At 36.8% G+C, this 144,179-nt stretch overlaps 1 protein-coding gene and 1 pseudogene across 1 annotated transcript; one reads left to right on the top strand and one right to left on the bottom strand.

Annotated features, from left to right (window-relative positions):
- Nucleotides 1-3,632: 3,632 nt before the first annotated feature.
- LOC149749316 (OX-2 membrane glycoprotein-like) lies at nt 3,633-23,323 on the bottom strand (annotated as a pseudogene).
- A 10,958-nt stretch (nt 23,324-34,281) lies between these two features.
- On the top strand, nt 34,282-119,257 carry SLC9C1 (solute carrier family 9 member C1). Its single transcript, XM_030760700.2, has 25 exons — nt 34,282-34,763; nt 35,919-36,019; nt 38,755-38,883; nt 48,544-48,709; nt 51,521-51,649; nt 56,561-56,722; nt 61,171-61,270; nt 65,239-65,382; nt 67,020-67,194; nt 80,062-80,143; nt 82,568-82,734; nt 84,605-84,730; nt 88,148-88,242; nt 91,546-91,665; nt 100,248-100,443; nt 103,867-104,055; nt 105,122-105,271; nt 107,168-107,219; nt 108,422-108,570; nt 112,265-112,390; nt 113,530-113,628; nt 114,157-114,330; nt 117,151-117,282; nt 117,415-117,600; nt 119,094-119,257. Exons 1-25 carry the CDS (start codon nt 34,604-34,606, stop codon nt 119,238-119,240), a joined length of 3,456 nt encoding a protein of 1,151 aa, XP_030616560.2. The 5' UTR covers nt 34,282-34,603; the 3' UTR covers nt 119,241-119,257.
- Nucleotides 119,258-144,179: the final 24,922 nt, after the last annotated feature.

The raw sequence follows: 144,179 nt of genomic DNA, 5'->3' as shown, positions 1-144,179 counted from the left end.
AGCCTCAGCTCCCTGCCCCGGCCGCCCCGGTGGGTGAGCCGACAAGCCCCTTGGGTTGGTGAGTGCTTTTTGGCACCGATCCTCGGTGCGGGAATCTCTCCGCTTTGCCCTCCGCACCACAGTTGCTGTGCTCTCCTCTGTAGCTCCGAAGCTTCCCCCCTCTGCCACCCGCAGTCTCTGCCTGCGAAGGGCTCCCTCTTTTTCTTGATGAATCTGGCTAATGATTTATTTATTTTGTTTATCTTCTCAAAGAACCAGCTTTTAGTTTTATTGATCCTTGCTATTGTTTTCTTTGTTTCTATTTCATTTGTTTCTGCTCTGATCTTTATGATTTCTTTCCTTCTGCTAACTTTGGGTTTTGTTTGTTCTTCTTTCTCTAGTTCCTTTAGGTGTAAGGTTAGATTGTTTATTTGAGATTTTTCTTGTTTCTTCAGGTAGGCTTGTATAGCTATAAACTTCCCTCTTAGAACAGCTTTTGTTGCATCCCATAGGTTTTGGATTGTCCTGTTTTCATTGTCCTTTGTCTCTAGGTATTTTTTGATTCCCTCTTTCATTTCTTCAGTGATCTCTTGGTTATTTAGTAACGTATTGTTTAGCCTCCATGTGTTTGTGTTTTTTACATTTTTTCCCTGTAATTCATTTCTAATATCATAGTGTTGTGGTCAGAAAAGATGTTTGATATGATTTCAATTTTCTTAAGTTTACTGAGGCTTGATTTGTGACCCAAGATGTGATCTATCCTGGAGAATGGTCCGTGTGCACTTCAGAAGAAAGTGTAATCTGCTGTTTCTGGGTGGACTGTCCTATAAATACCAAATAAACCTATGTGGTCTATTGTGTCATTTAAAGCTTGTGTTTCCTCATTAATTTTCATTTTGGATGATCTGTCCATGGTGTAAGTGAGGTGTTAATATCCCCCACCATTATTGTGTTATTGTCGATTTCCTCTTTTATAGCTGTTAGCAGTTGCCTTATGGATGGAGGTGCCCCATGTGTGGTGCATATATATTTATAATTGTTATATCTTCTTCTTGGATTGATCCCTTGATCATTATGTAGTGTCTTTCCTTGTCTCTTGTAATGTTCTTTATTTTAAAGTCTATTTTATCTGATATGAGTATTGCTACTCCAGCTTTCTTTTGATTTTCATTTGCATGGAATATCTTTTTCCATCCCCTCACTTTCAGTCTGAATGTGTCCCTAGGTCTGAAGTGGGTGTCTTGTAGACAGCATATAGATGGGTCTTGTTTTTGTATCCATTCAGTAAGCCTGTGTCTTTTGGTTGGAGCATTTAATCCATTCACATTTAAGGTAATTATTGATATGCATATTCCTATGACCATTTTGTTAATTGTTTGGGGTTTGGTTTTGTAGGTCCTTTTCTTCTCTTGTGTTTCCCACTTAGAGAAGTTCCTTTAGCATTTTTTGTAGAGCTGGTTTTGTGGTGCTGAATTCTCTTAGCTTTTGCTTGTCTGTAAAGCTTTTGATTTCTCCATAGAATCTGAATGAGATCCTTGCTGGGTACAGTAATCTTGGTTGTAGGTTCTTCCCTTTCATCACTTTAAGTATATTATGCCACCCCTTCTGGCTTGGAGTTTCTGCTGAGAATTCAGCTGGTAACCTTATGGGTGTTCCCTTGTATGTTATTTGTTGTTTTACTCTTGTTGCTTTCAATAATTTTTCTTTGTCTTTAATTTTTGCCAGTTTGATTACTATGTGTTTCGGCATGTTTCTCCTTGTGTTTTCCTGTATGGGACTTTCTGTGCTTCCTAGACTTGGGTGGCTATTTCCTTTCCCATGTTAGGGAAGTTTTCAACTATAATCTCTTCAAATATTTTCTCAGATCATTTCTCTCTCTCTTCTCCTTCTGGGACCCCTATAATGTGAATGCTGTTACATTTAATGTTGTCCCAGAAGTCTCTTAGACTGTCTTCATTTCTTTTCATTCTTTTTTCTTTATTATCTTCCACAGCAGTGAATTCCACCATTCTCCTTTCCACGTCACTTATCCGTTTTTCTGCCTCAGTTATTCTGCTATTGATTCTGTCTAGCGTGGTTTTCATTTCATTTATTGTATTGTTCATCTCTGTTTGTTCTTTAATTCTTCTAGGTCTTTGTTACATTTCTTGCATCTTCTCCATCTTTGCCTCCATTCTTTTTCCGAGATCCTGCATCATCTTCAGTATCATTATTCTGAATTCTTTTTCTGGAAGGTTGCCTACCTCCACTTCATTTAGTTATTTTTCTGGGGGTTTATCTTGTTCCTTCATCTGGTACATAACCCTCTGCCTTTTCATCTTGTCTATCTTTCTGTGAATGTGGTTTTTGTTCTACAGGCTGCAGAATTGTAGTTCTTCTTGCTTCTGCTCAAAATATCTTTTCAATAATATTTTTGATCAATGGCCTTTAATAATATTTTGATATGATTTGTCTCCTTGGAGAAAATCCCCTCTATATTCCCAAGTTGATACCTCTGGTCCTTATCTGCTCTGTAAATTACAGATTCATAAATCTGGATCCTTCTACTCCCTTGCTTTAATTACTTCAATGGATTGATATTGCAGACACTTAAAAGCCCAAATGCCTTTCCAGGCCTATGGACCTTACCTGTTCTGGCCCTCATTGCAATCTCAAAATTATTGTTCTACTCATGCTGACCTTCTCATTTTTCTTTGGACACACCAAGCTCATTCCCACCTTGGGACCAATAGTAACTCTTCCTTTTTGTCTGGAATACTCTTTGCCAAGAACTTTACTCACAACTTTTTGTTTACCCATTTCTCATTTTAAAAGTCACCTCCTCAAAGAGACCACTCAACATAAATTGGCCCCATCGTCTCTTTCAATTATATCATTCTACTTTATTTTCCAAATAGTACTTATCACTACCCAGTATTTTCTCATTTCCTTGTATCTTTCTTTGATTGCCTCTCCCCACTGGGACATAAGCTTCTGAAGGCAAAGAACTTGTCGGTTTTAGTTGTGACTCTGTCTCCCACACTGAGAACAATGCATAGCAATGTATAGGCATTCAGGAAGTATTTGTTGAATAACTGAATCAATATTTTATTATATTAGTCTTGTAAAGTAAGACCACTGTCATCTTACTGTGGCTTTGTCAGGTACATTTATCTCAAGTTTCCAATCTCAACCTTTTTTTTTTTTTTTTTGCAGTACGTGGGCCTCTCACTGTTGTGGCCTCTCCTGTTGTGGAGCACAGGCTCCAGACGTGCAGGCTCAGCGGTCATGGTTCATGGGCCCAGCCGCTCCATGGCATGTGGGATCTTCTCAGACCAGGGCACAAACACATGTCCCCTGCATTGGCAGGTGGACTCTCAACCACTGCACCACTAGGGAAGCCCCAATCTCAACCTTTTTTACCACCCAGAGGTCAGCCTCCCACCAGTTGTCTGAAGTCCATATGCTCTCTCCTATCAAAATCTGTCCTCAAGAAAGAATCTTAAACTCAATTTGTCATAAGCATGAATGATTACTAATAGCCTACCTCTATAACAATCCCAAGTAGTATATCATTTTAATAAGAATAAACCCTTGACTGCAAAAATTACCAGGGATATACAAAGGAGTTTTCCATGATGATTCTTTCCATGATGAATTCTTCCAGAGCCCTTGGAATTTTTCTGTTTTTTTTTTTTTTTCAGATTTGAAACTATATGTGTTTAATCCATCTTTTCTATCAAAACAGGTAGTAATACAACTTACTTTTTCTTTCTCTGAACAATACAGATGATGATAAATAACATACATGGAACAGTAATGAATGCACCAACTATACACAGCCAATTATAAGAAAAAACAGCAGTACCTAAAAAACACAAATCAGAAACATGTTCTTTGGGACTATACTTCTTTATGTATACTGTACTGACATTTTGGTACCTTTAATCTGTAATGCTCTTTTGATTTACCATTGCTTTGTTGACATGCAAATTGATACTGTAAGATTATTTGTCACGTTTCATTTTGTAAAATAATATACTAATATATATTAAAATTGAAGACAGACAATATTTATTTTCATCCTGCTACTCTCAGGAATTTTAAAAAGTATAGCCACCTAAATATCCACTTAGATATAATCACTTAAAAGTGATTAACCAAACTATAATATAGTCACTTGATGAAATATTATCCAGTTACTAAATGGAATTTCCAAAGAGTCTGTAATAACCTTAGAAAACAAAAATAATTAGTATTTAAGATTAATGTTCTAAGTAATGTGATAAACTTTTTATAAGGCTTATGTAGGAGAGCAGTATTTGCCACCCCAAAATATGTCTCTTTCACCTAAGGATTATTTCAGGCTGATTTCTTTAAGAAGCTGCAAACACAGGAGAAACATTGAAAACCAAGTGGAAGTTACCCTTTTGTAAGAGACATGTTCATGTATAAGAGAGATCTCCATTTGTACCAGGAAGAGGGGGATGACTCTAAATCTCTAGAAACTCTTATCAATTGAGAAAACAACAACTTAAGTCTGCATAACAGCCTTACCCTTGTTTACTGTGCTTTCTCTGGTAACCTCCCGTAACTGACTCTCCACCCCTAACATCTTCTTTCTTTAAAAATCTGAAGATGGTACTTAAGGTGATGGCTTCAACCTTTTTAAAGATTCAGTTTTCGTGGGTCTCTCCCATGTATACATATATTAAACTTTTGCTTGTTTTCCTCCTGTTAACCTGTCATACCATTTTAATTACTAGACTAGCCAAACAACCTAAAAGGGAAGAAGGGACAAATTTTCCACCCCTATAATTATTTACATCAACTAGGTGAGCACAATTATTTGTTACAAAATGGAAAATGGGGGCTCTGAGATGTAAGAAAATTGCCCAAAACTACACGGTGTTTTGGTGGCAAAACTTGGAAGCAAGTGCAGTTCTGTCTGAATCCAGGGCCTGCACTCTTAAGAAAAACACAAATGGTAAAATATTTAATAACAATGAAAAACAGATCTCCAGGCTGGAGGCAGGAGGTCAGTGAGAAGCCTGCTGCATAATCCAGGCAAGAAGTGGAAGTGGATCAGAACAGGATAGTAGCATGCTGAGAAGACACAGAGAGCAGACAGCAGAAGCAAGGAGAAGTACAATCCTGCAGCTTGTGGAACAAAAACCACATTCACAGAAAGACAAGATGAAAGGCAGAGGGCTATGTACAAGAGGAAGGAACAAGATAAAACCCCAGAAAAACAACTAAACGAAATGGAGATAGACAACCTACCACAAAAAGAATTCGGAATAATGATAGTGAAGATGATCCAGGACCTCGGAAAAAGAATGGAAGCAAAGAATGAGTAGATGCAAGAAATATTTAACAAAGATCTAGAAGAATTACAGAACAAACAAAAAGACACGAACAACACAATAACTGAAATGAAAAATACATGAGAAGGAATAAATAGCAGAATAATTAGGGAGAAGAACGGATAAGTGACCTGGAAGACAGAATGATGGAATTCACTGCTGCAGAACAGAATAAAGAAAAAAGAATGAAAAGAAATGAAGAGAGCCTAAGAGACCACTGGGACAACATTAAATGCAACAACATTCACATTATAGGGGTCCCAGAAGGAGAAGAGAGAGAGAAAGGACCCAAGAAAATATTTGAAGAGATTATAGTTGAAAACTTCCCTAACATGGGAAAGGAAATAGCCACCCAAGTCCAAGAAGTGCAGAGAGTCCCATACAGGATAAACCCAAGGAGAAACATGCCGAGACACATAGCAATGAAATTGGCAAAAATTAAAGACAAAGAAAAATTATTGAAAACAGCAAGGGAAAAATGACAAATAATATACAAGGGAACTCCCATAAAGTTACCAGCTGATTTCTCAGCAGAAACTCTACAAGCCATAAGGGAGTGGCATAATATACTTAAAGTGATGAAAAGAAAGAACCTACAACTGAAATTATTCTACCCGGCAAGGATCTCATTCAGATTAGATGGAGAAATCAAAAGCATTACAGACAAGCAAAAGCTAAGAGAATTCAGTACTACCAAACCAGCTCTATAGCAAATGTTAAAGGAACTTCTCTAAGTGGGAAACACAAGAGAAGAAAATGACCTAAAAAACAAACTGAAAACAATTAAGAAAATGGTCATAGGAACATGCATATCAATAATTAACTTAAATGTGAAGGGATTGAATGCTCCAACCAAACGACACAGACTGACTGAATGGATACAAAAACAAGACCCATCTATATGCTGTCTACAAGACACCCACTTCAGACCTAGGGACACATTCAGACTGAAAGTGAGGGGATGGAAAAAGATATTCCATGCAAATGAAAATCAAAAGAAAGCTGGAGTAGCAATACTCATATCAGATAAAATAGACTTTAAAATAAAGAATATTACAAGATACAAGGAAGGACACTACATAATGATCAAGGGATCAATCCAAGAAGAAGATATAACAGTTATAAATATATATGCACTCCAAATAGGAGCACCTCCATCCATAAGGCAACTGCTAACAGCTATAAAAGAGGAAATCGACAGTAACACAGTAATAGTGGGAGACCTTAACACCTCACTTAAACCAGTGGACAGATCAACCAAACAGGAAACACAAGCTTTAAATGACACAATAGACCAGAGAGATTTAGTTGATATTTATAGGATATTCCATCCAAAAACAGAAGATTACACTTTCTTCTCAAGTGCACATGGAATATTCTCTAGGATAGATCACATCTTGGGTAACAAATCAAGCCTCAGTAAATTTAAGAAAATTGAAATCATATCAAGCATCTTTTCTGACCACAACACTATGAGGTTAGAAATGAATTACAGGGAAAAAAACGTAAAAAAAAAAAAAAACACATGGAGGCTAAACAATACGTTACTAAATAACCAAGAGATCATTGAAGAAATCAAAAAATATCTAGAGACAAATGACAATGAAAACACAACAATCCAAAACCTATGAGATGCAGCAAAGGCAGTTCTAAGAAGGAAGTTTATAGCTATACAAGCCTACCTCAAGAAACAGGAAAAATCTCAAATAAACAATCTAACCCTACACCTACAGGAACTAGAGAAAGAAGAACAAACAAACCCCAAAGTTTGCAGAAGGAAAGAAATCATAAAGATCAGAGTAGAAATAAATGAAATAGAAACAAAGAAATCAATAGCAAAGATCAGTAAAACTAAAAGCTTGTTTTTTGAGCAGATAAACAAAATTGATAAACCATTAGACAGACTCATCAAGAAAAAGAGGGCGAGGACTGAAATCAATAAAATTAGAAATGAAGAAGGAGAAGTTACAACAGACACCACAGAAATACAAAGCATCCTACGAAGCTACTACAAGCAACTCTATGCCAATAAAATGGACAACCTGGAATAAATGGACAAATTCTTAGAAAGGTATAGCCTTCCAAGACTGAACCAGGAAGAAATAGAAAATATGAACATTTATGATAAAAACTCTCCAGAAAGTGGGCATAGAGGGAACCTACCTCAACATAAAAAAGGCCATATATGAAAAACCCACAGCAAACAACATTCTCAAAGGTGAAAAACTGAAACCATTTCCAGTAAGATCAGGAAGAAGACAAGGATGTCCACTTCTGCCACTATTATTCAACATAGTTTTGGAAGTCCTAGCCACAGCAATCAGAGAAGAAAAAGAAATAAAAGGAATACAAATTGGAAAAGAAGAAGGAAAACTGTCACTGTTTGCAGATGACATGATACTATACACAGAGAATCCTAAAGATGCCAGTAGAAAATTTCTAGGGCTAATCAATGAATTTGGTAAAGTTTCAGGATACAAAATTAATGCACAGATATCTCTTGCATTCCCATACACTAATGATGAAAAATCTAAAAGAGAAATTAAGGAAACACTCCCATTTACCAATGCAACAAAAAGAATAAAAAACCTAGGAATAAACCTACCTAGGGAGACAAAAGACCTGTATGCAGAAAACTATAAGATACTGATGAAAGAAATGAAAGATGATACCAACAGATGAAGAGATATACCATGTTCTTGGATTGGAAGAATCAATATTGTGAAAATGACTATATTACCCAAAGCCATCTACAGATTCAATGCAATCCCTATCAAATTACCAACAGCATTTAATACAGAAGTAGAACAAAAAATCTTAAAATTTGTATGGAGACACAAAAGACCCCAAATAAATAAAGCAGACTTGAGGGAAAAAAATGGAGCTGGAGGAATCAGACTCCCTGGCTTCAGACTATAATACAAAGCTATAGTAATCAAGACAATATGGTACTGGCACAAAACAGAAATATAGATCAATGGAACAGGATAGAAAGCCCAGAGGTAAACCCACGTACCTATGGACAACTAATCTATGAAAAAGGAGGCAAGTATATCAGTGGAGAAAAGACAGTCTCTTCAATAAGTGTTCCTGGGAAAACTGGACAGCTACATGTAAAAGAATGAAATGAGAACACTCCCTAACACCATACACAAAAATAAATTCAAAATTGATTAGAGACTGAAATGTAAGACCAGACACTATAAACCTCTTATTGGAGGGGCTTCCCTGGTAGCACAGTGGTTGAGAGTCTGCCTACCAATGCAGGGGACACGGGTTCCTGCCCTGGTCCGGGAAGATCCCACATGCCGCGAAGCGGCTGGGCCCATGAGCCATGGCCGCTGAGACTGCGCATCTGGAGCCTGTGCTCCACAACAGGAGAGGCCACAACAGTGAGAGGCCTGCGTATCGAAAAAAAAAAAAAAAAACCTCTTAGAGGAAAACATAGGAAGAACACTGTTTGACATAAATCACAGCAAGATCTTTTTTGATCCACCTCCCTGAGTAACGGAAATAAAAATAAACAAATGGGACCGAATGAAACTTAAAAGCTTTTGCAAAACAAAGGAAACTACAAACTAGACGAAAAGACAACCCTCAGAATGGGAGAAAATATTTGCCAACGAATCAACAGATAAAGGATTAATGTTCAAAATATATAGATAGCTCATGCATCTCAACATTATAAAAACAAGCAACCCAATCAAAAAATGGGCAGAAGACCTAAATAGACATTTCTTCAAAGAAGATATACAGATTTCCAACAAACATGAAAGTATGCTCAACATCACCAATTATTAGAGAAATGTAAATCAAAACTACAATGAGGTATCACCTCACACCAGTTAAAATGGGCATCATCAGAAAATCTACAAACAACAAAGGCTGGAGAGGGTGTGGAGAAAAGGGAACCCTCTTGCACTGTTGGTGGGAATGTAAATTGGTAGAGCCGCTATGGAGAACAGTATGGAGTTTCCTTAAAAATCTAAAAATAGGATTACCATATGACACAGCAATCCCACTACTGGGCATATACCCAGGGAAAACCACAATTCAAAAAGACACATGCACTCCAATGTTCATTGCTGCACTATTTACAATAGCCAGGCCACGGAAGCAACCTAAATGCCCATCGACAGACAAATGCATAAAGAAGATGTGGTACATATATAGAATGGAATATTACTCAGCCATAAAAGGAACGAAATTGGGTCATTTGTAGAGACGTGGGTGAATCTAGAGACTGTCATATAGAGTGAAGTAAGTCAGGAAGAGAAAAACAAATATCTTATATTAACGCATATATGTGGAACCTAGAAAAATGGTACAGATGAACCGGCTTGCAGGTCAGAAATGGAAACACAGATGTAGAGAAGAAACATACAGACACCAAGGGGGGAAAGCAGCTGGGGGTGGGGGTGGGGGTGTGATGAATTTGGAGATTGGGATTGACATGTATACACTGATGTGTATAAAATGGATGACTAATAAGAACCTTCTGTAGAAAAAAAATAAATAAAATAAAATTCAAAAAATTTGTTTTAATATTAACACTTTTTACAGCAGGTATTTTGACCACAGTGTACTTAAATTGTACTATAAATGTCACTTCTTTCTACATAGTCTTCTGAATATAATTTATATTTTACATTGCAACTTCAATTCAAAAAATGGCCATCATTATGATTATCAATGATAGTTCTTAGGTGTAACATAAAAGTGAACCTATACCTCGTGGATGGACCTTAAGGAAATTTGCACTTATATTAAGTGGCATGAACTACTGTGCATTTTGCATTCTTAGGTCTTCTCGTGAATGGTTGTTTTTGTCCTCTTTCTGATTGTCAGATTGATGTCATTTCTCTGCTCACTGTAACCTCTTTTTCCTTTTTAATTTGCTGCTTTAATTTTCCATTATCATTGAAAAAAAAGATAAATTCTTGTTAGCAATTACTTCTTCCCTGAGATACTATTAGAAAGTCCATATTTAATTGAGAAACTTTGTGCCGTTTATTTTTGACTGTTCAGGTATCACTTTGCCTCAGTTTCTACTTTTAACTATGTTCTTTTTCAATGAGATATTACATAGCTCATTCAAAATGTGTGGAGGAAGTTGAATGGGAAGAATTTGGCACAAAAATGTGAACACAGCCGTGAAGTCAATGGCAACAAAAAAAGGGAGGAGGGAGGGAGCTCTATATACGATTTCAGCAAAATCAGGGATTTATATCCCAAATACTTGTTATGAAGCTAAGCAAGGAAGAATCCTCTTTTGAATTGATGTTACTTCTTTACAGACATTTGTATCTCAGTGATAAGGGAAATTAACCATAATAATCTACCCAATAGATTGAGAGGACACACATATACTATTCAATTACCATAATTCAATCTCATGATTTGGGGAAATTTACCAGGGGAAAAAAGCTGAGTAACTTTCGTTTTAAGAGATACATGTGGGCTTCCCTGGGGGCGCAGTGGTTGAGAGTCTGCCTGCCGATGCAGGGGACACGGGTTCGTGCCCTGGTCCGAGAAGATCCCACATGCCGCGGAGCAGCTGGGCCCGTGAGCCATGGCCGCTGAGCCTGTGCATCCGGAGCCTGTGCTCCGCAATGGGAGAGGCCACAACAGTGAGAGGCCCGCGTACAGCAAAAAAATTAAAAAATAAAAAGAGATACATGTAACAGAAATACTTACCTCTATTCTTTCCTGAAAACTCCATTAAAGTAACAGTAACAAAAATAAAATGATTAAATGAAAAATAACAAGTAGACAGAAGAGAGACCTTCATTAGCAAGAAGTTTAAACAAACTAATGAAAGGTGTAAAAAGGTTAGAAGAATGGCCTATGAAGATGCAGGATGAAAGAAGCTGCAGGTTCATTTATGTACAAAGCAGACTATTTCTGCAGAGAGAGCCCTGCAGTACCTGGAGAGGCTCAGGATTCAGACAACAAAGGAAGGAATATTCTGAATCACAGAATAAAAGAGTCGAAAGCATCCACTTCCATGGACATAGAAACTGTCATACAGAGTGAAGTAGGTCAGAAAGAGAAAAACAAATATCTTATATTAACATATATATGTGGAATCTAGAAAAATGGTACAGATGAACCGGTTTGCAAGGCAGAAATAGAGACACAGTTGTAGGGAACAAACATATGGACACCACTGGGGGGGGAGCAGGGAGGGGAGCAGGTAGTGGTGGTGGGATGAATTGAAAGAATGGGATTGACATGTATACATTAATACATATAAAATAGGTAACTAATAAGAACCTGCTGTATTAAAAAATGAATAAATAAAATAAAATTCAATAAATAAATAAATAAGCATCCGCTTCCATAACCCAAAGCACAACTTTGGACAGCCAAGTGCTTTTGCCAACCACTCAGGCAAAAAACATGAGGTGGTAGTTCAAGTAATTTATTAAACATACAAAATAACCAGGGTAGAGGGGGTCAGAGCACCAGAGCAAAGGCCTCTGCATTCCAGCTTTTAGAATTTCCTGGCTAATTGCTACCTACTCTCTACAAAAAAAAGTTTGTCTCTTCACAAGATGCAATAAACCAAATAATTTAAACCAAATTCTTTAAACTCCCAGTGAAGGCTCACTAGACTTTGAAGAAAGCCTGTAATCAAAGTGAAAAATACTGAGTAAAAGAAATACAAAATTAAAGTGATGGTAGTGGAGGTGAGGCAGGGACTGGTGAAGATAATTAAAGATAATTATAGCACCTCTAAATTATTATTCCTAGATAGATTTGAGAAGATATTTTTTCCTTAAAATAAGAAGATAAGGGTATGAATTAAAGCAATTTTAAATTGTAAAATTAATTTTAAATTGTAAAAGCAATTCAAAATTATAAACCTGATTATCAAAAGAAGGAAACATTTAATGAAAGAGTTTAAGACAAATTTTAGAAACTCAGTCTGAAAAAAAGAAAAAGAAGTGTGAATATTAAAGAAAAAATAAAATAAAATCCAATCTAAATACTTTAGTGACCACTTAATCAAAGTTTATCAAAAGAGAATGTTAGATGAACAAAGGGAAAAGTCTCAAAGAAATGAGAAGATAGTCAGAGTTGAAGGATTTGAGTCTCTAGATTGAATGAACTCACCCAATGCCCATCACATTAAAGGATTAAAAACAAGACAACTAAAAATAGCACCAGGAAGTTTCAAAATTCTAATAATAAAGAGAAGATACTATGTTACCAATGAGAAGTAATATTTACTATTACAATTATCAGATTGACATTTGGCTTCTTATTAATAAAAATAGATAGTCAGGGTTAGGGAGAAATACTCTAGAAGTTCTGAGGGCAGAAGGATGATTAAACTAAAGTTGTATAACAAGCAAGCTATCAATCACATGTGAAAGCATTCTAAGACCATAGGATAGATCCTGTGGCCTGGTAGCATGACCACCAGAGTCACCAGGGAAATTGCTAGTTTCCCTACAGCACTGAGTTTTGAACTCTACTTGAACCAGGTTTTGTAGCCTGGAGAGGCTGAAAATGACAGAAGAGGGTAGTTTTTGGTGGTCTGAGTGTATTATGTTTTACAACCATCTCATTTGGTACTAGCCTTCATTTTGTGCTTTATTTAGATTAGCCCAGAGGTTAATTCAGAGATTGATGAGATTTTCTAAATGAGGTTATGTTTAGCCCAGCTGGACTGCTTACTAGACTACTCATTCCAATACTCCTGTAGTTGGCTATGTACAAAAACTGTTACATTTCCAAAAGACGTGATGTCTCCTTCACTCATTCAAAATTTATGATTCAACATCACTGAAGGCTAGTGATGCTTTTTGTTTCTTGGATGAATGTGACAACTTACGGAGATACTTTAATCTTCTCATCGTTTTCCTGAGTTTATAAAAACCAAAAGTATAGATTATAAAGATATCTTAAAGATATCTTTAAAGATATCTTAATAAAAGATATCTTTAAAGATATCTTAATAAAATAGGATAAGTTAAAGATATCTTAATAAAATAGGATAAGCTGGCTGACTAACATGACTTACTTAATGTTCTCACCAACTCTGAACATAGCAATTTTATGAAAACTGTCAAAATATAAGACTGGGAATTAAGATACCCTAAGTTCTACTGCAAGCTGTCCCATCAAATAAGATTCTGGAAAAGTCATTAGATTGTGCTTTCTGCAAAAGATATGCAGAGGTACTCTAGTCTTATTTCTAAAATGATCTGTAACTAATGCCTTCTCAATGTGTATTTTGGAGAAAGAAAATATTTCACTCTCATTATAAAGTCTAGGATTTGAAGCATTACTATCTGAATACTAGGCACCTACAGTAGATATCTTCTGCAGGAAGAGATGGAAACTCCAGTTGGCAGATAAGCCAAGAGCTCTTCTCTATTTCTATAAAAAAGATTTAAGGCTATGTAATGAGGGCAAGAAACAGTGCTTTCTTGAATTTCTGAAAACTGGGTCAAAGCACATTAATTACTGAACATGGTGAGAAGGGCCCTGTTGACAAGAAAGCTATGGAAATGCAGTTACAAAAGATGAAAAGATGGGACTTCCCTGGTGGTGCAGTGGTTAAGAATCTGCCTGCCAATGCAGGGGACATGGGTTCAAGCCCTGGTCCAGAAGACCCCACATGCCGTGGAACAACTAAGCCCATGCACCACAACTACTGAGCCTGCACTTTAAAGCCTGCAAGCCACAACTACTGAGCCCGTGTGCTGCAACCACTGAAGTCCGCATGCCTAGAGCCCGTGCTCTGCAACAAGAGAAGCCACTGCAATGAGAAGCCTGGGCACCGCAACAGAGTAGCCACCGCTTGCTGCAACTAGAGAAAGCCCATGCGCAGAGACAAAGACCCAACGCAGCCAATAAATAAATAAATAAATAAGATGAAAAGATAATAGCCAGTATAAAATTGGATAGTAAGAGAAGGTTTCAAGGATATATGTTATAATCTCCAAGTCAACCTCTTAAAGAGGGTATAGGAATGTATAATTAACAAACTATAGAGGAGAGAAATGAAATAAAAACAAATAATCTAAAAGAATTCAGGAAGAGAGAGAAAGAGACATAAAACTGGTCAGATAATAAACAAATAATAAAGTGGTAGATTAAAACCCAAATACCTCAGTATATACACTGAATATATAGAGATTAAAAGTTCTAGTTTTAAAAGATTATCATGTGGAATATGAAAACAATTATTTAAATTATATAGAAAATTATATTATTTAAATATACAAATATATTTAAATTATTATTTACATTCTTTAGGAAAATTAGACTGCTTAATTATGGTTCTGAAACAGAAGATACAGTAGACAAAGCTTGAAAGGAAGGTGGGCAAAGAGAAGTGGGTAGCTAAGAAAGACTTTCTATGGTAAATGAAACAAAACACAGGTTTAATCATCCTGTTGAAGGTTGCAGAGGTAAGTAGTAAAAGAACTGTACTGTGAGGAAAGAGACTATAGGAGGAACAAAAGTTGAAGGAGCCTAATCTTCATAGACTGTGGCAGAAATTCAGTGGAAAACATGTAAGGGAGATCAATTAAAAATTTGCCATGTAAGAACAGTTACCCCTGGAAGCAGGGCTGGAGTAGATCATAGCTTCATTATTTGATTCTTTTAGCCGTGTGTGTGTATGACCCTGATTTTAGATTTTTAAAAATTCATGACTATGCAAACACTTCTGGTAGTGAATTTTAAAGATAAATGGTCCCCCTTGTTTTGATTATTACTTTTACTTACATTTTTGTTTGACTGACAGAGGAATGATCTTCTCTTCGTTCCTTAGAGGATGACCCATGTGCACAATCAGGTGTTGGAATCTTAGGGACCTCACAGTCTCCAAGGAGACGTTAAACATTTCAGTGATAGTAACTGTGCCATTGGGATTCAGAGCAAGGGATACCTCTGGTGGATTAATTAAGACTTGTAATGGGAAAAGAGATATTTGAGGAGCAGTTTCCCCACAGCCAAGTAAGTAAATCTAAGAAAATCTTCAGAGTCAAGATTGGACTGGAGTTCAGTTCTTAATTCAGATACAGCTGAGGCAAAAATAAATAAAAAAAAAAGAGAGAGAGAAACAAAATTAAGTTTAAAATTATGTCACCCTAGATTTCTATGGTGTTAAAGATGGACTTTCCAAAACTTCCAAAATGTTGAAAACATGTCCATCTCAAACACCTCTCCTCACATATTACAAAACCTCCTAATTCCATCTCCTATACTCACTATCCTCCAATTTGAGAGGAACAATTTGTATCTCCACTTCCATTCAAACTTAAAATTACATTAAATAAACTCATAATACTTTAAATTTATAGAAACATAATGAGGGAACTCTATGACACTATCACTACCCCTTCAACGTTTTGTTAATTTGAAGACTGGAAAATTCTTATTCTCTTAGCATCGTCTTTCTTCTTTCTTCTTCTCTACTGTCTCTTTTTCTTTTCCTCTCTTTTCCCAGTGAAAACACTGATGCCACTCATGAGATTTATCCAATGGATTGAAGCCAGTGCAGTGTAGTATAAAAAAGTTAGATGGGAGGGCAGAAGACCTTAATGCTATGCCTGGTCTTGCACTGTGTAAAAAAAGGGAAATTATGTGACCATCATTGACTTCTGGTTTTTTTTCTTCTATATAATAAAAGACTTCAGCTGAATGACCTCTATTATAGTCTTTCCTTCTCTAAAATTCTTTCTCTGGATCTTAACCTTCAAAGACCACATCCCCATGATTTTGACTCCACATAAAAATTTATATACTTATAATGTTAAGGCAGATTTGTCCTCCGTGGCTTCCATGTGGGAACACATTAAATAAACATTTGTAGCAGGCTTCGATTTCAAATGTCACCTCTCGGATAGTTATGAATGAGGAATTGTGTTCGATGGCCTCACAGTGTAGCCTATCTATGTATGGTGGGAAAAATCTTTTCTCCATATTTACTGCTGTACGTGCCAATATTTTGTGGCGAAGAATCTTGGATCTTCTGCCAGGTAATTTGAACAACGTCTGCTGGAGTTGTTAAATTGCAGAAAATCATCATGTTTTCTCCCAATATAGCTGTCTCATTATTTTTGCTTTATCCTATGTCGATTATCTGAAAATAAAACCCAGTATGAATTAAGAGAAATGTACTTCATACTACCCTAGACTTACCCCTATCATAGCACTTATCTCTCTGTTTTATAATTATCTTTTTATTTCTCTCTCTTCCCCCATTAGAAAATGAACTCTCCTATCTTCTTCACCACTGATAGTTTCTAGAAATGTTTTTGTTATATAATACCTAATTAATAAATATTTATCAAGTCCAAAAGTTGCAACATAAATTAACGAACATAAAATGAGTAATCATAATTTTGATGACTTTCTGGAGGCTGAGTGTGACCTAAATCGAGGGTGATAAACTCCTCAGGGCCCCAGGCTTAGGGAGGACCCCACGTTCCATAGGTTTCACCAGCAGGAACTCCACCAGGTTCTCATGATGAAGAGCCAAAAAAATCACCTCATATCTTTGGCAAGGGGAGGGGAAAGTTGCCATTTTGAAATAAGCCCAGTGCATTTTCCGTAAAAAGACCTACTGTCCAGGGTAAAAGACCTTACTAGGGCCTTAGCTCACGTGGGTGGAAGGACAGTGACCTAATTTCAGTTTCCTTTAGTTTTCCTGACTGATCTAAGTGGGAGGAAGGAGAAAAATAGGTAAAAAAAACTTATGAAGGTCACAGCCAAGGGACACAGGCCTACTAAAAGAGTGAGGTTTAGCCACAAGATTTTTTAAAACTTCCCCTCCCTCTCTCTTTACCTCCACATCAACAAGGCTAAAATATGAGAGTGGATTACAGCTGAAATTGTTACAAGGCTCAGACTCCAATAAATAAGGAGTTCTTAGGGAAATTAAAAAACAACAGGGGAAAAAAAACGAGGAAACTACAAGACTTTAAAGCCCTTGAAACCTAGACCTACAGTAAACGGTAAACACAATCCAACTTCTGGCCAGATTACCATAAAACCCACACTAAATCTCCATTTACCTTAGTTCCTATTATTTGATAGGAACTAAAATCACATCTGGATTTTAACAAAAACTTACAAGGCATACTAAAGAAAAAAGCAGTCTGAAGAGACAAAGCAAGCATCTAAACAAGATTCAAACATAGGACTATAAAGTAAAAATTGTTGCCTGCCATCCCAGTTCTACAAGGATCAAGCCATTAGCCACTGCAGTCACCCACTGACAGTGAACCTGAGGGGAATTCAAGATGGAGAAAACAGGAAGCATTCTTTGCTTTGGATATATCAGTCCCTAGATAGTTAAGATAAATATCTAAGGAAAAATTTCAATGACCCCAGATTCTTGCATCTTCCCATTCATAGAAAAGCACTAAAATCATTAACTTGAGATGTCTGTTCTTGTGATTAGCAGTGATATTTTTATGCCTGACTGCATATTTTTCCCAGCAAAAAAGTTTATTTATATATATACATATATATATATACATATATATATATATATATATATATATATATATATATATATAAAATCTCCTGTCTCCTCCCTTACCTCTTTAGAGCAGTTTCTCAGAGCAATCTGAGAGGCTGTCTCCCGGGCTATAGTCCCTCAATAATGTCTTCGAAGAAAATTTAACTCACAGCTTTTATGTTGTGTGTTTCTCTTTCAGCTGACAGTTTAGAATTTGAAATTACCAGACATGAAGTTGAAAATAACTATGATTAATATATTAAGAACTCTGGTGGAAAAGTTGAAACATGCAAGAACATGTGGATAATGTAAGCAGAGATATGGAAACTCTAAAAAGAATAAAAAGAAAATGCTAAAGACACTACAATAAAAAGAAAATGCTAAAGACAAAAAGAAAATGCTAAAGACACTACAAGAACAGAAAACTATAGACCACTATCTCTTATGAATATAGATGGAAAAATCTTAAAGAAAATAGAAAATTGAATCCAAAAGTATGTGAAAGGAATTATGCCCCACAACCAAGTGGGATTTATCCCAGGTATGCAAAGCTGGTTCAACATTTGAAAGTCAATTAATGTAATCTATCACATCAACAGCCTATAAAAGAAAAGTCACATGGAATCATATCAATAGATACAGAAAAGACATTTAATAAAATCCAACACCAATTCACGACAAAAACTCTCAGTAAACTAGGAATAGAGGGAAACTTTCTCCACCTGATAAAGAATATCTACAAAAAACTTACAGCTAGTATCATATTTTAATAGTGAGAAACTTGAAGCTTTCTCCCTAAGATCAGGTACAATACAAAGATGTCCCCTCTTGCCACTCTTTTTCAACATCATATTGAAAATTCTCCCTATTGCAATAAAGCAAGAAAAAGAAATAAAAGATATATGGATTTGAAAGAAAGATATAAAACTATCTTTTTTCTCAGGTGGTATGATTGCGTATGTAGAAAATTAGAAAGAAACAACTAAAGAAACTCTTGGAACTAATAAGAGATTATAAGAAGGTTGTAGAATTGCAAGGTTAATATACAAAAGTCAATCACTTTCCTGTATATCAGCAAAGAACAAGTGGAATTTGAAATTAAAAACACAATACCATTTACATTAGCAGCCCCAGAATGAAATACGGAGATATAAATCTAACAAAATATGTACAAGATCTCTATGAGGGAAACTACAAAACTTTGATGAATGAAATCAAAGAACAAAATAAATGTGAGATATTCCATATTCATGGACAGGAAGACACAGTATTGTTAAGATATCAGTTCTTCCCAACTTGATCTGTCAATTAAATGCAATTCCAATCAAAATTCCAGCAAGTTATTTTATGGATATTGACAAATTGATTCTAAAGTTTATATGGAGAGGTAAAAGACCCAGAATCACGCACTACTGAAAGAGAAGAAAAAAGTTGGGGAAGTGACACTACCCGACTTCAAGACTTACTTGAAGTAATCATTACAGTGTGGTATTGGCCAAAGAATAGAAAATAGATCAATGGAACAGAATAGAAAGTCCAGATATGGACCCACACAAATATAGTCAGCTGATTTTTGACCAAGTCGCAAAGGCAATTCAATGGAGAAAGAACAGTCTTTTAAACAAATGATGTTGCTGGGACAATTGGATGTCTGATTACTTTCCTAGGGATGCCATAACAAACTATTACACACTTGGTGGCTTAAACCAATAGAAATTTATTTTTTCACAGATCTAGAAGTTAGAAGTCCTAAATCAAGGTGTCAGTAGTGTTGGTTGCTGCTCTCCAAGCTTCTAGTGGTTTCCAATAAACCTTGGCATTCCTTGATTTACAGATGCTTCACTGTACTATCTTCCTCTATCTTCATATGCTATTCTACTCTGTCTCTGTGTGTCCTATCCACTTCTTATAAGGACATGAGTCATTGGATTTAGGGCCCACCCTAACCCAGGATGATTTCTTCCTGAGATCCTTACCTTAATTTCATCTGCAAAGATCCATTTCTAAATAAGATCACATTCTGAAGTTCCAGGTAGACATAAATTTGGGAGCAAGGGGGACGTTATTCAACCTTTCACAACATCCATATGCTAAAAAAAATTAATATAGGCATCTAACTAACTTTCACAAAAATTAACTCAAAATGGATTTATAGATCAATTAAAACATGGAAAACTATAAAACTTCTAGAAAGAAGCATAGGAGGAAATCTAGGTAACCTTGGGAGTGGTGATGAGTTATTAAATACAATACCAAAAGTATGATCCATGAATGTAAAAAAAAACTTGATGAGTTGGACTTCATTAAAATTAAGAACTTTTGTTCTATGAAAGACAATGTTAAGGGAATATAAAGATAAAACACAGATTGGAAGAAAGTATTTGTAAAATATGTACATCATATAGGACTTTTTCTTAGTCCTTTCAGGCTGCTATAACAAAATACTACAGACTGAGTGGTTTATAAACAACAGAAATTTATTTCTCACAGTTCTGGAGGTTAGAAGTCCAAGATTAGGGTGCCAGCATGATTGGGTGAGAGCCCTCTTATGGTTTGTTGACTTCTCATTGTATCCTCACATGGTGACAGGGACTAAATTCTCTGTGGATCTTTCATGAGAGCAGTAATTCCATTCATCAGGGCTCTACCCTCATGACATAAACACCTCCCAAAGGCCCCACCTACAAATACGATAACCTTTGGGGATTAGGATTTCAATATATGAATTTGCAGAGGGAAACATGAATATTTAGACTATAGCAGATTTGTATCCAAAATATACAAAAAACAAACAACTTAATTAAAAATTAGGCAAAAGTCTGAACAGGAACCTCATGAAAGAAGATATATAAGTGGCAAATAAGTACATGAAAAAACGCACAAAATCTCTTGTAATACAGAAATTGAAAATTAAAACAATAATGAGATTCTACTACAGACTTATTGGAGTGGTTAAAAAAAATTACAGTACTAAGTGCTGGTGAGAATGTGGCCAAAAACAGGAACTCTCATTCACTGCTGATGGGAATGCAAAATGGTATAGCTTCTTTGCATGACATTTTGACAGTTTCTTACAAAACTAAACATATGCTTACCATATGATCAAGCAACTGTGTTCCTAGGTATTTACCCAACTTATTATAAAACTTACATCCACACAAAAATCTGCATGAAAATGTTTATAGCCTCCTTATCCATAATCACAAAAAACTGAAAACAACAAAGATGACTTCAATAGGTAAATGAGTACACAAATGACATTTATGCAACAAAATGTTTTACAGCCATAAAAAGAAATGAGCTACCAGGTCACAAAAAGATGTGGAGAAACCTTAAATGCATATTGCTAAGTGAAAGTAACCAGTCTAAAAAGGCTACATACTGTATGATTCCAATTATATGCCATTCTGGAAAAGGTAAAACTGCAGACACAGTAAAAAATATCAGTGGTAGCCAGGGGTTCAGAGGTAGGGGGTAGGGTTGAATGGGTGAAGCACAGGAGAGTTTTAGGGTAATGAAACTATTCTGTGTGATACCATAGTGGTCAATAAGTGACATTATGCAGTTGTCAAGATGTATTGAGCTTTACAGCAAATGAACTTTAATGTATACAACTAAAAAGATAATTTAGAAGATTGAGGATCCCAAGGAGAGAAGATTGTAACCTGAAAATCTAACTTTATTGCAAATGTATCTTATGTAAACATAAGTTGATAGTAGATATATTTAACATGATATAATTAAAATGACATTTTACTTCTGTGGCCTTCCTCCCCAAAATTCACAACCCCAGTCTAATCATGAGAAAAACATCAGACAATCTTAAGCAATTAGATAGCCTAAGCAATCTTGAGACTGCTTAGGCAGATAGCCTAAGCAATCTTGAGAAAGAAAACGAGCTGGAGGAATCAGGCTCCTGGACTTCAGACTATACTACAAAGCTACAATAATCAAGACAGTATGGTACTGGCACAAAAACTGAAATATAGATCAATGGAACAAGATAGAATGCCCAGAGATAAACCCACACACATATGGTCACCTTATCTTTGATAAAGGAGGCAGGAATGTAGAGTGGAGAAAGGACAGCCTCTTCAATAAGTGGTGCTGGGAAAACTGGACAGCTACATGTAAAAGAATGAAATGAGAACACTACCTAACACCATACACAAAAATAAACTCAAAATGGATTAAAGACCTAAATGTAAGGCCAGACACTATAAAACTCTTAGAGGAAAACATAGGCAGAACACTCCATGACATAAATCACAGCAAGATCCTTTTTGACTCACCTCCTAGAGTAATGGAAATAAAAACAAAAATAAAAAAATGAGACCTATTGAAACTTAAAACTTTTGCATAGCAAAGGAAACCAGAAACCAGATGAAAAGACAACCCTTAGAAGGGGAGAAAATATTTGCAGATGAAGCAACAGGCAAAGGATTAATCTCCAAAATTTACAAGCAGCTCATGCAGCTCAATATCAAAAAAACCCAAACAACCCAATCCAAAATTGGGCAGAAGACCTAAATAGACATTTCTCCAAAGAAGTTATACAGATTTCCAACAAATACATGAAAGTATGCTCAACATCACTAATCATTAGAGAAATGCAAATCAAAGCTACAATGAGGTATCACCACACACCAGTCAGAATGGCCATCATCAAAAAATCTACAAACAGTAAATGCTGGAGAGGGTGTGGAGAAAAGGGAACTCTCTTGCACTGTTGGTGGGAATGTAAATTGATACAGCCACTATGGAGAACACCATGGAGGTTTCTTAAAAAACTAAAAATAGAACTACCATATGACCCAGCAAACTACTGGGCATATACCCTGGGAAAACCATAATTCAAAAAGAGTCACGTACCACAGTGTTCATTCCAGCTGTATTTACAATAGCCAGGACATGGAAACAACCTAAGTATCCATCCACAGATGAATGGATAAAGAAGATGTGGGCCATATATACAATGGAATATTACTCAGCCATAAAAAGAAACGAAATTGAGTTATTTGTAGTGAGGTGGATGGACCTAGAGACTGTCATACAGAGTGAAGTAAGTCAGAAAGAGAAAAACAAATACCACATGCTAACACATATATATGGAATCTAAAAAAAAAAAAAAGGTTCTGAAGAACCTGGGGCCAGGATAGGAATAAAGACGGAGACCTAAAGAATGGACATGGGGACACGGGGAGGGGGAAGGGTAAGCTGGTACGAAGTGAGAGATTGGTATGGACTTATATACACTACTAAGTGTAAAATAAATAGCTAGTGGGAAGCAGCTGCATAGCACAGGGAGATCAGCTTGGTGCTTGTGACCACCTACAGGGGTGGGATGCAGAAGTTGGTAAGGAGACGCAAGAGGGAGGAGATATGGGGATATATGTGTATGTATAGCTGTTTCACTTTGTTATAAAGCAGAAACTAACACACCACTGTAAAGCAATTATACTCCAATAAAGATGTTAAAAAAAATCTTTATGTACTTTACTTACCTCATGTTATGCTCTCTGCTTTTCATCCACTTCTATTGATTTTCATGTTCAAATGATAAACAAAACTTTTTTCAAATAATTTTCAAAAATTTCTTGGTCTGGAACTATGTACACAGTATTGTAGAATATTTAAATAAATATCACATGTTTGTTGCCTACATAGTATTTCATTTGTCAACAAAAGACTGTGATGATGTCCTACTCGGGCTACTTTCAAGAGTGTGGTTTTGTAGCAATACTTTACCTTCCTAAGCCTCAGCATTTTCATCTGAAAAATGGGCTTAGTAGTACCTGACTCACAGAATATTGTGAATATGAAAGGAGAACATATAGATGTAATGCTGGTTATAAATAACCATAGATATTTTAGTTATCATGGGTGATATAGTCCCTGCCCTCAAGGAAAAAGGGAAAAGTACTAAGGGAAGTCAAAAGAGCAACACAAAAGAGTAACAAGCTAACAATTACTATTTCCATAACAATTTCTATAACTGTGCTTACCACACTCCTTCATTATTACTTGTTCACATGCGTGTGTCCCTTACTAGATTCTGAGTTACTTGGTGACAGTCTTCTCCATTTTGCATTTTAGATGCAGAAGTAAGTTAAGGAGAAGAAACCTGAACATAATGTTTTCCTGTACCTGTCACATTCTTTTTTTTTCTCAGCATATATCACCCCACATTTAACTTTTGTTCGAACCATCTAGCTAAATTCAAATGATACTTGCCCCATGAAAAAACCCTTAACTGAAGTTATCATGATGTTTTTTCTCTGCTGTTCCTATAGAACATTAGTTATTGCCTTTACTGTGAACCAAACTGATTTTAGATGGATTTGAGTTAAATATCTTTAATCAAATTATTTTTAAATGACTAGAAAAAAGCAGGACTTGAATACTTATTAGATCTTTGATGTGTTTCAGGTGTACCTCAGTTTGTAATGATAAGCAAACCCACAAAAACCCCCAACAGATATGACAACACAAAAATGAAAACTTCTTAATGACCAAGAAGAGCCTCAAAACAAGTCAAGCTTAAAAGGCAAATGGGCTGCAAGGAATACTGCAAAACTAACTAACTTGCAAAGAATTCATTTGCTTCCAGCAGGCTTCTGGCTCCCCTGTTTGAGCTACTTGGGTTCACTTCAGAAGCAGTGCTTATTACATTTCTTTCATTCTCTGCTTACTAAGTCACTGTTTCAAATATGCTCAACTTAAACTGTTTGCTAGTTGTCAACAAGTTGGATAGCTACATGATTAACATGCAGACCCAGACATAATGTCCTCTTCACCTAACCTTATGAAAGTAAAAAGACGACAGCCTGGGCTTCCCTGGTGGCGCAGTGGTTGAGAGTCCGCCTGCCGATGCAGGGGGCACGGGTTCGTGCACCGGTCAGGGAAGATCCCACATGCCGCAGAGCAGCTGGACTCGTGAGCCATGGCTGCTGAGCCTGCGTGTCCGGAGCCTGTGCTACAGCCTGGTATTTATTTACCATTGATTTCCACCCAAATGCATTCGAGAGAAAAAGTAGAAATTTACCTGATCCTTGTACCCAGAGGGGTAGCATGAGGAGCTGGATAATAGGATGGATGCAAAGCCCATGAAATTTGATGATAAAATCTTCACTAACATTTGCAGTATTTCATTTTCTAACTGAACTCTGGAACTGAAATGAAGTGTTTACAGCCAAATCTGTTACTCAGTAACCACTTGCTCCGAAAATCCATTAAAACATTGTCTTGATTTTTAACTTCCTGTGTGCCAACCCTATTCAGAATCCTAGGTCTATACATAAAATTTTACTTAAACATATCTGCCTGCTGTCCTTTAGCTGTCACATGATTCATACACAGGGCCTCAAAACTTACCTGCTGACTTGCAAAAAAATTTAATTAGCTTTTCTTTGGGTAGTGTTACTAACCTTTCCCAGTTTTTTATGTATGTCATGCATATCAAACTAGTTTACCCACAATGAGATTAGGTGAAAAGATCGCTTTCCACAGAGGTATGCTAAGTGTCTAAAAATCATTCCTCTCGGGATCTAATCCCTAAAATCCATCTCCCCAAACAGCTGGAGTGGGAAAATTAAAAAATAACTTTCCTGTAAAATCATTAAGCAGTTTCAAAGTAAATACTATTTATGTATTAAAATGAAAAAGCCAACAAACAGATCATTTTCACCTTCCTATAAACTCCTCTCTCTATATACAATTTTAAGTAGAGGGAAAGCACTCCTTGCTTGGTGCTTTTGGTTTCCATTTTTCTCCCTTCAGTTCCAACCCAGCCACCTGCTTATTGGTGTTTTATGCACATGACTTCATACCAGCTTCCCCAGAAGGTCTTCCTCCTGCTGGAATCCTGGAAAAGCAGTGTTCATTCTCTACCGGTTCGCACCATACTTTTTTAATGTGAACAGTTCATTTGAAAGTGAGGATTTTTTTTTCCCTCCTGCACTTCTGTTATTGCTGGTTTAATGATTAGGGTCTTCTGGACTGTATGTCCTCTCTTACAAGTTACGGTTGGTGATCTTTTTCCAGAACCTCCTAGAATTACACTTAACTAGCCAAACAGACCAGGGATGGGGCATTGAAACCAGGGCTAGGACTTGGGGAAATTAGTGTTCTCAGAGAAGTGCAGCTGGGCTTAGCTTCTCTGGAGTGAGATCATTAACCAGCCTCCAGTTAGTACATGCATAGCCATACCCTCACCCCACCCCGTGCTAATGTGTGCACATACTGAACATGTTTTGGGCACTAAGCCTTTTCTTTTATCTTTTTGTCACTCATAAATCCCTATAAAAATTACCTTCTCCTCTCATAACTTCTCCCTCAGCTCCTGTCTCAGGAAAACAAAAGCCTCTATTGGCATAGATGGTCCCCACCCTCCCCCCACCTCATATACCAATATCCATCTCTTTCCTGTGGCTCTAGGTATTGGAAGTCTTTCTTTCCTGACTTCCCTTAAGACAAAACTTTCCTCTATCTAAATTCCAGCTTCTAAACCTACACTTATAAGTAAGTCTACTACCCACCTGAGAGAGGTTGCCGTGGTAATGAGACAGAGAAAACTCAGTTTTCAAAGGGAAATGGAAACTGATGCTGAATAATGAATATATTACCTCTGGTTTGGGGAGCTCTTCCTGAGATAGAGAAAGAACTCATTGTGAGTAAAACATATTAGGATTAAATGCCCAGCAGCCTCTGAGTCAGGGAGGAGCACTGCTGCTATGTTGGGGAACACCAAGTTCTATTGAGGTGAAAACCCTGCCACTGATTCTTTTCTTGTGAGTAATAAAGATGTGAACACAGCATTATAACTTTAAAGAATGACTGGGATCCGAGCAAAGTACTCTAAAGGAAACCGTGTCTAAAAAGTTAAAGGAAAGTGTATTAAGAATGATGTATCACTGAGTATAAAATATTGATAAAGAGATTAAAAGTTATAAAAAGGAATGTACAGAAATTCTGGATTAGAAAAGTATAACTGAAATGAAAAATTCACTAGAAATGCTCAACGACCGGTTCAAGGAGGCAAAAGTTAGAATCAATAAACTTGAAGATAGATCTAGTCTGAGAAACAGAAAAAAGACTGAGGAAAAATGAACAGAACCTCAGAGATCTGTGGAACACTATCTGAGCACCACCATATTCGTAAGGAAAGTCCCAGAAGGAGAAGGGATACAGAAAGGGGATAGAAAGAATATTTTAAAAAATAATGCCTAAGGGCTTCCCTGGTGGCTCAGTGGTTAAGAATCTGCCTGCCAATGCAGGGAACACGGGTTCAAGCCCTGGTCCGGGAAGATCCCACTTGCCGCGGAGCAACTAAGCCTGTGCACCACAACTACTGAAGCTGCGTGCCTATAGCCCATGCTCCGCAACGAGAGCAGCCACCGCAATGAGAAGCCTGTGCACTGCAACGAAGAGTAGCCCCCGCTCTCCTCAACTAGAGAAAGCCTGCGCACAGCAATGAAGACCCAATGCAGCCAAAAATAAATAAATAAAATAAATAAATTTTTTACAATACCCGAAAACTTTCCAAATTTGATTAAAAATATCATTAGTCTACATATCCAAGAACACTTATTCTGTAGAATAAATACAGAAAGATCCACACCGGGGCTTCCCTGGTGGCGCAGTGGTTGAGAATCAGCCTGCTAATCAGGGGACACGGGTTCGAGCCCTGGTCTGGGAAGATTCCACATGCCGCGGAGCAACTGTGCCCGTGAGCCACAACTACTGAGCCTGCGTGTCTGGAGTCTGTGCTCCGCAATAAGAGAGGCCACGATAGTGAGAAGTCCATGCACCGCAATGAAGAGTGGCCCTCGCTTGCCGTAACTAGAGAAAGCCCTCGCACAGAGATGAAGATCCAACACAGCCAAAAAAAAAAAAAGATCCACACCAAGCCACATCATAATCAAACATAATCAAAGACAAAGAGAATCTTGAAAGTTGAAAAGGATTTTCAATAACATTAACAGCTAATTTTTATCAAAAACCTTTGCAAGGCAGAAATAGAGACACAGATGTAGAGAACAAACATATGGACACCAAGGGGGGGAAAGCCAGGGGTGGGATGAATTGGGAGATTGGGATTGACATATATACACCAATATGTATAAAATAGATAACTACTGAGAACCTGCTGTTAGAGCACAGGGAACCCTACTTCACTTTGTTGTACAGTAGAAACTAACACAACATTGTAAAACAACGATACCCCAATTAAGATGAAAAAGTGCTAAGAGGAGTGGCCAAGATGGAGGACTATGAAGACACTGAGCTCACCTTCTCTCATGGGTACACCAAAATTACAATTATTCACACATAAATTATTGATGAGAAAAAACTGGAAGACTAGCAGAAAATATCTTGCACAACTAAAGATATAAAGAAGGAGCCACAATGAGATGGATAGGAGAGGTGGAAATGTGGTACAGTCAAGACCCACACCCCTGGGTGGGTAACCCACAAATGTGAGGATAATTACAATTGCAGAGGTTCTCCCAAAGAAGCAAGGGGTTCGAGACCCAAATTGGGCTCCCCAGCCTGGGGGTACTGCACCAGGAAGATGGTTCCTCCAGAACATTTGGCTTTGAAGGCAGGCAGGGCTTGCTTTCAGGAGAGCCAGAGGGCTATAGGAGATAAAGACTCCACTCCCAAAGGGCACACACAGAATCTCACATGCTTCGGGAACCAGGGCAGAAGCAGTCATTTGAAAGAAGCCTGGATCAGAGCAACATGCTGATCTTGGAGAGCCTCCTGGAGAGGCAGAAGGCAGCAGGGGCTTGCCCCAGGGACATAGACACTGGTGGCAGCCATTTGGGGAGCTCATTCTGCCATGTGGCCCGGGTGCTGGCAAGACCCGTTTTGGAGTCCTGCCTCTAGCTTATAAGTGCCAGGACTCAGCCCCATCCATCAGCCTGTGGGCTGGGGCACCTTAGGACAAGCAATGAGCTGAGTGGAGACACAGCTGTACCCACCAGTAGGCTTGCTGCCTTAATACCGCACAGCCCGCACCTGCCTCAGGACCTGACCCTGTCCACCAGAGGACCCTGGACCCAGGGGTCCTCTGGCACTATCACTGGGACCCACAGTGTCCTGCAGCCAGAGACCCTGGGATCCAGTTCCATCCACCAGTTAGCTGGCAGTAGCCCTAGGGCCAGCCTCAAGGCATGGCAACCAACCAAACCAGAGGCCAGAAGGACCCATATAGGCAAAATAGGGAGCACCTCTACAGCATAGAGCCAAATAAGAATCTAGATTTCAAAATCATCATAAAATTCCTTCCCAAACATTTTATGAGAGTGGGAACATGAAAATTGGCTCTATGGTAGTATCACTAAGTAATTTCAATGAAAATATCCTTTTCATATTATGTTTAGAAAAAAGAAATGAGTCTATCATTATTCCAAACAATTTCCCTAGATAAAGGACTCAGAAGATAAAATCTATCTTGCCTGTCTTGATTGCATTCTCCTACATGGTTAGAATAGCCATTGTCTCCCTCTGTCTCTTTTTTGTTTCCTAACCCAGCAACCTGCATCCTCATATTTCAAAATCTCTATTACTCTATCTCATCTAGGAGTCTCATTCCCACCAGAATTCCGGGAAAACAGTGTCTAATTGACTCTTTGCCAGAAATCCACTGTTCCTAAGTTTTAAATTAATAGAGCAATACAATTTCTGGAGGTTCCTTTTCACCCTTGTTTATTTATTTATTTTTTAAAAATAAACGTCCTTAAGGCTTCAAGGGTTGCCGTAGATGTGAAGGGGCAATGATGCTGTGTAGCACCTTCTAGGATTGTATTTCATCAGCCAATCAAGTCAGGGGTTGTGAAGCTGAAGCCAATGGGTTCAGACCAGGGGCGGGGCTTACAGCAAGTAACTGTCAGTGAGGTAGCAGTTAGTTGCGGCTGTTCTAGGGTGAACGGATTAGGTAGCCTCCACTTCTCACCTACATACCACACGATACTCCTCCTGAGGCTCTAGATGGTGAGTCCTCCCTTGGCTTCCCCTTCAGGAAGTTGTCCTTCTCCTTGGGTACTTTCTTCCGCAACGAAGAACAAATGCTCCCACAGTATTCCAGCTACAGATTTAGCCAGCCACTCCCTCTTGTAGTTTCCAACTTTCCTATGGCAGCCAATCAAACACTTTTCCGAAGATCAACCAGCCTTTCAGTGTGAATTTCTGTCCCTTAGCCCCTGCCCCTCCTCCATTACACTTCCCATATCAACTTTCCAGACTGTGGCTCACCTGCCTGGTGATTGTTCCCTTTGCCTTATGAGGCACCAAGAGGAAAGCACACTGATGCCGTGGTGAATCTCCTCAGGTGTATGCAGCAGAGCCGAGAGGGAGGAGGGGCTCGTTCTGAGTGAAGAAGCCTTAGGAGGGCAACAAACTGCCCACCTTCGGAGTCTGTGAGTAAGGCCCCGCTGTATTGTGTGGAGAGTCTTCTGAAGAGACAATCCAACCCCAGTTCTGTATCTGTCATAAATCAATGAGAGCTTTACAGCTAATGAAGATTACTGGGATCCCACAGCTCTCTTTTCAGGATAATTTTGTCACCAAATTCCTGCAAAATGTGGTGATTAAAAGGAAGAAAGATTTCCCATTTTCAAGTACAGAGTGAATCAGTACGATTTCCACTCCATGAGAGAGAATTTCTCAAGGCTAAGTGATGTTCAGGACAAATCCATATGCCATTTTTGAGAGGACAGTTATTAACTCCACACAGAAAGAGATTTGAGGCATTAGTTAATTTATTGATAAGTTACTATAGGAAACCTATGTGGCAATTTCAAGGCAAATCAATATTTTTTACCTAATGAGGCATTAACTCATAAACTTATTCAAAATTGTCAAAAGCCAATTTAAGCTGAAGAAGAGTTTTAATTACATTGAAAATCTGTTTAATCTAAACTGCTACTTCTTTACCCATATCCTTTAAAGTATCAAACTAGAATGATATTAGCATTTACATGCTAACTTAACATGAGATCATTTTGGTCAGGGGAAAGGTTTGTTAGGAGAATTTGGAGTAGAGGTTGAAGAAGCCAAATTGAGTATTTACAGCCAAATAGGGAAATTCTGTTGAACTTGATCATATATGTCCCTAAAGTTCAAGAATAATTAAGATTTGCAGTAATTTTATTCTTTTATGAAAGGGATTTATTAGGATTGAATGTATAAACACTTATCAAGGTTTTCTTTTAATTTATTTTTTTATTGGGGTATAGTTGTTTTACAATGCTGTGTTAGATTCTACTGTACAGTGAAGTGGAGTTCCCTGTGCTATACAGTAGGTTCTCATTAGTAATCTATTTTTTACATATTAGTGTATATATGTCAATCCCAATCTCCCAATTCATCCCACACCCCCTTTCCTCTTTTGGTGTCCATACATTTGTTCTCTATGCCTGTGTCTCTATTTCTGCCTTGCAAACAGGTTCATCTGTACCATTTTCCTAGATTCCACATATATGCATTAATAATATATGATATTTGTTTTTCTCTTTCTGACTTACTTCACTCTGTATGACAGCCTCTAGGTCCATCCACATCTCTACAAATGACCCCATTTTGTTCCTTTTTATGGCTGAGTAATATTCCATTGTATGTATGTACCACATCTTCTTTATCAATTCATATGTCGATGGGCATTTAGGTTGCTTCCATGACCTGGCTATTGTAAATAGTGCCACAATGAACATTGGGGTACATGTGTCTTTTTGAGTCATGGCTATTAAGGTTTCAAATAAACAATTTTAGAAATGAGAAAATGCTTATGGGAACATGTATCCCTGCTTTTAGTTTGGAAAACAATAGTTTCCTTAACTGTATTAAATTCTGAGAGCCTATAGGAATGTATAACTATGATGCAGAAAATAGTTTTCCTTTTTTGGTCAAACCCATTTGCTCCAGAATATTTAGTCCAGGAGTAACAGTGAGAAAATTAATAGGTGAAATTGACAATGTTTTCCTAAATAGTTTGATGCTGAGAGCAAATACCATCAGTCTATCACAATGTTCTTCCCTAATGGCACAGATTTCTCCTAGAGCAGTGCTTCTAAATAATGGCTGATTATTAGAATCACTGGGAAGTTTTTAGGTTCCTAATACTCAGGTTGCACCTTAGACCAATTAAATTAACCTCTGTGGTACCACCCAGGTATCTGTATTTTTAAAACTCTCTGATTCCAATATGCAGTCAAGGTTGAAAATCTCTGTCTTAGAGGCATAACTGAGCTTGCTCTCCTCTGTCACTTAAATTACTATCAAGATCCCTTGGTCTACTTTCAGTTCTTAACATGTTAAAGTGAGGTTAAGGAATTTAGAAATCCTTTGAGGAAAAATGAAACAAACCCAAAATAAGCAGCCCCAAACATCAGGGAACTGGTCTGACACCCAGAGCTAGGTGTCACCTAGTGTTACTACAAGCTGGTCTGATGCTCACAGCTAGTCCATGCTGTTCTCCTATTGGACATATAATCTCACAGAACATCAAAATCAGATGAATTCGCTAGGAGACCGTAAAGAAAGTTGGACAAAAAGAAGTCACCATGCAACCCATACAGTACCAAACATCACCTCCCTCATCTAAAATGAGTGGCTGCTGCTTCTGTACTCATCACAGCTTTATCCCCATTCTAGTCGGCTTTCTCTATACATAAGATTTATTGAGATACCCAACCACAGAATTGTCCTTGCTTTTTTTTTTTTTTTTTTTGTGGTACGCGGGCCTCTCACTGTTGCTGCCTCTCCCGTTGCGGAGCACAGGCTACGGACGCGCAGACTCAGCGGCCATGGCTCACGGGCCCAGCCACTCCGCGGCACATGGGATCTTCCCGGACCGGGGCACGAACCCGTGCCCCCTGCATCGGCAGGTGGACTCTCAACCACTGCGCCACCAGGGAAGCCCTGTCCTTGCTTTCTGACAGCACCCAAGTTATAGTAAACTTTCACTTCCTTAGACCTTCTCCAAAATTACCCAGATCCACAATTAGTTCTTTCTAACATCCTTTTACTGAACCTCCCAACAGTTCCCCAGGGTGAATGGCCTCCCTCGCTGAGACACATAATAAACCAAACTTATCAACTACAGATGTGTTTCTGGGGTCTTCACCAGAAGGGCATTGATACCCTTTCTCAAAATATCTGACTCAAGAATATTGAAAATAAGCTGGCTTTGAGACTGAAAACTGAGCAATATTGCCTTTGAATTGGGTGAATCACAGTGGTTACTAACATTGGCTACACATTAAAATTGCCTGGGGAGCCCAAGCTGCCACCTAGACTGATTTAAATAGGAATCACTGAGGATAAGACTCAGGCAATAGTATCGTTATAGCTCCCCAGGTGATTTCAAATAAAATTATAAATACAGGGAGAGGAATTACACAGACTGGGAAACTATACAGATTAGAAAACTGAGGCCAACAGCAAGTTGCCCAGAGTCTTTTACCCTGCAAGCAGCAGCCCATCAGATCTTTGCGTGCAGAGTCGCAATCTGACCAGAGATTCGGCACTTTTACATTGGTGTTAATATGGTACAACGTTTGTAAACAGTGTTCACAAGGCCCTTTGATGCTAGTGTTACAATACCATGTGGAAAGAAGTAGAAAGTATAATTATATAAGGATGAACAGAACTATGTAAATAAAATATATAAAAGCCACTAGATGACATGACTGCATTTTTTTTTTGTTTTTGAATTGCTTCTTTACATATTTATTTCAAAAATATTCACAATAAGCATGTATTCATTTAATTTTCTTTCAAAAGGTTGTTTTTATAGTCAGTAAAGAGCATATTATAAAACATATGTATGTGAAATATGAAACTGAAAAAGACATTGCTGGATTGTGAGAGGAAGTTTAGTAATAACTAATTGATTGCTTAGCGAGGCAGCCAGTTGAGATGCTAATAGACACTAGAAAAGGTTAAGCCAATATTTTGAGAGAATTGGAAGAGCTCTCTGCATGAAGTTTAAGACCCCGACGTAAAACTTTCCTCACCATGGGAAGCAAGTGGGATTGGCAGACTGCAGCTATTACCTATTTCTTCAAACCAAGACACACCATGGCCCTTGTTCCTTTTCCAAGAAGTAACAATAGAAACATGTAACAACTCCCTTGTTTTAAATCATCTTGTTTTCAATATTTTTCTTAGGTCCTTGGTTGCTATAAAAATATTTAAAAGTTAGAGAAAACATGGCCTATCAATGTCTCAGAGGAGATAAAAGAAGGCTGTTATTAAACATCATCATAGTCTATTAATTTCTGTCTGGATAGAACAACAAAAGAGATCAGAATATTCTCACCACCACCACTTCTTACTTTGGAATAGCTGCCGGAACATGCTTCCAGAGGCTCAGATAAGCTGAGAGAAGACCCCTAGTTGTCCATCCTCAGAACTAAGTAACCTGCACCAGCTTGTGGTCCTGGTGACTTGTTAGATGAAAAATCCTCTTTTCAGCTGGATAGATACAGGATGAAAATAGCTGAGTAGTGCTTGGCATCATAAGAACACAGGATGACACTGGCTCGTCTCTATCACTTGGGGTTATAATTCTTCTATCATCTAAATTGAAAACATCATAGAAGAGGGAGGCATCCCTAATTTTGGCACACCCTAAGAAATCACTAGAAATAACTAAAGAGAAACATAGGCTTTTTATTTATTTTTTAAGAAAAGCTGTGGAAGGCCACCAAGAAGGAAAATCTTATGTTCTTTTGGTCCTAGGTGAGTTTTGCAGAGAGTCCTAAGAGTTGGATTCAGACGGCCTATGAGAAACCACAGGATGAATGGCCCTGTTTCTAATTTCACTTTTCTTAACAAAGGATTTACCAACATATGGCTGGATATTTTTAGGAATACATTCATGAAAACTTCTCAGGACCTCCCTGAAATCATTCTAATATTGTCTTTGATCTGTACAATTGGAGGTAGGTGTAATTCTTTGTATTTAAGTGTGTTTTGTGCTTGTATTTTGTAAATGTCACCATAGAGAATTAAGAAAAGTAGCAATAATAGGAAATTAGATTTTTTTTTCTAAATTCATACCTCTATACCAAGATTTTCAATCAAATGAATCCAACGGTAATCTGCCCCTGAGGAGAGACCATGTAGATCTGATCCACATTCTTCACCTCTATTGAGTTCAGAGTATTCATACCTTCTTACTTGCTAGGTCGTGGTTAGATTTAAGTGATGTGGAGAATTGAACCAGATAAGCAGAAAATCAAAGGTTAGGGATTTTATTGTTACCTGTGTCATCATAAACTAGAGTTTCATTCATATTTTAAAATTAGGTGTCCCACAGATTTCTTCACTTGGAAAAAGAATTTTCAAAGCGATAGGTCTTCTGAATGATTCAGTTACTTTTTAACCCCTTGGTAGGTGTTCCCTTAGGTTTTGTCCAAATGGTAAATTATGCCCAGCTTTTATGAGAAGAAAAGAACACTGTAGAAATCAAAAGAAAGCACATTTTTTGCATGTGCTTTTGACCTGATTAGGAATTGTATTACAAAGAATTAGAAACATTAAACTGAAGGAAATGCTGTGATACTACTTATTGCACCTTGAAAAAAATTATAAACAAAGTTAGATATTCATTTTATAGGCTTTCTAATGGGTAGTAGGTAATTAGTAATAGGTAGCTAGTTTTTCTCATTATTAAATTATTATACTAATTCCTCATTGTTATCTTGGGAATCAGCCAGGATATTTCATTTAAGTTTAGTAATTTATTAATCCCTCATTGCAAGATTGCTAAAGAAATGAATATCTGATTTATAGCATGTACATAAACTGCTGTAAATATTTTAGTAGGAACACAAGAATGAATGATTACTAGCAATATTTAATAAAGATTCTAAGAAAATGATAGACTTCGTAAAAGAAGTAAAGCATGAATTTAGTGGATGACCAATTATAGTGATTCTATATGCTTAAGTGTGAGGGAGGGTTTCAGTTACAGGAATATAGCAAGTAAGGGGTAGTGCAGTATTTCATTGTCCTCAGTATTAAGAAGTCATGTCCAATTAAAGTTCTATAAATATGGTATTTCACTGCCTTTCAATAGACATATTTTTTTGCAGCATTTCTGAACCTACACTTGAAAGACTTTCCAATTCCTCTCCCTGTGATATTATTTTTATTTGGATGCAGTTTTGAAATGTTAAGTTTTACATCTGACCAGGTGTGTATAGTAAATATGAGTAAATATAGTAAATATAGTAAATATTTTATATATCTGACTATATCTAAGATTCATATAAATACAAAGATGGCTTAAGAAAATTTTTAAACATATTTCTTCACTGCTCTGCCAGTTGATAGATGCTTATGATGTGGATAACATCATATCAGCTGTGTAGAAGAAGGAACCATGCATGAAAGAGCTGAAATCCAGGTAACATAGTCAAAACAGAGCCTAGGTCTGAAACTAGGTAGGCAATTCAGCATGAGTACACGTACAGCTGCTAAGAATGTGAGTAGCTGAGTATTTAATCATAATTCAAAACCTTAGACAAGAAATTGGTAAACAAGATAGAAGCCCAGGGAGACTTTGAGCTACTGATACAGGACTCTATTGGCAAGAGAATTCTGACATTGAACAAATCTATTGCCTTGGGAATGTTTCATAGTGTTCCCATTAGAATAGAGGCTACTCTCTAAGTGCACCTGCCTTAGAATATTTCAAGAAACATACACTGAACCTCTTACATGGAGCTGGAAGTGAGGAACAAGACAAAGTATATAGTCAGGGCATATACAGTATTACTAAATATTTGGGAGCAGCTGGAGTCAGGTAAAGGAGAGACAATATGCTTACTACAAGGAATATAGAATGCATTATTGACACATTAAATAGTCCTCTAGCCCAGGGGTTGGCGGCAAAGTGTTTTCTGTAAAAGGCCATATAGTGCATATTTTAGACTATGAAGGCCATATGCTCTCGGTCACAACTACTCAACTCTGCCATTGTAGTTTAAAAGCAGCCATAGACAACACATAAGTAAATTGGTATGGCTGTATTCCAATAATACTTTATTTACGAAAACGGGCATTGAGCCAGGTTTGTTCCCAGGGCCCATAGTTTGCCAACACCTGCCCTAGTTAATCAGTATATAAATACGAACGTGTGTGAAAATGATTGACTTTCCCAAACAAATTTAACCAGTGATGTTAAGAACCATAATGGAAACCACGTATCCATGCCAGAACCAGAAGCAGATTACTCCCTCATTTGTCATGAACAGGTTTTATTATCATCTGATTTTTGACATAAATGCAATTTTAGGTACTTCTGTAAACTTTACTATTTGTCAACAACTCTTTAAAGGAAGAGACCATATGTTGAGAACTGTGAACGGTCTAAGATTTTACTCAACTTTCAATCTAATAATTTTGCTTGCCACAGTTTCATGGTCCTGGCAAAAGACACGGGACTCCTGGGCTAGAAACAAAGGACTTTATTACTCAGCAATAACAGAAGCCAGAGTCTCAGCATTTTCTTGCCCCTGTTCCATGAGCCCCACAGGGAGAAGTAAAGAGGGCAAGGTGAAACCTGCATACACAATGGGTTGCATTATAGGAGAAGAAATCTGAGCTTAGAGAACTTGAATATTTTATGATGGGCAGTGAGCTCATCTGCCCTCTTGCTCCAGAGAGAGATAATATCTTTATAACACTGGACAGTATAGTAAACCTGCCTTTTTCTCTGGAGGGAGACACTTGCTTTATCTTCCAAAGCTGTTAGCCATACAAATATTCTTGAAAGAAAATATTCCTGGAAGAAAAGCAGTCAGTGCCTCCATCCATAGCATACAGAGAAACACAAGAGGCCCATGAAGAATCATTTCCCAAATGCAAGGAGAGAGCCTAACACAGTAGGTACTCAGTGTTTCCTTAATGAGTGAATGTTGAATGGATGTGTTAACGAACCAAACTGGGTCTGCTTGCCCACGGGCAGTAAAGCCAATCTACTGACAGTGGGTTGTGGTGAAGGAAAGTGCAGCGTTTATTGTAAGGTGCCGTACAAGGAATATGGGACAGCTAGTGCTCAAAAAGCCTGAACTCCCCGATGGGTTTCAGCAAAGCAGTTTTAAAAGCAAGGCAAAGGAAGGGAGTCCCAGGGTATGTGATGAGCTCATGCACAATTCTCTGATTGGTTGATGGTGAGGTAAAGTAAAAAGATCAAAAATTGTTGCAAATATTTCCTGGTTCCAGCCAGACTCCCGAAGGGATGTGTTAATTTCTTTCATTTGGTGCGGGGGTTTGCATCTGTAAAACAACTCAGGAAATGCGCATGAGATACTATTATCTAGGTACTTCAGAGAGGACCTAAAGCAGAGGATATAAGGGAGACATCTCTCTGGGGAAGGCCCCATAGGGTCCTGCTTTGTTACAGATGCCCATATAGGATTTAAAACTATCAACTAAATATTTTATGATAAACACCATTAATTGGTTATTTCATAACCTGCATTACCTTCCCAGTCTCTGTCCCTGCTATTCTTCCATACACATCTTCTGTATAATCCATGGCTAATTATGTAGTTTCTGGAAATTGATATGATTGTTTACTCCTTTGTGGATTTTGTGCATGATGATCCATCTACCTGAAATCTCTTTCTTTCTCTTGTATGCCTGAAAATCTCCTACATACACTTTAGTACTTTTGTCAAACTGTTTCCTATATCTATTCTTAAAAAAAAAAAAAGAAAAAGAAGCATAGAGATGTTCATTAACCTTTTGCTGTAGTTGGTAATGACCTGATGCAAAATTATGAAAATCCAAGAGTTAAGACTTTAGCACTTACTATGTTGTGATTTATCTTTTTATCTTGTGCTAGGCATAGGAGTGCCTGGCATGTATTCCATGCTAATAGACCAACAGATAAATGAGAAAATAACATTTTTATATTATTAGGTCCAAAAATATGCAGATGCCATACAGTGGATGGATCCACATTTATTTTTTGATATATTTACACCAATAATTCTCTTTAATGTTGCATTTGACATGGATGTTTACCTGCTCCACAAGTTATTTTGGCAGGTAAGAAGTGTTATTTTCAATAATATTATTCACTCATGAACTACTACATGTTATCTATGTTCAGATTTTTTTACATTTTTAAAAATCAACTATATTTAGGTATAATTTATATGCAGTAGTATGCATACGTTTTGAGAGTACAGTTTGATGAGTTTTGACAAATATCAACCTATCAAGATATATAAATTTCCGTTATCCTAGAAAATTCCCTCAGACTTCTTTGAAGTCAATCCCTCATCTATGCCTCAGAGAGGTAAGTACTGATCCAACTTTCTCTTTTTTAATGATTCAATTTCATTTGATTTACCTTAGAAATTCTGTCCAAATGTTATGCAATTTTTGGTACAGATAGTCATTTGCAAGGTCATGGGGTACAAGTGCAAAGACTAACTTTCTCATTACTTGTCATTTCTATGTAGTATGTTTCTTTTGAATATTAATTCAAAGAGAAAAGTAGGAAATCATTTCTATAGCCTTATTATTAAAGTCTCAAATAGATGCCAGGTGAAAAAATTTGCATAGTGACTATTACAGGCATTACTTTCAAAAGTCATTCCTAAGCAAGATAAATTATATTCAATTAAATTGATTAAAAAATCCATTACATATTGTTTTTAGCAGGTTCCTCAAGATTTACATAACAGTTTCATTGTCTTCCATGTATGACTTAGATTCACAATCAAAAATAAGTCTCCACTTTGATACCACTGTAGTTTTCCTTTTTCCAAAAGTTTTTACTTTTGATGAAGTTCAATTCATCAATTTTTCTTTTAGAATTTGTGTTTTTATGTCCTATTAAAAATTATTTGCCTATTCTAAGGTCACTAAGATCTTTTGCTATGTTTTCTTCTAGAAGTTTAATAGTTTTAGATTTCACATTTAGGTCTAAGATCCAATTTGAGTTAATTTTTTTATATGATGTGAGTTGGGTGTTCTGTTTCATTTTTTTTTCATATGGACATTCAATTTTTACAAAATCATTTTTCTTCTTCCAGTTTTATTGAGATATAATCAATATAGAGCACCATATAAGTTTAAGGGGTACATCATGATTTGACTTGTATACATCATGAAATGATTATCATAATAAATTTAGTGAACATCCATCATTTCATACAGATACAAAATTAAAGAAATAGAAAAAAATATTTTTCTCTGTAATGAGAACCCTTAGGATTTACTCTCTTAACAACTTTTGTGTGTAACATACAGCAGTGTTCATTATATTCATCATATTGTTGTACATCACATCCCTACTACTTATTTATTTTATAATTGAAAGTTTTGTACCTCTGGACTGCCTTCATCCAATTCTCCCTCTCACACCCCCTCCCACCCTGCCTCTGGTAACCACAAATCAGATCTCCTTTTCTATGAGTTTGGTTGCTTGTTTGTTTATTTTTGAAGTATAATTAACCTATACCACTGTGTTAGTTCCTGTTATACAACACAGTGATTTGATATCTATATGCTTTTCAAAATGATCATCACGATGTCTAGTTACAATATGTCACTATACAAAGATATTAAATAGTTATTGCCTATATTACCCACACTGTACATTTCATACCTGTGAATCATTTATTTTGCAACTGGAAGTTTGTACGTCTTAATCTCCCTCACCTATTTCTTTCCTTCTCCCAACCCCTCTCCAGGTGGCTACCTGTTTGTTCTCTGTATCTATATAAATCTGTTTCTGTTTTGTTACATTTGTTCAGTTAGCATAATACCTTCTAGGTCCATCTGTGTTGCCACAGATGGCAAGATTTCATTCTTTTGTGGTTGAGTAATATTCCATTGTGTGTCTGTGTGTCGTTTGTATATATATATATACACACATATATAAACCGCATCTTCTTTATCCATCTATCGATGAACATTTAGGTTGCTTCCATACCTTGGCTATTGTAAATAATGCTGCAATGAACATAGAGTGCACATATCTTTTTGAATGAGCATTTTTATTTGCTTTGTATAAATACCCAAAAGTGGAATTGCCAGATGATATGGTAGTTCTATTTTTAATTTTTTGAGGAATCTCCATACCGTTTTCCATAGTGGCTGCACCAATTTACATTCCCATGAATGGTGCGTGAGGTTTCCCTTTTCTCTACATCCTCTCTAAAACTTATTTGTTGTCTTTTTGATAATAGCCATTCTGACAGACGTGAGGCGATATCTCATTGTCGAAATCAGGGATTTGCATTTCCCTGATGATTAGTGATGTTGAGCACATTTTCATATGCCTATTGGCCATTTTTCTGTTTTCTTTGGGAAAATGTCTATTCAGATCCTCTGCCCATTACTTAATAGGTTTGTTTGTTTGTTTTTGATGTTAAGTATTATGAGCTCTTTGTACATTTTGGATCTTAACCCCCTATTCAATATATTGTTTGCAAATATCTTCTCCCATTCAGTAGGTGATCTTTTTGTTTTGTTGAGAGTTTCTTTCCTTCACTATGCAAAAGCTTTCTTGTTTCATGTAGTCCCATTTATTTATTTTTGCTTTTGTTTCCCTTGCCTGAAGAGACACAGCTAAAAAAAACGTTACTAAGACTGATAACAAAGATCTTACTACCTATGTTTTCTTCTAGAAGTTTTTCAGGTCTTACATTTAAGCCTTTAATCCATTTTGAATTTATTTTTGTGCAGGATGTGAGAGAGTAGTACAGTTTAATTATTTTGCATGTAGCTATTCAGTTTTCTCAACACCATTTTTTGAAGAGGCTGCCTTTCCCAAATCATATATTTCTCCCTCCTTTGTCGTAGATTAATTGCCTATATAAGTGAGGGTTCATTTCTGGGCTTTCCATTCTGTTCCATTGATGCATGTTGCTGATCTCTTAAGCTCACATGCATTTCAACAACCCTGCATTTTTATTCCCCCCCCTCACATTTACTGTTTTTGACATCATATTTTACATATTTTTGCCCTTTACTACTTATTGTTGATATAGATGATTTTACTACTTTGGTCTTTTTACCTTCCTACTAGCTTTTAAGTGGTTGATCTACTACCTTTACTGTATGTTTGCCTTTACCAATGAGATTTTTCCTTTCATAATTTTCATATTTCTAGTTGTAGCCTTTTCCTTTTCACTTAGAGAAGTACATTTAACATTTCTTGTAAAGCTGGTTTGGTGGTGCTGGACTCTTTTAGCTTTTGCTTTTCTATAAAACTTTTCATCTCTCCATCAAACCTTAATTAAAGCCTTGCTGGGTAGAGTAGTCTTGTTTCTAGGTTTTTCCCTCTTATCACTTTAAATATATCATGCCACTCCTTTCTGGCCTGCAGAGTTTCTGCTGAAAAGTCTGCTGACCATCTTTTGGGAATTCCCTTGTACATAACTTGTTGCTTTTCCCTTGTTGCTTTTTTTTTTTTTTTTGCGGTATGCGGGCCTCTCACTGCTGTGACCTCTCCCGTTGGGGAGCACAGGCTCTGGACGCGCAGGCTCAGTGGCCATGGCTCACGGACCCAGCCGCTTTGCATCATGTGGGATCTTCCCAGACCGGGGCACGAACCCGTGTCTCCTGCATCGGCAGGCAGACTCTCAACAACTGCGCCACAGGGAAGCCCCTCCCTTGCTGCTTTTAATATTCTTGCTTTAACTTTATGATCATTACCTTGAACTCTTTATCAGGTAGGTTGCTTATCTCCACTTCACTTAGTTCTTCTGGGGTTTTATCTTCTTCTTTCATTTGGAACATATTCCTCTGCTGCTTCATTCTGCCTAATTTGCTGTTTTATTTATATGTACCTGGTAATTTAGTTACATTTTCCAACCTTGGAGAAGTGGTCTTTTTTAGAAGTCCTCTGTGACTCAGCAACATACTCTCCTCTCATCACCAGAGCTGTATCCTCTAAGAGCTCTTCCTATGTGGGCTTTGTGTGTCCTTCTGTTGAAGGAGGATGACCACTGTGTGCATTCTGGTAGATGTGGCTGAACCCCAGTCCAGTTGGTTGCCAGGTTCTGCCTTGTGTGGATGCTGCCAGCTGCTGGTGGGCAGGGCCAGGCCACAAGGCAGCTGCCTGCAGAGCCCTGGGTAGTCCTGGGGCTAGGGTTGGCCCACTGGTGGGCAGAGCTGGGTTCTGGAGCGGGTGGTTGTGGGACCTGGTATCCTGGGTCTAGTGTCTGCTGCTGGTGGGTGGGCCCAGTTCCTGAAACAGCTGATTACAGGGTCTGGAGCACCCCAAAGTTCATGTTGGCCTGTTGGTGAGTAGGGCTGAACCCGGGGGTGGGGAGCTGAGGGGTCAAAGATGTCTCAGAGCTGGTGACGGGCTTGGTGGTTGGGTCCCAGAGCTGGTGTTGGCCTACTGATGGGCAGGGCCATGGTCTAGGGGGTCCTGGAGCAAGGGCTGTCCTGCTGATCTGGATGGCTTTGGTGCTCTGGTGGTCCCTGGGCTCATGTCCACCCACTGGTGGATGAGGAGGAGTCCTGGGGCTAGTGCCAGCCCACTGGTGAGTGGAGCTATGGCCTAGGTTCTCTGGCTGCAGGGCCCTGAGGGTCCTGGAATTGGTGTGTTGGCCTGCTGGTGGGCAGAGCTGGGGCCTGCGTTGTCCTGGGGCTAGTGCCAGCCCGTCGGTGGGTGTGGCTTGTCCAGGGGCTAGTGCCAGCTTGATGGTGGGCAGAGCCAGGTCCCTACAGATGGCTGTGGATATGCAGGGGATCCCAGGACTAGTGCCAGTGCATTGGTGTGTGGGGTTGGATCCTAGGCCTTCTGGTGGACAGGGCTGTGTCCCAGAATAGTTGTACACTCAGAGAATGTTGAGGCAATTGTCCTGCTGGTGGGTGGGGCTATATTCTCACCCAGGTAGCTGCTTGGCCTGAGGCATCCCAGTACTTTTGCCAACGGGCTGGTGGGCAGGGCCGGGTCCTGGCACTAATAAGCTAGGGGGAGGATTCCAAAATGGCACTTGCTAGCACCAGTGCTCATGTGGTAGAGCAAGGTCCCGCAAATGGCTGCCACCAGTGTCTATGTCTCCAAGGTGAGCTCCAGTTGCATCCTTCCTCTCTGAGAGGCACTCTGAGATCAACAGGTGGGTCTGACCCAGACTCCTTTCAAATCACTGCTTCTTCCCTGGGTCCCAGAGCATCTGAGATTTTGTGTGTGCCCTGTGAGAGGGGAGTATCTATTTTCCACAGCCATCTGGCTCTCCCCAAAGCAAGCCCTGCTGGCCTTCAAAACCAAATGTTCTAGAGGAATCATCTTCATGGTGCAGTACCCCCAGGCTGGGGAGGCTGATGCAGGGCCTGGACCCCTTGCTCCTTAGGGAGAGCCTCTGCAATTGTAATTATCCTCCTAGTTGTGGCTCACTCACTGTGGGTATGGATCTTTACTATACTGTGTCTCTGGCCCTTCTACACATCTCATGGTTTGTTTTTTTGTTGAAGTATAGTTGATTTAAAATATTTAAAATATTATATTAGTTTCAGGTTTACAATGTAGTGTGATTCAGTATTTTTGGAGAACATACTCCATTATAAGTTATTATAAGATAATGACTATAATTCCCTGTACTATACTATTTTATACATGCTAGTTTGTGTCTGTTAATCCCATACACTTAATTTGTCCCTTCTCCCTTTGGTAACCACTACTTTGTTTTCTATGTCTATGAGTCTGTTTCTGTTTTGCATATACAGTCATTTGTATTAATTTTTTTAGATTCCCCATATAAATGATATCATATAGTATTGGTCTTTGTCTGGCTTATTTCACTAAGCATAATATTTTCTAAGTCCGTCCACATTGCTGCAAATGGCAGAATTTCATTCTTTTTTGCATTGGTTGTATAGTGGTGAGCATAGGTGCCTTCCATTCTTTTTATGGCTGAGTAATAGTCTATGGAATACATATACCACATCTTCTTTATCCATTTATCTGTTGACGGGCACTTGGGTTGTCATGGTTTGTTCTTTATATAGTTAGTTGTAGAAGATCTTTTCTGCTAGTCTTCTGGTCTTTCTCAACAAAAGCTACTCTGTAAATAGTTGTAATTTTGATGTGCCAGTGGGAGGAGGTGAGCTCGAGGTCTTTCTACGCACCCCACCCCCCGTCTTTGCCACTGCCCTCCATATACAAACATTTTAAAACTTTGCTCCAAATTATAAAACAAAGAAAACAAGGAAAAAGTATAAAGTGTGGGAAAAGTAAATTCAGCTCTATATTTTAGTGAATAAACTATATCTTTTCAATTGTCTAGCATGTTGAAGACTCAAGAAAGAAATTATGGAGGAAAAAATTAACTCAAAAAAATCTGACTGGCAGAACTTAATGCCACTTAATGCCACTCTGATACTATAAGAAAGCTATCATTAAATATATTAGGTTCAGTAAAAGGAAATTACTGATAAAAGTTGTGTTTCAAATACCCACCTTCTAAACTTTCCCACACCCACATGTAAAAGAACAGCACAGAGAAGACTACTCACAGAAACAGCAATAATCCTAATTCACAAACTATTATGATTATTTTCTAATCATGTGATATTTGAACCCCTCCAGGAAAGACCTTGAGAAAAAATACTCTGGATTATAAGCAGGATGTGTATTTCTTTCAAAGTAATCAATACAGTTTTGCAAGTATAAAGCTGTTACCTAAAATACATTAGAATCAAAACTATTAAAGTAACTTACACTTGAAACAGAGTCCAGGCAAATGAAATTCAGACAAATTACAAAAAAATGAAATTGAAAAGAATAGAGATATAATAGTAGTTTGAGCTGGTTCTAGTGTTCCCTGTCAAGCCATCTCCTGAGTCTCTGTTCAGCTGGGGGGTCAGCTGAGGTAGGATGAGCTAGATGGCTCTGCTCATATGTCTTTTGGTTGGTACTGTTAATATTGGCTATAGGCAATGAGTGTCACTGTACATGTATCTCATTATCCAGGCAATTATTCCAGGCTTCTTCACATGGTGATTTCAGAGTCTCAAACATCAGTGGGAGAGGGCAAACTTGAATTTACTAGTGCTTTTTAAGAGAAAATTTTTATTGAAATATAGTTGGTGTATAACATTTTCTAAGTTACTGGTGTACAATATAGTGATTCACAACTTTTTAAAGTTATACTCCATTTATAGTTATTATAAAATATTGGCTATATTCCCTGTATTGTACGATATATCATTGTAGCTTATTTTATGCATAATAGTTTGTATCTTTTAATCTTCTACCCCTATATTGCCCCTCCACACTTCCCTTCCCCACTTTTTAAGTCTCTAGTTATATCATGTTTGCTCTTGTTCAGTCAGTATGGAAGATAGCTACCCAATGGTGTGGATTCAGGGAGCAGAATTACTGCAGCCATTTTTGCAAACAATATACCATGTGATTTATTGAGGTATCAACAGCTATTTGGTGGAAGAACAAAGATTTGGATATCCTGACCCTCAATCCTCTTGTCTCAAAGCCTCATTTTAATTTGTTCCTTTGAACAGGAGTTAGTAATACAACTCCCTTGACCACCATAACCTTAAATTGAGAATTCAGCCACCCTAGAGGTAAATTACCTAGGGGACCTTGATTTTCTTTCACCATTCTGATGCTGTTATCAAGCTTTATCTACCAAAGACTCCCTCTCAATAGTGTCAGGCCTCAGTAATGCCGTATAAGCACTCTGTCATTGTTCTGTCAATTTTAAGATTGGGTTAGAAATGTCTGATTAAGTGACAACCAAAATCACTCAGGACTAGCACCCAGGCCTCCTGAGTCAGAGTCCAGTTATTTCCCAACTGGACCCTAACTCTCTGCAAGAATGTCCCTGTACAAACAAAAGACTAAAATAATCAGAAGGAAGATAGCTTCTAATATTTTAGCTCTTCTGAATTCTCTTTTTCATTAACTGCATTAGGTATGTCTTTCTACAGTGCCTATTGCAATGCCTCATTGCATAGTAGGTAGTGAATAAATGTGTAATAAATAAGGGGGTAAGAATGTGTGCTTTTTCATTTTTCTTGATGTAGCAAAAGTTGAGACAGGAACCTGGGGATTTTATTTGATTTTACTTCTCTGGAGAATTGTTTTAAATGGGAATGATTAGTATACTGCTGGTGGCTGTGTTTGTTGGTAAAACTTTTTGGAGGATATATTAGTAATCTCTATGGAAAGTCCCAAAATGATGCATGTCTTTAATTTTACTCATTGAAATTCTAAGGATATAATTAAGGATGTATGATATTGCTGTTTTTAATTTTATATTGGCAGTAAGAGCATTTTCAACATCATTATGAAATTCTTAGTTATCCATTTTTATTTTATTTTTAAATTGAAATATAATTGACATATAACATTATTTAGTTTCAGGTGTGCAACATAATGATTTGATATTTGTATATATTTCAGAATGCTCACCAAAATAAGTCTAGTTAACATCCATCACCACACATAGTTACAAATCATTTTTCTTGTGATAAGAACTTTTAAGACCTACCTTCTCAGCAAATTTCGAATATGAAATACACTATTGTTGTTAACTATAGTCACCATACTGTAGATTGCATCCCTATGCTTTATTTGTTTTATAACTGGAAATTGGTATCTTTTGACCCCTTTTACCCATTTCACACCTCCAACCCCCCACCCCACCCCACTGCCCGCCTCTGTTCTCCGTATCTATGAATTTAGTTTTTTGTTTTTTTAGATTCCACATATAAGTAAGTGAGATCATACGTTATTTGTCTTTCTCTGTATGACTTATTTCACTTAGTATATGCCCTCAAGATCCACCCATATTGTGGCAAATGGCAAGGTTTCTTTCTTTTTCTTATGGCTGAATAATATTCTATATAGATACCACATTTTCCTTATCCATTCATCCATAGATGGACATTTAGCTTGCTTCCATGTTTTGGCTATTGTAAATAATGCTACAGTGAACATGAGGGTGTAGTTGTGAATTCTCATAGGTACTTTAAGGCACAATCACCACATTTTCCCAAGTGCATTTGGTAATAAAATCTTGCTAGATAACCACCACAGGTAGAATAGGAGAAAGTGGAAGACAATGGTGGGAAGGCAGAAGGCCAGGATCCAGTCCTAGAATAACAGAATGCCCCTTCCCATCTTTTTTCGCGTCCTCTGCCCTTTCTATACATTCCTTCTATTATTTTGTTTTCTCTTTTTTCCCCTCTTTTGTAACTTCTTTCTAAATTTGTGTTCTTTTTTCTATGTTAATAGGCTATGTCTCAGTTTTTATGCATTGTTAAATGTGTATATATATATATATATTATATATATATATGGTATGTATGTATATACCTTCACACATATACATCTATATTCAGTGGCCTTATCAAGAAAATTAAAAGTTCATTTTTTTTCCATTATGGTTTATTACAGGATATTGAATATAGTTCCCTGTGCTTTAGAGTAGGACCTTGTTGTTTATCTATTTTATATGTAGTAGATTGTATAAAAGTTCCTTTTTAACTATAATGTGGTATTTCCTGTAACTGGTATTTCTTAGGTCCTAAGAATCTCATTGCAATGTTTGTTCCTTATTTCCAGAGTTGCAATCACATAGTTGTTAAATAAGATAATTTAAAATTTCCCTTTAATGGATTGAATGTGATTCTACATCTCCAGTATCCTGATTATCTGCATTTAAAAATGGAATACAAATGCCGTCTGATTTTTCTATCTGTAAAATTTCTTTGCAGATACTTTTAATTACAATTCCTGGCTTTTTGATTAATTATACCTTAATTCTTTGGTATTTGGCATCTGTGAATAAATTAGTTTTGAAAAACACCACATGGTTATTATTTTCAGCTATCCTTGTGAGTTCAGATCCTATGCTGACTTCATCTTCTATAAAAGACCTGGGTAAGTATATTTTTCTCTTTTCCTATATTTAAAATATATTCCATGCTTAACCTGTCTAGTTTTAAGACCTTTTGTTCACTATAGCGTTTCACTATGTGAAGTGAGGTGCTGGGACATTGGGGATTGAGCATAGAGGTTCAGGTGGTGATGCTTAGAACAGAAGGAAATGCCAGTGATGGGCTTACTTAGTATTTTAAGTCTTACATTCAGTTGTGGAATTGGGCAGGGGATTATTTATAATCCTTGACTTTATACATGCTTCTATCCTGAGCCAACAGAGTAGTTCTGGGGGAATCGCAATATTGCATGTACATTGCGGTGACATTTCTATTGCCCAAAACCCCTTTTCTGTTGAAAACACTGTCGTTAAGATAATGCTATTTGTAAAAAAAAAAAAAAAAAAAGAAAGAAAGAAGAAAAAGTCTTTGGAGTGTTTGTCACCATTAAGACCAAAAGCCTAAAAAGTCAAAAACAATAAAATCATTAATGATACAGTGTGTACTATTTTAGGAGAAAGAAATCTATATTTAGAAGTATAAAATATCAAGTCAATGTAACCCAGAAAAAAATCCAAGAGCCTCATTCAAAAAAAAAAAAATTACCTAATTTGTATTCCCTCAGCTATTTTTTAGTAATGAGAACAAAAACATTTGCTTTAAAGTAGAATTAAAGTATAATTTTAATATGGCACATACGTGCACATACACACACACACACACTTTTTATGGCCACTTGAAAAGGAAAGAGCTCTCTGAGGCAAGTAGAAACAGAGTAGTGCAGAAACCTCAACTGTACCTATGTGAATAAAGAAAAGCCAGATCTTTAAGACAAGGAGATTTGTCTGTCCCGCAACCCTGCTTCTATGAGACTCTGTCAATGTCAGGCCCTTTCCTACTCAAAAGATTTGGAGGAGCTCTATGCTACCTGAGAGAATTCCATACTCCTCTTAATTGGAATCTAGTTACTTATTCCACTGACTTCCTGGCTTACCATTGTTGAGTTTAAATAATTTCTTTGGGTTGAGTTACAAGGTTGTTCTCATAAACTTTGGCCATCTTGTTGTTACTTTTGGAATTTTATTTTTCTCCTCAATTTGCATCTTAAAAAAAATTTTTTTAAATAAAGTATCTTTCTCTTGGCAACATTTTTTCTGAGTTTTCAAAGCAAGACCTTTATATATTTTTTACTTTATTCTCAAAAATAAAATCTGCCCAGGCCAATGTCTGGAGTACATGAATACATTCACATTGTCTTGAGCTTTTTAGGGTCCACTGACTTCTCTTATGTTCCTTGTCTGTTATTTATTTCCAAATACTCACATTTTGTTATAGCCCCATTTTCTAAAATGGAATAGTTATACAACAGTGTCAGTTAGGGTTTGTCTTTGTCTTTGTTTTTGACTAAAAAGCCACCGCCAAAACATAGTGGCTTAAAACTACAATTATATATATATATATATTTTTAAACATCTTTATTGGAGTATAATTGCTTTACAATGGTGTCTTAGTTTCTGCTTTATAACAAAGTGAATCAGTTATACATATACATATGTTCCCATATCTCTTCCCTCTTGCATCTCCCTCCCTCCCACTCTCCCTGATGGCATGGGCTGGGCTCCACTGATTGTGGCTAGGCTTACTAATGAATCTCCAGTCAGCTGGAGGGTCATCTGGGGACTAAGTGACCTAGGATGGCCTCAACTAGGAAGATCCACCTTTCTTCCATGTATTTCTCACATTCCTCCAGAAGGGTAGCCAGGGAATGCTGCCATGGTGGTGACAGGGATCCAAGAGAGAGGAAGCAGAAATCTTCCTCAAGCCTCTGCTTTCATCAAGTCTCATTAAAAAATAATAATAATAATTTTTTTAAATTTAAAAAACAGAACTCTTTGGTGAGAGAAACTGCAACATCTTACACAGAGGGCCTGGATGAAGGGAGAGGTGAAGAATTGGACCATCAAGGCAATTGAACTTCCACAGGAACAGACTGCTTTGGCTTTTCTTCTCTTCCAACAGCATACTTACTGTATTAGATTGTGATCCCAACTATAGAGTGGTTGGTTCACAGGGAGGGCTTTTACCATTTCCTTAATAATATTTCCTTTCTATGGACATTTTGAAAATCATTAAAGGTACTCAAAGTTATAGTTTTGCCCCTACAGGCACATTGAATAGCAAAGAAAAAATGATAATTGATGGATATCTAAACTTAGAATATCATCATAAATAGAGGAGGATGAGGATGGAAGTAGATTACATCAGGGTGCTCTCCATTAATGGAGCTTGATTTCTAAAACCATTGAAAGTGATGTATGGGAAAGTCAGACAATGTCTAATTATAGTGTGATTATCAGGACAATTGCCTTAATACTTTGATTAGGTACCGTGGTATAAAGCCTTAGTTTATAAATATACTTTATTCCTCCACCATCATTTTTTTCTTGTCTTAAATGCATGATGTATGTATTTATATAAGCCAAGTCTCAGAATTAAAAGTAATAAATTTGATGTTTTCATCTGTGCCTTGAAACAAGGAATGAAAGCTCTAGTTGATTATCTTACTTACATAAACTATAATCAACCACAATTAATTTGGTAACTAATCACGGTGATCTAGACTTAACTTGTAGTTGATACATAATGAAATTTCCTTGAAGGGAGTTTACAAACATGACTAAAGTATACTTAAGTATGTAGGAAAAGTATGTGATATAAATACATAGCTGAATATCCTTCTAATTGCTGATAAAATTTTATTCTTCAACATTGATGAAGTTTTTCCCACCTTAAAAAAATATTTTTCCTTCTGCAGGTCTTTCTAGAGGCCTCGTCAATTTAATTAATGGAGAAAGTCTGATGACCTCTATAGTGTCTTTAATAGTGTTTACTAGTATTATGGATATTAACTTTGGCTTGCAAAAAAAAGTAAACTATTCCTTAGGTAAGGACTTATTTTTTTCTTAATTTCTTAAAATTAGAATCCTGTATTTTCTGAAAGTTTACATGGATTTTGTAACACCTTACCATAAGTTATCCTTATACAAACATAATCATATTAGTATAATGATTTACTCTTTACAAAGCACTACCACACATCCCTTATTTAATACCTGTTGTAGTTTTGTTGTGAGGCTGAGTTGGGACTTTTCACGAGGATGCATATAGAAGCAACATTCCACAGGCCTAGGCTGAATCAGAATGCTTGATAACAAGAATGAGGGATGTTGTTTTTTATGCGTTGAAGATGAACTCAAAAGAAAAGCCAGGTAGTGCATCCACCAGTGGCGAGAGGAGGTGGCTTCCCTTCCCTTCGCCCTGGGACTATCTCCCTGCAGGCAATACAGAAAGCTGTCAGCTCAGGGAGGAAATGTGAGTTATACAGCCATCTACAAGGCCTGAGCGCAGTGCTTGTAAGCAAAGAGACTGTAATATGCCTGGAAGCTCATTTACCACATTCAGATAGCCCTGAACAATAAGTATTTTATTTCCTTTATCATATGTGTATGTGTGCATTTGTGTGTATGAAATAAATGATATATGCACACTATAATGAGTGATTATAAAGTATTTATAAGGTATACAGATGAGTAATTATCATTCAGGACCAGAAATACAGTTACCAGCACTCCCATGAGCATCTTATATGTCCCTTCCCCATGCTTTCAGTGGTGCTCAGAGTGTAGTCTCAATAAAGTTAGAAATTAAAAAGGACAAGTTACAACCAACACCACAGAAATGCAAAGGACCATAGGAGACTACTATAGGCAACTATATGCCACTAAAATGGACACCCTAGAAGAAATGGACAATTTTTTAGAAAGGTACAATCTCCCAAGACCAAACCAGGAAGAAATAGAAAATATGAACAGACTAATTACAAGCACTGAAATTGAATCTGTGATTTCAAAAACTCCCAACAAACAAAGGACCAGGACCAGATGGCTTCACAGGTGAATTCTACCAAACATTTGGAGAAGAATTAATACCTATTCTTCTGAAACTATTCCAAAAAATTGCAGAAGAAAGAACACTTCCAAACTCATTCTATGAAGTCACCATCACTCTCATACCAAAACCAGACAAAGATACCAAAAAAAAAAAAAAGAAAGAAAGAAAATTACAGGCCAATATCACTGAATATCACTGATGAACGTAGATGCAATCCAAATCCAGCAATACATTAAAAGGATCATACACCATGATCAAGTGGGATTTATTCCAGGGATGCAAGGATTTTTCAGTATCTGCAAACCAATCTATGTGATACACCACATTAACAAATTGAAGAATAAAATCCATATGATCATCTCAATAGATGTAGAAAAAGCTTTTGATAAAATTCAACATCCATTTATGATAAAATCTTTCCAGAAAGTGAGTGTAGAGGGAACCTACCTCAACATAATAAAGGCCATATATGACAAACACACAGCTAACATCACATTCAATAGTGAAAAACTGAAAGCATTTCCTCTGTGATCAGGAACAAGACAAGGATGTCTGCTCTCCCCACTTTTATTCATCATGGTTTTGAAAGCCCTAGCCACAGAAATCAGGGGAAAAAAAAAAAAGAATTAAAAGGGATCCAAATTGGAAAAGAAGAAGTAAAACTGTCACTGTTCAGAGATGACATGATACTATACACAGAAAATCCTAAAGACTACCATAAAACTACTAGAGCTCATCAATGAATTTGGTAAAGTTGCAGGATACAAAGCTAATACACAGAAATCTGTTGAATTTCTATACACTAACAATGAAAGATCAAAAAGGGAAATTAAGGAAACAATCCCATTTACCACCACATCAAAAAAGATAAAATACCTAGGAATAAACCTACCTAAGGTGACAAAAGACCTGTGCTCTGAAAACTGTAAGATGCTGATGAAAGAAATCAAAGATGACACAAACAGATGGAAAGATATACATGTTCTTGGATTGGAAGAATCAATATTGTCAAAATGACTATACTACCAAAGCAATCTACAGAGTCAAGGCAATTCCTATCAAATTACCAATAGCATTTTTCACAGAACTAGAACAAAAATTTTTTTAATTTGTATGGAAACACAAAAGACCTCGAAAGCAAACTTGAGAAAGAAAAACAGAGCTGGAGGAATCAGGCTCCCTGGCCTCAGACTATACTACAAAGCTACAGTAATCAAAATGGTACAGTACTTGTATACCATACTGTTTTGATTACTGACTATTCTTTTCCAAAAAGAATCACCCCTCTCATGTCTTCCTCTAGGGAGCTGGTTCAGGTGGTGGACAATTAATTACCCTACTTGTGCATAAGAAGCACTTGCTTTCAACATTGTTCTGTATCCAATTATTTTACCCAGGACATGGCAGCTTGGAACATCAACTGGAACCCCAGTTTAGCACAGGAAGGTACATCCTCTTTAAATGCTTCATATATGCCATCTGTTGTGTATAAGAAAACCAAACCAACTACCTACATACAACCTTTTCCAAAATCCAAAGTACAAAACGAGATGACACCATACAGCACTTAGAGAGTTTTTACCATAAAACTTGCTGCAGATAAGGCCTTCCTGAAGATGAATAAGGTGAACAAAAAAGAAATGTTTATATTCAGAAGCATCTTAAAAACTCAAGAGCCACCCTTGGGGGAAACTGAAAAATGTAAAATGTAGTCATACATGCTGGTCAGAAGGATCCAAGCCCAGCCCCTATACCTGACCTAGTATTCTACCAGGTCCCATTTAAGATAGTAAATACTGATCACAGAATTTCAGGGAACTTTATCAGAGGCAACATCTACAATCTAATCCAAAGAACTTTCTTGATATTCACTGAGAAGCAAAAAAAAAAAAAAAAAAAAAAGAAAAGAAAAAAGAAAAGTACTGATTTAGGAGTTAATTCATTCATTAATCCAACAGTTATTTGTTGATATGTACTATGTGATAGCTCCTATTCTAGGCCCTGGTGATTCAGCCATGAACATAATAGTCCTTGCTTTTGTGGAGCTTGCCTCAAAAGTTTGACTATAATCAATGGAATAGAATTTTGTTTTTAATTAGATTTCAGAGGAGTAAAAACTTTTAAGTAATCACTGTTAAAATGATAATAGTAACAACATTTTATTACAACTGTCTGCTGTAGAAAGAAGAGAAAAGTGAACTTATTTTCTTTGACATCAGGACTTTCTCTGAATTTTTAATAGGAGAATTTCCCTTAAGAAAGGTTCTTGATAAGTTTTACTGGCATTTCATTTATATCAGTTAACACAACTGTGAAACAGTAATTTTCATAGTAATCATTATTTTATAACATGTAATTATTTAAACAGTATTGCTCTATCTTTGAAGTGAACACATATTTCATAATAGGGAAAACCAAGAAGTTACTGCACTCAGAGGTTCTTACCTTTTCCTATTTGTATATTAGAAGTTTAAGAACATTGTAAGAAATAATGGATTTGCTTTGAGGCTTTTCCTGACCTAATAAATCCATTCAGCATATATTGTACTCATTAAGAGCTATTTTTCTTTCTTAAAGGGGAAAGCAACTTTTAAACTGGGTCTTTTAACTCCAGTTCCCTGCATCCTTCTGAAACCAGAGTTGGCCTCCAGCCTGTTTCATTTACAGGAGGTGCTGGATTCCCAAAATTATCATCATGGTCAACTCCATACCTAGAATGGATGTGACTTAGAGGGTCATTCATGAAATTCTCCTCCCAAGTTCACACTATCCCTATGGATGTTAAATCTTTCTGCTTGGCATATCTAGAAACCGTGGCTCCCTTTCAGCCATAGGAATGAGACTAGGTAGAGAAAGAATCTAAATAGCCTCAGTACTCTTAACAGTGCCCTCTCCACCAGTGAACATGATTAAGGATTCATAAATGGATTCTTTCTTCTTCATTTTACTATCTAAGAGCATAGCTCTAGGATTTACCTCCCCAAATTTAGCCTTGTTTTTCGATGTGGTTGCTGTTGCTGTTTTCTGTTGGCCATTCTTTGTTTCGATTTTGTTCTTGCTCTTCACATATTCTGTTGAAGTTGACCCTTCAGGCTTTCCTGACCCCAAGACCCACTCTCATCTGTAATTCAAACTTTGCTCCTCTGTTCCTCACCCTGTAAATGTGGGAAGGACTTCCTCACCCACTGAAAATGCCTGATTCCAGCAATCAAGGCTATCAAGGGCTTAGGTTTCCTGTTTTCCTGGGAAGGGCATCATAACGACTATAGAAAGCAATTTGGCAAGATATAATAATATCGATAAAGGATCAACTATCCTTTAGTGTAGTAATTCCACTTCTGGGGACTAAGGAAGTAATCAGAGAATTACAAAATAATTATGTACAGAAATACACACTGCAACATTGCTTATCAGGGAAAAAACTGGAAACAATGAAACACCCAACAATAAGGAACCAATTGGATTGGTCTGGCAGGCCAAGATAATACAGGAAATTCACTCAGCTGGGACTCAGAGGCATTCCTTGTTTTGTATTTCTTTGTGTGTATTATGTTAGACCTGGAAAATAAGTTCCATGGGTTTAGAGACTTTCTACTTCTTGTTCATTACTGTTTTTCCAAAATGTATTACAATTTTGGCACTGAATAAATATATATTCCCTAATGGGGACTGAAAAAAGCTCTTAAACTAAGCTGATAAAATTTTACAAATTTGTGTCTGACTTTTAACATTTGAAAAGAAACTCTTTCAATTTAAGAATAAGAAAATACCCTACATCTACCCCAAAGACTATGAGCTATTTTTAAAGATAATGACAAAAAGAAAAGTTGACCCAGATTATCACTTAAAATTAAGAGCAAGTAAGTTCTATTAATTATTTCCTGTTTACTCCCCTTTCTTACAGCCTATAGTATCATGGATAAAATTTGGTCATATTGTATAGCAAGTCTCTTGTTTGGAATTCTAACTTCAAAACTGGTACAATTGTGGTTGTCTACTGTTTTTGGAGATGATGTGAATCATATAAGTCTCAGCATTTCAATTCTGTACCTCATCTTTTATATTTGTAAGTAAGAAGGCTATGCCTAAAATTAAATGATGTAGAAAAATTGAAAATAAAGATATGGGAAATATTTAGGCCAAAAAAGCAAAAAAACAAATTCAACTGATCTAGAAGGAATATTTTTGAAAATAATGTATCAAAGGAGATTAAAACTATTAATATGTATACAATGGGAAACAATGTACCAAGATATATAAAGACAATTATAAATGACAAGAGAAATTTGACAAAATCATAATTACAATGAGATAATTTAACATGCCTTTCCTAGATAATTTCATAACCAAGTGGACAAAAAAATGACTATGGCTATAAAAAGATTTAAATAAAAACTCAAATGCTTGGCTCACAAGATATATAAAGATTTTTATCTTCCAAAACAGAATACTTATCCTTTACATATACATATAGACATTAACAGAAATAAACTAGACTAGAAGAATATTACAATAAAATTTCAAACATTGCTCAACCACAATACAATTAAATGCTAACTACAAAAGGAGGGTCTTTAAAAATAAACACTCTAACTGCCTGAAATTTAAAAAAACTTTTCTTGGTAACTCTTCAATCAAAAAGGAAATAAAAATAGAAGTTACAGATCAAGGAAGGCTAAACATTAGAAACTCTATCAACATTACTAATCCATTTACCACAACTCCCTTCTCACAGAAGTATGGCAGGCAATGATAGCCATATCACTGTTCCCTGACAGAGCCTCAGAATCACTTTCAACCCAGCCCTTTAGACAGCTCCACAAATGATTTGGAGTTGGCATGTGTGATAATACTTACTTCCCAAATTACACTATGTCTTTCCATTACACTTAGGAATAAGAGTGTTTCCTAGCCTCATATCCGTGATTAAACACAGACGTAGAGAATGGACTTGAGGACACGGGGAAGGGGAAGGGGAAGCTGGGACGAAGTGAGAGAGTGCATGGACTTATATATACTACCAAATGTAAAATAGATAGCTAGTGGGAAGCAGCTGCATAGCACAGGGAGATAAGTTGGGTGCTTTGTGACCACCTAGAGGGGTGCGATAGGGAGAATGGGAGGGGGAGACACAAGAGGGAGGAGATATGGGGATATAAGTATATGTGTAGCTGATTCACTTTGTTATAAAGCAGAAACTAACACAACATTGTAAAGCAATTATACTCCAATAAAGAAGTTAAAAAAAAAAGTTCTGGAAGCTCTAGCTAATATAATAAGAAAAAAAGAAAGACGTTTATACATATTTTAAAGGAGAAAATGGTTACATTAGTCACAACATTTTAGATTATATAGAAACACCCAAGAGAATTAATTAATAAACTAAGATAACAAGGTTCTTTAATAGTTTGATATAAGGTAAATATATAAAAATTAATAAATCAAATAGCATTCTTATAAAGCAGCAGTAACTAGTTATAAAATATAATGAAAATTGATTCTCTTTACATTAGCAAAAAGTTATAAAATATCAAGGAATAAACTTAACAAGAAGTTTGGACTTAAATAGAAAGCTACACAAGTTTTCTGAGAAGTATAAAATTTAAATAGACACAAAGAAAAGCTTCTTTTTAGAAATGCTAGAGTAACAGGATTCATTACTTTCATGTCTGAGGAAGGAAAGGCAGAACATAGGGATGTGAGGTTTCCTAACTAATTTGGATTTAAACCAATTATAATCTAGTGAGGTTGCACAATCGTTAATGAATTAATAGACAGTGAGAGAATGATGAGTCAGTACAAGTACATTCGTTACATACTACTTTAATGGTGTATTCCTAACGCTACAAAATTTATATTTCCAGCAAACATAATTTCCTCTAACATCATTAAGTAAGCATAGCCTCAAGATTAAGAGTTATGCTCAAGGAAATAATTTTATCTACTTATTTTAATTTTAAAAATTGAATTATCATTGATTTACAATATTATATTAGTTTCAGGTGTACAACATAGTGATTCAGTATTTTTATAGATTATACTCCATTCTAAGTTATTACAAAATAATGGCTATATTTCCTTGCACTGTACAGTAGATCCTTGTTGCGTATTTATTTTATACATGATAATTTGTATCTCATAATCCCCTACCCTATCTCCAAGAAAATTATTTTAAATTTTTAGAGTCAAGATGTCTCAATAAACATTTTAGCAAAAAAAAAAAATCCTAGGACAGAATTTCATGAAAACAGATAATGAGTAAATATAAATCTAATGTAAAAGAACTTTTACCCTGACCTAGCTTATTGTTTATATTAATACCTTCAAGGTAGTCATCATAAATATTTTCCAAATTTTACCATTACTTAACAAGTTATATAGAGTAGTCCAGGATTTGATCTCCTCAAAGCACATACATCCACAGTTTCCCCTTCCTTCACGATTCAAAAATGACTAAGTAAAGTGTTAGTTTCTGGCTTAGGTATCATTCCTAGCCAGAACTAAAATAAAGAATATAAAACTTGTAATTTTCCATCTCTAGAAAGGAAGACTCAATAGTGTGATAATGTTGTTCATTTCATCAAATTAAGATTATCACAATCTGAATCAAATAATGATAGAATTTTGGAGGGAGGTGGAATTTCACAGAATAATTTTAAAAATTCATCTGGAAACAAACTGTGAGACTATGCATGACAACTTTTTTAAAGTGAAGAATTTTACAATTAGGTAAGTATTAAACATTTAATAAGCCTTAGTAATTAAAATACAACTGCTATTAACAGGGGAATACAAAGTAAACCAAAGAAACAGAAGGGGCACAAAACAGATCCATGTATGACAATTTGATAAACATGGCAATAATGATCAAAGTGGCATATCCATAATATTCTTCAATATTAAAACAAAAATTTTAATTTGTACTTGTTAACTAGAACAATGTCTAGTTAAGAGAAAAAAAAATAAGCCCATTACAGAACTGTATTGCTGTATAATCCCTCTGTAGTTTTTCTTAATATGTGACTGTATATATGTATGTTAGAAGCAAGCCTCTGTGAGTGTTCACAGGGTACTCCACTCCTCTCTAAGATCTTGATCCAGTTATCTTAAGCTTCCAATTCTATAGTCTATGAAAACCCAAAGATATCTCCCCATAATTTCTGAAAATTTCTGGAGTTTTCTTCCTCATAATCTCTGCTGCCTCCTCATAAATATATAACAATTTCTTCTTCTTAGTAAACTCTAGTGAAGATGGGGACAAGGGGAGCGCACAAGGAAAATTACGTTGTGTAGTTCACAACTCTATGAGATCTAACAGCTACCCATATCTCCTCACTTTTCCATGTTTCCCGCTTAGTTTTTACCACTTGTCTCCATTATAGAAATTCAGCAAGCAGCCTTTAATGCTTGGAGTTGCCTTCTGGGTGTCTCATTCTGTACTTTCAAGTAGCTTATCTTATGATTTTTTCTAGGCAAATATAGTCCTCTCTTCAATAGAAATTTCAATCAAAATGTTCTTTACTATGCGGCTGCTTCCCACTAGCTATCTACCTTACGTTTGGTAGTGTATATATGTCCGTGCTTTGTGACTGCCTGGAGGGGTGGGATGGGGAGGGTGAGAGGGAGGGGGACGCAAGAGGGAAGAGATATGGGAACATATGTATAACTGATTCACTTTGTTATGGGGCAGAAACTAACACACCATTGTAAAGCAATTATACTCCAATAAAGATGTAAAAAAAAAAAAAAGAGGAAACAAACAAACAAACAAAATGTTCTTTAAAACTATACCTGAAGTCCTGGCAGTGGAATTATGGGTATTCCCTTTTTCTAAAAAATATAATCTCTATACTGTATCATATTATTTGAATTTTTCACAGTGATAATATATCACTTTTATAAGCTACTTTCAAAATTATTTTTCCCTCTAGCTCATGAAAGCTAAGAGAATGTTTAAGAATATTCCACAGTTTTGTACACTTTTCAGTCCCTGACAGTAAATTCACCAAACCAAAATTAAACTGGGGAAGTAGATCCATATTAGGTTTGTATTGGCTCCACTCCTAGTCTTGTCACAAGATCAAACCATTTCTATCTCCTACTGTCTTCTAAGAAAAAGTATGTGAAGTGGGCTAGTCCATAGAGAGCTCATCAGCTCACTTATATTTAATTCATCCAGAGCCCCCCTGAAAAAATTAGACCTGTGAAGGGTGCTCTAGCCTCACTAGGGCACATGAAGAGATTTGTGAGCTCCACATTGTTGCCAATGATCAGAAGCCAAAGCAGTGCAAGGATGTTCATTACAGACTTTTCTGCACAGTTGGGTATGAATCTGAGGAAGAAGAAGGACAATGGGTGGTGATAATAATTTGTGATATCCAGTTGAAACCAAGGGGGATAGCCTCTCTATATGAAGTCACTACTATCAGATATCTGATGTTTTCATCTCTGGCAAAATTTGTGCCTCTGTTGATGTTAAATTAATATTTTATATTTGTTTCTTTAAAAACATAGGTAAGCTAGTTGGAATGTCTGGAATATTTACCATCGTCATTATGGGACTTTTTTTAAATTCTACAAGTTTTAAACCAGGAGTTGAAGCACTTCTTCTTGAGTGAGTGGCTAGCATATTTTCACTTTGTTTCGTACATTAGAAGTTATAATATTGTAATAGTAACTACATCTACGTCTACATGGTCAAAATAAGATACTGACTTGAAAACTAGCAAACTAAAACCCGTTCTAAAAACTCTGTTGCCTGTGTCCTCTAAACCTCCATCTTTAAGCAAAATTTGTAACCTCACTTTGAGTTCATGTTGACTCTATTTCACCACTAATTCCCTTAAGTCTCTGACCATATTACTCAGTAATGTTCAGGCTAATCCCCTAGACAGGGGCTAGGATTAAGGTAAGGCAACTGAGGCCTTCATCTCAGGCACAAAATTTAAGAGGGTGCCAAAACACTCAGTAATCAAAGTAAATATTTTAATGCAATATTTTAAAATTGAAATTAATACAAAAAATCCATGGTGAAAATACAAAATTTTAAAAGAAAGATCAATATTACTAACAGTTCCTTTTGCCTCAGGCTCCAGTATGGGTCAGTTTGGCACTGCCACTAGAATGGAAGACCAATATTTTAAGGACAGTGAAGAGAGGCCATGGAAAGCCAATTAAAAGATTAAGCTAGGGCGTTTAAATACAATTGGCAGTGTTAAAAAAGAAAATAGAAGAGTACAAATTGTGCCTTGCTCAAGGGCACCCAGCTGAGGGGGTGAGTGGAAACTGTGTCAGTCTTGAAGAAGGGGTACTTTCTGTAATGTTCCAATACATGGGATGGGAACTTGGCCTAAATCACACAATGGCAACATATTAATATGTGTTAACAGAGGGCCTGAACATAATCAATGATTTTTTGGCTTTTGGGAGAACATTATGGAAGATGAAATGAGTTCAGAAGTCAGAAGCTGAAAAGTATAGGATTTGAGAGCACGTCACTAAAATTTCCTGTCAATTACAATGGAAGCCAGTTGTACTAGCTGCTAGGCAGCATTAATTGGGCCACCACTGTAGGAAGCATTTAAAATGTTATGCATGTATTTATATGCATGGGAAGTGATTCTGAAGGCTCCCTTCATTCTTGCTGTAACTGAAAGCTGGCTCTCCCCTGAAGACATTACTTCCCTCATGTTCCTTAAAGGTTATAGTGTCTTTCTCACCTGCATCCCTGGTGCTATAAGCCTAGGGTTGAGGTGGGTGATTTTTCTGTACCTCAGCCATTTCTATATTATTTTTCTTATTCTTCCCCAGAGGAGCCCAGTTTTGAAGCTCATGCCATCAGATTATACCATCGGCCACCCTCTTTGCTGTAGTTATCTCTAGAACTCTGAGTCACACTCTCCATTTTGTGAAGATCTTGGCCCCTGTCTCACTGCGACTCTCTCCAACATCATGCTATCACCATCCTTAGTGGCATCAATCAATATTCACACAGTTGATCCTACTATTCCCTCACCTTTCCATTCCAAGACTTCCTTTCCTCCTGTGAGCACATCTATCATTCCATTTCAGCCACCCACTTTATGCTCATACAAATAATAACTTCATAATCTCAATTTCAAGAATCTTACTATCTAAAATATAATATGTGCCAGCTCCTACTCTCCAAGACAGTAGAAATCTAAGATAATAATGGTAAATCCTACAAGAGTCTACAGCAGGTCCATGCTACCCTCTAAGAGAGGAGGCGCACCATCGCCCATCTTTTCAGCTTAGCCCCCTAGGACCCCAATTCTAACAATTCTGTTGTCACACTGAGAATATAACACATTGAACCTATGATGTTTTCTGATCCTCACCCACCTCACTTCCTCCTTACCCAGATCATTTCTTTTCTTTAAAACCATCTAATAACTTCTCATTTGGCTACAAGTCAAAGTTGTTTCAATGGCAAACAAATGATATGTTTGTCCCCCTGTTACTTCTGTGATTCATTTCTACCACTCTCACCCTCACCCACCCTGCTCTAGCCACACTTATTATTCCTCAAATATACCAAACAGGCTTCCTGTTTGGGCTTGTGTTCTTGTGCTTCTGCTCTTGAAATGTGCTTCCTTTATATATTGGCATAAGTAGCTGCCAATTTCATGCTTCTATCCATACATCACCTTGTTAGAAAGAAATCCCCCAAATAAGAGATACTTCCTTGTCAACCCATATAATTCTTCTTAAGTCATATAGTACTACTTGGTTTATTTTTAATTTTTAAATTTTATTTTAATTTTGTTTATTTTTGGTTGCATTGGGTCTTCGTTGCCATGGGCGGGCTTTCTCTAGTTGCCGCGAGTGGGAGATACTCTTCATTGCGATGCAAGGGCTTCTCATTGCAGTGGCTTCTCTTGTTGCTGAGCACAGGTTCTAGGCACGTGGGCTTCAGTAGTTGTGGCACACGGGCTCAGTAGTTGTGGCTCACAGACTCTAGAGTGCAGGCTCAGTTGTGGCGCTCAGGCTTAGTTGCTCCGCAGCATGTGGGATCTTCCCAGACCAGGGATCAAACCCATGTCCTCTGCATTGACAGGTGGATTCTTAACCACTGTACCACCAGGGAAGTGCCAACCTGTATAATCTTTTATTCTTGGCAAATTGATGTCCCTAAAATGTCCAGGCCATAAGGTCTTATCATTCCTCTAGGCTAAGGGCTGTGCAACATTGAGATATAAAAATGACACAGATGCCTAGATCTATAGTATCAAAATCTATGAGGGTGAGAGCATGGGATATCTGATTTTAAAAAACTCTTCCAAGATGATACTTATATACAGAAAGGGTTGTGACCTTTTGCTCCTGTAAAAGGTCTAGATTTGTTAGGATAACTCATGATCACCAAATAAAGGAAACAGACTTTAAAAAAAAATTCAGAAGCTTTTTTCTGTGTGCCTGACTGATTGAACACACACACGTACATGCGCACGTCTATTAGATGGATTGGGAGCTTGGTTATTCAGTTCATATCCACTCTGAATTTGGTGGGCATTAATTCCTTACAGAATCTGGTTTCCTCCTCATAAGATTTCTCCCGTTAATTTCTACCATATATGAAAGAGTCTTGATAACTCTTCAATATATGTCACTTAATTGATTTGATTACATTTTGTGCTAATCTCAACAAGAGTGAGATTTTTGATATTTGGAGACATTTCCCCACAGCGTTTCATGTTGAAATTTTCTCTGGTAATGCCTAGGTATTTATGTTTCAGGGACAGAGTCTGGCAGCATATGGGTAAAACCAAGCTCTTTTTCCTCTCATAAAATGGTGTTCATGTGCCCTTTTAATCTTTTCCATTTATTTTGCTACACATATAATGTCAACCTTAAATACATGAAATATACAGAAAGATAACGTGAAGTTTTAAGTAGCTATGGTCCCAACACCCAAAAATGACAAATACTCGTGTCTGAGGGTACTTTTTCAAACTGCTTTGCCTGCAACTGATGAGAACATGAGCTTTGGGGATGATGCAGAGTTTTCCTGGGCTCTGGAGTACTTGAAAAAGTACAGACTCAGAAATCACAAAAGGAGAATCTACAAAGGGCATTCATGTGAACAAAAGATTCATTCACATATTCTAAGTGCTAGCTAGATTTTGGGCAAAGGCTTAATCCTATCACAATGTAAATCAGACTAGTAGTTCAGTATTTCCTTTTAAAATAAACAATTTTAGATCTTCCTAATGGTACAAGGACTTCACCATCAGTATTTTCCAGCTACTTGAACCATAGCGCCTGAATGAGTTCTGTCAAATAGTATAGCTACAACCTAACATATCTTTCAAAGTCAACCCAAATAGAAAGACACTAATTTACATTCGGTGTAAGCTGGTTAAAATTGCTTTAGAAGTATTTGTTTACTTGCCTTAGTGCTCCTTTCTCCCCAGTTAAGTTATAAGCCCCTTGAGTGTTGGTGAATGCCTTATTCATCTCTATTTTCTTTATAATGCCTAGCACAATGCCTTACATAGATAAGTCTTGCATTGAACATGTTAGATTAATTAACTATATTTAAATTTTTTTCTAAAAATGCAGATTCTGGAGTTGTCTATCATTTGTTGCTTTTCTCATGGTGTTCACTTTCATTGGACTTCTAATTCCTGCACATACATATTTATATATATCATTTTCTGATATATATTATTCATTAAATATCTGCTTAACACTTGTTGTTTTCAGGTAAGAAAGTCATTTGAATATTTCTATTTATAAGACATTGACTAAGCCTGAAGTCATTCTTTAAATGACAGAAATGTTTCATACCTTAGAATGAAAAATTCACTCAAACTTTCCAAGGAATCATCAGCAAATTAGCACTCAGTGTTTTATTCAATTTTTAACTACATTTCAAAGCAATGCAAACATGTTGTAAAATTTTTGAAAATTAGAAAAAAGAGAAAAACTTCTCATAATCTTACTACCTAGAGGCAACCACTACTAACATTTCGTATATTTCCTCCAGTGTTTTTTATTCTATGAGGTTTCATGAAGTTAAACATCTATCATAAATAAAAATGTTATCTTGCTTTGTTCACTTAATATTATATATTAGTATAATATATATATTATATAACAAATAACTTACTCTTAATAAAGTATAGTTGGAAATTGCTTTTTAAAAATCAGGGAGGGACAAATTGGTAGACTGGGATTGATATATACATGCTACTATGAATAAAATAGGTAACTAATAAGGACCTACTGTACAGCACAAGGAACTCTACTCAATGCTCTGTAATGGCTTATACGGGAAAAGAATCTAAAAAAGAGTGGATGTATGCATATGTATAACTGATTCACTTTGCTATACACCTGAAACTAATACAGCACTGTAAATCAACTCTACTCCAATAAAAATTTTAAAAAAAGAAAGATAACCTTTCTTTCCTCCTAAATTATTATTCACTATTATTTGATATCTGCTCTGTTCGGTGTTCTGACGATTCTGACATTCTGCCATGTTACGTTATGTTATGCGATGTTATGTTTAGTTACTTTTAGGTAACATTTTTCTAGCTTGGATTCAAAAAAAATTAAAAATAAATTAAATGATCATATGTCTAATAAATAAATAGATAAAAATCATATGGAATTCCTCCTTGTAAATGTCTTTTTTTACCTAAATAATTTTTGTAGCCCCCTTTCCAGTGTTAAAAGGCAGAAAGCAATCTGCTTATGTAACTGAAAAGGAGATAACATAGAAGAGGAAAACCACCAAAACAATTCTTTAATCTCCATCACCAAAATTGTTAACATTCTACTTCCATCTAGGAAGATTAGTTGGGACTCAACGTCAAGTCAGCCAGTGCCAAGTAAACGGAAATTAGCCCCAAATTATCAGATACAGTTAGTGTAAAATATAAGAATGATCTGTTACTAAAAGAAGAAATAGAAATGAATTAACTGATACTGGGCAGATTCAGTAAGATTAAAATCTACAAAGAAAAAGAAAGAGAGGACATTATTTTATCTCGTATTTATTAGATTTGCTTTTACTTGTTTTTGAGATCTAGAATAGAGTATATCTACAAAACGTCTCTACCACTTTCTTTTCCACCTGGAGAAGCACCACTCAAAGGTGATGTGGAATTACTCCACCACTTTCCTAAGAGAAAGAAAGAAAAAGAATAATACAATTCTCTTGGTATGGAATGCCCTTCTGCCTTCCTTTTGTGCCATGCCAACAGAGTGTGAAAGATGGTTCATTGGTCTGAGAGTTGACAGTTCCACAGGGAATAGACTGGAACAGCATAGAATGGGATGGAAAGAAATTTCTATGACAAAAATAACTTTTTAAAATCTGTTTTGTCTTTTAGACTTCTGGTCTTTCTATTATTGAGCCCTCTTTTGTCTCGACTTGGTCATGGTTTCAGCTGGCGCTGGGCATTCATTATGGTCTGGAGTGAAATGAAAGGGACTCCTAATATAAACATGGCTCTTCTGCTTGCCTACTCTGAATATTCTCTTGGATCTGAGAGGGAGAAATCTCAAGTAAAGAAAGATGTGGTTTTTTATTAGAATATTTTATGAAAACTGTTTCTGTGTACTAAAATATGCTTTTGTAGTGAGATTGCTCAACCCCACTTGGAATGTGGGAGTGATTTAGCTATGAGGGTAAAACTGGGGAGGGGAAAAACAACTGGCAACTTTCCTCTTCTCCATTCTAGCTTAAGGATTCCTAAATCCCTTCATCGCACTCCTAAAAGATAGGTTTATTGTACAAGTTAAGAGAATTAAAACTTATAAGTCATTTAAAATATTATCTGATACAGAGTATGCACTTAATAAATGTTTCTATTTTTATTTACTTCTAACACCTACTCAAGAAAAGCAGAAACCTACTTATAATTGGCTCTATTGTCTTCTGTAACTTTATGAGGCCACATTTAGTAATGCTAGGAACCGAAACATTTTGTTTATTAACGGAAGTTATCTCTAAGATAGAACCCCCAAACTCTGCCTAACAGAATATAATGGGTATGACTCTCCCTCTCCCTCATCTCAAAATAAGATAATTTCAAGGATCTCTTTAAGAAATTTTCTATGCAGACATCACAACACATCTAATACTTCCATCGTGGCTTTTTTTTTTTACATAAATTCCAAGAGTAAAGGGAACAGTACAAAGGCCATTATTATGTATAATCCAAACATTAAAAAACTAAATATTCAAACACTGCTTTCTAAACCAAAGTATCTAATATTACATGACCTCTTCCTTCTTTTTAACTTATCTCCACCTGCCTGAATAAAAATCAGCGGCATCATCATACATCCTGACCAGTATAATGGTGAACGTTGCACGTGGATATGGGTTCTGAAATTTTTAGTTGGTTGCTATTTACTGTGTAACCATCCACAAGTTATTTCATTCCCACCACCTCACCCAAAGTGTCAGTTTCCTCACTCCAAAACAGATTTAGTAATGATACCAATCGTTTGCTAATAAATATTTAACAAGTAACTTTCTCAGAGAGGGGGAGACCCTAAGTTGTAGTGTTTGCCAGTTTCTGTTGTGTAATCACTGGCACCAACAGGAATATCAGTCTGCTCATAAACTTCCTGAAAATGTAATGATCAGCTCTCACAAACTTGTATGAGCCAGGTCTATCTGGCTATATCACTATCTCCACTGTCTCAAAGGGTTATTATGATAAATTGAAAATATACCTAAAATGCTTAACACATTGTTTAGCATATAGTAAATGTACAATAAATCTGAGCTATGATGATGATGTTGCCATGCAGACTTGCTTTTATATAAAACTTTGGTAAATAAAATCATTTGAGAGATGTCTCAGTAGTAGTTAACTAGTTGAGAAGAAAGTAGCACTCCTTACTTAATTTAATTTAGCTGAATCTTACAGCTAATTTATTAATACTCACAAAGAGGCACTACAATGAAAGCTTAAAATTTTAACTTAATCCTCTCTCTACTACTCACAAGTTCAATGACCAAACTGAATATGTTCCAAACAAGTACATAAAAATATGTGAAGCCAAAACTGAGAACTAAGAGGAAAAATAAACAAACTATATTTGGAGACTTTAACACTCCTTTTTATAATTTGTTCAACAAAGTGTAGAACTAGATAAAAAATCAGCAAGGATATGGAAGAACTAAGCAACACCATCAACCAACAGGATCTAATTGACATTTATAGAATCGTATCAACTGATACAGAAAAAACACTTAACAAAAATCAATATCCATTTATGACACAATCTCTCAAAAAATAGAAATAGAAGGGAATTTCCTAATGTTGATAAAGAACAGCTACAAAAAAATTTACAGGTGGCATTATAATTAATAGTGAAAGACATTTTCACCCTATAATTGGGAAAAATCCAAGAATGTCTACTCTTACTCTTTTTATTAAACATCATGATGGAAGTTCTAGCTTGCTCCATAAGACAAAAACAATAAAATAAAATAAAGGAAAAGAAACACATGAATATTGAAAAGGGAGAAATAAACTATCCTTATTTGCAGATAATATGATTATCTATATAGAAAATTCCAAGGGTCTTCAAAAAGAAGAGAAAGAAAAGCTCTACTAGAACTAGTAAGTGAGTTCAGCATGGTCTCAGGATACAAGATAAGTATAAAAAATCAAGTATTTCTATATACTACCAATTGATACAAGGAAATGAAAATTAAAGATACAATTCCACATACAACCATTCAAGAAATAAAAAGCAAAGGAACTAAAATAACAAAAACAATTTTGAAAGAGAAGAAAAAATGGGAAAAATCAGTATACCCAATTTTAAGGCATTATTACAGTTATAGTCATGGAGATTAGATAGTATTGTCAGAGAGAGAGACACATGGAACAGAACAGAGAACCCAGAAATAGATCCACACAAACATCCCCAACTATTTTTTTCTTTTTTTTTTTTTTTGCGGTACGCGGGCCTCTCACTGTTGTGGCCTCTCCCGTTGCGGAGCACAGGCTCTGGACACACAGGCTCAGCGGCCATGGCTCACGGGCCCAGCCGCTCCACGGCACGTGGGATCCTCCTGGACTGGAGCACGAACCAGCGTCCCCTGCATTGGCAGGCGGACTTTCAACCACTGCGCCACCAGGGAAGCCCCCCAACTATTTTTTGATAAAGGTGCAAAAGCAATTCAATAGAGGATGTCTTACAAATGGTGCTGAAGAATGGGTCATTCATAGGCAAAAAAAAAGAACATTGACTCTAAGTCTCACATCTTTTACAAAATTAATTATAGTGGGTCACAGAATTAAATACAAAATGTAAAACTAGAAAACTCTTTTTTAACTTGGAATAAAATCTTTGGGACCTAGCATAAGGCAAAGACACCAAAAGCATAATCCATAAAAGAAAAAAAAAGAAGAAATTATACTTCATCAAAATTAAAAACTTCTAACAGTCCAATGGGCAGAATACAGGAAGAGACATTCCACAGAAGAGGATATACACATGAAAAATAAGCACAGAAAGATGGTCAACATGATTAGCCACTGGGGAAATGCAAATTGAGACCACAAAAAGATATCTCTCTATTAGAAGGGCTAAAATGAAATATGGTGATGAAACTAAATGTTGGTGAGGATGCAAAGAACCTGGACCACTCATACATTACTAGTAGGAATATCAAATAGTACAGTCACTCTGGAAAAGAATTTGGCAGTTACTTAAAAATAAAATTACATACACAAAGGAAGGGTCCTAAAGGGCCTGGGTTAGCATGGGCGCTTCTGGCCTGGACACATAGAGCTCCCAATGCTAAGTCTGTCAAGGTCAAGGCTACAGCAACTCAACAAGACTTTCCACTATCCTCAAGTCAAGCAGTTATTGCTGGGAGCTTGGAGGTATCAAAAATTCGTGCCAGAAGACAAACTGTGCCTGTCCCTTAAACATTTGCCTTAAGGGCAGCTCCAGAGCACTATGCTCTGTTTCTGAACCAGCCCATCTGACAGCAGCCTGGTGAAGATGCCTCCTCCACTCAGTCTCCTCCATCAGGAACCATTTTCTTCTTTGAACACCATCAGGGACACCCACAGCAGGGGCTGGGGGTCCAGTCCAGCGAGAACCCAGGAACTCAGAGATTTCTCCTGATTATGTCACAGAGTGCCAAGGGTAGGACTAGAGCCGTGTGGCTGACAGGGTCTTGGTTCTCCAGCTGGGTGTCAGCCCTGAGCCTCTGAGGTGGGAGAGCCAAGTTTAGGACATTGGTCCACCAGAGAACTCTCAACTCCTCATAATATCAATCGGCGAGATCTCTCCCAGAGATGTCCGTCTCAATGCTAAGACTCAGCTCAACTCAACGACCAGCCAGCTCCAGTGCTGGACACCCCATGCCAAACAGCTTACAAGACAGGAGCACAACCCCACCCATTAGCAGAGAGGCTGCCGAAAATAATAATAAGTCCACAGAAACCCCAAAAGACACCACCAGACATGGACCTGCCCACCAGAAAGACAAGATCCAGCCTTATCCACCAGAACACAGGCACTAGTCCCCTCCACCAGGAACCCTACACAACCCACTGAACCAACTTTAGCCACTGGGGACAGACACCAAAAACAACGGGAACTACGAACCTGCAGCCTGCAGAAAGGAGACCCCAAACACAGTAAGATAAGCAAAATGAGAAGACAGAAAAACACACAGCAGATGAAGGAGCAAGATAAAAACCCACCAGACCTAACAAATGAAGAGGAAATAGGTAGTCTACCTAAAAAAGAATTCAGAATAATGATAGTAAAGATGACCCAAAATCTTGGAAATAGAATAGAGAAAATGCAAGAAACATTTAACAAGGACTTAGAAGAACGAAAGATGAAACAAGCAACGATGAACAACACAATAAATGAAATTAAAAATTCTCTAGAAGGAATCAGTAACAGAATAACTGAGGCAGAAGAACAGATAAGTGACCGGGAAGATAAAATAGTGGAAATAATTACTGCACAGCAGAAGAAAGAAAAAGCAATGAAAAGAATTGAGGATAGTCTCAGAGACTTGTGGGACAACATTAAATGCACCAACATTTGAATTATAGGGGTCCCAGAAGAAAAGAAAAAGAAAGGGACTGAGAAAATATTTGAAAAGGTTATAGTTGAAAACTTCCCTAATATGGGAAAGGAAATAGTCAACCAACTCCAGGAAACGCAGAGTCCCATACAGAATAAAATCAAGGAAAAACATGCCAAGACACATACTAATCAAACTATCAAAAATTAAATACAAAGAAAAAATATTAAAAGCAGCAGGAGAAAAGCAACAATTAACATACAAGGGAATCCCCATAAGGTTAACAGCTGTTCTTTCAGCAGAAATTCTGCAAGCCTGTAGGGACTGGCAGGACATATTTAAAGTGATGAAAGGGAAAAACTTACAACCAAGATTACTCTACCCAGCAAGGATCTCATTCAGATTTGACAGAGAAATTAAAACCTTTACAGACAAGCAAAAGCTAAGAGAACTCAGCACCACCAAACCAGCTTTACAACAAATAATAAAGAACCTTCTCTAGGCAGGAAACACAGAGAAGGGAAAAACCTGCAATAACAAACCCAAAGCAATTAAGAAAATTGTAATAGCAACATACACATCAATAATTACCTTAAATGTAAATGGATAAATGCTACAACCAAAAGACATAGACTGGCTGAATGGATACAAAAACAAGACCCATATATATGCTGTTTACAAAATACCCACTTCAGACCTAGGGACACATACAGTCTGAAAGTGAGGGGATGGAAAAAGATATCCCACGCAAGTGGAAATCAGAAGAAAGCTGGAGTAGCAATTCTTGTATAAGACAAAATAGACTTTAAAATAAAGACTATTACAAGAGACAAAGAAGGACACTATATAATGATCAAGGGTTCAATCCAACAGGAAGATATAACAACTGTAATTATTTATGCACCCAATATAGGAGCACCTCAGTACATAAGGCAAATGCTAGCAGCCATAAAAGGGGAAATCGACAGTAACACATTCATAGTAGGGGACTTTAACATCTCACTTTCACCAATGGACAGATCATCCAAAATGAAAATAAATAAGGAAACGCAAGCTTTAAATGATACAATAAACAAGATGGACTTAATTGATATTTACAGGACATACCATCCAAAAACAACAGAATACACTTTCTTCTCAAGTGCTCATGGAATATTCTCCAGGATAGATCATATCTTGGGTAGCAAATCAAGCCTTGGTAAATTTAAGAAAATTGAAATCATATCAAGTATCTTTTCCAACCACAGCACTATGAGGCTAGATATCAATTACAGGAAAAAATCTGTAAAAACTACAAACACATGGAGGCTAAACAATACGCTACTACATAACCAAGAGGTCACTGAAGAAATCAAAGAGGAAATCAAAAAATACCTAGAAACAATTGACAATGAAAACACAATGACCCAAAACCTATGGGATGCAGCAAGAGCAGTTCTAAGAGGGAAGTTTACAGCAATACAATCCTACCTCAAAAAACAAGAAACATCTCAAATAAACAACCTAACCTTACACCTAAAGCAGTTAGAGAAAGAAGAACAAAAACCCCAAAGTTTGCAGAAGGAAAGAAATCATAAAGATCAGATCAGAAATAAATGAAAAAGAAATGAAGGAAACAAGAGCAAAGATCAATAAAACTAAAAGCTGGTTCTTTGAGAAGATAAAGAAAATGGATAAACCATTAGCCAGACTCATCAAGAAAAAAAAGGAGAAGACTCAAATCAATAGAATTAGAAATGAGGAAGGAGAAGTAACAACTGACCCTGCAAAAATACAAAAGATCGTGAGAGATTACTACAAGAAACTATATGCCAGTAAAATGGATAACCTGGAAGAAATGGACAAATTCTTAGAAAACCACAACCTTCTGAGACTGAAGCAGGAAGAAATAGAAAATATAAACAGACAAATCATAAGCATTGAAATTAAGACTGTGATTAAAAATTTTTCAACAAACAAAAGCCCAGGACCAGATGGCTTCACAGGCGAATTCTATCAAGCATTTAGAGAAGAGTTAAGACTTATCCTTCTCAAACTCTTCCAAAATATAGCAGAGAGAGGAACACTCCCAAACTCATTCTACGAGGCCACCATCACCTTGATACCAAACCAGACAGAGATGTCACAAAGAAAGAAAACTACAGGCCAATATCACTGATGAACATAGACGCAAAAATCCTCAACAAAATACTAGCAAACAGAATCCAACAGCACATTAAAAGGATAATACACCATGATCAAGTGGGGTTTATCCCAGGAATGCAAGGATACTTCAATATACACAAATCAATCAATGTGATACACCATAATAACAAATTGAAGAATTAAAACCATATGATCATCTCAATAGATGCAGAAAAAGCTTTTGACAAAATTCCACATCAATTTATGGTAAAAACCCTCCAGAAAGTAGGTATAGAAGGAACTTAAAGGCCATATATGACAAACCCACAGCCAGCATCGTTCTCAATGGTGAAAAGTTGAAACCATTTCCAGTAAGATCAGGAAAAAGACAAGGTTGCCCACTCTCACCACTATTATTCAACGCAGTTTTGAAAGTTTTAGCCACAGCAATCAGAGATGAAAACGAAATAAAAGGAATCTAAATAGGAAAAGAGGAAGTAAAGCTGTCACTGTTTACAGATGACATGATACTATACATAGAGAATCCCAAAGATGCTACCAGAAAACTGCTAGAGCTAATCAATGAATTTGGTAAAGTAGCAGGATACAAAATTAATGCACATAAATCTGTTGCATTCCTATACACTACTGATGAAAAATCTGAAAGAGAAATTAAGGAAACACTCCCATTTACCATTGCAACAAAAAGAACAAAATACCTAGGAATAAACCTACCTAAGGAGACAAAAGATCTGTATGCAGAAAACTATAAGACACTGTTGAAAGTAATTAAAGATGATACAAAAAAATGGAGAGATATTCCATGTTGCTGGATTGGAAGAATCAACATTGTGAAAATGATTATACTACCCAAAGCAATCTACAGATTCAATGCAATCCTTATCAAATTCTCAATGTCATTTTTCACAAAACTAGAACAAAAAATTTCACAATTTGTATGGAAACACAAAAGAACCCGAATAGCCAAAGCAATCTTAGGAAAGAAAAATGAAGCTGGATGTATCAGGCTCCCTGACTTCAGATGATACTACAAAGCTACAGTAATCAAGACAGTATGGTACTGGCACAGAAACAGAAATATAGATCAATGGAACAGGGTAGAAAGCCCAGAGATAAACCCACACACATATGGTCACCTTATCTTTGATAAAGGAGGCAAGAATATACAATGGAGAAAAGACAGCCTCTTCAATAAGTGGTGCAGGGAAAACTGGACAGCTACATGTAAAAGAATGAAATTAGAACACTCCCTAATACCATACACAAAAATAAATTCAAAATGGATTAAAGACCTCTTATAAGGCCAGACACTATAAAACCCTTAGAGGAAAACATAGGCAGAACGTTCTATGACATAAATCACAGCAAGATCCTTTTTCACCCACCTCATAAACAAATGAATAAAAACAAAAATAAACAAATGGGACCTATTGAAACTTAAAAGCTTTTGCACAGCAAAGGAAACCATAAACAAGACGAAAAGACAACCCTCAGAATGGGAGAAAATATTTGCAGATGAAGCAACTGACAAAGGATTAATCTCCAAAATATACAAACAGCTCATGCAGCTCAATATCAAAAAAAAATAACAACCCAATCCAAAAATGGGCAGAAGACTTAAATAGACATTTCTCCAAAGAAGATATATAGATTTCCAACAAACACATGAAAAGATGCACAACATCATTAATCATTAGAGAAATGCAAATCAAAACTACAATGAGATATCTTCTCACACCAGTCAGAATGGCCATCACCAAAAAAGCTACAAACAATAACTGCTGGAGAGTCTGTGGAGAAGAGGGAACCCTCTTGCACTGTTGGTGGGAATGTAAATTGGTACAGCCACTATGGAGAACAGTATGGAGGTTCCTGAAAAAACTAAAAATAGAACTACCATATGACCCAGAAATCCCACTACTGGGCATATACCCTGAGAAAACCATAATTCAAAAAGAATCATGTACCACAATGTTCTTTGCAGCTCTATTTACAATAGCCAGGACATGGAAGCAACCTAAGTGTCCACTGGCAGATGAATGGATAAAGAAGATGTGGCACATATATACAATGGAATATTACTCAGCCATAAGAAGAAACTAAATTGAGTTATTTGTAGTGAGGTGGATAAACCTAGAGTCTGTCATACAGAGTGAAGTAAGTCAGAAAGAGAAAAACAAATACTGCATTCTAATGTACATATATGGAATAAAAAAAATGGTTCTGAAGAACCTAGGTGCAGGACAGGAATAAAGATGCAGACATAGAGAATGGACTTGAGGACACAGGGATGTGGAAGTGTAAGCTGGGACGAAGTGAGAGAGTGGCATGGACATATAGACACTACCAAATGTAAAATAGCTAGCTAGTGGAAAGCAGCTGCATAGCACAGGGAGATCAGCTCGGTGCTTTTTGACCACCTGGACACTTGGGATAAGATGCAAGAGGGAGTGGATATGTGGATATACGTATACGTATAGCTGATTCACTTTGTTATACAGCAGAAGCTAACACAACACAGTGAAGCAATTTTACTCTAATGAAGATGTTAAAAAAATAAAATAAAATGTTAAACCTTAAAAAAGAGCAAGAGAGGGAGACAGAGACAGACAGAAAGAGATAGGGAACAAATTACTGATATCCATAATGAAAAAGAGAACATGACTACAAATTATACAGTTATTAAAGTAGTAATAAATAGAAATTATGCATAACTTTTTGTCAGAATAATTTAATACCTTAGATGAAAATGGTTAAACTCCTCAAAAACACAACTTACCCAAACCGACACAAAAGAAAATAGAAAATCTGAATAGCCCTATATCTGTTAAAGAAATTGGGTATCTAAATTAAAACTGTCTCACAAACTAGAAGCCCAGATGGCTTGACTGGAAAATTCTGCCAAACATTTAAGGAATAAATGATAACAATTCTACATAAACTCTCTCATAAAATAGAAAATGATGAAGCACTTTTTTTATGTGGCCAGCCCACTCTGATACTAAACCCCAACAAAGATAATTACCAACAAACAAAACAATTAATTAAACATGATGCTAAAATTCTTAAAAAATATGTAGCCAATTAATTTTAAATATATAAAAAGTATGACATTATGATCAAATAGACTATCCAAAAAATATGTCCAGAAATATTAGTTTAACATTCAAAAAAGTATTTGTGGAATCTAAAAAAACTGAGCTCATAGAAACAGAGAACATATTGGTGATGGCCAGAGGTGGTGAGAGGAGACGGAGGAAATGGATGAAGATAGCCTAAAAGTACAGACTCCCAGTTATAAGGTAAATAAGTTGCCAAAGAAAGTAAAACCTCCATTTTTACCTCACACCATATGTAAAAGTGCTTAGAGATGCATCATAGACATAAATATAAAATCAAAAGCCCTAAAACTTCTGAAGAAAACATAAGAGAATACCTTTGCAACCTTGGAATAGACAAAGGGTTTTTTTTTTTTTTTTTTTTTTTTTTTTTTTTTGCGGTACGCGGGCCTCTCACTGTTGTGGCCTCTCCCGTTGCGGAGCACAGGCTCCGGATGCACAGGCTCAGCGGCCATGGCTCATGGGCCCAGCCGCTCCGTAGCATGTGGGATCTTCCCAGACCGGGGCACGAACCCGTGTCCCCTGCATCGGCAGGCGGACTCTCAACCACTGCGCCACCAGGGAAGCCCGACAAAGGGTTTTTAGATCAAAAAAACAATAGTAATTGGAGTTCTCAACATGAAAAATGTTTGCTTACCAAAGGATAGCTTTACATAAATGGATAATGTAAGTCTGAGAGGAAATAACACATATATCTGATAATGCACATTTTTCTAGTGAAATATAGCTAATTTGCAATGTTGTGTTAGTTTCAGGTATACAGAAAAGTGATACTCTTTTCCAGATTCTTTTCCATTATAGGTTATTACAAGATATTGAATATAGTTCCACGTGCTATACAGCAGGTCCTGTTACTTACCTATTTTATATATAGTAGTGTGCGTATGTTAATCCCAAACTCCTAATTTATCTCCCCCCACCACTGCTAAACCCTTTGGTAACCAGGGGTTTGCTTCCTATGTCTGTGAGTCTATTTCTGTTTTGTAAATAAGTTTATTTGTATCATTTTTTAGATTCCATACATAAGTGTATCCTATGATATTTGTCTTTCTCTGTCTGATTTACTTCACTTAGTATGATAATCTCTAGGCCCATCCAAGTTGCCACAAATAGCATTATTTCACTCTTTCTCATGGCTGAGTAATATTCCATTATATATATATATATATATATATATATATATATATATCTTCTTTATCCATTCATCTGTGGATGAACATTTAGATTACTTCCATGTATTGTAAATAGTGCTGCAGTGAAGATTGCTGCACATGTATCTTTTCTCATTAGAGTTTTCTCCAGATATATGCCCAGGAGTAGGATCATATGATAACTCTATTTTCAGTTTTTTAAGGAACCTCCATACTGTTCTCCATAGTGGCTGTATCAATTTACATTCCCACCAACAGTGTAGTTGGGCTCCTTTTTCTCCACACCCTCTCCAGTATTTGTGATTTGTAGACTTTTTAATGATGCCCCTTCTGACCGGTGTGAGGTGATACCTCATTGTAGTTTTAATTTGCATTTCTCTAATAATTAGCGATATTGAACTTCTTTTCATGTGCATGTTGGCCATCTGTATGACAATGCACTTTTATCCAGAATATATTTTTCAAAATTTCTACAATTTTATAATAAAAGAAAAACAACCCAATTTAAAAAATAGGCAAGGGGCTTCCCTGGTGGCGGCGCAGTGGTTGAGAGTCCGCCTGCCGATGCAGGGGACATGCGTTCATGCCCCGGTCCGGGAGGATCCCACATGCCGTGGAGCGGCTGGGCCCGTGAGCCATGGCCACTGAACCTGAGCGTCTGGAGCCTGTGATCCACAACGGGAGAGGCCACAACAGTGAGAGCTCCGTGTACCACAAAAAAAATAAATAAAATTAAAAATAGGCCAAAGAGTTGAACAAATGTTTCAAAAAGAAAGATATATACCACTAAGCACATTAAAATGCTTAACATCATTACTCTAGGGGAATGCAAATTAAAACTACAATGAGAAACATAATATTCAATTTAAATGAAGGTTTTAGAACTGGCAAATCTCACCTATAGAAATAGAAGTAGGAAGAGTAGTTGCCTCGTGTCGGGTGGGGATTGATTGGAGCAGCACTGGAGAAATTTGGAAGGATATGAGAATATTCTACATCCTGATAGGACTGAGGGTTATATGCGTGTATGCACTGTCAAAACTTATCAAATTATGCATAAGTACATTTCAATGTGTGTAGATTGTACCTTGGTTTTTCTAATTACCAGTGTTTGGGCTGCACCCTTGAAGAATTAAATCAGAATATTCAGTGGCACCATCCTGGGCACCAATATGTTAAAGTTTCTCTGGTGATCCTAGTGTGCAACCTTGAAAGCCTCTGGTATGGTTTCATGCTCTGTCTCTAACCTCCATTTGTAGCCAAAGAATAGAGGACTGGCTAAGAGTTTAAAATAAGTTCTGGAAGTTAGAATTCCATAAAACGATGGAAGTTTGTAGTATCAAATTGAAAAGTGTCACTTCATCTGTCCATGGAGATTAACTTGGGATATAAGTGGAGAAAAAAAACTGGTGGCACCAAAGGCATCAATTGCTCCTCCCTGCTGGCAATGAGATGCCAGAGAGGCAAAGTATGAGGTGGAGCAAACATACCAAGGCCTCTTAGTTGTCCTCTTTTCCTAAGTGGAGAGAATTATTTCATACAGATGTGCTGATAACATTGAGCAGAGAACTGTGTGGCTGTGTACATGGAGGTGTGTATGGTGGATGAGAATTGGTGAAGCACAGGTATATTTCCAGGGCTCAAGAAATGCAGTAATGGAATTTAAGAACAAGTATTTTCTCCTAATGTCTTCATATGTACATAAATATTTGTCAAACCATGTGTCCTGATTTTTGGTTTGGTTCCAGAAATGTGAATGAAGCACATGCAAGAAGATAGAGAATCCCCAGAGTACTTTCATCATGTCTGACATCCAAATTCCCCTCTGCCATGAGTATCTATTGACATAGTACATCCTAGCTTAATTTACATTGGTAAATATAGAGTATATTATATGACATTGCGATGAAAACTTACTTTTTTTTTTCTATTCCAGATATTATTTCATGGAGTGTTAGTATCCTTAATTAGCCTGATTGTCAATAGATTTATTTTGCCAATGGCAGTTACTAAACTCGGTAAGCCCTGCAAATTCATATTCTGAGTGAAGAGAAAAATATTCCCAACATGCTAAAGAATTGTTAATAATGAAGAAAGAAGCCATATAAATACAAATCAATGGTGTCTAATTGAAGAGGAAATTGGATCTCTATGTAAAGTCATATGAATTGTTTAGGCCAATAAGCTTGTTAGGCCAATAAGCAATAATCTTGTACCCCAGTGTTCATTGAAGCACTATTTACAATAGCCAGGACATGGAAACAACCTAAATGTCCAACGATAGATGAATAAATAAAGAAGATGTGGTACATATATACAATGGAATATTGCTCAGCCATAAAAAAGGAATGAAATTGGGTCATTTGTAGAGATGAGGATGGATGTAGAGTCTGTCATACAGAGCCAGAAAGAGAAAGAGCCAGAAAGAGAAAAACAAATATCGTATATTATTAACACGTATATGTGAAATCTAGAAAAATGGTACAGATGAACCTATTTGTAGGGCAGGAATAGAGATGTAGACATAGAGAACGGACATGTGGACACACAGGGGGAAGGGAGGGGTACAACGAATTGGGAGATTAGGTTTGACATAAATACACTACCATGTGTAAAATAGATAGCTAGTGGGAACCTGCTGTATAGCACAGGGAGCTCAGCTCCATGCTCTGTGATGACCTAGATGGGTGGGATGGGGGGCAGGGTGGGAGGGAGGTCCAAGAGGGAGGGGATATAGGTATATATATAGCTGATTCACTTCATCGTACAGCAGAAACTAGCATAACATTGTAAAGCAATTTTACTCCAATTAAAAAAAAAGATTACTTATTTACATTAGTCCAGTTTAAGTAAAATTATACAATAAGTTTATTCAGTTATTTGACAAACTTTTTGTTAAGAGCCTCTTATATGCCAGTCACTATTCTGATAGTGATACATTATGAAGACAAAAAAGATTTCTGAGTTGATGGAGCTTATGTTGGAGAGAGGAGAAACAGGCAGTAAACAAGTCAAATAAGGTAATATCAGAGAGCCATTTTTGTATAAAAATAAACAAACCACATATAAATAAAATAGAAAACACAACAGGTAATAGATTCCTGAGGAAATTAGAAAATGAGTGTGTTCAAGGAAAGAAGGTAAGGTGCTGGGACCTTCGAGAACAATGCCAATAGTGAAGGAAGTTCAGATGGGAGAGGTAGGGAAAGAGTTAGATAATGAAGGACCTTGAATTTTAAGATTTTATTCTAAGGGATAAATGGATTTCTTGGTTGGTTTTAAGCAAGTAAGTGTAATTTTATGAATAAGGTCCTTAAAAAGACAACTCTCGTTCTGTGGATAGCTGATTGGGAGCTATGAAGAGAATAGAAGCAGAAATACCAGTTTTAGGAGGCAACTGCATTATACAATATGACTGTTTCAATTCCCTACTTTTTAACAATTGATAAATTGAAATCTAAAGAGTTAAAATTTCTCGTCTAAGGTCACATGGCTTGATAACGACAGTTAAAGAACTAAAAACAAATTGCTCTAATGTTTTTAATCCATTGTATTCTTAACTGCTTTATCACCCTTTCTTGTTACACGCAGAGTTTTCATTCATATGGCATTTTGTAACCAATCTTAAATTTCATCTTTATGGATAATATTGCACCTTCATCCTCATATTTGCAACAAAATCTTTTCTTCCATTTACTTTTTTTGTTTTCTGAACCTTAACATAGTAAAATGGAAAAAGCAGATTAAAGAGGTAAAATTTTTCAATTTATCAGATGTTCTACTTAGTAGCTAAATAAACCTAAAATTCTTATTGTGGAGCGTCTGTTTACTTGCACTGAGAGCAGTGAACGTTTGCTCATGGAACATTACTGCTTTCCAAAGAAACTTCTATGGCTCAGAAAAAGGGAATTTGTGTCTGGTAGTAAGATTCCTTCAAACATTGAGGTCTGGAGATATATATACATACACACACACACACACACACACACACACACACAGAGTTAATCCTTGATCAACATGAATTTAAACTACGCCAATCCACTTATAAGTGGATGTGAATTTTTTTAATTAAAAAAAATTAATATGTACTTCAGTATAACACAAACCTGCTTATTGAATCTGAGGATGCACAACCATGGATATGAATGGCCAACTATAAAGTTATATGCGTGGAGGGTTGGCACCCCTGACTCCCATATTGTTCAAGAGTCAAATGTATACATCTGGAGATAAATAAATATATATCATAAATACTTATATATATGACCTTATGTATAGGTGGGAAATATATGTATATATCTACACATACACTGTGTACATATATGTATATCTATACCTGCTGCATATATCTCCTACACATCTATATGTATATATGTATATTTTATATATATCATTAAAATGATGATGTCTACTATTTATAAAATGTGTTCTTTGTATCAAAGGTCTTCATGATGTCACATCAACAAAGTATAAATCACTGTATTATACATTTCAACACTTTCAAGAACTAACCATATCTGCAGCCTCTGCACTCAAATTTGACAAAGATCTTGCTAATGCAGATTGGAACATGGTTGAGAAAGCAATTATACTGCAAAACCCATATGCAGTAAGCAAGTAATATCTTTTGTTTATTCCTTCAAAGTGGATATGATTGCCCTTAAATAAGTATAAATGTTATAAATATTAATTCACAATTCTTAGGGATTTTTGTGACCACTATGGGGCAAAGTAGAACTGACAACCCCTTTGAGTATAGCTAGTATGTATTGTAGATTCAAAAGAAGGACTAGTGTATTGGAGCTGCCTTTAAAAGGCAGCGTAGGGCTTCCCTGGTGGCGCAGTGGTTGAGAGTCCGCCTGCTGATACAGGGTACACAGGTTCGTGCCCCGGTCTGGGAGGATCCCACATGCCGCGGAGCGGCTGGGCCCGTGAGCCATGGCCACTGAGCCTGCGCGTCCGGAGCCTGTGCTCCGCAACGGGAGAGGCCATAACAGTGAGAGGCCCGTGTACCGCGAAAAAAAAAAAAAAAAATATATATATATATATATATAACTTTGTAATATAAAATAGAATTCAAAGCCAGTGTCATACGATTAGATGTGGTGAAATGTCACCTCCTGCTTCTGAGATATGCTTTAGAATCTCCATGTTCAGACTTCTAATTCATATATGAGTTCATAATTCATTAGCAGTCATGAATGCCACAAGGAGAAATAATAAAAGTTGTCCTGGTGTCTGCTCAATGCTTCTTCTGTGTTGCCATCTCCTATATTAAGTCCAATTTTCATTGCAATGTTTTTCTGCATCAAACAATATGAGGGGTCAACTTCTATGACTGTAGACATAAGATAATTGGTTGCTATGAAATAGGATTTCTAAAACTCCATTTAAAATCCTCTAACAGGTGCTTGAAGCTCCAGGTGGGGGCTCAGAATCAAGCCTTGTGTCTGCAGTAATATTGCCAGGATTTCTGGATAAGAAAAGTACCAAGTCAAATCTAAGGATTTTTTATAGTAGCTCCCAATATCTGATTGTGGCCTTTTGTTAATCTGGCTGCATCAGAATCACTGGGAAAGCTTATTAAAAAATACGGATTGATTTCCCAGCCTCTACCCAGGAGATTCTGATGCAGATGGTCTGAGGAGGGTCCCAGGAATATATATTTTTAATCCATTTACCCAGCTAATTCTAATGCAAAGTCAGGGTTGAGGTCACCACTCTGGTATTTGATCTGTTTCAGAAGGCAGATAATTAAACAACTACATTCTCCTCTTTATGATGCTGACATGAAGGATATTCTAGTGTTATAGATAGAACATTGGCTTTAGACTCAGAGAATCTGGGTTCATATCCTAGCTTTATCACTTAATAGATGCTTTATGATCTTTATATAAACCTTTTATTTTATCTAAGCTTCAACTTTTTTTCATCTATAAAATGGAGTTATCCATATACCCATTTCCTAACAGCCATGTTCACTTTTTATTCTACCTTAAGTGATTAGTTTAAAGCAGTGGTTGTCACACTTTAGCTGTAGCAGAATCATGGAATGGGTTTGTAAAAACACAGATTGCTGTCCCATCTCTCCACAGTCTCTGATTCAGCAGGTCTATGGTGGGGTTTGAGAATGTGCATTTCTAACAATACCCAGGTGATGCTGCTGGTGCTGGGGAACCACACTTTCAGAACCAATGGTTTAAAGTGTGATCAGCAATGTAGTAGCTTTCATAAACTTTTACCAACGCCATGCAAAGGTAAAAATATGATATAACTCCTTCCCCCCAAAACTGGCAATTATGTTACCTTCTAGATGACTGTGCAAACGATGAGAAAACTCATCTGAACATTTTTCTGTATCTAGCAAAATTTCTATACTTTTTAAAACCAAAATGGTATGTGAATTGCTTGAGGTTTATGCTAAACAATGTGTTAATGTTCATGTATTATTTTTTGGTTTTGATTTGTGTTCTATTTAGTTGGGCCAAGAAGAAAAAACAGAACATCAAAAAGTGAAATGTCTACACTGTAACAAGGAAATAGATGAGACCCTTAACATTGAAGCAATGGAGCTGGCCAAGAGGCGTCTCCTGTCAGCACAAATAGTTAGTATGTTATTATACGCTTTTTAAATTTTTGTCCTATCATTTGCAAATATTATTTTACCATTCAGTAGGTTGTCTTTTCATTTTGTCAATGGTCTCCTTTGCTAAGTTTAATTAGGTCCCATTTGTTCATTTTTGCTTTGTTTCCTTTGCCTTAGGAGACAGATCCCAAAAAATATTGCTACGATTTATGTCAAAGAGTGTTCTGCCTATGTTTTCTTCTAGGAGTTTTGTGATTTCCAGTCTTACATTTAGGTCTTTAATTCTGAATTTATTTTGGTTTGTGTTGTGAGAAAATGTTGTAATCTCATTCTCCTACATGTAGCTGTCCAGCTTTCCCAGCACCTCTTATTAAAGAGACTGTCTTTTTCCATTGTAAATTCTTGCCTCCTTTGTCATAGATTAATTGACCATAGGTGCATGGTTTTATTTCTGGGCTCTCAATCCTGTTCCATTGATCTACATGTCTGTTTCTGTGCCAGTACTATACTAAAAAAATTTAAATTAAAAAAATTAAATTATTGGCTAAAATTATACTGAAAAGTTTCTCCCTTGCTTAAGACATCTTGGTTATTCTCACCTGCACAGCTTAATAGATTGTTTACAAAGGCAAAGGGAAGTTTGGCATTGTCTTAGGAATCCACTTGAGTGCAAAGAGAAAAAAGAAAAGGACAAAAAGAAAAAGAAATCCACTCAAATTAGCTTAAGTAGAAGGTGTTTTATTTTGAGGAACTTGGAATTTCACAGATCCCAATGGCAGGAATTACAGCTGAGCTCTACCACCAGATGCGTTATGCAGTCAGTTCCATGACACTGCCTATCTCTGGACCGAACCAGTTTTTCCCGAAAGAATACCACCAAGTCCACTAGTAACTGCAGGTATAGGTTAGTATGTTTTCATATCAAATCTTGGGTAAAAATTAAAGAAATTCTGTAGCACAGCAGCATATAGGACTCTGTGAGGAAATGCTAATAGCCCAGTTACCATTTTCTATCCAGGTCAGAATCTTGACCAGTTGCCATGACTCATCCTCTCAAAATGTTCATGTTGGGCCTTCCTCACTGCCTGTGGAACTGTCATGCATTTCTCTTCTGTTCCATGCATATAGGGTTCTGCTTGCTCTGTCTAACTTGGGAAATGGAAGATCTTTAGGGTATGATTATTCCCTCCTCAGCAATAGTCCTGGCAGACAAGCTGAGTCTCAAAGACAGCTTTCCAAGGACCTAAATAACTTCTTTAAGCAATTGAGGCAGTGCCATGAAGGGTGAACGTATGCCCATATCATGCTTTGTTCCACCAGCAGATTTTATGAGATCATGTCTTTGAGTCACTTCCAGATTTTTAATTTATTTCAGGAAAATATAGTATTCAGGAACCCTTAAAATCAATGCAGGAGACTCCATTTTGAGTCTTGCTTTTATTATTAATATGATATGTGACTCAGAACATATTCTTTTAAGTTATTATTCTCCCCATCTGTAAAAGGGGAAATTATGCTACCTGAATGACCTCTTAGATTCCTTCCACTCATGATAGCCTGTGTTTTCTGCAATATATACTTCCTGTACCTTTTTGATTTATTGCCTTAAACTTTTTTTTCTACTATTATATCTTCATTGATTTTGTGCTGTGTGTTAGGTCTTAATCCAGAAATCTTATTTTTCAAAGTATATTGGATCTCTCTGTTCTATTCTCCAGATCTTCATCTCACCTCATATATTTTTAGTCTTTCTTTGTTCTAGACATATTTTCATGTGTATCTTAGCTTGTTGATTTGATTTCTGCAATCTCAATACTAATGTTCACTGTTCCCAACAGTATTAATTGGTTATTGCAGTTTTCAAAGCTCTGAGAGTTTTAATTTAAATCTCAGCCAGCTCTTGTTAACGGGAGCAATATCTCCTCCACTACTGTATGTTAGAAGAGGGGGACTTCCCTGGTGGTCCAGTGGTTAAGATTCCACGCTCCCGATGCAGGGGTCCCAGGTTTGATCCCTGGTCAGGGAACTAGATCCCGCATGCATGCCTCAACTAAAGATCCCACATGCCACAAGGAAGAACCCACACGCGGCAACGATGATTCTGTGTGCGGCAACTAAGACCCAGAGAAGACAAATAAATTAATTAACTAATTAAAAAAAGAAAGAAGAGGAAGCACAGCATGGTAAGACAGTGGCACAGGAGAGTGGTAAGGAGAGCAGCACAACATAATGGGGGAAAAGAGAGGCAGGCTTTAAATTCAGAAAGAACTGAGTTTCCAATGTGATCTTGAGAAAACTGCTCAACTCCCTGAGGAGCCTCATCTTTCTCATCTATGCAGATTCGTATACCTTCCTCATAAAGCTGTTGCAAGAATTAAATAATTTTCTGTAAAACATAATTATGTTAATTCAATAGTATATTAGAGAGCTCAGAGATGGCAGTTATTGTTAGGAATCAACCATTCTCTAAATTCTTCTTACATTTTGGTGTGAAGGATCACTTAAGAGTTAACATTTTTCTAGTATCTAACTGCTTTGTCACTTATGTTGCTAAGCTTTCGTGAGCTCCATATGACTTTCAGCTTTCTTATTTTCCCCACAAACTACAGTATTTATCTTTGAGGATACTGAAAATATTTTAATTTTACATTATTTTGCAAGTATTTTAATGAAGTTTAAGGAGAAAATGATACTCTATTGAATTCTTTTCATTACTGACAAATAACCTTTTGACATTTCATTCTTAAATTTAGTTCTGTCCCTTTCTAGGATCCTCCAAGAGCAAAACCATGCTTCAATGTCCGTAAATAATTGTGCAGACAGAGTGTCTTCTATGGAACCAGGAATCTTTAGTCATATCACACATCCCAATTTAGGCAGTTGATTCTCAACAATGTTCAGCACACAGAAGCCGAGTGGGCTCTCAGTATATGGACCGAATGAATGAATGTCTGTGTTCTGCACCACAGGAGCAGTTCATTTCATGCTGGGAATAGATTGGAGACAAGAGAGTTCTGTTGTCAAAATATTTGGGGAAGTGGAATTAAATAAAGATATAAATCAGAATCCCTTACTGTAGAATTTCTCAGAGTTTTTAATATTCTAATATGCATTATAAGCTTTTAAGATGGGGTTACTTTGCAACAGTTCCCACACTTATTTGGCTACAGAACTCCACTTATTTTTGAAAACCTAATTAACATCTAGAGGAACCTAGTTTCCTGCATAACCATTTTCATACTACCCAAAACTCAGACCTACCTTCTGTACTGACCTCATGGTCTGGACTCCATAGAAAAAAAGTTTTTTTATATAAAGATACTTGATTATTTGGGGATTTTGACTTCTTTCTCACAGATTATTTTTCCATAAAGAAAATAATATATTGTCCCTGTTACCCATATTATAGAATGATTTGATTCAACATTTCTTTTAGGCAAGCTACCAGAGACAATACAGGAATGAGACTCTGTCCCAGAGTGCAGTCCAGGTGCTGGTAGGTGCAGCAGGAAGCTTTGGTGAGAAAGGAGAGTAAGTATATTTTCAGGAGAAAGCTTCCATCCTAAGCCACTGCATTTAGGAAATTGTGCAAATGAGTTTCTCGCTTTTGTCCGGTAACTTGAGATCATCCAGTATTATGCGTGCAAGCCACTGCCTGCTCTCCACCCCACAACCAGGCCAAATCACCTGCTTCCAGTTTCGCAAACTTGCTCCACTCATTCACACCTCCGTGCATTTGAACCAGCTGCTGCTTCTGACTGAGATGCTCTTCCCTTTCTCCTTTTGCCCACCCCTGCAAAACTAAGCTGTGGTAAACCACTCCTCCTTCTAGGCTACTCAGATACCTCACTGAGGTCAAAGACTTCCTTAGTTCTTCCAGGCATATCTTCCCAATGCACAACCTCTCCTGATATACTCATAATGACTTCTTTAGATGCAAGCCTCCAGAGTCAACAATGAGTTCCTCAAAGTCAGCATGTTAGGGAGTACCCTCAGATCATCCCCTGTGGAGTGGAAGGATGAAGGACGTATGATTGGGCAGAGGACGAGTTAAACTGCAATGCAGTTGTGACAGTGACCACCCAAAACCCAGACATACCTTCTTGTTCTAGATCTCACTTCTGGTACTGAGGACACCAAAATTTCCTGCTCAAGTGGTCCGAAGCTTATTTCTAGGATTGCTTGGGCCTTTTCCCTTATGTCATGATCTTACAAGCAAACTGGGCCCTTGGTGTGCACCCCTCAAAACCTAAGACATGTGCCAGCCTGGTGTCCACTCACATGCACTGGCTTGAGGTACAGTGGGAGATAAAGCTGTGTGTGGGAAGAGAAACAGCCAGACACTAGAGCATGCTCTCACTGCAGTGTGAGTACAGATTTTCAAAGGGTCTAAGGGTTTTCATTTCAAGCCTAGCCATGTAAATCATTATGACATTATCTTTCCATATACGGTGCAAGTCCTCCACCTGCCCTCTTGCTCTAGGGCCCTCAAATGCTTAGGGGACCTGAGCGATGTTAGTGAAGTAGAGGGAGAAGGCTGGGCCGATGTGATCAATTTAAAACAATATGATTCATACTTTAAAGACAGATGCACTATGTACAGTGGAAGTTTTTAAATGAATGAACAAATGACATGCTGAAAAGTAGTATCACTGCATTGTCCAGGAGAGGTTAACATATGTAGAATGCATATAAAACAGTACCTATATAGAGCAATTCAGCCCACCACCTTGATTTTTCCTCTTAAAACCCACGAAGGCAGAAGCAACATATGCCTCTGAGGACACAGAGTAAATGGGGTTAAGGTGTGAAAGGACTCGTAATGGGCAACAAAGGCAAATTTTGAAACATTTATTACATTTTCATTCATACATGCAAGAGATAAATATTGAATACTAATGTGTGCAAAACTATATGCCAGCACTGGGGAATATCAAGATCAGTGAAATGGTGTTCAGATCAGAGAACTTTCTCTTAATTACACTTGTGCTCAGTGCTTACTGCCTTGCTGTGTTGCTTTGGAGTTGATTCCACCATCTGCTGATCATTCCTATCCATAGCCCCACCTGTTGGGGTACCCTGTGGCAAGAAAACAAGTCTAAAGATAAAAACAGTAGGGGGTTAAATAGAGGTACCAGGACCTGTGCTAAGTGCCTGCGTAATTGCCTAAGAAGCAATACTTTGAATACAGCTTATATTTATTGCCCTGTGTCAGACACAGTTTTAAACATATTACATGTATTACCCATTCAATGTCATAAATATCCTATAAGTGCTATTATTATCTTTATTTTGCAGGTGGGGAAAGTGGGGCACAGAGAGATTAAATAATTTACCCAGGGTTATTTAACTAATGAATTACAGAGCACAGGTTCAAAGCTATCCTACCTCACTGTCTAGTTAGAGAGATCATACTCTTTTCCTAAATCAGGTCTAAACAGTGAACATGTTGATATAAAATAGGAACTCAGGAGCCTGAAAAACACAATAATTTGGCCTGTAAAATATCACACACATTGATATCACAGAATTTTAGGATTCATAGGAACGTGTGAAATGATCAAGTCTTAGCTTAGACATTAATTCCTTTAGGAAGGTTTCCTGATTCCCCAAGACTATATTCAACACCCTCCTTTGTGGGTCCAGAGTGTCCTCTTGTTGTCTCTGCAGAACGCTTACTACACTTAACTGCAACTGTTGTTTGCATGTTTTACTCCACTAGTCTTCTGGATTCTTGAGGGTAGAGACCAGTATTTATGGTTTACCCCATGCATTTATCAAGCATAAAAGGTGCTCAATCAAATATTTTAAAAATCAGAAATGAATCAAGTCATATATACATTCATGCTTTTCCATGTAATTACCACATGATTATATTGAATCACAGAGAACGGAATAACTTCCTTCTTTTTAATTATATCAGTATCCCTGTAACAGAGAAATTGCCCAAACTTTAGGGTGAGAACATCATAATCCATAGGAAGAACAAGGCCCACCTTTGTACTTAAGTCACCAATGCCCTTCCATTAAGCTGCATTTTAAGGTAGGGCCTCAGATCCAGGGATGGAGCCCCATCCTCCTGATGAAGACAATGTAAGTATCTGGTCAGCAACAGGTAAGTTCCTCATAAAACCAAGGGAATTTGCTCAGCAAGACCAAATCATAGCACATAGATCTGAACTGCCTCAACAAAAAACCCAGAAGAAACCTACAGGCAGCTTGGGGCAAATGTCTTTTGGCGGTTTATGAGCACCAACTTCTCCAAGTAACCATTTTTACTCTTTCACTTCTCCACTTGTATTTTCCCCATAAACTCCCTGATTACTTGCCCAGAAGGTGCAAGAAAAGAGATGGGCGAATGTGTGAGTTGGGCTGGATGCCTCATATATGCTTTCTCATTTAAGTTTCCCAGGCTGACATAAGTATTTTTACTTCCATTCTGAGAGCAAACAGGTTAATGAGGTAATTTGTTCACTGCCACCCAGATAATGGAGGATCAAACACAAAAACCCACATATATTTGAATCCCAAATATTTGAATCATGGTATGCTTTCTCTCCCTGAAACTTGACTTCTCTATTTTGAACCATTTATCTCCTTTTTTTTTTTTTTTTTTACTCTCTGTTTAATGATGAGTCCCACAATCTAACTTCATAATTATATATCCACCTTCATCTACATCTTCATGACTTGGACCTATGCCCATGAAAGTGTCTCATTTCCTGTCGTCACTGGACAAAATAGTTTTCCTGCCTCCTGACAATACTGCATTAAACTTATCTCAAAAATTTTAAAGCATATTTAAAGGTTCTTCTTCTTTTTTCTTTTTTTTAGATATATGAGTGCAGAGACAATAAAGAATTATTCTGAAAGCAAAAAAATTCTTGTCTTTACTAGAAAAGTATTGCTCAACTGGGTGTATAATACGAAAAAGGAAAAAGGGATCCCATCAAGGTAAGTGCTTTTAAACCTTACTAGAAATGTTATTATAATCATTTGAAATTTCCTTTTATTTATTTTTAAAAATTTATATCCTGAATACTTTGTAAAATATTTTGAGGTGGTTTACAACTAAATTACTTATATACATACAAAAAGTTACTTAAAGAAAAAAAGATATAGTGTAATAACTTTTATTATAGAGGTAAATTTCATACAAGATTAAACATTAACCATTTTTAAGTGTACCATTCAGGGTTATTTAGTATATTCACGTTGGGCAACCATCTCCTCTGTCAAATTCCACAGCATTTTCATTGCCCCAAATGTAAATCCAGTACCCATTAAGCTCTTCATTCTCTCTTCCCCCCCCAGCTCCTGGATAGCACTAGTCTGCTTTCTGTCTCTATGAATTTACCTATTCCAAATGTATTATATAGATAGAATCATATAACATATAGCCTTCGGTTTATGGATTCTTTTTTTTTTAACATCTTTATTGGAGTATAATTGCTTTACAATGGTGCGTTAGTTTCTGCTTTATAAAGAAGTGAATCAGCTATACATATACATATATCCCCATATCTCTTCCCTCTTGCGTTTCCCTCCCTCCCACCCTCCCTATCCCACCCTGGAAGCAACCTAAGTGTCCATCAACAGATGAATGGATAAAGAAGATGTGGCACATATATACAATGAAATATTACTCAGCCATAAAAGGAAACGAAATTGAGTTATTTGTAGTGAGGTGGATGGACCTAGAGTCTGTCATACAGGGTGAAGTAAGTCGGTTTCTGGATTCTTTCACTCAGCATAATGTTTCTTCCACATTGTAGCATGTATCTGTAGCATAAGGTTCATCTACTTTGTAGCATGTATGAATACTTTATTTCTTCTAATGGCTGAATAATAGTCCATTGTACAGACGTGCTGTATTTTCTTTATCCATTCAACGGTTGATGAGTATTTGAGTTGTTCTCAGCTTTTGGCTATTGTAAACAGTGCTGCTATGAACATTTATGTACATGTATTTGTTTGAATTTCTGCTTTCCATCTTTTGGGTATGCACCTAGGAGTAAAACTGCTGGATCATATGAAAATAACATTTATTTAATTTATTTAATTCCTTGAGGAAACACCAAATTGTTTTCCACATCTGCTAGATAATTATGAAATCAGGAAATGTGAGTCCATCCACTTGTTCAAGATTGGTATAGCTATTCAGGGTTCCTTGCAATTCCATATGAATTTTAGGATTAGCTTGTCTATTTATGCACATAAAAAATGTCATTGAGATTTTCTTACGGATTACATTTAGCTTGTAAATTGCTTGAGTAGTATTCCCATCTTAAAATATTAAACTTTCTGATTCATGAACATGGGATGTCTTTTCATTTATTTAGATCTTTAATTCCTGTTAGGAATGTCTTAAAGTTTTCAGTGTACATGTCTTTGGTAAAATTTAATCCTAAATACTTTTATGCTATTTCAAATAAAATTGTGCTTCTGATTTCATTTTTGTAGTGTTTATTTCTAGTGTATAGAAATACAAGTTATTTCTGTATATTGATCTTGTATCTTGAAGCTTTGCTGAATTCATTTATTAGCTCTAGTTGTTTTTTGTGAATTCTCTAGGACTTTCTGTATTTAAGAGCATATCACCTAGGGATAGAGATAATTTTACTTTTTCCTTTCCAACTGGGATGTCTTTTATTTCTTTTCTTAGATTCAAGAGAGGTCTCCCTCTTCTCAATAGGAGTATCAGTAAATACCAAATGGATATTTTTGTACTATGGTTCTTTTAAAACCTTCAATAGTGACTTAGGCTACAACTTTCTGAGTACTTACTTCTGTTGATGTAACAAAGAAATGGAGATTTGAAAAACTAGGATTTATAGTCGTCTACCTTTTAGGCTGTCTCTTATGTATCACTCATCTCAGAGTAGGTAGTACAGATTCTGGAGTCAGATGGCTTAGTTTAGAATCCTAGTCTTTATCATTTATTAGTTGGATAAGTTTTACAGGTCTCAGTTTTCTCATTTGAAAAACGGATAAAGTAATATCGATGTCATATTCTGGAGACTGATATATGTAAAGCATTTGGCAAAATAACTGGCATATAGTAGGTACTAGTATATGCTAGTTGGGTTCACCTCTGCCTACATTATGAGATTGTTGTAAAGATTACATAAATAGTGTGTGTAGAAGCACTTAGTCCAGAGACTAGCACTAAGTAAGCACTTAAATGTTAGCATTTATTACTGTGCTAAATAAAAATTGAGTTCTCTAACCAGTGGATGAAGTCACTATCAAAGATGAACAAAGACACAAGGAAATAAATAATCGTGAGAGTGAATCAGCAGAAATAACGGCAGATTTATATCCCTAAGACTTCAGTTATTAAATTATCCAATATGGACTATAAGTATTAATGAAATGTTGAAGTTAGTAAGTGATGGAGTCACAAACATGAACAAGGCCAATCACCAAAAGAAGATTTATATAATGAAAATGAAAAAATATACAATTTATATATAAATTATATAACATGGAAAATATATATATAATAGTTTCTACCACCTTTTCATTGCTTCCAAGGTAATTACCCAGGTCAGGTCTCAACACAGCTGGAGGGGGAAATATAGTGGCTGCTTCAGGAGACTACAACTTGTCAGCTGATGGAATTACAGGACCTGACATCAGCAAATACTAGTAGAACATATAAGGGGATGGGTCTTGAGGATATGGGACCAGAGGGCTGCAACATAAGGCCAGATTGGGGAGAAATTTATTGGCACAGAGGTCTTATCCATGATAATTCAGGATTCAACATTCTATCTAGGACCCTTGGAGCTGGTGCTATTATATTCCTGAGATGGTTCTTTGAAGCTTGACCAAGCCAATAACCTACAATAAATGAAGTGCAGATGATAAAATTGGAATATTTAACTAGATTTATTATATTAGAATGAAGAACCAACCTCATGATCTTGTTCCCTGCGAAAGAACAGAGGATATTTCCCTTCACCAAGGCAACAGTGAGAAACTCAATGATAGATGTCCTCTGCAGGACATGGTTAACCATCATTAAGTCTGCTGTGGAACTGGCCTCTCTAGTATCAAAAGGAAATGGGAATGGCAGAAGACAGATGGCAACACTTAAATGTCAGAGGCAAGGTGGGCATACTTTATTTTGTGGACAGCAAAACTGGAGTAGCAGTCAGAGTGTTTGACCTAAGGATGGGTAACAAATATTGTATATTAAAAGACAATATAGACAAACAGTTAACTATTGTATTACTTGACTTTTCTAAAGATAAAAAGGGAGAGCTGTTGAGCAAAGGGATGAAGTCAATTACTGCAAGATAGCTAAGTCAATTCTCAGAACCAGAGTCCTTGAGAAAGAACTGAAGCACCACAAATATGTAGGATAAATATTTCCTCAATCTTCTCTCAAATGGACATTTAATCATTTTACCAGAGTTCCTGTGCATTGGGAAAAGAAAATACTCAGACTCTGTTAGGACTTTGGGTTATGGCATTTTAAATGATACTGATACCAAAGGCTTGAAATACTATTGTGTTCCTCAAGTTAAACTGGGAGCTTTTAGGCCAGATAATTTATGGAGTTTCTGACCCAGTCTGTCTCATAGAAGTCCACCAGGTCCACTGTGTGGTTATTTCCCTAAGTCCCTAAGTGTATGATTGGGATGAATATACTTAGTGTCTAGCTGAACACAAACATTGCCTTGTTGACCTATATTGTAAGAATCATGGCAGAAATGGCCAAGTGGCCAAGTGGAACCCTTGGCCAAAATAGTAATGAGAAGCAATATAGCATTCCAGGAGGAGTTTAAAAACTAACGCCAACATTAAAGATTTAAAGGAATTGTAAGTAATTCCCATTATATCCCCTTTAATTTATCTATCTGACATAAACAAATCAGATTATAGTCAATTATCAATTTAAGCAAAAGGTAACCTCAAGTGTAATGCTGCGCCAGATGTGATTTTATTGCTGGAAGAAATTTTAAAAAGCAGTCTGTTCTCTCAACCAAGATGGTGGCATTGAGGCTCCTGAACTCAATTCCTTCCATGGACACACCAAACCTACAGCTAAACATGGATGAGTTCCCCTTGAAAGAAATCCAGAAACTATCTGAGCAACTCCTACACATCAGGCTAATGAGAAAATACCTACTTTGAAACAGGTAGGAAAGGCTGAGACACACTTTCACCATAAAACTCACCCCCTGGCACAGACATACAATCGGAAGGGAACACACAGCTCCCAGTCTCTCCCAAGAAGCAAAGGGTTTGAGCCCAATATCTAGCACCCCAACTTTTAAGACTTCACCCTAGGGGATGGGCCCCCAAAATACCTAGTTCTGAAATCTAATGAGGCTTATAACCACAAAATACACAAGACTAGAGCAGACAAAGAAACAGTTCTTAATGGGTTCATGAGGATGTTGTCTCCTTGGAAGGAGCTTGTGTAAAATTTGGCACCCTGGATTTTGTGGCTGCCACACAAAGGACACACCTCTTGATTGCCTGGCTCTAGTGGCCAAGGGGGCTTGTATTTTAGGACCCACAGGACTGTAGCAAACAAAGAAACACTTCTTAATGGACTACAGCTCCAGGGCTCAGTGCAGATGGAGCAGATAGAAATACCCATCTCCCAGTCTTTCCCTGAAAGAAGTCTATTTGCATACCTCAAAAGCTGCTACCTGAGGAGTCCAGTTTCCAAAAAGCTTGCATCTAGGTGATGAATGATACTCTCCACAATGGGACACAAACAGGTCTTGGCACATCCTCAACTACTGGGAGCCACTAAGAGCAAATAAGGCAGCTTGGACAATCACGAAGGTCTGAGAGACAACCAAGAGCTCAGGCTAGGCTGAATGATAAGGTTTATCTACACAAGACCAGTCCATCAAGACTGAAAGAGGTGGCTGTTTTATCTAATGTGCAGAAACCAACACAGAGCATGAAGGAAAATGAAGAAACAGAGGAATATGTTCCAAACAAAAGAACAGAATAAAACTCCAGAAACACCTTAATGAAATTTAGATAAGTGATTTATCTCTTAGAGATATCTGTTAGAGTGATTTATCTGTTAGAGAGATCAAAGATGCTCACTAGGGTCAGAAGAAGAATGTATAAACAAAGGGGAAAATTTAACAAAGAGATAAACAATATAAAAATGTCCCAAAGAGAAATCACAGAGCTGAAGAATAACTGAGCTGAAACATTCAATAGAGGGGTTTAACAGCAGACTAAATCAAGCAGAAAAAAGGATAAGCAAACTCAAAGGCAAGGCAGCAGAATTCATCCAATCTGAGGAGGAAAAAAAAGAGTGAAGATAGCTTAAATGACTCATGGGACACCATCAGGTGGACCAGTATTTACATTATAGGGGTCCCAGAAGAAGAGAGAAAGAAAGGGGCAGCAAACTTATTCAAAAAACTAATGGCATGAAACTTTCTTTACATAGGGAAAGAAACAGACATCCAGATCCAGGAAACTCAGAAATTTCCAAATATGATTAATCCAAAGAGACCCACACCTAGACACATTAGGTAATTAAATGTCAAAAGTTAAAGAAAAGGAGAGAATATTAAAAGGAGCAAGAGAAAAACAATTTGTTATATACAGGGAACACACACACACCAATAAGGCTATCAGCATGTTTTTCAGCAGAAGCTTTGTAGGTCAGAAGAGAGTAGCATGATATACTCAAAGTACTGAAAGAAAAAAAAAAGAAAAAACTACCAACCAAGAATTCCCTACCCAACAAAACTGTTCAGAATTGAAGAAGAGATAATGAGTTTTTCCAGGCAAGAAAAAGCTGAGGAATTCAGCACCCTCAAGACCAGCCTTACAAGAAATGTTAAAATGGACTAAAGTCCCTTTCAAGGTAAAATGAACAGGAATTTTTTAATAACAGGAAAACATATCACAGTATAAATTTCATAAGTAAATAAATATATAGTAAAATTCAGAGTACTCTAATGTTGTAATAAGGGTAAGTCACTTATAAATCTAGTATGAAGGTTAAAAGGCAGAAGTACTAAAAATAACTACAATAATTTGTTAATGGATACACAAGGTAAAAAGATGTAAATTGTAACATCAAAAACATAAAATGTGGAGAGGAGGAGTAAAAATGTAAAGATTTTAGTATGTATTCAAAGTTAAGTTTATCTTAAAATAGACTGTTATAAATATAAACATGTTTTATGTAAACCTCATGGTAACCACAAAGCAGAAAACAATAGTAGATACACAAAAGATAAAGAGAAAGGAATCTAAGCATACCACTACTGAAAATCATCAGTAGATAGGTATGGATTTACTACTGCCATTTGATAATTGTTTTCTTGCTACTTTATATAGTTCTTTGTTCATTTCACATTCTCTTATCTCTTAAATTGATGCAGCCACTGTGGAAAACAGTATGGAGACTCCTCAAAAAATTAAAAATGGAACTACCACATGATCTAGCAATCCCACTTCTGAGGATATATCCAAAAGAAATAAAAACAAGATATCAAAGAGATATTTGCACTCCCATTTCACAGTAGCATTATTCACAATAGTTAATATATAAAAATAACGTAAGTGTCCATCAATGGATGAATGGATAAAGAAAATACAATGGAGTATTACTCAACCATGAGAAAGAAGGAATTCCTGCATTTGTGACAACATGGTTGGATCTTGAGAGCATTATGCTAAGTATAAGCCAGACTGAGAAAGACAAATACTGCATGGTATCACTTATATGTTAACTCTAAAAATAAGTAAAATGAAAAAAATGAAATAAAATAATAGATTTTTAAAAGTCAACTCATAGGGACTTCCCTGGTGGTGCAGTGGTTAAGAATCCGTCTGCCAGTGCAGGGGACATGGGTTCAAGCCGTGGTCCAGGAAGATCCCACATGGTGTGGAGCAACAAAGCCCGTGTGCCACAACTACTGAGCCTGCATGCTGCAACTACTGAAGCCTGCGTGCCTAGACCCCATGCTCTGCAACAAGAGAAGCCACCACAATGAGAAGCCCATGCACCACAACAAAGAGTAACCCCTCCTCGCCACAACTAGAGAAAGCCTGTGCACAGCAACAAAGACCCAACAGAGCCAAAAATAAATTAATTAATTTATTCATTAAAAAAAAATAGTCAACTCATAGAAACAGAGAGTAGAAACCAGAGCTGAGGGTTTGGGGAAATAGGGATTGGTAGAAGGTTACAAACTTTCAGCTATAAGGTGAATAATGCCTGAAGATCTAATGTAAGACATGGTGACTATAATTGAGAACACTGTACTTTATAACTGAAATTTGTTAGAGAGTAGAACTTAAATGGTCACGCCCCCAAAAAAGAGTTATGTGAGGTGATGGATGTGTTAATCAACTAGATGGGGGGAATCCTTTCACAATGTATATGTATATACATTGTATTGTATATATACATGTATATATGATGTACACTTTCAATATCTACAATTTTTTATGCCAGTTATACCTCAATATGGCTGAATTTTTAAAAAAATAGAAAAGAAAAACAGTCTGGAGAGAGGGCTGAGAAGGGCAAAGGCAGTGTTACCATAAACTTAACAAAGCTTATACTCTATGGCTCCTCCCTCACACTGGCACTGCCTGAGGCCTTGGAGGATTTTTGCAATTTGATGACAGCATCATATATGTATATGTATCATAATTTCATCTTCTTTTCCTTAAACAGGGCTCCAAATTGTAAAAATTTCAGGTCCTGCGTAACACGGATCTACCTCTAAGAATAGAGAAGTAATCCAGCACTTACCCACTCTTCAATCAATAATTGATTAATAATTTCATTTGAGTTTTAGCAATAATAATGCATTATTATACTAATTGAATAATTTAAAAATAAAATTAAAAATACATTAAGTAATTCCTCTCACCCACAATTCTGTCTAGCATACTCAGTATAAAAATAATTTTTCAAAGCATGTATGTTAATTTAAAGGTTTTGATAAAATACGACCTAACCTGTTCCACTACCACACATGCTGGGATTTGTTCCAGATTATATGCCTTGACAAGGAAAAATGCTCATGATCCATTGCTAAGAGAAAAAAAAAAAACAGGTTATAGAACAATATGTATGATATAATTCCTTTTGTATTTATAAATATGATTATATAAACAAAAATATTGGAAAAATATTCAAACTGGTAATAGTAGCCATCTCTGAGAAGTGAAATTATTAGAAGGTGGGAGAGATTTGCTTTGTTTTTTTTTTAATATTTCCAATTTGAATTATCCCTGTCTTATGATCTGAAGTATTTCTACTAAAAGTATAAGTAAAAATGAATGAGAGGTGAAGAAAGTGAGAAAGAGGGGAAACCAGCCTGAAGATATTTAGCAGAGGAAGAAATTAAAGGAAAGTATATGAAGTAGGATGCCAGAAAGTGTATGGTAGTGACAGCTACTTCTCAGAATTAAGCTGGGCTTTGTAGCTATTGATGCTTAGGACAGAACTGAGCATATATTGAAATTAATTCAGTGTAATTATTTTATCAGATAAAACTATCTTTTTTTTTTTTTTACAGACATTGCTTTCTTCGTGTATGTCATAAAATAGTATTTACTGATGAATTTGAGTATGTCGGATACCTTGTGATACTAATGAATATGTTTCCTATTATAATTTCTTGGATATCTGTGTTAAACGATATCTATGAGCTTGAATTAGCATATGCTAACTACTCTTTTCTTGCATTTTATATCACGGAGGCACTACTTAAGGTAAGCTAAAATGTGATTTTGTGTGTGTGTTGTGTGTGTGTGTGTGTGATATGTCTAACAGGGTGATTTCCTAATTTCATTTTTCAACACTAGCTACAGACAGTTTTCCAAAGGAGTGTATAAGATTCTCCCTCACTCCTCAAACAAATTTATTCTTTAAAGGTGATTTTAGGGTGACAATAGAAAATATTCATACTTTAAGGATTGATTTTGTATTTGCAAATTTTTAATTAGTGTGTGTCAAAGGGATGCAGAGTGAGTTAAAAAGATATTGGCAAAGTTCTTTAACTTAGCAGAGAGGTGAGCACCTGGATGTTCATTTTATTATTTTTTTTTTAATGGAAGATTTTTTCTTTCTTTCTTTCTTTCCTTATTTTTGGCTGCTTTGGGTCTTCGTTACTGCGCGCCAGCTTTCTCTAGTTGTGGCGCGCCAGGGCTACTCTTCGTTGCGGTGCGAGGCCTTCTCATTGCAGTGGCTTCTCTTGTTGCAGAGCACAGGCTCTAGGTGTGCAGGCTTCAGTACTTGTGGCATGTGGGCTCAGTGTTGTGGCACATGGGCTTAGTTGCTCCACGGCATGTGGGACCTTCCCGGGCCAGGGCTTGAACCTGTGTCCCCTGAATTGGCAGGTGGATTCTTAACCACTGCACCACTAGGGAAGTCCCATTTTATTGTTTTTATACTAGATAGATAAACAGATGGATAAGTAGATTGATAGAAATTCATTTATACTTGAAAAACATTTCATAATTTGATTTGTTAAATCCAGTATAAAAGTAGCTGTTAAATGATGGAAATGTATTGATGGGTCCACAAACTGATAATAGTATTGTGTCATATGGATCAAGTTGTAATATAAAATTTTTTTAGCCAGACGATTTAAATAGAAGAATTATATATGATATTCAAACAAAGTGGATGAAATCTTGAATCGTTACTGGAAAATTAAAATGCTACTGCAGAGCTGTGATTGGTGGGGAGAGGGGAATGGCTTCACATTCAATCACATTGTATGTAATAAATTCCAATTAGTTGGAACGACCATAGGAGATGTCACCTAATTAAGAAGAAATAAAGCAATTAGGGTTAGGGTTAGTACCAGGGTGAGTGTGAGTAAAGGATTCCCTAAAATCACTTAATATGTACTATAATGGAAAGAACACCGAGCTGGGATGCAGCAGACTTGGCTCTGGTTTTGGTTTTCTCTGACAGACAGTTAGCTGTTCACCAAGTCACTAAACTTTTCCCAACCTCAGTTTCTTCTTCTGTAAGATATCAGGGTTGGCCTAAATGAGAGGAAACGATCCCTCCAGCTCTGTGGTCTTTGTACTTTGCCAATTTTAAGCTTCTGTCACAACTGTGCATAGCCATAGCTCCTTCAGTCAGGTCCACTTAAGAGAGCAGAACAAGACTGCAGAGACATCGCTACACTTCATAGCTAAGAGGTTACTCCCAAATGTGCAACTCTGTTCTTGTCTCTCCCTTCTATTTAACTCAGGATTCATCTTCACTGCCCGATTTACAAGCTTGCCTTCACTTATTTTCTTTGCTGTCTTTTCTACACAAGTTCAGTTCTGCCCCCTTTGTACTATGCCTATTAAAATATTCATTATGTTAATAACAACAATAATAAATGATCACTAAGGTACCAGGTATCATTGCAATTATAACATTTCAAATCCTTAAGTTAACCCTTTAATGTAGATATATATTATGACTTGCATTTTACAGATGAGGGACCTGAGTCTCTGAGAAGCTGTTTAAGGTCACATAGCTAATGATAGTAGAGTTTGGATCCAACCCCTCAAAGTTTGTGTTCTTTCTAATACACAATTCTACCTTAAAATGTCCTTCTTGTATTTTCAAACTTTTCCCAAAACACTTCTCAACCTATTAGAGTAATGGATCTTTTGAAACTTTCTCAGAGGAAGGGTAATCACTCTTCTATATCTGAGTGCTGGAGGCTTCCATTACCTGAATATCTAACCATTCTTTAACAAACCTTATATTTAACAAACCCCTCTTCCTTTGAAGCCTACACTATCCTTTTATACTAAGCTCTTCCTCTCCTGTGGCTGTATTCTATTGACCTCCAAAAAACTCCTTCACGTTTCCAAATACTGGGCATCTGGATAAAGTCTTACTGTTGATACCAGTTCTTTCAAGTTCCTAAGAGAATGATCTAACCTATATTCTGTTTCAATAAGAAGGAAATGAGACATCTACAGTAGCTGAATGGTACCTTGAGCAGGACCTCACAAGACCAGGATCTGGTCTTCTGCTCCCTAGATTCAGACACTGAATTTCCTCAGCCCCGCCAAATGTGAGCAGACTCAAGGGAAATGACTCTATACCACTAAACACACAACAGTCTGTTTACAAACAAGCATGACAGTTTCTTAATTTGTAATCGAGCTTACGCTTTCCCTGGCGTAAATAGGTCTGTCTCCTACAGTCTCTGAATCATAGTGAGTAGGGGGATCAGGCTGCTAAAAAAGACAAATTAATCAAATTTACAAATCAGTATCTTAAGTGTTATGATAGAGATCTACACAGGGTGCTATGGGAAAAAAACGGAGTTCCTTACACAGAATAGTAGGTTTAGAGAAGGAAGGCTATTAAGGAAAGGAGATGCTTGAGTTGAATTCTGAATAATGAATAGGAGTCAAAGTAGGGAGTATGTGAGTGGACAACAAGAACAAGGGAAAACTTAGAAGCAACAATGTGACACATACAAGGAACAATATTCCTAATGACAGGAGCTTAGGGATGGGTTGGTCACGATGCAGATTGGAGAGATGTTAAATCTGTGAGGAGGATATGGAAAATGAGACAGGAGACACAGACGTGAATTAAATAATAAAGGGCCTCATGGGTCAGGCTATCTCAACCACTTCCCTGGCATCAACTACCATTCATAGTCTAATGATTCCCAAACTCATGTCTCCAGCTCAGATTTTATTCTGAGCCTCAGATCATATAGACAACTGATGACTGGATCTCTTCAATAAAATACTGTGCAAACATCTCAAACAGCATATTCAAAACAAATGTATCATCTCTAAACCTACTCTTGCTTCAAAATTCCCCTGGAAACCTAATTTCCCAGGCTGGATTCCACAATCATTTTTGACCGCTCCTACTCTCTTAGTTATAGTAGGTTTTCAATAAAATTTTTTTAAATAAATAAAGAATGAATTAATAAGTTAGTAGGTATTTTGAATATTTTATCTCTTGGAATAGATATTTCAATATTTTAACCATTTAATTTCAAGTTGATATGATCACTTCCTAGTATTTTAGACAAGTAGAATCTTAAGGTAGATCAGAGAAAAGCCTAACTAGTAATGTTTCAGTTATTATGGAAAATGGTGTAGTAAAAGCAAAAACAAATAAGATAATATAATTTCTTTTTAAATCGACAGATAGCAGCAATGAAGAAGGAATATTTTTTACATGCCTGGAATCTATTTGAGTTAACAATTACATTAATTGGCATCATAGATGTAATGCTTATTGAGACAAATTTCATTAATTATCATATTTTTGATTTGATTCAAACAGTGGCCTTTATAAAAGTTGTTCGATTTCTTCGCGTTCTACGTATTTTGAAGGTAAAGAACTATTAAATCATGCAGTTTCAAACTGCTCCTGACTGCTTCATGAAATATGGACTAAAATCAGTTTACTAGTGTTATGGTTTCCACTTTCTGTTGGGCTGATGTTTATATTTTAGATCCCTTTGACAAATTAAATTTTATAACAGATTGTATTATGAATATCCAAGTTATATTAGAAATTTGTTTAGCACATGAAAGCACAGAAATACTCATCGCAGCTTCTCCTTTGAATAGAGAGCACATGAAAACTCCAAAGTAATGTTTATTCTTATGAATACCTGAAATAAATGATGGAAATCAACAAAACAAACCATGTAGCGACAAAGCAAATAGTATACATTCGTACAAATTAAGAAACTGAAAAATACACATTTTGTGTTATATAAACTCATAATATTATAAAATCACAGCATCAAAAATGACCTTTGACTGTCTAATTAATGTCTTCCTATAACAAGTATAATGAGTAGTTATTTATTTCTATATGAGTGTGGAGATTATGGAGCATGGACAAGAAAACTTAGGGATCAGCCAACTCTGCTGAAGTTAGGAGACTGTACAAGGGTAACAGATAACCTGGGGACTTAAACCCTCAGCAAAGAAACAATGAAAAGTTAATTGTGGGGTCAAACAGGGAGTATAGTTGTGGTGGACTCTCACTCAAATGAACCATCTAGTGAAAAGTTTAGTGGGAGGTTTAGCAGGTAAAAGTGACAGTACTTTATAGACGGTCATTTTATGGCCTAAGCCCAGAAGATTAATCACATTGTTTTCCAAGAATTTAAACCAGTTGAAAATAGCATGCAATTCTCTCTAAGGGAAATAAGTAAAGAATAAAGTCTTAACCTCACAGAGACATCTAATATTATTAGTTATGGGGAAATAACTCTAGCCATGAAATTATAGAGATACTATGAATAAAATAACCAAGAATCTTGACAAGTTACTATAGTTACCATTGAGAGCATGTCATTTTTTATTAATACCTATTTTAAACTAACCAACATAAAGTCAACTATAATTTGTACAATTTATATTAAATAGTGGTCCTGTTTTTTAGCTCGTAACACCAAAGTTGCTGCAGATATTAGATAAAAAGATGAGTCATCAGATGTCCTTCAAGTATGCTATACTAAAAGGATATATCCAAGGTGAAGCAGACATAATGACTATAATTGATAAGATTGCCAGTTCTAAACAGGTTAAACAGGTGAGGAAAACTTTAAATACTAAGAAAATGGTTTATGTTCCTCACCCCTCAGTCTCCCTCACCCATCATGTCTTCTGTCTATATATGACCTTTGATTCCTGGTTTGCTAAGAATTGTCTGTAAAAACTGAAACTGATCAACATTTAGATTACTCAAAAGGCTCCTTACTGAAGTGTCTATGCCATATTAACAAGTTATGAGGCTCTTGGAGCACATCCTTTTGTCCTTGTGGAGCTGTCATGAAACCTGTGTGCAGCGGTCAGCTTCTCTCAATGCAAGTTCCAGGATCTGTCAGGCTACAGATGCATTAAATAGGAAATATTAGAGGATGATAAGTGATCGCAGGGTTGAGCCAACGGACCTTCCTCATAATTCCCAAAGGCTCCTTCTATTTCTCTATATCCCTGATTTTCCCACAGTAAATAATGAAAGAAGTAAAGGATGGGGATATGGCAAATGGAAAGGAGTACCAATAACTTACTTAGAGGGAAACCACATCTAATTCTCTCATTATACAGATGAGAAAAATGAAGCCAAGAGAGGTTAAATGATTATACCCAAAGTCACACACATAGCTAATAAACAGCAAAGAGAATGCTAGGGCCTAAGTTCTAGACCTTATTTTTCATTTTCTCAATTAGGCAGATTATATGTCCCCACAAATTTGCCAGCTATGTGGAATTAAGCAGTCACCTTTCAAGATAATTTAGAACATTTGAATGCTATAGTCTTTTTTTTTTTTTTTTTGCGGTACGCGGGCCTCTCACTGTTGTGGCCTCTCCCGTTGCGGGGCACCGGCTCCGGACGTGCAGGCTCAGAGGCCATGGCTCACGGGCCCAGCCGCTCCACGGCATGTGGGATCTTCCCGGACCGGGGCACGAACCCGTGTCCCCTGCATCGGCAAGCGGACTCTCAACCACTGCGCCACCAGGGAAGCCCTGAATGCTATATTCTATATGCTATATGCCCAAAGCTTTGTAGTTGAGAACATTGACACTCAATATGTAGTTGAATACAAAGAGCTGTATCTTTTCTCTCTTCACCACCTGTAACTATAAAACTATTTTGCTGAATTTTATTACCTTTTATAACCACTCATATTGAGGATACACAGTAGAAAATACAGAAGGACTTGAATCTCTAAGATATTGGCCAGTTTCAGTCCTCATTTCTGCTCCCACATAGTTTGGTTAAAACTTCTATCTCATTTAAGGTTGAAAGCCACACCTGTTTACGAAATTTGGAGGCTATCAAAAATTGAATGGGAGAGTACTAGCATGCCTGCAGTTTTCAGAATCAATAATATCCTAAAGTAAGTTACTTTAAGAAAAAATATATGACTTACCTTTAGGCTTCTCAAAATTAGCCTAGGTAATGCCGCTTCTTATCCTCTCCACCACTCCTGCTAGAGTAAAATAAAATTCATTGCACAAAATTCAATTCTAATTCCTGAAAAGTTCCCCATCATATTTTTCTTTAAAGTTATTTTTTTTATTCATTTTATTTATTTATTTTTGGCTGCGTTGGGTCTACGTTGCTGCTTGCAGGCTTTCCCTAGTTGCAGTGAGTGGGGGCTACTCTTCTTTGCAGTGCGCAGGCTTCTCATCTCAGTGGCTTCTCTTGTTGCGGAGTACAGGCTCTTGGCACACGGGCTTCAGTCGTTGTGGCACGCAGGCTCAGTAGTTGTGGAGCATGGGCTTAATTGCTCCACGGCACGTGGGATCTTCCCGGACCAGGGCTTGAGCCCATGTCCCCGGCATTGGCAGGCGGATTCTTAACCATTGCACCACCAGGGAAGCCCTAAAGTTATTAATTTAGGTTAAAAATTCATCAGTTGCAAATGTAAAGACATTTTATAACAGTTTTGTCTCCCAAAACATTTCTTTTGTTCCGTAGATGTTATTAAGGAGGATAACGAAGAATACAGGACATGCTATGAAAGAGCTAGGTAGGTACCTCTCACCCTAAAGATCTAACATGACCATCTCTTATCATCGTTTCTTCAGAGAGGCAATGGTTTTGATAACGAAACTGATCTTTGAGGAGACCTACTTACTATCAATAATAAAATGAATAACTTCAACAATCAACATGATCGTATCTTTGGCTGGATGAGAATAGTGTAATATTACCCCTCCACATTTGTTCTCTCTGCCTTATACCACAGTGAAGGACTTTTAATTTCTGTTTAAAGAAAACACGCCATGGTTATGCATGTCTTTATCACCTTATAAATTCTGTTTTCTTCCTGAGCAACACAAGGAAGGAAGCTATTTTTTCCTCCGTTTGCCACAGAGTTGCCATCTGACAATTTAGGCTTTAAAACAAGTTGAAATCGGAACAGAGCCTCACAGATCGCTGATGTGACTGCTAGGAGGCTCAGTGCCCAAACGTGACAACAGCCTGTTCTCTGAATCACACCAATTCATGGTCCTAGTGCAGCACAAATCCTGGGAGTGAGACAGACACATCCCTATAGCACAGTGTTTATGTGTGTGGAGAAGAAGGGGGTTTGGTACCAGATGGTGGACAACAAAAGAACACAGCAAGCCTGGGAATGAGGCCAAGCATGAGAGATCTTGCATGGCAGGTAGTTGTCAAGCCAGACAAGAGGTCATGACCAAGAAAAAGTCCTAAGTGGATGAAACTCTCATGGACATCCAGGAATCCACATCAGACAGGCAGGAGAACATAGATGAGTGATCTAGATGCCCAGGCAGGACAGGTGGAAATGACCCAGGAGGAGTGAGAGAACTTGATCAGAAGCCATATTTAAGCACACAGTCTGTAGTCAGAAATCTTCGTTTAAACAGAATGAAAAATTGGGTCATGAACTCCAGACCTAGAGCCAAGGAGAGCCTCTCAGTGTCCAGCATAGGTGCTTCAGTATAATTTTGATCCTAGGACTAGGGCTGTCTGTCCTTCACGGGCTTAGACACAGGTATGGGCTGCCGACAAGAAAATGTCAGGCAGAATTCTGTAACTACTGGTGAATTTTGATTGATTGTAGAGGTCTCTTCAGGGAGAGACACATTTCCCTGTGGTGAGGGTTATACTCCATGAGTTTAAAGAAGAAATATTAGCTTACTGTCCACATGAAATATTTAAGCAATGTCCTATTTCCTCTGAAAATATTTTGTTATTTTTCAGGCTACTTAGAGTATGACCACCCAGAAATCGCTGTCACTATGAAAACAAAGGAGGAGATTAATGTCATGCTCAGTTTGGCTAGAGAAATTGTTAAAGTTTTCAGGTTAAAAGGAATTCTTCATAAAATTGAAGGTTTTGAAATTAATAAGGTATGGTAGAATATTTTCAAAGCAAATATACTTACTTGATATATAGTTATTTATGATCGTCAAACCTACTTTTGGCTCTTTCCAATATAGGCCATTCCTGCAATATAAATATATAACTTAAAATAGTTGTCTAAAGAAAAGCACCTATCAGAGAGAGTTTCCTTCCTGCAGTTCTATTGGTCAACTTCCCTTTCCTTTCTTGCCATAGTGAGGGACAACTTCTTTCTATGCTTTGCACCCAGACTAAAGGTATAATGAAACTATTCCTCATCCTAGGCTAAACTGGGTATCAATATGTTCCTGGGAGTTACCTGTGACACTCAAACAACTTTTTCCATAAAAACTGTGATTTATAAGAACACTCAATTATAGGGTAAGAATTAATTACATTTCCTTTCTCTAAGTTATTTAAATGGTACTGTGACATGTAAAAAGTTAGAGAGGGTCCCAACTCATTCTGTAAGTATAAAATTTATTCCCCAAATCGAGAATAGTATAAGGGAAAAAAAGTTATTATACTTGTGAATACATATATACAACTTTTTAACACAATAGTAGCTAGTTGAATCTGGCATAATACACTATGACTAAGAAGGTTTTGTCTCCCAAAATAGCTATATAACTCGCTTATTAAGAGAGCAAAGAAGAAAAGTCATTTGATAAAATCCAACTCTCATTCAGAATGTTCAAAGGCTAATAAAAGAAGTAACATCCTTAACTGGATAAAAAGTATCTATTAAAAATCTGAAGCAAACATTGTATTAGATGGCAAAACATTTAGAATTATTCCCATTAAAGTCAGAAGAACAGTACCATTCCAGGTAGTGAATGCTGTGCTTGTAAGTCTTAGCCAGATCAAGAAGAAAAATAAAAGGAACTTGAGAGATGGAAGTTTTGGAAAAAGAATAAAACTGTTATTGCCTATTGATTGTTTAATCTAAAACCCTAGAGAATTAACTTAAAATTGATAATATAGGATCAATAAAATAATTCAATAGGGTTTCCAGAAACAAGATCAACTTTCAAAATTATTCCACAAGTAAAGAAAATGTGGAAAAATATTGTATTCACAATAGCAATTAAAAACTCTAAATCCTTAAGAATGAACCTAAGGTAAAATATGTATAACACCACGTGGCAAGAACTAAAAGGTAAAAAAAAAAAAGTCTCCTTGAAAACAGGACCATGGAAATTATAGCATCTGAGGAATAGAAAGTAAAAGATAGAAGAAAAGTGAGCAGAGTCTAAGGGACCTGTGAGGTACCATCAAGTGGACCAACACATGCAATGTATATGTCCCAAGAAGACAAGAGAGTGAGAAAGGAACAGACAGGAAATTTAAAGAAATATTGGCTGAAAACTTTCTAAATTTGATGTAAGGCATGAATATTAACATCCAGGAAGCTCAGTGAACTTCAAGTAGGGTGAACTCAAATAGACCCACATCAAGGCACATTGTAATCAAATTGCTGAAAGATAAAGAGAGAATTTTGAAATCAGCAATAGAGAAAAAATTCATCACATACAAAGGGTCCTCAATAAGATTATCAGCGGATTTCTCATCAGAAACTTTGGAGACCAGAAGAAAATGGGCTGATATATACAAAGTACTAAAAGAAAAAATAGTCAACTAAGAATCCTATATCCAGCAAAAATGTCCTTAGAAGTGAGAGGGAAATTAAGACATTTTCAGACAAACAAAATCTGAGGGAGTTCATTACCACTATACCTGCCCTGAAAGAAATTATAAAACATGTCATGAAGATTGAAGTGAAAGGACACTGGACAATAACTCAAACCCATATGAAGAAATAAAAATCTCAGTAAAGGTAAATACATGGGCAATTATTAAAGCTAGTGTTATTGTAATAACTGTGTCTGACTCCATTTTTTTTTGTTTTCTACATGATTTAAGAGAGTAATATATTTTTAAAGTAATTATTAGTCTAAAAGCTAGAATTATTACAGCTTTGGCTTGTAATGTCATATTTAAGAGATGAATGCATTTTAAAAAATATTTAGTTTGTGTTTTGGACAGACAACACATAAAGATGTAATATTATGACATCAACTGCAAAGGGTGGGGATGAAGCTGTTAAAGGAGCAGAGTTTTGTATGTTATGGAAGTTAAACTGTTATAAATTCAAATTAGAGTGTTATATTCTAGGATGCTAAATGTAACCCCTGTGGTAATAGAAAAGAAAATAACTAAAGAATTACATATAAATAAATGAGAAAGGAGTTTTAAATGTTTCACTACAGAAAATCAACTAAATACAAAAGAAGACAGTAATGCAGAAAATGAGAGACAAAAAAGGTTACAAGATAATGAAAAGATAATCCACAAAAAGGTAGAGGAAATTTTCAAAATAAATATATCCAAAAAAGTGCTCATGTTCAGAATATATAAAAATATCTTACAAATCAATAAGAACAGGACAGAAAATTCATTTTTTTAAAAAAATCAGCAAAAGATATGAACAGGCACTTCCTAACAGAGAATATTCTGGAGGCCAATAAACATAAGAAAAGATGCCAAATATCATCATCATAAGCTTAATGCAAATTAAACCCAAAAGTAAATACAAATACACAACCATCAGAATACTTAAAATTAAAATAAAAACAAAAATACTGGCAATACCAAGTGTCGGCAACTGGAACATTAGAGCGGGAATATAAACTGATGCAATCACTTTGGAAAATTATTTGGCAGAATCTACTAAATTTGGACATATACATATCTTAAGACCCAGAAATTAGATTATATAACCATATATACAACAGAAATGAGTACATATGTACAGCAAACAAGTATTCACTGCAGCATTTCAAAACTGGAACAGTCCAAATGTCAATCAACAACAGATAAATAAAGCTGTGGTATATTCATAAAACATAATACTACACAACAGTGAAAATGAAATGAATGAATGTTTACTCCTTGCAACATTATAGATGAATCTCAGAAACATAATGTTGAGCAGATGAAACCAGACACAACTAAGTACATACTCGTTGATTTCATGCAGATAAAGTTCAAAACCAGACAAAGCTAAACTATGGTAATAGAAAAAGAGTGATTAATTTGGGGTAGAAGTAATGACTAGAAGAGAACATAAGGGAGGATTCTAGGGTTCAATAAATGTTTTATTTTTTAATCTGGGTGCTGGTTACGCAGATATTTCATGTGGTAAATGTTCTTTGATGGACATTATGATTTGTGCACTTTTTGCATATGTGCTATACTTCGGTAAAAGATTTATTTATTTTTCTTAGTTTCTGCTTTATAACAAAGTGAATCAGCTATACATATACATATATCCCCATATCTCCTCCCTCTTGCATCTCCCTCCCATCCTCCCTACCCCACCCCTCTAGGTGGTCACAAAGCACGGAGCTGATCTCCCTGTGCTATGCGGCTGCTTCCCACTAGCTATCTATTTTACATTTGGTAGCTGGGACGAAGTGAGAGAGTGGCATGGACATATAAGATTTACTTTTAAAAGTAATCTGTGACTTCAGAATAATGATAACATAGAAAAATGCTATAACGTGAGAAGTTGAAGGTTTCCATGGAAGAACAAAAATCTCAGAAGAGCAAGAAAAGGAAATAGTATAAAACCATAATTGTTTTAAACATTCTGTGAACACCAATTTTGTTCATTTCCTTTCTTAACTTTTGTGGTTTTAGTTAATAATGGCCAGAAAAAGAGAGATACTTGATCTTCAACCTATGTACAAACCTCTTACTGTTGACAAAGCACTCTATCATATTCCATGGCTAGATAAAGACCAAGACCATATAAGCTTTATTCAGGTAATATTTGTATTTGTTAGTAATACTATCTTTAACGTATCAGCAAATGGTATTTTAAAAGGTAAAGATTTAACCATGATACTCTTCAGTTTTAAATTATCTAAATGTCATTGATTACCTGTAGGATAAAATCAAAATCTCTTTTAATGACATACAAAGTTCTCCCACAGTCTGCCTCCTGCCTACCTCTCCATCTTTACTTTCTGTTACCCATGTGTCATATACCCCATACTCTATTTATACTGAACCACTCATGGTACCCCAAGAACTTTATACTGTTCTTTAAGTCCATTCCTCTGTGAGTGCTATTTACTTATCTTGAAATGCTCTTTGCTTTCATTTTTTTCCCCCAAAACCTCCTCTGCTTATTGCTTCTCTGGAAACACCCCCACCAAAGGTACTCTGAAAAGCAGGCTTTAGAGTCAAATACCCCACCAGTAGAAGAACATCCTATGGTCCATCCAGAGTTTGGAAGACCAAAGGAATCACCACTGTTACTATATATCTTTATTATAGCATCATTGCATTATATTACAATTATTATCTTTACATCTCTCTCCCCTACTATAATTTTTACCTCATCCAGCTTTTGAATACTCAACTCCTACCATGTAGCATCTCACATAGCGGGTGTTCAATAAGTGTTTGTGGGATGAACAAATAAAGAGATTTAACCTGTTCTATTAACATCTTTTTCTATATCAAATAAGTAACAAAAGACAAATTATATTTTTTTCACCTGCTTAAAATATTTTGAATGAATGAATTTTTTTATTACTTCATCAGCTGTTTAGAGCACGAGTATGTATAAGACACATATGTGCCATTAGCTTCTATCTGTCCTATTTTTCATCCAAATGAAATATTTTCATCTTTCTACTACACTCTTATTCCTAGATTAGATTGTTTTTTAATCTATGTATGAACACCCCATCTGAAATTACATATACCTGTGAATATCCACCTTCTTCTCTTTGTTAGCTGTAATTCCTATTTTCTCTTACAAATTTATTACTAACACAAAATTTCAGATATTTTAAAGTAACATTTACTTTAAAATGTACAACTTTTAAAAAAATGTAAACTCCAATCACCACTAAAATATTATTTATAGCTTATGTATTTGGTGATTTTTTTAGGAAAGATCCAGAGTTGTAACATTTGATTGTGGAAATGATATATTTGAAGAAGGTGATGAGCCCCAAGGAATTTATGTAATTATTTCAGGCATGGTAAAGGTAAGGCAGAGACATTTATAAATGCCCTTGTGAGCACTAGTTAAAAAGTTACATAATAGAGAATAAATACCTTTCAATGTTAAGAACTCCATTATTCCTTTTTTTGGACAGCAGCTGTTATCCAAACAACAATTTTCTTCCTCAGACACAATGATAATACCAGCCATCACCTTTAAGCCATACGTTGCTATTGATAACAAGAAACCTCAAAGGATCAGCATTAAGATGGAAAGTTATAATATACATTGTTATTTATCTTATGTTTGAGTTGGGCTTTTAGCCATTCTAAGACAGGTATAGGTTGAGTGAGTAGGTGGGATCAGAAAGATCAGAGTATTTAAGAATGCTTTTTTTCCAAGTCATTGCTAATTTAATAAATTCACTTTAAAAGTTATGAGTAATACGTGTTCTCAAACAATATATAAATATTATAACTGTTAAAACCAAAGGGGGAAAAAGCCATAAATTAAATAGTTTTGGTAAATTAACTGGCCTATGTATTTTTTTTCTTTCTTTGTTCCTGAACAGCTTCAAAGATCAAAGCCAGGTTTGGGAATTGACCAAATAATCTGGGAGTCAGAGGAGAAAGATTACCAAATAACTTACACAGACTTTGTGATCAGTGGGGCAATAATAGGAGAGCTAAACTGCTTGACTAATGAACCTATGAAATATTCTGCCACCTGCAAAACTGTAGTGGAGGTCAGAAAACATCACCTAATGTCTTACTGTTGTACCTTGTTAAATATCTAGTACAAAATTTAAGGTTATTTTTGTACTTGTATATGTTTACAGTCTAGCGACAATTTTTTTAAAAATATGGATGATAAAGAAATAAAACTTGTTGTAAAATTTTATGAACACACTATAATGTCCTAACAAAATGGTTTGTAAAAGTTAACCTACTATATTGAAACAAGGATTTAACCAGAAAAACTGGTTATATGAGATCTCTCATGGGAAAATTAGATGGGATATGTTAACTATCAATACCATAATTTGGAGGGTAAGGAAGGGAACAAGTCAAAGAGCTGGGGTTTATTACTAGAAAAGTTGAGCAAAGTGGACGGAAGTTTCCTGACACACAATTGAGGACAAAATCCTCAAAGCAGCAGAGGCTTCCACTGGCCTAATGTGAACTCAGAAAAAATAATGACTGTAAATAATTGAATCTCCAAAATATATAAAAACCCATAAGTTGATAATGACACCTATTTTTTATTCCATAAAGGTTGCTAGGATATCAATTTATGTCTCTGAAAATGGATTGCTTCTTTTTCTTTTGAAAGGACCATGTTTTATTATTTTTTTTACTATATATATATATATATATATATATATATTTTTTTTTTTTTTTTTTGGCCATGCTACGCAGCTTGCGGGATATTAGTTCCCCAACCAGGGGTCAAACCTGGACCCCTGGCAGTGGAAGCCCGGAGTCCTAACCACTGGACCACCAGGGAATTCTGGATTGCTTCTTTTAAAAAAGAAAAAATTAAACATTTATCTTGCCTTTCCTCTATGAACTCTTTCAAGGAAGCTAAAAAGAAAAAAAAATGATGAAAAATTCTTCTGTGTAGAAGAATTCCAGCTAACAAATGTAGAATGACAGAATTAGAATATCTCCATCTTGCCATCCCTAATGAAGTAATAAAACCTCTGTCAGAATGTCTATCATCAAAAAGTCTACAAATAACAATGGGACTTCCCTGCCAGTCCAGTGTTTAAGACTCTGTGCTTCCACTGTAGGGGCCCCAGGTTTGATCCCTGGTTGGGGAACTAAGATCCCACATACTGCAAGGTGCGGTCAAAAAGTGAAAAAAAAAAAAACTCTGCAAATAACAAATGTTGGTAAGGATGTGGATAAAGGAACGCCTAGTACACTGTTTGTCGGAATGTAAATTTGTGCCACTATGGAAAACAGTATGGAGGTTCCTACAAACTAAAAATAGAGCTACCATATAATCCAGGAATTCTGCTCTTGGATAGGTATATGTAGAAAATGAAAACATTAATTCGAAAAGATACATGTACCCCAGTGTTCACAGCAGTATTATTTATAACAGCCAAGACCTGGAAGCAACCTAAGTGGTTTTATATATATATATATAAAAAATATACATATATATGGTAATATTACTAAGCCATAAAAAAAGAATGAAATTCTGCCATTTGCAACAACATGGTTGGACCTGGAGGGTATTATGTTTAGTGAAATAAGTCAGAGAAAGACAAATACTATAAGTTATCACTTATATGTGGAATCTAAAAAAAGAACAAACAAATTAATATGACAAAACAGAAATGGACTCACAGATACAGAAAAAAAATTAGTGGTTACCAATAGGGAGAGGGAAGGGGTTGGAACAAAATAAGGGTAGAGGATTAAGAGGTACAAACTACTATGTATAAAATAAATAAGTTACAAAAATATATTGCACAGTACAGGGAATAGAGTTAATATTTTGTAATAACTTTAAATGGAGTATAATCTATAATAATACTGGATCACTATGTTGTACACCTGAAACTAGTATAATATTGTAAATCAACTATGCTTCAATTTTAAAAATTGGGCAAAGGATTTGAACAGATACTTCACAAAAGAATACACAAATTACCCATAAACACATGAAGAAAATAATCAATATCATTAGCTCTCAGAGAAATGCAAATTAAAATCATGATAAGTTATCACTACACACCTACTACATTGGCTAAAAATAAAAAAACTGAACACAGGGTATTAGCAAGGATGTGAAGCAACTGAAATTCTCATACATGGCTAGTTAAAGGGTAAAATGTTACAACTTCATCTGAAAACAGTGTGGCAGTTTCTCATAAGGTTAAATACACACTTACCCTATAACCCAGCAACCCCACTCATAGATACTTACTAAGAGAAATTAAAACCAACATACACAATGTCTTCTGTATTCACAGCAGCTTATTCCTAATAGCCAATAGTCTGTTCATTGTTAGTATCTGCATTTTATTATTGACCAAAAAACTCGCTCCCCTCAAATAATGTGTTTTTAGAAATACTTATGTCTTTAGAAAAGGTTAAATGATCTTTGATACTTGGTTTTCTATTTTTTTCAGAATCTGTAAGAATAATAAAGAACCTCTCGTTGGATCACGTAGTCTTTTAGTGCTTAGTGTGTGACAAGATTGCACAAATATTTACTAAATAGATACATTTTATTAGGTTTCCAGGAAATAACATGAATCTATATAATTTAAATTATTAGCTTTAAAGTTACATATATAAATGAGAAAACCTCATTTCATTAAATCATGGGTGCACAGGATGAAATGTTAAACTGATATCCTCTGGGACTTCCCTGGCAGTCAGGTAGTTAAGACTTCGTCTCCCAATGCAGGGAGTGTGGGTTCCATCCCAGGTTGGGAAACTAAGATCCCACATGCCTCGTGGCCAAAAAACCAAAACATAAAACAGAAGCAATATTGTAAGAAATTCAATAAAAGACTTTAAAAAAATTGATATCCTCTTCTTTCCAGGCATACTTTATTCCCAAACATCATTTGTATGAAACTTTTGAACAATTCTGTCCTCACATTGAATATAAAATGTGGCTAAAACTTGGACTTTCTATTACTGCCAAAAAAATCAGGGAACATTTATCTTATGAGGTAAGAGGTGTTATATAAAATTGTATTTCTCTCTGAGTGAAATAGCCCTTAAGTTTTGTTAGAAATTAACTATTTAGGAATTTATATTAAAATTTATAAACAATAGGCTATGAAATTGTGTTTTTCTTATAGGATTGGAATTACAAGATGCAGTTAAAACTCTGTAACGTTTATGTAAAAAATATACCAAAGAACACCAAAACTGATATCTATGATGAAACTGTAATTTATGTCATCCTCATTCATGGAGCTGTGGAAGATTGTCAGTTACGAAAAGCTTATAAGGCTCCTTTCTTAATTCCTATAACATGCCATCAGGTAAAGAAATATTGATTCACATCTTCAGGTCAATATGCCATTTGTCCAACGTGTTAATGTTAGAAAAATTGTCACTTTTCCACCTTCTCATTCTCTCCCTTTCCCCCACCACCTCCATACACACACACACACACACACACACACACACACACACACAAAAACACACACACCAAATTAATTGATTGCTTTGGCACTGGGTAGCCCAAACACCAAGCTATTCCTATTCACTGTCAATGAATTAGGCCAAGCTACACATTTTGACCACAGTTAGATTTTGGTGCAACTGTAAATAGCAAAAGAGGACCTATTAAGTTCATGTACATATTGCAGAAGGACTACTCTCTCTGGACTGTAACAGCAGTGCTCTAAAAATGTTCTGTCAGTCCCATGCTGAAGTGAGTACCAGTGGTATTTCCCCAGATACTTTCAAAGTGAATGTAGAAATGAAGGACTTCTCATATTTAAGCTGTTGGGTTACCCTTCCAATTAAAATTGGAGAAGCTGTGCCATGAGAAGAAAGAAAGAAGTAAGACTGTATTATGTGTGTGTCTGTGTGTGTGTAGAGTAAGAGAGGCACATGTCAGGAGGAATCAGAGGGCACATAAAATACAGCTAAAGAAAGTAACTTGAAAGAGGGACCTAGAGTCAATTAAATCAGGTATTTTTTAAAAGCAACTGACAGAAACAGTGCTAGATGCTAAAGTGGTCAAGATGAATGAGACTTTCAGCTTGCCCTCAAGAGATCTCTCAACCAAGCGAAAAGAAACATATATAAATAGATTAATAAACATTTACAGCTATGGTAGAAGTGCTTAAAAGGTAGATTTGGGACACAAGGAAGAAACTGAGGTGGGAATAAGAGGAATTCTAAGCTGAGAAACAGTCACAAGAAAATTTTCTACGTGGATGCCACTAGCATCAATTTGATGCCAAGTGAGAGGAAGTAAAACATTATTCTTGACTATGGTGCTCCCCAACTCTATTCTTGAATACATAACAATAGAGCTTAGTTGGGGGGTGCTGGTTGGGAATTTAGATGACCAAGTAAGAGATTCTCAAGGCAGCCCAAACCTGCCCAACTCTGTCTACTCTCCTAGGCATAAAACTCTGCTCACTCTGGATTTGGGCACCAATGTTATTCAAAGCATATTGAAGACAGTCACAAGGTTGGAAGATTTCTTGAAATCCATTGATTTTCAAACTTTCTTCCTGCCACATAGAAAAACTTTCTGGGTGATATTTTAAAGTGTCATTGATGATTAACTCGATTATTTTTCTCATTTGTAATAAATATGAGCAAAATAATTAAAAATCAGTGAAAGTATGTAGAATATTGACTCTCACAAAACTAACATATCCAGGTATTTAAAGATATCTAATATCTATTGCTACTGTCAATTTTCAGGCCCAGATATTTAGAGAGGGTCTGAGATAGTAGCCTAACAGAGAAACATTCAACTGTATGATATAGCTTGTAATCTGTCAACTTTCAGATACAAGGCACTGAAGATTTCACAAAGGTAACAATTGTTCAAACTGCGATTGATTCAAAAAAATTCAGGTGGAACACTAGAAAGTATATAACTTCACGTAAACATGCTCATCCTGTAGCATCAGGTATGTTAGATTTCTTTGAGTAATTGGGAACTTTCTTTCCTTTTGTAAAATACTCCTATATGTATTTGGAAACTTGTATGCATTCTACCTAGAGTATTGAGGAATCCTTTTAACTGCCATATTTGATATCCAATGTGTGAATTAAAACCGAGAACATCTAAGTTATTAGAAATTTTAATATTTAATCTATAAAAACAAACACATATAATATGTATTATATATTATACACATTATTTGTGTATAAAAGTAATTAATGAGGGAATTTCTAATTCATCCCAAAAGTTAAAATATTTTATACAGCAGTAATAGTGAAAATATTGTTGCACTGCCTGAACAACAGAGATATAAATCATGTGACTAAATAAATAACTTTATTATTTTTTAAAAAAATTTTCGAATTTTATTTTTTTATACAGCAGGTTCTTATTAGTCATCAGTTTTATACACATCAGTGTATACATGTCCATCCCAATCGCCCAATTCATCCCACCACCACCCCCACCCCACACAGCTTTCCCCCCTTGGTGTCCATACGTTTATTCTCCACATCTGTGTGTCTATTTCTGCCCTGCAAACTGGTTCATCTGTACCATTTTTCTAGGTTCCACATATATGCGTTAATATACGATATTTGTTTTTCTCTTTCTGACTTACGTCAGTCTGTATGACAGTCTCTAGATCCATCCATGTCTCCACAAATGACCCAATTTCGTTCCTTTTTATGGCTGAGTAATATTCCATTGTATATATGTACCACATCTTCTTTATCCATTCAGCTGTCGATGGGCATTTAGGTTGCTTCCATGACCTGGCTATTGTAAATAGTGCTGAAATGAACATTGGGCTGCAGATGTCTTTTTGAATCATGGTTTTCTCTGGGTATATGCCCAGTAGTGGGATTGCTGGATCATATGGTAATTCTATTTTTAGCTTTTTAAGGAAACTCCATACTGTTCTGCATAGTGGCTGTATCAATTTACATTCCCGCCAACATTACAAGAGAGTTCCCTTTTCTCCACACTCTCTCCAGCATTTGTTGTTTGCAGATTTTCTGATGATGCCCATTCTAACTGGTGTGAGGTGATACCTCATTGTAGTTTTGATTTGCATTTCTCTAAAAATTAGTGATGTTGAGCAGCTTTTCTTGTGCTTCTTGGTCATCTGTATGTCTTCTTTCGAGAAATGTCTATTTAGGTCTTCGGCCCAATTTTGGATTGGGTTGTTTGTTTTTTTAATATTGAGCTGCATGAGCTGTTTATATATTTTGGAGATTGATCCTTTGTCCATTGATTCATTTGCAAATATTTTCTCCCATCGTGAGGGTTGTCTTTTGGTCTTGTTTGTAGTTTCCTTTGCTGCGCAAAAGCTTTGAAGTTTCATTAGGTCCCATTTGTTTATTTTTGTTTTTATTTCCATTACTCTAGGAGGTGGATCAAAAAAGATCTTGCTGTGATTTATGTCAAAGAGTGTTCTTCCTATGTTTTCCTCTAAGAGTTTTATAGTGTCTGGTCCTACATTTAGGTCTCTAATCCATTTTGAGTTTATTTTGTATATGGTGTTAGGGAGTGTTCTCATTTCATTCTTTTCCATGTAGCTGTCTAGTTTTCCCATCACCACTTATTGAAGAGACTGTCTTTTCTCCATTGTATATCCTTGCCTCCTTTGTCATAGATTAGTTAACCATAGGTGCGTGGGTTTATCTCTGGGCTTTATATCTTGTTCCATAGATCTATATTTCTGTTTTCATGCCAGTACCATATTGTCTTGATTACTGCAGCTTTCTAGTATAGTCTGAAGTCAGGGAGTCTGATTCTTCCAGCTATATTTTTTTTCCTCAAGACGGCTTTGGCTATTCAGGGTCTTTTGTGTCTCCATACAAATTTTTTTTTTTTTTGCGGTACGCAGGCCTCTCACTGCTGCGGCCTCTCCCGTTGCGGAGCACAGGCTCCGGACGCACAGGCTCAGCGGCCATGGCTCACGGGCCCAGCCGCTCCGCGGCATGTGGGATCCTCCCAGACCGGGGCACGAACCCGTGTCCCCTGCATCGGCAGGCGGACTCCCAACCACTGCGCCACCAGGGAAGCCCCTCCATACAAATTTTAAGATTTTTTGTTCTAGTTCTATAAAAAATGCCATTGGTAATTTGATAGGGATTGCATTGAATCTGTAAATTGCTTTGGGTAGTATAGTCATCTTCACAATATTGATTGTTCCAATCCAAGAACACAGTATATCTCTCCATCTGTTGGTATCATCTTTAATTTCTTTCATCAGTGTCTTATACTTTTCTGCATACAGGTCTTTTTTCTCCCTATGCAGGTGTACTCCTAGGTATTTTATCCTTTTTGTTGCAGTGGTAAATGGGAGTGTTTCATTAGTTTCTCTTTCAAATTTTCATCATTAGTGTATAGGAATGGAAGAGATTTCTGTGCATTAATTTTGTATCCTGCAACTTTACCAAATTCATTGATTAACTCTAGTAGTTTTCTGGTGGAATCTTTAGGATTCTCTATGTATAGTGTCATATCATCTGCAAACAGTGACAGTTTTACTTCTTCTTTTCCAACTTGCATTATTTTATTTCTTTTTCTTCTCTGATTTCCGTGGCTAAGACTTCCAAAACTATGTTGAATAATAAGGTGAGAGTGGACATCCTTGCCTTATTCCTGATCTTAGAGGAAATGCTTTCAGATTTTCACCATTGAGAATGATGTTTGCTGTGGCTTTGTCATATATGGCCTTTATTATGTTGAGGTAGGTTCCCTCTATGCCCACTTTCTGGAGAGTTTTTATCATAAATGGGTGTTGAATTTTGTCAAAAGCTTTTTCTGCATCTATTGAGATGATCAAATGGTTTTTATTCTTCAATTTGTTAATATGGTGTATCACATTGATTGATTTGCATATATTGAAGAATCCTTGCATCCGTGGGATAAATCCCACTTGATCATGGTGTATGATCCCTTTAATGTGTTGTTGGATTCTGTTTGCTAGTATTTTGTTGAGTATTTTTGCACCTATATTCATCAGTGATATTTGTCTGTAATTTTCTTTTTTTGTAGTATCTTTGTCTGGTTTTGGTATCAGGGTGATGGTGGCCTCATAGAATGAGTTTGGGAGTGTTTCTTCTGCTGCAATTTTTTGGAAGAGTTGAGAAGGATGGGTGTTAGCTCTTGTCTAAATGTTTGATAGAATTCACCTGTGAAGGCATCTGGTCCTGGACTTTTGTTTGTTGGAAGATTTTTAATAACAGTTTCAATTTCATTACTTGTGATTGCTGTGTTCATATTTTCTATTTCTTCCTAGTTCAGTCTTGGAAGGTTATACCTTTCTAAAAATTTGTCCATTTCTTCCAGGTTGTCCATTTTATTGGCATAGAGTTGCTTGCAGTAGTCTCTTAGGATGCTTTGTATTTCTGCAATGTCTGTTGTAACTTCCCCTTTTTCCTTTCTAATTTTATTGATTTGAGTCCTCTCCCTCTTTTTCTTGATGAGTCGGGCTAATGGTTTACAAATTTTGTTTATCTTCTCAAAGAACCAGCTTTTAGTTTTATTGGTCTTTGCTGTTGTTTTCTTTGTTTCTATTTCATTGATTTCTGCTCTGATCTTTATGATTTCTCTCCTTCTGCTAACATTGGGTTTTGTTTGTTCTTCTTTCTCTAGTTCCTAGGTGTAAGGTTAGATTGTTTAGTTGAGATTTTTCTTGTTTCTTCAGGTAGCCTTGTATAGCTATAAACTTCCCTCTTAGAACTGCTTTTGCTGCATCCCATAGGTTTTGGATCATTGTGTTTTCTTTGTCATTTGTCTCTAGGTATTTTTTGGTTTCCTCTTTGATGTCTTCAGTGATCTCTTGGTTATTTAGTAACATATTGTTTAGCCTCATTTAATCATGTGTTTCTGTTTTTTACATTTCTTTCCCTGTAATTGATATCTAGTCTTATAGAGTTGTGGTCATAAAAGACACTCGATATGATTTCAATTTTCTTAAATTTACCAAGGCTTGATTTGTTACCCAAGATATGATCTATCCTGGAGAAGATTCCATGAGCACTTGAGAAGAAAGTGTAATCTGCTGTTTTTGGATGGAATGTTCTATAAATATCAATTAAATCTATCTGGTCTATTGTGTGATGTAAAGCTTGTGTTTCCTTATTAATTTTCTGTTTGGATGACCTGTCCATTGGTGTAAGTGAGGTGTTAAAGTCCCCAACTATTAGTGTGTTACTGTCGATTTCCTCTTTTGTAGCTGTTAACAGTTGCCTTATGTACTGAGGTGCTCCTATGTTAGGTGCATATATATTTATAATTGCTATATCTTCTTCTTGGATTGATCCCTTGATCATTATGTAGTGTCCTTCATTGTCTCTTGTAACATTCTTTATTTTAAAATCTAATATGTGTATTGCTACTCCAGATTTCTTTTGATTCCCATATGCATGGAATATCTTTTTCCATCCCCTCACTTTCAGTCTGTATGTGTCCCTAGGTCTGAAGTGTGTCTCTTGTAGAGAGCATATAGATGGGCCTTGGTTTTGTATCCATTCAGTAAGCCTGTGTCTTTTGGTTGGAGCATTTAATCCATTCATGTTTAGGGTAATTATCAACATGTATGTTCCTATGACCGTTTTGTTAATTGTTTGGGGTTTGTTTTGTGGGTCCTTTTCTCCTCTTGTGTTTCCCACTTAGAGAAGTTCCTTTAGCATTTGTTTTAGAGCTGATTTTGTGGTGCTGAATTCTCTTAGTTTTTGCTTTTCTGTAAAGCTTTTGATTTCTCCATCAAATCTGAAAGAGATCCTTGCTGGGTATAGTGATCTTGGTTATAGGTTCTTCCCTTTCATCACTTTAAGTATATCATGCCACTCCCTTCTGGCTTGTAGAGTTTCTGCTGAGAAATCAGCTGTTAACCTTATTGGAGTTCCCTTGTACGTTATTTGTCATTTTTCTCTTGTTGCTTTCAATAACTTTTCTTTGTCTTTGATTTTTTCCAATTTGATTACTATGTGTCTTGGCGTGTTTCTCCTTGGGTTTATCTTGTATGGGACTCACTGCACTTCCTAGACTTGGGTGGCTATTTCCTTTCCCATGTTAGGGAAGTTTTCGACTATAATCTCTTCAAATATTTTTTTGGGTCCTTTCTCTGTCTCTTCTCCCTCTGGGACCCCTATAATGCGAATGTTGTTGCATTTAATGTTGTATCAGAGGTCTCTTAAGCTGTCTTCATTTCTTTCCATTCTTTTTTCTTTATCCTGTTCCATGACAGTGAATTCCACCATTCTGTCTTCCAGGTCACTTATCCGTTCTTCTGCCTCAGTTATTCTGCTATTGATTCCTTTTAGTGTAGTTTTCATTTCATTTATTTCATTGTTCTTCTCTGTTTGTTTGTTCTTTAATTCTTCTAACTCTTTGTTAAACATTTCTTGCATCTTCTTGATGTTTGCCTCCATTCTTTTTCAGAGGTCCTGGATCATCTTCACTATGATTATTCTGAATTCTTTTTCTGGAAGGTTGCCTATCTCCACTTCATTTAGTTGTTTTTCTGGGGTTTTCTCTTGTTCCTTCATCTGGTACATAGCTCTCTGCCTTTTCATCTTGTCTATCTTTCTGTGTATGTGGTTTTTGTTTCGCAGGCTGCAGGATTGTAGCTCTTTTTGCTTCTGCTGTCTGCCCTGTGGTGGATGAGCCTATCTAAGAGGCTTGTGCAAGTTTCCTGATGGGAGGGACTGGTGGTGGATAGAGCTGACTGTTGCTCTGGTGGGCAGAGCTCAGTAAAACTTTAATCCACTTGTCTGCTGATGGGTGGGGCTGGGTTCCCTCCCTGTTGGTTGTTTGGCCTGAGGCAACCCGACACTGGAGCCTACTTGGGGTCTTTGGTGGCGCTAATGGCGGACTCTGGGAGGGCTCACACCAAGGAGTACTTCCCAGAACTTCTGCTGCAAGTGTCCTTGTCCCCACGTGAAACAAAGCCACCCCCCACCTCTGCAGGAGACCCTCCAACACTAGCAGGTAGGTCTGGTTCAATCTCCTCTAAGGTTACTGCTCCTTCCCCTGGGTCCCGATGTGCACACTACTTTGTGTGTGCCCTCCAAGTGTGGAGTTTCTGTTTCCCCTAGTCGTGTCGAAGTCCTGCAATGAAATTCCACTAGACTTCAAAGTGTGATTCTGTAGGAATTCCTCCTCCTGTTGCCGGACCCCAAGGTTGGAAAGCTTGACATGGGGCTCAGAACCTTCACTCCAGTGGGTGGACTTCTGTGGTATAAGTGTTCTCCAGTCTGTGAGTCACCCACCCAGCAGTTATGGGATTTGATTTTACTGTGATTGTGCCCCTCCTACCCTCTCATTGTGGCTTCTCCTTTGTCTTTGGATGTGGGGTATCTTTTTTGGTGAGTTCCAATGTCTTCCTGTCGATGATTTTCCAGCAGCTAATTGTGATTCTGGTGTTCTAGCAAGAGGGAGTGAGAGCATGCCCTTCTACTCCGTCATCTTGGTTCAGGGCCCCAATAAATAACCTTAGTATAAAGCCTATTCATACAAATTTTGCATGAATAAAGTTGAATCAGAACATAAATGATTATTTAATAAATACTATTAAGTCATTGCTTCAAATTTGGAAAATGAGTTTGAGGTAGATTTAAAAATTAACTGGTAAATAATTAAATTATTGAATAAATAGTAATATAATTTAATATTTATCATTTCACTGAAAGAGACATAGTTCTAAATTTAGAAATATAGAAATTAATTTTAAAACTCTGTGTCAATAAAAATATTACCAATCAAGAGCTCAGCAAAGGACAATTCATGGAAGAAAAGTTACATTGAAAACAAAATGTAAAAAAGTTCAACACTACTAACATTTATAGAAACAGAAATTAAATATTGCTCTGTTTAATTAGTGAGATTTTTAAAGAATTATAATGCCTAATGCTCAAAAAAAATGTTGTGAATCTGATATACATTCTTACCTTGATACCAGCACTAATTGATGAAATAAATTTATCACAAGATTCCAAAAGCCATAAAAGTTTTTATATCCTTTGCCTAAATAATATAATTTCTATATATGTCAATTATACCTCAATAAAAAATTAATTAATAATATAATTTCTAGACATTTATTGTAAAGAAATAAATCCAAAAATGTGAAAAGGGTAATTAAGCATTATTTATAAAAATAAAAAGTAGAAGTTATCAAAATGGCTAATGATAAATGAATGGTTAATTAAATTAACACATTAGTCAACATGATTAAATGCTAAATAACCATTAACCAATTAATTTCCCATGTAGTAACTTGGAAAAGACCAATGATACATGTCAAGTAAAAATACCAATGATACAGCATTGTGTTGCTAACATTAAACAAATTTTATCTTTATTATGTTACAATTATATACCTTTGAATCCATGTGGGCACACAATACTGTCATCACATGAGTCTCCTCTCATCTTTAGATTAAGCAGAAATGGGACATGGTATTGAAACCTTCACCATCTTCTCTTTTTTCAGCCATCTCCCCTCCCCACTCTCTAAAATGTAGCCATACCAAACAGCTAATGGTTCACATAATCTGGGAGACCTCATGTTTTCTCATTCCTGAACTTTTGCACATTCCTTCTTTTCCTTCTGCCTGGAACTTGTAAACATGCCTCTCCCCACATCTCCCCATTCCACGGAGCTAACTTCTTATTCTTCAAATCTCAGCATCACTGATACATTCCAAATTCACAACACTTCACTCTCCTGTGTGCTCCCATAGCCCGCTATGCACACAGTCCTATTTTCCCATTTTGTATTTTTTTTTTTTTGCTGGCCCATCTGCTCCAAGAGGGCACGGATCATAACTCGTTTGTTTTCTTATGTATCCCCATTGCTTACCAATGGGCCTGGCATGCTCAATAGATATTAATATAAAAGTATTTTGGGGATGGTGGGACAATAGATGATTTTGTCTCTCTACTTTCCAAACCTTCTGCACAATTGTTACACAATCTTTATAATAGAGGACTTTTAATCCCTTTTTTAAAAAGTGACCCCACTTGCTACCAGTTGAAATTACCACCAATTTCAGATCACACGTCCTGGGTGTAAGTGACTTGAATATGGTTGACTTTGAGAGTCGGACTATTTGATACAGTCCTTTGTTTCAGTGCTTGAACTAACACAGTCTTTTTTGAAGCAGCTGCAAGGAGAACAAATGAAGAACACCCTCAAGAAGAGACAAGTACTCAGGTAAACTGAGAAATAGAGTGAAAGTACAGTCAGCCCTCCATATCCTAGAACACGGAACCCATGGATACTGGGCGCATACTGTACTATACCACTTTATATAAGAGACTTAAGCATCCATGGATTTTGGTACTTGTGGGAAGAGGGAATGTGGTCCTGGGACCAATCCCCTGCCGATACCTAGGGACGACTCTACCTCACTAGATCTACACCAGCCTGCCTGTAGACTGGATTTTAGGGAGTTCTAGGTGGGGTAGAGAGTTTATTTATTTATTTAATAAATTTTATTTTTTAAAATTGAGGCATATTTTTAAAATTTATTTATTTTATTTTTGGCTGTGTTGGGTCTTCGTTGCTGCACGTGGGCTTTTGTCTGGTTGCAGCAAGCGGGGGCTACTCTTCGTTGTGGTGTGCAGGCTTCTCATTGTGGTGGCTTCTCTTGTTGGGAGCACAGGCTTTAGGCATGCGGGCTTTAGTAGTTGTGGCACACAGGCTCAGTAGTTGTGGCACATGGGCTCTACGGTGCAGGCTCAGTAGTTGTGGCACACGAGCTTATTTGTTCCGCGGCATGTGGGATCTTCCCAGACCAGGGCTCGAACCCATGTCTCCTTCATTGGCAGGCAGATTCTTAACCACTGCGCCACCAGGAAAGCCCAATTGAGGCATATTTGACATATTAGTTTCAGGGAGAATTTATTTTTAATTCTTGTCTTTTCCAAGCTGGTTGTATTTTTCCAGGAGATGTTGATTATCATGCCCAGAATCTGAGAAATATCTACTACAAATACATCAGAAAATTGTATATTTGATTGTTAAAAATGTTTTACATCAGTTAAGTCTATTTGCTGTATTAGCAGTAGGCATCAAACTCAAAACACATGCTCCCTTTCCCCCGAAACTCTCCTCATGAGTGTATGTTGAATGAAAGTTGATTATAGGTTCCATGGGGGACGTTGAAGGTGTTTTTCTCATGTCCGTCTTAAACTCAAATGTGTCCAAGTTCTCAGATCTTCAAGAGGCCAATACTCTTCTTTAACACACATGTTCTCATTCTGCATAAAAGCAGGAAGTTCACTTTCTCCCTAAGTATTTTGGAGTCTTCCTGCGGAAGCTTTTCCTCAAACCCTCCCTGGTTGTTGCTTGTTACCTAGAACTCCTGACCCAGTAGCTTTGGGGCTAAGAGTATGGGCTCTAGCATGAAATTCTCTGGTTTGTCTCCTGGTTCCATCACATATTAGCCATGTGACCTTGGACAAGTTTCTCAACCTGCCTGAGCATCACTTTTTCCCTGTCTATAAAACAGGGATAATAACAATGCCTATTTCATATAGTGCAACTACATGGGGATTAAAGAAATGGGAAGTACGCTGCATAGTATTTGACATATAACAAGCAATACATACACAGAATGTCTATTATTCTTTGTTAACCCCTTCTTAACATTGTAAACTACTTCTCCAAACCTCTTTTGCTCTCCCCATATTAATTTTCTAAAAAGAAAAATATGGACACAGTCACCTCCTCTAATTCTCGCAAACACAGTTGCTGCTGAAGACTAGGAAATAACAAAGGGAAATTACAATTAAAAAACAAAAAAAGAGGAGTAAGACACTTAAGATAAAATATTAGATGGCTTCGTCTAGCTTACCGATTAAGCCATCTTTCTCCTTAGAGCTGGCAGGCTGCCAAGCCTGTAGGATTCATCTTAATAGCATATTTGAGGGGATGGAGGGAAGAGCCAGGGAAGCTAGTGCTCTCCCGGTACACTTTGCCCCAAAATGCTGCTTTTCCTTAATTAAAAAAAAGGATTGCATGATGGTTGCTAACATAGAGGAAGTAGTGTTAAAGTGAGAGACAGTCCATTAAATGGTAGAAACGTCAGCTACTGAGACATACAGAGATCAACAAATTGTGTTATTTAGTAAATTCTTTTTTCTCCCTGATGTCAGATCTTGGCTATGTTTCTGAGCCAGCTCCTTTCCTACTCCCCTCAAACCTTTGCCCTACTACTACCACCCCAGAACTGTAGCTTTACCTTTACATAATGAAAAAGGCTGACACAACATAAAGTGGCTCCTTACAAAATGTTTTGGTCCCCACACAGTGCTGTCACTGGCAGAAGTCCCAGTTCTAGGTGCCCTGATCTACAGACCAGGTTTGACACCAGCTCTGCTTCATAAATCTGACCCTTATTAACAGTCTCAGACTTTGACTCCTATCTCCATTTTTAGAATCAACAGCCTACAGAATCAATTGTTAAGACCACGGAGGATAAGAACTTCCATGAGGATGCCTATAATAAGCCTAAATGAAAGTCTGGTAAGCTGCCTCAGTTTCTCCAACATGATCAGGAGCACACCTGTCCCCAGAGATGTAGAAGGAAGCCAATTTATTTGCCTTTGTGTGATAGTATGATTATACTACCTTCCACTAGCCAGAGAGTTTCTAATGGCACTAGCTCTAAATTCTAATTTGGAAAATTAATTTTAAAATAAGATTCCTTTATCTGGATTTCTGAAAACTTTGTAGTCTCGTGGTTCCCTCTCTATATTCTGCTATTTAGTCTCACATGCAACACTGGTTGCTCCCAATTTGGCGGGTCATTTTTCAGGCAGCCATGCACTGTGGAAGATGTAAACAGGCAATAAGCTATGACTTCATGTTCAAAAGTTTATGTTCTAGTTAAGGAGACAAAACATACCACACAGAAGGCAATTAAAATAACAATACGAGATACACCATGGACAGTGTCAACTGAAGCTAAATGAATTCAAAAGAGGAAAAGTAGCTACTGAGCATAAACAAAGTCTTTGTAGAGAAATGAAGCGGGCACTCAGAATAGAAGACACAGGAGAGCAAGACTTTGGGGGAAAAATGAGTAGACCAGCCTGACTGTTGGCCATTCAAAATGTGGTGTCTCTGGGGAAATATGTGTTTATAAGTGCTTTATATGACTCTATGTTACATTAAGAATATCACTGGGTTAAAAATGACCTTCAGATAAATCTTATCTCCATTTAAAAAATGTTAGCTCTTGCATACCACTTCCTATGACAAAGATCATATTTAAAAATAGATTTAAAAGCTAACAATACACCATCGAAAAGGTGTTTGCAAGAATTATTTGCAACACATGGGAAAAATTTATACAAAATGATGAGGAAAACACTATGATTCCAACAGGCAAACTTAAGAACAGCCAGTTCAGGGAAAAGACAATACCCAGAATATAGAGAAAACTAAACAACAATGAAGTATTAACATTTGTTTTTTTAAATGAACAATTTTTATTCAATGGTAGAATTATTGCCTTTGAAATAACTGAAAATAGAGTGATACTTGTTTTCTCATATTTAGCTGGTGGATAAGTAAAAGTAATTTGTTAACAAAAGTCATAAAAATGCTTACACACTTGGACTCAGTGTTTTTTGAAAAAATCAGTCTGAAAATTGAAATCCTAAGAGAGTAAAAATTAATCCAAAGAGAGAAATCCAAAGTATTCAAGTAGACATATGTACAACATGTCTAGTACACTACTATTTCTAGGGGCAAAAAATTTAAAAGAGCCTAAGTGTTCAACAATGAGAAAGTGTATAATTTCACTACAGCACATCCATACACGGACTATCATAAAACCATGAAAAAGACTGGTTGAGTAGTCCAATGTAAAATATAAAAGCTGAAGGCAAAACTGTACTTATACCTTGTTTAGCATAAAACAAGGCCAGAAAAGATAAATCCAAATGATGTAATTAAGTGGAAAGGTGAGAGTAGGGATGGTCTTATTTACCTCTTTTATTTTATGCAGTTTTATTACCCTTATAATGAAAAATATGATGGTAAAACTATCAAGCATTATTCAAATATAAATTACTTTAAAGTTGTCTTTTCTTTTTTACTACCGTTTACGCTCAGCAATCCATAGTGTTAGGAAAGGGGGTGGTAATAGCCAGAGTTGAAACTCAGTGAGTGACTCAGAAATGACTCCAGTGAAGTTATTCCCACAATGGAAAACCCTCCTCCTGATAATGCATAAAATACCCCTGTCCGGTTCGGCAGACGCCAAGGGCTACTTGGATTCAGACTCCCAGTTTAAATCACGCTGCCACCCCTTTATGAGGATGAATGATTCACACTTCCTTGCTCAACTTCCTTCCTTGGCCTCATCAATAATGACCAGATGTTTCTTGTGAGAATGAAAATGACCCTCCAATGCATCCTATCCCAGGTTGTGGGTCAATGTTGAAAGATTCCAAAGTTCTTTTGTCTTTGTTTTCTTTCCTTTCCATTTTTTTAGAAATGGTTGACAAGGCTGTTTTGAAGACTGACACATGCATTGGTACTGCTGTCATGAGATGCCTCCTGTTTTTGAAATGCATTTCCCTACCTCAAGAGGGAGCAACTTCGAGTTGGATCCTGTGCAAATGTTCTTGGTGTCACAAGGAAAGAAGTTTGGACCTTGCAACTGTTCCGTTTAAAACACTTTTTTGCAAAATTTCCTTGATTTAAAATATCTATTATTTAAAATATGTAAAACACCCCAGAAAATTTTAGAGTGAGTTTTAGTCTTAGAGCCAGAAAATAAGCTTATGCCGCCTCAATAATTTGCATATTACTCTTAAAGCAAAAATGGTTTGCTTCACTTTATGAAAATTAAATGCTATTAAAATGTATTTTAAATGTTGCTCTTGAACCAAGTATTGATATTTTTCATTCATTGCACTTCACTCATCTTGGAAGCACTCAGTGAATTAAAATAGCAAAGAATGGAAATGGATTTAGACTGAACCATGTAACTCAGTCCTAAGCGAAACTGCCAGTGTCCATTTTGTTCATCATTATATTTACAATAGTGACCACAACGCCCAGCACATAATTTTAAAGGATAATCTTAACAGTGAAGAGATATTGTGTGCTTTCTGTATGCTGGTGTATGACAAATGCTGTACAGTTATGAACTTACATAATCTTCACAACAACCACGTAAGGTAGGTACTATTACTTCCAATTTACAAATGAGTAAATTGAAAGAGTGAGTGTGAGCAATTTGCCAAAAACCTCCCAGCTAGTAAGAGGCAGAGCAGAGAGTTGAAAACAAGCCTGTGATTAGCTATTTTACCATATATACCTCCGGTATGGTAAGTCTTAAATAAGTATCTGAAGAATTTATAAAAATTTAAATATATGTCTTTAGGATCATGCTTCCACCCAGGGGTTGGGAAATGTTATTCCAAACTTTTTTCTTGCTACAACTGGTGGGAGGCACAGTTTTCAGAAGCCAAGTGTAGAGACTCCATTCACAAAATGCGCTTGTGGAGAAGACAGTTCGGTTTGTTGCTGTTGGGAAAGTCAAATCAAACTGCTATCACTTCTCTCCAAAACTAAACTCAACCAGTTCTTTTCCAGTGATAGTTACACGACAGCTCTTTTAATGTCTGAGGAGACATTATTTTTTATTACTGAGATGTAGTTGATGTATAATACTATACAAGTTACAGGTGTACAACATAGAGATTCACAATTTTTAAGGTTACTTCATTTTTAGTTATTCATTATAAAATATTGGATATATTCCCCGTATTGTACAATATATCCTTGTAGCGGATTTATTTTACACATAACAGTTTGTACCTCTTAATCCCCTACCCCTATATTGCCCCTCTCCCCCTCCCCACTGATAACTACTACTTTGTCCTCTCTACCTGTGAGTCTGTTTCCTTTTTGTTATATTCACTAGTTTGTTTCATTTTTTAGATTCCAAATGTAAGTGATATGTATTTGTCTTTCTCTGTCTGACTTATTTCACTTAGCATAATACCTGAGGGATCTTATTAATGAGTACCCTTCCTCTCCTGAGTTCTGAACCAAGTGAAAATTAAGACAGAGGATTAAGGCACTTAGAACCTAAAACACACACATCCCACTCTCCCCACACCAACACACACACCTTTATTAGTGACTGAGCTGACATGGAATACATGGTTGCCTTTTGACTCCCAGATTTGGACAGATTTACCACTGTAGACATTTACCATTAAGCTTACTGCATAGCTGAGAACAGTAGAAAAGAAGATTTCTAAGGGCAAGTTCACCCCCAAAAGGAATCAGGAAGAAGGGACTGGACAAAGAACATCCAGACTCTGCTTCCAAATTCATTAACCTGATAAGCCACTGCACCTCAGCAGAATGAATGAGGAGGTATGGTGACAGGCCAGGAGTGTTAAGGCAATGGAGAGTGAAGCCCTCAATCTGGAACCAGAAATCAGGAGAGGGAAGAAGTGCTCTCCACCAGTAGCCATCACTGACAGCGAGCTTAGTGTGCACCAGGCACTCTTCTGAGGGTCTTGCCCTCATTTCAGCTTGAGCCATCACTACATGAAATTTAGGTGGTAGGTACTATCATCATCCCATTTGAAAGAGAAAGTAATGGAGCTTAAAGAATTCCGAAAATTGCTCAAAGTCACAGCTAGACGTGATGACACTGGTACTCAAATCGCCCAAATACATTCAGAATAATTTACAATGCTTTTTAAGTTCTCTAGATTTTTTTTGGTGGGGGGGAGGGGGTGGAAATCTAAGCCAATGGAGAAGAGAAGGATACACTCCAAAAAATATTGGTCATTGTCAGTGTCTGACTAGGTCCGTGTCCTTGACGGTAAACATTTCCACTTGGGAAAAGAAGCCTGAACAAGGCACCGAGATATGAAATAATTGCAGCACCTTGCAAGGTGTATACCCACCCTCCTCATCAGGGTATGGTAATTGTGTGCCCAGGACTCCTCCTTCACCAGAAAGAATGTAATGCCGATTTTGGCCTGAGAAGGGTGCTTAGAGCTCATTTTCGCTTGACTCCTCGGGGGAAACCCACTTATTTGCTTACAAGGCCCAGAATATTGTCTGCTTTTAATATTTTTAGATAAGGGCTTTACTTGGTCTTTCGACCCTTGGAATTTTATTTTTAACTTAGCTTTTAACTGTTACAGTGTTTAAACCTAGTTTGTATTATTTTTTTTCCCTCCAGATACATAACTTAACCTTCTATATTCTATGTTAGTCTTACTAATTAAAAACAGAAAACTTTGCTGATGAAGGAATATTCTTCCCAAGGGTCATTCATTCTGAAACAGTAGTCCAAGAAATGACAGGGAAGAGTGCTGTACCATCCACCTGCCTGGGCACATTGTAGGAGCCCTCTCAGTGAGCTGAACAAATTCCCATTTTGTTTCAAATAGTCCCCTTACCATTAAAAATAATCTTCTGTTTTATTATTGCCCCCAGCAAGTCATATGCTAACATCCCTCCCCCAAAGCTCACTTAGACAGGTATTGGAGCTGTGCTCCTACCTACTTTTTGAAACCAAATATTCCTTATATAAACAAACGATCCTTTTTAAAATTGCATCAAAATAAATAAATTAATTAAATACTTAGGAACAAACCTCACCAAGGAAGTGAAAGACTTATATGCTGAGAACTACAAAACATTAATAAAGGAGACTGAAGATGATTCAAAGAAATGGAAAGATATTCCATGCTTCTGGATTAGAATTAATATTGTTAAAATGGCCATACTACCCAAAGCAATCTACAGATTTAATGTGATCCCTATCAGATTACCCATGACATTTTTTACAGAACTAGAACAGATAATCTTAAAATTTATATGGAACCATAAAAGACCCAGAATTGCCAAAGAAATCCTGAGGAAAAAGAACAAAGCAGGAGGCATAACCCTCCCAGACTTCAGACATACTGCAAAGCTATGGTAACCAAAACTGTGTGGTATTGGCACAAAAACAGACAGATCAATGGAACAAAATAGAAAGCCCAGAAATAAAACCACACACCTATGGACAATTAATCTTTGACAAAGGAAGCAATAATATACAATGGGGAAAAGACTGTCTCTTTAGCAAGTGGTATTAGGAAAGTTGGATAGCCTCATGTAAGTCAATGAAGCTAGAACACATCCTCATACCATGCACAAAAATAAACTCAAAATGGCTTAAAGGCTTAAACATAAGACAAGGCACCATAAAACTCCTAGAAGAGACCATAGGCAAAACATTCTCTGACATAAATCGTGCCAATGTTTTCTTAGGTCAGTCTCCCAAGGCAATAGAAATAAAAGCAAAAATAAACAAATGGACCTAATCAAGCTTATAAGCTTTTGCACAGCAAAGGAAACCATAAAATAATGAAAAGACAACCTACACACTGGGAGAAAATATTTGCAAATGGTGCAACCAATAAGGGCTTAATTTCCAAAATATACAAACAACTCACACAATTCAATAACAAAAAACCACAAACAATCCAATCAAAAAATGGGCAGAAGACCTAAATAGAAATTTCTCCAGAGAAGACATACAGATGGCCAAGAGGTACATGAAAAATGCTCTTCATCGTTAATTATTAGAGAAATGCAAATCAAAACTACAATGAGGTACCACCTCACACTGATCAGAATGGCCATCATTAAAAAGTCTACAAATAATAAATGTTGGAAAGAGTGTGGAGAAAAGAGAACCCTCTTACACTGTTGGTGGGAATGTAAACTGGTGCGGCCACTATGGAAAACAGTATGGAAGCTCCTCAAAAAACTAAAAATAGGATTGCCATATGATCCAGCAACTCCACTCTTGGGCATATACCCATACAAAACTGCAATTTGAAAAAATGTATGCACCCCTATGTTCATAACAGCACTATTTATAATAACCAAGACATAGAAACAACATAAATGTCCATCAACAGATGAATGGATAAAGAAGATGTGGTGTATATATGCAATGGAATATTACTCAGCCATTAAAAATCATGAAATAATGCCATTTGAAGCAACATGGATGGACCTAGAGATACTAAGCAAAGTAAATCAGAAAGAGAAAGACAAATACCATGTGATATCACTTATATGTGGAATGTAAAATATGATACAAATGAACATATCTATGAAACAGAAACAGAATCACAGACATAGAGGACAGACTTGTGGTTGCAGGGCAGGGGAGAAGTATTGGGAATTTGGGATTAGCAGATGCAAACTATTATATATAGGATGGGTAAACAACAAAGTCTTACTATATAGCACAGGGAAATATATTCAATATCCTGTGATAAACCATAATGGAAAAGAATATGAAAAAGAATATATATGTGTATAACTGAGTCACTTTGCTGTACAGAAATTAACATAACACTTTAAATAAACTGTATTTCAATACAATTTAAAAAAATAAAACCAAATACTCCTTAATGAGGAATATCAGCTATTAACAGTCATAGTTTTCAAACACATAACTCTTTGACATTAGGCAGGATTCCTAATCAACTCATATTATGTACCAAAAAGTAAGTAGTTAGAAAATTATACTCAGGAAGACTTTTCAATATTATCCCATCATGCAGCCTTCACCCTCTCTATGAGACTTTTTGCAGGGAAGGCAGAATGGTGATGTCTTAACTAAGCCATTATATTCCTGACTCTACAAGAATTCTTAAATAAACCAGTTCTTTTCCTGTCATAAAATGCTCCAAAATGATTTTCCTTAGCATAAATAGCTCTCTCAGCTCCCATCTCTAATCACAAAAGTCTAAAAAGGACTACCTAGGGCTTGATTTATACCATCTGTTTTTTTGAGACTGAAAAAGTTCAAAGAATCACTCTTATCCAGAAGACCTCTAACCAGCCTTGGCAGCTGAAGTCAGTCTGAAGTTAAAAGTGCCAACTAAATGTCACTCACCATCTGGTTCTACAAGGATTGAGTCATTAGCCACTGCAGTCGCTGACTTTCAACACACCCTGAAAGGAGCTCAGGGTGGAGATAAGGAATGAGACACTCTGTGCTCTGGGAAAATTGGCATATATTTTCAGGAGAAAATTTTATAAACCTAATTTCTTGTATCTTCCTGTACTTAGAAAAATCATTAACAGAGATATCTGTTCTTTGTGACTAGCAGCAACCTTCTACTGAGATGTGTGCTTGACTGCATGTACCCCTTCTCCAAAATTCACATATGTACTGACCTCCCTCCTTACATCTCCAGAGCAGCTCCTCAGAGCTATCCCCAGGCTATAGTCCTCAATAAATCTCCAAATAAAACTAAACTCACAGCTCTCATGTTGTGTTCTTTTTTTTGTTTTTTTTGTTTTTAGTCGACAAAAGCCACACAAGAACTGGGAAGCCATGACACACTCAAGACATGTAAATATGTTTCAGCCTTTCTGGACACATTGGAGTGATACAGACCTAAGTTCAAAGTCAAGGCCATCTTTCTACAACTACTCATTGAATAGGAAAATGAATAAACTGCATGCCCTGTTTGCACTTATATCCTAGATTACTATTGGGGTGTCTTGAGCAAGTCCCTTGACTTCTGTGAGCCTAGTGTCCTCATCCATAATATAGAGGAAATGGTACTTATCCCATAGAATTCTTGCATGAACTAATAAGAAATTATACCTAAAACATTTAGTGTAGTACCTAGATTATAGAAAGCTCTCAACAAAGGATTATTCTGATTATACTATCCTATGATCTTAGAGATATAGCAAAACAGGCTTTGCATTGGTAATTAATTCTCTTACAGTAATGCATACGGATAGGAAAGTTAATTTAAAGATTCCAACTGAAACTTCCTCTGATTTCACCATCATCTGCTTACAAACATCCAGGCTTTTATTTAGAATTTAATTCATATAATTTCTCATATGTATTAGGCATTGGAGGCATAAGCACCAAGAAGGACAGAGAACGTATGATTCAAAGATTTGTTATTTTGGCTTCTTTGTGTGGGTGTGTGTATTTCTGGACTTTCATTTGTGGAGCAGAGGTAGATTATTTAGTCCAGAGTTGTTTTCACAGCAATAAATGTGCATATTATACGTGTCCTGCTCCTTCCTGCTACCTTACACAATCATAAGAAATTTTCATGATCAGTAGCTAATGCTTCCACAGCTCAGCTTCTCCATCTAATGGCCTGAGTAAAACTCAAAGTTGAAAGTTAGGGAGCCATCCCCAGCCTTTTCTTAAATTATAATGGAAGGTTGATTTCCAACACTCACCCCTATGGTGTTGACTCTCTGAACGCAAAGAAGGCTTTGCTCAACACTGGAACTAATTAAGCCACCCTTGGGGCAGCGTCCAGGCTGTTTGCTCAAGCTGCCCTACCCAACGTCTAGGATAACTTTTTATACTGGTGAGGAGTCAACAATTGCCCTACTCACTGGCTAACTCCCTTGTCCATTTTTTCTTTCCTCCATGATGCTAAAAACTCTGGTTCCCTGCTTCTGACCTCTAGGTGGTACAACACGTAGAGAGGCCACTGAGGAGAGGGATTTTAAAGTAAATTTTTTCCTGAAAGTAATAGGGAAGAGAAAGGTTAGTTATAACAGTGTGTCAAGACACCTTCATACTCTCTCTCACACACATACACACACACACACACACACCACTTTCTTCACACACAAAATGGCAGACCATTGGCTGTTATCTCAGATTCCCTATATATGGTGTAGGGGAACAAAACTTGCCACCCTAGACTATCCCATTAGCTTGAGAGTTATTTGGATTGGAGATTTTTTTTAAAAAGCAAAAGGCTCAAGAACTCTTTCTTTTTACCCACCCCCTCCTTAACTGCCTAAAAGAATTTAGACAAAGAGCCTGGTCCAGGAAGAGCACTACCACCAGAGATACCTACAAAGAATTCGGGCTACGTGTGGTATGGAGAGTTCAGCAGAGCCTGGAGCCCAAAGTCCTCCCTGTGTCCCATTGTCTCTGCAGGGCCCAGCAAACATTTGTTATCCAACATTTACTTCTCCATCTCCATGCGAATTGCCTTCCTCCCCTTTGAAGTCTCAAGTCCCTACCCCCTTCTTCTTCTCTCAGAAGGCTTATTAGTCTCAACTGCCTAACTTGTCCTTGGGCCTCATATTCTTATGGAGCCCCTGTAAGTATATAATTAAATTTGTTTTTTTTCCTGTTAATCTGTCTCCTGTGGATTTCATTCTTAGACGAGCCAGAAGAACCTAGAAGGGTAGAGGAAGTTTAGTTTAGTTTTGTTTTTTTTCTCCCCACAACAGAATAGAAAGCTTTAGATAACTTGGAAGAAATTCCTTAAAATTTATTGTAATTATTCAACTTGGGAAAGGAAGTGGTTTTGACACAGGAGAATGGGAGAAACAGATTAGGGCAGCTCCAGATTTCTTAGATCTGTATGCAGTAGACATCCCTAATTTTTATATATGCTTTGTTAAGAATTTTCTTTCTTCACTGTTCAACTAACTTACTGAGGAGAGGGTTTCCTGAATTTCAGTTATTCCCAAGATAGGAAAATTTGCTATCCTAATATCTTTCCTAGGATAAATTACCCAAGGGATTAATGAAAAATTGAATGGAGGTTCTGTTGGAGAAATATAATTAAAAACACACAATCTCCTGCTGCCCCAGAAAATCTCTCCACAAAAGTAGAAGGAAGAGAAAGTTTTATTATTGAATAAGCATTAAACCAGAATGTAATGAGAATCATAGGCAATCCGCTAAGGAGATTACAGAAACAAAGAAATCTTGCCCTTTTCTGTAGCCAAACAGATACAATCCATTGTATACACTTTTTCAAGATAAACAATGTCTAGTCCTCAAATAAGAGGACTTGACTGCATTATTTGTCACACATTATTCACCCTAAATGCATTTGGTAATATGTTTGCTGATTGTCCTTGAAAGAGAAATTTTCCTCTTATCCTTTTGCCTGTAGGTAGCTTTGAAATTTGGAGCCAGGGGTCAGCTGAAGTTTGGCTCCTATTCTCCCAGGAAAACTGGGACATAAGGGCCTTATCTTCCTTGTGATTGCATTTCAAAAAGATGGGTCCCAGGTACCAGGGGAAATGTTCCTGGATTGTTTATTCAATTTTTAAAAGATTTACATGTATTTGAAAGATGGAGAGAAAGAACTTACACGTTTTCTAAAATAAATGCTCTAAAAAAAGGGAGAGGAAAAAGTCTCTGCCCTTATTTTCAACAGAGAGAATTAGGCTCTTATCTTTCATTTGTATTTTCCCTTGCAGAACTAAAATGTTATCAATCATAATATATTTTACTTCATGCATTGAGCCCTCCTAGACTGGCATAACCCTCCTTTCCCTCTCACAAGCCCTACTCACTCCAGAATACTTTGTCCTCCTAGGCAAGTGTTGTCCACCTCTCAGCCCATTTGTCATAAAGTGCTCCTGGAAACCCCCCACATAGACAGCCTGATGTATGGAGAGCAGCAACGGGGGCACGAGTGATGTGTGATGGGTCTGGTGTTGCACAACTAGTACCCCAGCTTCTCTAACATGGTTTCTTCTAAGCTGCTTCCCCATGCTGCCCTGCCTGTTGCAGGTATGACCTCTCCATTACTCTAGGACAAGCAGTAAGATCTTTTGCACTTTGTTTCATTTCATTTCAAGGAGCTCCATGAGGGCAGGCCTGTATCTGCTTCATTCACCACTAAACCCACAATGCCCAGCATACAGTAGGTGCTCAGCATATACTTGTTGAAGGAATGAAGGAACAAATGAGTGGCCAAACTTGAGCCAACCATCAACTATAAGAATAATTTTAAAAATCTGTAATTCCTGTCCCCAAGTTAATTTCTTCATTTTTAACCTTTTTATTGAGATAATTTACATATGGTAGAATGCATGCTTTTTGATATACAGCTCTATGAATTATGAGAAATGCATACAGTCATGTATGTCACCACCACCACAAGATACAGAACAATTACAAAAAAATTCCCTCCTGATCCTTGAAGATCAAACCTTCCCCTACCCCTTCTCTGGCCACCACTGATGTGTTTTCTGTCCCTACAGATTTGCCTCATCCTGAATGTCACAAAAGGTAGATATTAAATCTGGATTCTTCCACTCAGCGTAATGCATTTGAGAATCATCTATGTTTTTGTATATATTAGTAGTCCATTCCTTTTTATTACTGGGCAGAATCCCATCGTGTGGATGTGACATAGTTTGTTTAGCCATTCACTACTTGAGATTATCTGGGTTATTTCCAGGGTTTTTTTTCTGTTTGTTTTGTGGTTTTTTTGGCAATGATGAGTAAAGCAGCTATAAACATACACATGCAGGTTCTTAGAGATCTTAATTTTTTATTTCTCTTGGGTAAATGCCTAAGAGTGGGGTTGCTAGGTTGTGTGGTAAGGCTATGTTTAACTTTATAAGAAACTGCCATACTCTTTTCCAAAGAGGCTAAACCATATTGCATTCCCATCAGCAGTATGTGAGACTTCTAGATGCTCCGCTTCCCTTGTCAGCACTTGGTATTATCAGTTTTTGTTTTTATTTTTTTTTAATTTTTATTATTTATTTTTTTAAGAAGATGTTGGGGGTAGGAGTTTATTAATTAATTAATTTATTTATGGCTGTGTTGGGTCTTCGTTTCTGTGCAAGGGCTTTCTCCAGTTGTGGCAAGCAGGGGCCACTCTTCATCGTGGTGCACGGGCCTCTCACTATCGCGGCCTCTCTTGTTGCGGAGCACAGGCTCCAGACATGCAGGCTCAGTAGTTGTGGCTCACGGGCCCAGCCGCTCCACAGCATGTGGGATCCTCCCAGAGCAGGGCTCGAACCCATGTCCCCTTGCATTAGCAGGCAGATTCTCAACCACTGCGCCACCAGGGAAGCCCATCAGTTTTTGTTTTTGTTTTCAATGTTATCCATTCTAATAGATGTGCAAAAGTATTGCGTTGTAGTTTTGATTTATATTATTACACCCCTAATGACTATGGTGTTGAGCATCTTTTCATGACTTTGTTTGCCATCTGCATATTTTCTTTGATGAAATGTCTGTTCAAATATTTTGCCTATTTTGTTATTTGATGTTTGTTCTATTCTTAGTAAGTTTTGAGAGTTCTTCACACACTTTGGATAAAAATCTTTTTACCAGATGTATGTTTTGCTAATATTTTCTACTGGTCTATGGCTTGATTTTTAAGCTTTTTTGTTTTAAAACAAAGTTCCCCCCCGTCTGATGTTTCTAGGACTACAAAGTGCTTTAATGAGCTCAGGCATCTGAGGTGAAAAACCCCCATGGCCTGTTTACAATTGCAGATGGGGCTTCCCCATTTGTTCAAAACTCTCATTGACTAACAACTTCTGGTTAAGGGCAATAACCCAGTTGGTTCAGCCTCTGACATTTTAGGAAGTTGTGCATGTGTGCACTTCTGAATCTCCTCCCCCCGGGCTCCTCCTCTCCTCTTCAAAGGGACACTCTCCTCACAGCTCTCTCTGCCCTGGTGGCTGAGCAACGCAGCCCTGTCTCTAAGTCAGGAGCAGCACTTGTCAGAACACAGGGCAAGCCAAGGGGAAGGCACCAAGAGGACTGAGAGGATGGGGAACTCTCTGCTGAGGGAAAACAGGTGAGCCCAGACTCCCTAATGGGGAGCAAAGGAGATGGGTCTGGGCAATATAGCCAGAAAGAGAAAAAGAGGTCTACTCTTGGGGAGAAAGCAATTGGGTGAGGGACTGACAAGAATGAAGTGCCTACTATGTGCCAGAGAACACATTCAATTCCTTATAGGTTGGCCTTCTCCCCAGAATCACAGTGAGCAGCTGGTGGAGGACAGCTGAAAGGCAAGAATTTATCAAGGAAGTTCTGTGCAATAGACTACCCCCTAAGAAATGGAAAAACTTTCTGGGGGCCCGGAGGGTATGCTCTTCTGAGGTTAAAGACACCACCACCCTTTTAGTCACTATTGAAGTTCGAAATAAACAGCAAGCTTCCTGATAGCATAAGACCTTACCTGGTGCACATTCCCTGCAACAGGTAAGCAGAGGTCTTTGAAATTGGTAGAGAAATTGGCTTAACTTTTCTGGGCCTCAGTTTCCCATGATAACTGGAAATAATAACACAATACCTATGCTGGAGGGTTCTAGTGTGTGTGATGTTAGCATAGTACCTGATACAGAGTAGGGTTCAATAATTAGAAGATATTCTTTTTTTGGACCATCACCTTCATTAATGTCAAAGCTGCCATTTTAAAAATTAGTACCATCAAAAACAAGGGAATCCTTATGGTACAAAGTGAGGTGGTTTGGAGAAAATGAGCTAGCTGGGGAGTTGGGGGGTGGTCTTTACAGGATTGTGTTTGGTGTCCCAGAGCTCAGTTCACACCATTGAGAGCTAGAACATAGAATCTAAAAAGCCACCTGCCAAAAGGAGGCTTGGTGAACCCGAGGAATGTCTCCCGGCCCTCCCTGAGGGTGAGTGTTGTCTGGGACTTCTCCTCCTCAGATCCTCACAGCCCTCAGTCTGAAACTCTAGCATTCTTCTATCAGATTATAAGTCCCTATTTTTATGTCTAGATGTGAGGTCCTCAAAAGTAGAGACTGTTTCTTATTCATCTTTGAATTTCTGTTTCCTAACATTGTTTCTGGCATATAGTAGGCGCTCAATAAACACCGAATGAATGACTGGAAACCTAAATAAATACTGTCTTGAAAAGAAAAATAAAACAAAATACAGGTATGATGTGACTGAGAAAGTTATGATTGATGTTACATTTGTAATTTTGTATTTTAGAACTTTAGTGAGGCAGTGAAGGATTGTGACATTAATACATGTTAGTTGTAAAAGAAATTGGAGAATAAATAAAGTATAAACAAGAAAATAAACTGGGAAGTCACAGTTATAACTACTTATAACATTAGAAGCATTATCTTTATTTTACTGTCTATAT

This window comes from Delphinapterus leucas, chromosome 4 (assembly GCF_059928025.1).
Source record: "Delphinapterus leucas isolate spDelLeu-1000000601 "Yukka" chromosome 4, BTC_Dleu_Yukka2, whole genome shotgun sequence".
Classification (NCBI taxonomy): Eukaryota; Metazoa; Chordata; class Mammalia; order Artiodactyla; family Monodontidae; genus Delphinapterus; species Delphinapterus leucas.
The sequence above is the reverse complement of the archived record's forward strand: the minus strand, read 5'-3'. Positions and strand labels throughout refer to the sequence as shown.

Bases quoted from the DNA above. Each gene is read 5' to 3' on its own strand.
- SLC9C1 (XM_030760700.2), top strand. From the start codon at position 34,604: ATGAGAAACCACAGGATGAATGGCCCTGTTTCTAATTTCACTTTTCTT. The intron at 34,764-35,918 runs GTAGGTGTAATT...ATTTTTTTGCAG, and splicing joins TTTGATCTGTACAATTGGAG to CATTTCTGAACCTACACTTG. The intron at 51,650-56,560 runs GTAAGGACTTAT...CCTTTCTTACAG, and splicing joins AAAAGTAAACTATTCCTTAG to CCTATAGTATCATGGATAAA.